The sequence below is a fragment of the Magallana gigas genome, chromosome 7 (assembly GCF_963853765.1).
Source record: "Magallana gigas chromosome 7, xbMagGiga1.1, whole genome shotgun sequence".
NCBI classification, from domain to species: Eukaryota; Metazoa; Mollusca; class Bivalvia; order Ostreida; family Ostreidae; genus Magallana; species Magallana gigas.
Window position 1 is genome coordinate 10324460 of NC_088859.1, and position 116809 is coordinate 10441268.

At 32.7% G+C, this 116809-nt stretch overlaps 4 protein-coding genes, 3 long non-coding RNA genes and 1 other non-coding gene across 11 annotated transcripts; 6 read left to right on the forward strand and 2 right to left on the reverse strand.

Moving 5' to 3' along the window:
* The first annotated feature begins 5292 nt into the window (after positions 1-5292).
* LOC105317402 (ubiquitin-conjugating enzyme E2 2) lies at positions 5293-11483 on the forward strand. Its single transcript, XM_034455886.2, has 6 exons — positions 5293-5425; positions 6973-7036; positions 7570-7601; positions 8995-9072; positions 10059-10164; positions 10474-11483. The coding sequence occupies exons 1-6, from the start codon at positions 5402-5404 to the stop codon at positions 10611-10613; spliced, it is 444 nt and encodes a 147-aa protein (XP_034311777.1). The 5' UTR covers positions 5293-5401; the 3' UTR covers positions 10614-11483.
* Positions 11484-13694: 2211 nt separating this feature from the next.
* On the forward strand, positions 13695-42265 carry LOC105322878 (uncharacterized). 4 transcript variants are annotated; one of them, XM_034455882.2, is made up of 21 exons: positions 13695-13793; positions 17436-17486; positions 17842-17930; positions 24783-25743; positions 26106-26372; positions 28162-28410; positions 29105-29338; positions 31577-31819; positions 32622-32837; positions 34621-35001; positions 35460-35660; positions 35868-36037; positions 36943-37060; positions 37414-37575; positions 37693-37836; positions 37942-38231; positions 38465-38650; positions 39024-39204; positions 39673-39876; positions 40008-40172; positions 40414-42265. In XM_034455882.2, exons 3-21 carry the CDS (start codon positions 17859-17861, stop codon positions 40620-40622), a joined length of 4653 nt encoding a protein of 1550 aa, XP_034311773.2. In that variant the 5' UTR covers positions 13695-13793; positions 17436-17486; positions 17842-17858; the 3' UTR covers positions 40623-42265. The 4 variants fall into 4 exon arrangements, with proteins under 4 accessions (XP_034311773.2, XP_034311772.2, XP_034311776.2 ...); XM_034455881.2 differs by lacking the exon at positions 13695-13793 and having other exon boundaries at positions 17326-17486; XM_066067770.1 differs by lacking the exon at positions 13695-13793 and having other exon boundaries at positions 17336-17496.
* A 10577-nt stretch (positions 42266-52842) lies between these two features.
* LOC136270270 (uncharacterized) lies at positions 52843-54379 on the forward strand. The gene is made up of 5 exons (XR_010708029.1): positions 52843-52920; positions 53487-53608; positions 53753-53848; positions 54158-54191; positions 54284-54379. It is a non-coding gene; the product is annotated as an uncharacterized lncRNA (long non-coding RNA).
* A 1296-nt stretch (positions 54380-55675) lies between these two features.
* On the forward strand, positions 55676-60498 carry LOC105332345 (uncharacterized). The gene is made up of 7 exons (XR_010707810.1): positions 55676-55729; positions 57095-57167; positions 57422-57861; positions 58332-58438; positions 59698-59790; positions 59946-59974; positions 60098-60498. It is a non-coding gene; the product is annotated as an uncharacterized lncRNA (long non-coding RNA).
* Positions 60499-61045: 547 nt separating this feature from the next.
* Positions 61046-63304, reverse strand: LOC105332346 (uncharacterized). The gene is made up of 4 exons (XR_002200047.3): positions 63165-63304; positions 62909-63038; positions 62202-62283; positions 61046-62018 (listed from the first exon to the last, which is right to left on the reverse strand). It is a non-coding gene; the product is annotated as an uncharacterized lncRNA (long non-coding RNA).
* Positions 63305-70223: 6919 nt separating this feature from the next.
* LOC117684304 (cell surface hyaluronidase) lies at positions 70224-89102 on the forward strand. Its single transcript, XM_034455879.2, has 24 exons — positions 70224-70382; positions 71172-71397; positions 74374-74525; positions 75364-75646; positions 76081-76260; positions 76586-76792; positions 77275-77379; positions 77469-77605; positions 77759-77831; positions 78250-78380; positions 81960-82090; positions 82429-82498; positions 82702-82836; positions 83201-83330; positions 84139-84202; positions 84313-84348; positions 84946-85074; positions 85882-86062; positions 86318-86530; positions 86687-86901; positions 87680-87847; positions 88008-88185; positions 88291-88338; positions 89002-89102. Exons 1-24 carry the CDS (start codon positions 70260-70262, stop codon positions 89029-89031), a joined length of 3345 nt encoding a protein of 1114 aa, XP_034311770.2. The 5' UTR covers positions 70224-70259; the 3' UTR covers positions 89032-89102.
* Positions 89103-93712: 4610 nt separating this feature from the next.
* Positions 93713-106676, forward strand: LOC105332347 (cell surface hyaluronidase). Its single transcript, XM_034455878.2, has 24 exons — positions 93713-93871; positions 94554-94779; positions 95418-95569; positions 96119-96374; positions 96497-96676; positions 97437-97655; positions 98158-98262; positions 98368-98504; positions 98721-98793; positions 99039-99169; positions 99533-99663; positions 100080-100149; positions 100306-100440; positions 100602-100731; positions 100840-100903; positions 101045-101080; positions 101714-101836; positions 101996-102176; positions 102434-102646; positions 103498-103706; positions 104130-104297; positions 104408-104585; positions 105596-105643; positions 106566-106676. Exons 1-24 carry the CDS (start codon positions 93749-93751, stop codon positions 106593-106595), a joined length of 3318 nt encoding a protein of 1105 aa, XP_034311769.2. The 5' UTR covers positions 93713-93748; the 3' UTR covers positions 106596-106676.
* Positions 106677-108145: 1469 nt separating this feature from the next.
* Positions 108146-110113, reverse strand: LOC105332348 (uncharacterized). Its single transcript, XR_010707803.1, has 4 exons — positions 110067-110113; positions 109017-109081; positions 108640-108816; positions 108146-108432 (listed from the first exon to the last, which is right to left on the reverse strand). It is a non-coding gene; the product is annotated as an uncharacterized protein (transcript).
* Between the last annotated feature and the right edge of the window lie 6696 nt (positions 110114-116809).

Below are 116809 nucleotides of genomic sequence, written 5' to 3' on the forward strand. Positions count from 1 at the left end.
TCTTATCAGATATTTCAAGTTTTATAGCTGCTAATTATTTTGTACATACATTTAAATAATGTATGAAATTGTGTTTTATTTTAAATGAGCCGTTACCCTAGTATCTGCTTACGCGGTATTAATATTTAATAATATAAGCACCAACTGCCAGTTTTGACGTTTAACTCTGTATCAGGACTGCATAAACTATATCACTGCGATAATTGGTCAAGAGATCTCACAATAATTGCTTCTTGTTTTTTCATGATATAAATAATTGTCAGAAACACACTGTTTAAACTGGTTTGCCATTTCATATTTCAGAAATTATGCTTCATCGATAAATTCAGCCATTTTCAACGCATTAGTTTTAGTTGAGCAGTATATTTTTTGTTGTTGTAGCTTATTCCAAAGAATTCACAACAGATACTGACAATGAATATTACATAAATTACATTTTATTGAACTTCAACCGATCAATGGCACAGTTTCTTCTACAAGTGTGCATGTGTTTTCAACCACACAAAAAACTTTAAATTTACGATACAAATGTGTTAAATTTTCGACTGACCTGTGATTTACAATGTACCTTATTTTGTACCTCACTCAGTCTGTAGAAACATTAATTTTATTACAGGCACCTCAATATTCATCAGACAATATTTACTGCAGATGTTGACGCTTTACTTGCTGCTGACTTTCTCTCAAACACGCTAATCGACGTCGGATTGTAAAATTCATGATCACGTGCAAATCGAGTCGCCATTTTAAATGTTTATAAACTACATTTGACGATGTTTCAAAGATTTTTAGTTCAGATTTTTTTTTTTACATATGCTGTAAAACGTCTTATGGATTTCACGGCGTGTCAGCTCGTGTATCTCTAATTTGCAGCAAACGCTAGCTTTTTTGTGAGAAAAACATGCGATATTCCATATACATTTATGGTACATTGTGAACGGTAATGTAAGATATAATAATTTTGTTAACTAAACAGTTTCTGTCGAATTTTTTCACAATGAACTGAATAACGCAATTCGATGAGCGAAGTACAAATAGTGACTTTATTTCATATGCGGCCGTCCCTGCTAAATGTATTAGAGAATCTTTTCTTTGGTTTGGGGGCATTTTTTCACTATCAGATAACATTATTTACATATGTACGTAAACATCGCCCCGTTTGTTCTCAAATAATTTTTAACTCGCGAGTACAACTCTATTATGAACTTTCTTCGACATTTGTTTCCAATTGTTAGCATTATTTTGTCAACATGCATTTACAAATAGGCGGGCCTATATAAATGCGCCAGTTTGTTGTGACTCGCAATTGAAATACACACCGGTTAGAAAGTGTCATCACTTAACGCAATGCTACATCGGCCGTAGCGTATACATCCATGCTATATTTGCGATGAATAATGAAACATGAAGGCAAAAAAAATGTGCTTCATAGATGACTGTAGAATTCTGCTGAGCTACAGAAATATAGCTTTCCGAAAATATTGCCGGGATTTGCGAACCCTAGATCTAATGTCTAGTACATGCAAAGAATAAAATCAAAGAAGATAGGATGAATAAGGCGTGTAAAATGCCCATATGAGGAATGATTAGATACGGCAAAATTAAAATATCATTAAATCTGATACTTTTTAAAAAAAAATAATTAAAAACAATGTATATTTAACGTAACATCGGGCTGTAATCTTTAAATATTTCAAATACTTGCAATATATTGATTTAAACTGGCGTATGCGTGTCAAAGCCTCCTAATCGTGTAATTTTTATAACTTCAATGCATTTTTCTTTCATAGAGTGGGTCTGAGCTCAATATTTTTTTTTACAGTCTAAATGTGGTTTAATGGAATTTAAACCGATTTTAGTCAACAAAAATGTGGAGAGATGATCCACTACAGTTCAAAAATGTCATTTTGTAGCTCAACAATTGAACGTTTTAGAAATATAATACAAGTCCGTAAATTCGTGGTCATAGTCTCATATAGCATTTAAACAACACACTTTGTTGTGAATGAAATGGCTCAGTGGTTAGAGCACCAGCCATTAGGAAACTTTATAGAACTTGGGTTTTTAGGTTGTGGGTTCGATACCACCAAAACTTAAAGATTTATTATTTTTTTCTTATCTTTTTGAAATATTTCAAACTGAAAATAGTTAGAAATTACCATTTTGTAAACTTGTATAATAACATATCAAATATATCTAATTGAAAAAATGCTAAATTTGAAATTGTATTTTACGACTAAACCAAAAGGGCAGTTGCGCCATCTTATCCCCCATCTTCTTTATAAACACAGCTGTACGGTCAGAAAAACGTGTGTTCAGCTTGAATTTTGTTTGTTTGGTGTTTTTAAAAAATTATTTTGTATAATTAATTAATATTTGTTGTAAGATTACTAGAAAAGTATAATGAAGCAAGTAATTTATGCGTGTTAAAGTGTACTGAGAAGCGATTAAATATACATGTGACTTTCCCGAATTCATTCAAATGATTTGATAAAATCTAAAGCTAAATACAATAGAACAAATGTTTAAAACGTTGATTAATGAAACTGCCGCGACCGAATGTGGTATGATATTTTTTTAAATTTTCATTCACTTTCGTTGTGAGCAAATGGAAATAATCCACTAAAGTCGAAGATAAAATATTGATTTACTCTTCTGTTTCATGATGACGTGCATTCCAAAAGCAATACCAGTTTTATCAAACAGGTTCTTGTAAACCCATTCCGTTTTCTTTACACCTAAATGTATTAACTGACTATGAGGAAAAAAAGCAAATGTGATGATCCACAAGACTGCAACTTTTTCCCCGTGAAGAAAATGAGGGAAAATGCTGCCGAAAGGGACAATAAACATACTATATGTATGCCCAATTAGTTAGTAAAAATAAGTATTTTATCATACCAAAGCTTTATTTGTTCTCGTTACTTTGAGAAATCTACAATATATTTAAAGCACAATAGTCCAATCCACACTTTTCAAAAGTTGTTCCCCTTTGCGGGGTCAACCCAAAGGTCAAAAGGGAAAAAACCAAAATTCCCCCTTCTTCAAACAATCAAATAATTGGGCGTACTGTGATGAAATCGCTTTGGATTTGATTTATTCATTCAATATGTGGTGGCAACCATTCAAACGGGGTTTTAATGTCAACTGATATAGATACAAACATATTGATACAAAATATAGATACAAATTTCTATACGACAAAGACTCCTGTGATAAATCTTTGGGTTATTCCCAAAAGATGACGACCAAGAGACACAACATTTGTAAAGTGTAGAGTGAGATCACAGCTACGATTTCCACAGAATTATCCATGTAGGAAACTCACGACCAGTTGTGCGAGTAAGCGTTAAGTATAAGTACATGTATGCGATACGGGCCGCGGTTTTCGACAAAAATAATTATCATACATCACTCATTGTTACATGTAATATGCCACTTTCAAACGACGCCACCGTCTAACAGTACTTTCAGTACTTTGATTGTTATTGTTGTTTATATATTGGGACCAGCCTAAATCGAACTCTAACTGACAGTGTTGGAAAAATAAGGACCGATGTGCTTATTCACTGAGAAAAGTACAGCCCTAGTTTTAATTTAGAGGGACAAAACTCTGGAAACCATTTTTGGACCATTTATCTAAACACTGAGGTCATGGTTCAAAGTAAATTTGATTTCGTTCAAATTTTTTTGATGCATGTTGCACTAAATTATCATCAGCAAATAATCTATAAAAAGACATCATATTTTCAGCAACATCATTAAGGTAAATAATAAATAATAGAGGTTCAAAGTTTAAAGACATACCATTTATATTTTTCACTGTTTCGCAAGTACATGTATCTGCCTTTTAAAGAGGGTTTCAACCTTTATCTAAACATGACCTTGGGTTGCAATTTTTCTGGCGAATATATTTTTGAGAAATTTTAACCTTTTTGTCTCCTCTTGAAAAAGGACGTGATCTTTCATTTTGATAATCTTGAATCTCCTTCCGATACGAATACTTTGTACTAAGTATTGTTAAGATATAAACAGCAAATTAAAAAGTTCACCTGGATATGAACTTGGTTGATCACGTGATCAAATCATATGAAGCCTGCCAGGCTTTTCAGAAGATTTGATCACGTTTCAACCATGCAAGTTCATAACCCGGTGAACTTTTTGTGTTATATGACTGACGAAATCCAAATCTAGGCGTTCAATGCTTATATTTATATCCATAATAATGTTCATTTCAGGAACGTAGCATTGTTTTTGAAAGGGGGTAGATTCATCCAAAAAATCTTGACAAGCAAAAAAAAGGGGGGGGGGGGTTGAATTTTCCAAAATCTTCAAAATCGTAATCCGTGTGTGTGTGTGTGTGGGGGGGGGGGGGGGGGGGGGGCTGGCGTAGTACATGTACATGTTTATCTATAACTTTAATTTCACTCCTAATTATTTCCTTACTTTCATACCAATTTTTTTTTTTACATACTCCCTAGAAAGGAATTCAATTTTTTATATGTAAATTTTTAAAAAAAATAGTTGCTACGTGCCTGTATTTGGCACAAAAACTGTACATGTTAAATATTGGACTTTTTTGCTGTGACGTCATAAAAACCATGTATATAAATATAAATCTCTTCCTATATATATTTGACGGCTTGTTGATAGAATTTCAGAGGCCTGTGTATAAATGTTCGCGTATGATTACAAGTTTTTCCCAACGATTCAAATTTCACATGTATTGTCAAATTCGATCAGTACTGCATGGTTTGTATATGTAAAATCTTGAAACATAAACATAAGCCAGACTTTTAGGTTTTGAGACAGAAACTTTAGTCTATTGCCGTTTGAATTTAATTCGACTTTTTTAAAATTCTGACAATTAAATAACTTCTTTAAATAATATTAAAAATTTCACTTTTTTTCTTTTATTAAAAATATATATGCATAAACTTGAAAGCAAACTGCGTCCAATTCAAGACAATAATTAAAAATTTGTCCCTAATGTAATATTTGTAGATGTCTATCTATCACAACACTAAATCAAACAAAACACAGGAGGGAAAAAAACCATTACGAAAATGGACTTACCAAATACAGCAAATGGCGTATATATTGTAATGCGTAATAACGTACGTTATTCGAAATCAAAGTAATTTTTTGTGTTGTGGTTATTTTATTAATTTTACCAGAGACATTTATGTCTCTTATTTTACAAACTTGCACCATGTCAATATTATTTTGTAAGTCAAGATGATAAATTATGTTTTTGGTTGTAAGATACGGTGACACACCACTAAGATCCATGCTAACAATAGAAAAAATTCACGCATGCGCCTTTTGTATATCCGGAATTTAGTGAAAGAGTGGTTGAAGGCAACCTTCCGTCTGTTTAGACACACGTTATCACACAAAAATGGCGTTAAAAAGGATACAGAAGGTATATTGAACATTGATATAAACAATTTTAGTTCTACGTTTCATACTGATGACAAGAAAAAGATTATTTTAATGTTACATCTTGTTTCCCGGCGACAGAGGGTTTACCTCCTCGAAGGCCGTAGCCGCCATTTTAATTCATAGAAAACTATATAGCGTCGTATATCCGAATTTATGGGATGGTATTTCGTTATTTTATTGTATTTTATGATTAAATCAAACGTTTATTGAATAATATTTCCCCATAGGCTCTGTTTTTACGGAGAATTGTAAATTTAAGAAGCATGGGGAGTTATGCAGTCGAGAGTTCAACGAGGTCGATACACCCAAGATTAAGTAAAAACGAAAATAAGAAATGTAAATTTAAACATCGGAAAGCGTGCAGCTAAAAATGGATTTACACTGTTCTTTTCTTATACCTGATTTCATTCTTGTTCTATTTAATGAGTCTGTTAAACCTAATGCAAGAGAATAAGTGGTAGGCAAGGTGAAGATTAATGAAAAACTTCAATAACCCCCAGCGAATGACTAGTCCGTGTAGCCTTTGTCAGGTTAATACTACTTTGCTTTTACTTGCTGACGTTTTTGTTATGAGTCATAGTGATGAAATTTTGAAAACATGTATTTTCCTCACTCTTGTTTATCTAGTTTGATATTACAAATATAAAGATAGTAAGGATGTCAAGTGTACTTTTATAGATAGACAATTGAGATTTGTACTAAATAAAATCAAGATTAGAGCTTGCATGTGAAGAGTGGATTATGTGGGAAGTTATTTCCAAAATTAATCTGATGTGAAAGGGTTCATATTTCTGTGGATATAGGGAAATGAAGAATATTTATAAGATATATAAATCATTTTTTAAAATTTTTAGAACATGATCGTTTTGGGGAATGTGTTTTGATAAAGGACATTACTTAAATTCAAGATATTTTAGCCGTTTTAGATTTATAATATTACAGAAGCATTATTAGTAAACATGTATCACTTCTATTAATTAATTATTCACATTTGTCAATTAATTGTTTTTTGTTCAAGTGAATTAGAAATGGGACAATCAATCGATGCATCAGGGTATTAATTTTGAAGATCTATGGATCGATACATTTAGCATTAATATGATGATACCCGAGCAAATGTTTCCAAAAATGCCTAAGCTTCATATATCAGTTATTGTTAGTCTGCACACCAATACTGTCAAAACTGTTATAAAGCTTATCTGAAGTGTGAACATTTTTTTGATTACCTGTCTATGACAAAAATAGTGTACACACCACCGATAACATGAAAGTATTTTGTTAATTTTGCAATGCTCATTTGAAATATAATGAGATCACTATGGACATGCAGTAACACATCAACAAATGGAGTAAATTTAAAACCTTTTTTCATGCTTTCATTGAGTTACAATGTATAATGATATGTATTGTATCACATCTCGGGTATTGTGATATGTACCGAATCAGCTAAGTACAGTATCATTTCAGCCCTTAAGTGAATCCTATCCATGACACATTTCTATAGACCAAGTTTTTATCTGTTTGCAGGAGTTAACAGACCTTGGTCGGGATCCCCCAGCACAGTGCTCAGCAGGTCCAGTAGGAGATGACTGTAAGTCATAGTGAACCAGGAAGCATTCAAAAATAGTCAAAGTCAGAGCATGGCAAAGTCCCTGTACATTCAGTAACATACTCCCTATTGTACTGAATCAGTGCATTGTATATTCAAATTTGTGCAATAAAATTTTGATATTTGAAATAATTTAATGATATGATTGAGTTCCTAGGGCATAAAATTTCACCAGAAGGCTTTGCTTTTAATGTACAATGGTAAATTCAAGTAACACTGATAAGAGAATTTGCAAAATAAACATTTTCTGTAACATGTTTCTTAGATATTTCCATGATGAAGCACCAAACTATATAAGCTGCCAAAGGGTTTTGATAATGTTAATGTTAGCATATACATGTATTATGAAATACTAGTGATGATTCAGTTAATTAAAAAATATTCTGCATGCTTACTTTGAATGACATATTAAATGATATGCATTAGAATTGAACTTAAATACTGAGTTTGTGTTTGTTGCATTAATCATGATAATTCATCTTTTACTTGATAATTTATACATTTATTCATTTCAGTATTTCATTGGCAAGCAACAATAATGGGACCGGTAAGTAAAATTCATCAGAGAAGTATGTATGCTTGTTAGTGCTGAAACGAATACCATAAATTAATATTTGAATATTCATTACTTCTATTCTATTCGTACTAGAATATTCGTAGACTTTATCTACAAAGTATTTTGCATGTTTGATAGCTTAATTATTTGATTATATGTCTAGATTGTTTCAGCAAGTTAGTTCGATGTTGATACTTAACGCATAAGTATCCTTTGAATAAGTTGCGAATATATTTTTTGGCAAATGATATTGAGGGAAAAAAAATACAATCAAACATGTTATAACGTCTTTAATTCACTGCAGTCCAATATGTAGAATTTTAACAAGGCTTTGGACTTTCAATACGTCTCAACTATCTTTTTCTTTTGTCAAAACAAGTTTAAAATGACACTGGTTTTAAGCAAAATATACACCGATTACATAGGGGTAGCTCAAAAGCCAGAAAAATCTTGTTGATTTCAAAGAGCAATAGCTGAGTGGCCTACAATGAAATATACAGGCCTACGTCGCATTGCCATTTGACACAACTACTCAAAGTCCAAGCTCTTGTTAAAATGGTTTTAAATTGATCCAAAAATTTCAGCCATATTTGATTATAGCATTTGATATAACCAATGATGACCTCAATTCCGGAAACTTCCCATTTTTATTAAAGCATCTTTCCGAAACTCACACTTGCTTAAATATTTCAGTTGTTCTGCTATCATACATTCATCATATTAATGAATCATAAAATCCAGAATGTTTGTCTCCGTCCAATGTACACCCTGCTTTTACATTCAATGTATGGCAGTCAGATCAGAACTTCAGGGAAATGATTAATTTTACAAACAATAAGACCGATGGGTGTTTGCCTTTGAAATGATTGATTAGGTTAGGTGGTGTGCCTATATATATAAAAGGCTACTTTCAACAACTGTTAACAGTTTTCAAATGGCTAAAAAATAAATTTTGATTTATAAAAATAACTTTTGTTCAGACTAAAATGTTCCCAAACCCAGTTTCTCTTTACTATGGTGCGAAAAATAACACAATGCTACATAGTTTACAGTGCTGCTAATTATGACTGAATAATTGAATACTAAAAATCTATTCGAATATTAGAAATTTACTATTCTTTCACAAATATTCAAACATTCGTTTCAGCACTCAATGCATGTACATAGCTCGATCTAGTATGTATGTACTTTTACTGCTTGAATTATAAAAATATCATCTTAAATGTCAGTGCAGTACAACCAACTTCTTTTTATCTCGTTTTTGATTCTTTTAAAATTATTGGAAAGCTGCATAAGTTCCAAAGGAAAATTAAGAATGATTGTTTTTAACTTCACCTGTATGTTGCACAAGATCATACTATTTTATATCTTTGTTCTTTTACAGTCAGATAGTCCATTCACTGGTGGTGTGTTTTTTCTAACAATACATTTCCCTACAGATTATCCATTTAAACCCCCTAAGGTAAGTGCACTGTCCTCATTCATTCATTTCTGTTTTAAGACTATATATTATAAGATTCCTAAAAGAATTTTATGGTTATGTCTGATTGTTTGATATTTTGAAAAAAATTTGACATGTAGATCATGCCAGGTTAAATTTTTTGTTTGCAATGATAGAAATCCAACCCAAATCCTGTTAGCATGATGCTCTTTATAAAAGAATTTTTTGTCAATTGCAAAAAGTTGTGATATATTATTAAAAGAGTACTTGGCCAATTAATGTTCCGAGGAGAAAAAATGACAGTTTTCTTTGCTAATTTTAGATGGTTGACTTTTGTGGTGAATATGTGCATGCATTACCCCACCACCAACAGGCCTTTAGATTAAAATCTTACATATGAAAATAAGTCTGCAACATAATGTAATTATGGATTTTACGTAAGGGGCGTCTATTTTCCGACTCTTGAGAAAGTATAAATGATTTATAAATTATATCTTGATTAGTTTTAAATGTGTCTTTAAATGGGTTTATAATAGAATTTGCAGAAAGTTTCTAATTGAACCGTGTAAATGAATGAAGACTTTGTAGATTTATATTTTTCTTATTTGTGTCATCTGTTTGTACTTGTTCAATATTGGCAGTATGCAACAGTTTAACTCTTTAAAAGAAAATTTATATTAAATTTTTCTTCTTCGGTGTGTCATTTCTACCAGTAACAAAGTATGCAGATATGAACAAGTTTATTCTAAACTGGGTGCATTCAAATAAACCTGCAATTATAAAATTCACCTGCATATCTGTGCCTTTTTTTTAACCTCTATATAAAGAAAAATTATTAAAACATTTAGTTCAGACAGTTGTTGTAGACTTATGTTATAATGTAGTCCTTGGCAATCAATTTTATAACTAATATTACTTTTTAAATTAATATTTCCTGATTATGAGATAGGCAAGATCTGTTTAACTGTTGTATAATTTTCTTCAATACAATGAATGATTTCCTTCAGGTTGCCTTCACAACAAGAATATACCACCCCAACATAAACAGTAATGGAAGCATCTGTCTGGATATATTACGGTCACAGTGGTCCCCAGCTTTAACTATATCAAAAGGTACCAAGTGATGTTTCTTGATGCTTGCAGTGCTAGGCATTGCTGTCATGAAAAAATTAAACACTAATAATATGTACTTGTTTCAACTACTTTTTATACTTTTGTAATCTTTCAATTTATACAGTTTTTGTGATATAAATTTGAAATGATTGGCATATTTTTTAACAGAGGAGTAACAAATAAAAGTGTTGTGATAATTGGAAATAGTTTATCTATTACATGTACTGTGATAACAGATTCCTGAGTTTGTTGTTTCAAGCTTTAGCCTGTAAAATCTTTGGGATTCATTTTGTGCCTTTGTTATTACAGTACTACTTTCCATATGTTCATTGCTAACTGACCCAAATCCTGACGATCCTCTTGTACCAGAAATAGCAAGAATTTACAAAACAGACAGGGAAAAGTACAACCAGACAGCCAAGGAATGGACTACAAAATATGCCATGTGACATCATTATGACAGCGAAGAAGACAAGACAAAAATTTGCATATGATGTTTTGACATTTTCACTTTTTTCCCGTGGTATGTTGCACAAATATGTAACATACAAGCATTTTCCTGAGGCAGGGATCAATGATGAAGAGTGAATTTCTATGACTCCCAATCATTTTTTCCCCTATGGAAATTCTGTGGTTTAATAAAATGAAAGAAAAGTTGCTAAATTATACTAAAAAATTTATTACCAGTAATTTAATTTTTGTGACATGTTTACGTTTGGAAACTTTAATGACATTGAAATGCTCATGTTTTTTACCTGGTATGAATGATGTGCTAAAACAAATGAATAGTGATACAGTGGTAGTCATATTGTGAGTCCTGTTTGAGATCGGAACTATTTGTCAGGTCCATTTATATATTTTTTTGTCCAAGAGGCAGTGAATTTCCCCTTTGTTTATCAAATTTACCAGTGCATAACTCTGTATGTAATCTTTATGCAGATACTTCTCTAAGATGATAAAGCGCCTGTATTGCTAGCCCACTTGTACACGTTAAGTTATTGTACCTATTTAAGGGAATCTTCTGACTAGTGCTAACATGGCCTGGATTGTTGTCCATGATAAAATTGCTGATATATATGTATTTAATTATTATTTTTAAAATTTGTTTTATTAATATGTTGAAAATTTTTTTTTTCTTTATTATTCTGAAAATAAGAATGACCGTAGAACAGATTTAGCGCTACATCTATGTGTATAATACAAACAGCAGCCATGTTTTTTTTTTATTTCTGTATCAGGGGGATGTACTTCTCAGCTAAAAATGTCCTTTGTAACATAAAATTTGCATAGTTGAAATTAAAAAAATGGAATAATTGTAAGTGGAGTTGATTATTTATATTCTTTGAATGACTATATATTGAGAAACATTCATGTATTAATTTGCATCTTGAAAAGGAAAGCACTATTGAGCAATAACATGCAAGGCTGTTTTGAAGGAAGTGTTAGCAATTTATTTTGAGACTACAGACATCAGGCACTCCTCTGGAAAACTTAACATGGTCTCAGAGACGGGAAGAAAATACTATGTTATTCTCACTCATAGTGATGGAGGGATCATCATCCTAGCCATTTTCTTTGTAGATGAATGTTTAAAATTCCGCTGGTTTGTGATGTGGAGATATGACCATGTTCTGTTGATTAAAATTTCATTGCAAGTAGCTCGAAAAGCCTGAAAATTAATAACCACCCCCACTCCTCAACGGTTACCAGAAGAAAAAAAACTATTTTAAACAATGAAACAGGGAAACATGACAGTCATGATCATAAGGAAGGAAGAGAGGCCGGGATCTATATGATAGCTATATAAACTGTTAACTCACTAAGCCAACCCAATTCCTGTATTGGCATTAGTCATTTCCAAATCGAGAGTTATTCCTCTTTTGGGTGTTGCAGTGGTGAATAATCTGGTCATTTTAAGATGTAACTTGTGGTTTTACCGTATAATTCATAAAAAGACTCAATATCTGAGACCCCCTTATCTCCTGAACAATCAAGCTTTGAATGCTTGCACACGGACATTACAATTTGAATAAAAAGTTTACGTTAATCCCCTTGATGTGTAAAAATGAGTATATTTTCAAAACCACTATAAATTATGTAAACTTCTACTGCAATTAGCAATATCTGCAACATGTATGTATACCTTTGAAGTACTTCAATAATGTTACATAAGAAGAAATAACACATGCTTCACCAAACAATTTATGTAGGTATATGTTGTTATCAAATGAAACGGCTAATTATTTTGTTACCAATAATCTGCTTATGTAAATCCGGTGCGGCTTTAAAAAAAAAAAATTAGAGCAGAATATTTAATTCCATTTTGTATAACAAACTATAATCTCGAAAAACTTGGAAAATAGTTTTTAAGTATCCTTACTCTTTAAGTTTATCATTAAATCTAGTTGAAATAGACCGTAAAACAGCATATATATAAAACTTGTAGTGTCACCTCGCCTCGCCTCGCATAGTTTCTCCCACCGGCAAACACGGACATAGGTCGATTTCCCCATAGGCAATAAAATCGCTTAGCATTCAATCCACCTCTGCACAAAATTAGTGAAGAGTTTTCGAAAAACCGCACATAGGTATACTTAGTGTAGAGCCTCTTTCCCCACTTCTGGTTCCGGATTTCATCAACCGAAATTAATCTTAAATAGGAAAACTAACAAATAAAAATTTAACAGAACAAAAGAAATATAGTTTATGTATCGTTTAGGAGGTTGGATGATCATCAAATTACCAATATTAATCAGATTTGGTTTAAATTTTTAAAATTAATTTTTTTCGCTAATAACCATTACATGTACTTGGTAAAGTATTTTTTCTTCTTTCTTTTTACAGAGCATGCATTTTTAAAGAAAATAGAATAAAAATATTTTCGTCCCTCTCCTTTATTCTAATATATGATAAATATAAAAAAAAAGAAAAGAATTGATCTGGATATATCATGTACATAATTTTTCTAAACTATGAATAAATATAGTGGTTCACAAAACTGCACAAAATTAGAAGAAATATGTCTTACATGTAGGCCTTGATGAATAAAGAGAGTCCTAACCACGTAGGGTATAGAACAAGGCACAGATACATAGCTGATGTATAAAAGGAGAATTTTTGATTTATAGAATAACAATTTATTTTGAATTAGAATACAGCATTCTCGGCTAATTTTTTTGGGGTATGTGCATAAAACGCATAGACTTAACCTCATCCCCCTAACTTTTTTGCAAAGTCAGACATAAACAAACACCTATTTTCTGCTTGTCAAGATTTCTGACCCCCCCCCCCCCCCCCGACACTTCCGATTTGCTTCCAACGCCACTGAAACGTAAGGACAGAAATAACTTGCACGGTAAATTGATTATTTTTACAGTCCCAGTGTTAATCTCAGCATGGACCCCGCAAAAAATTAAAATATTGATTTAAAGAAACTTTTGAAATTTCTGTCGGAAGCTTTTTTGCACGGAAGTGACCATTCTCGCTAAATGCGGACACGCAATATTTTGAACATGCGGCCCTGATGATATGGCGGACTTTTTGTTTTCACTGTGTATCACTGTATGGCTAGGGCAGCGTTGACGTAGGTAGTATTACTGCACCGCATTGAATTGTGTAAATAAAAGGTGGTAAGTAAAACGTCTGAAAATGAAAGAGTACTTATCTATGTACATTCGCGATGTAAGACATAATAAAAGCACCTCAACTGTTTCAAAACGAATTGCCTCTGATTATATTCTCTTTTGAGAAGTGGACAGGCATAGCCTACATCCACCTGGATGTAGGCTATGCCTGTCCACTTCTCAAAAGAGAATACCTCTGATTATAGTCATAAACTAGTGCAATCTGTATCATGTCAAGATCCCAGGGACTCGGTTTTTCGGATATTGGAGTTTTGTTCTCGAAGACAAAACTGAATAAAATTGGTAATATTTCGTGTATTTCTATGTATTGCAATAAAACCAGTAACTGAAAATCACTGTTTCAATCATCAATAAAAGTGTTGAATCAGGGACGTATTAATAATTATACGTCCCTGGTTAAATGTACAATAAAAAAGAAACAGTGAATGTATAGAATCTAACGTTATATGGCAATGCACAGAAATTCACACGAGATTACCAATTTTTTAAATTTTTGTTTTCAGGAATAAATAATTAAGAACTCCATTATTTAGTTATTTAGGCGCTAATAAAATAACTTATTAGGATAAATATGGTAATCAATCAATCCTGAGCTCAATTCTTATCCCAATCCCATCTAACTTTACATTCCTATACTCTGTCCAAAGATATTTATGCAGCACATTTTTTAAAATTATTTGATATTTATAAATACCTCAGGGTTCAAACAATGTTCATTCAATAGTATGAAAAAATCCCTAGGCTTCTTCTTGGAAATGCCCCCTCTAGCTTGTCATGTTTCATATATCCATGCATGGTATAAATAAAGTCTACGGTGATTTTTCATTACAAGTGAGATGGAAGTACCTGGATGACAACATTGAAAAATTGTGCGAGGTATTCCGAATTACTTCTAAATGGAGAAAAGATGAAGGGGGAGTTGAATCAATAAAAATCTCTGAAAATCTTTTCAAAAACTGAAAAAATAAAAAAAAAGTAGCTCGATCAAGGTTTAACATGATAAGTTTAAAGAAATCTTATTAAATCAAGATTTACTCTATGAAATTGTCAAGATATTTTGTATTTGTACCATACACTGATTTGATCAGAGTTACAGCTAATGTTTCTTAGGTCAGTGATATGAACATGCATGGCCCTGGGCTTCTTGTTTAAATTGGCCATGGGTTGCATAAAGGGAAAGAAACCATTTAAGGTGCTACAACCCTCAGCCTCAAAGTATTTTTTTCATCAGAAAAATGTTATTTGTCATTCAAACTTTGTCAATGTAATGAAATGAATAGAAATTTATTGATGGTATCCATGCATTAATGTACAAAGCTATTGCAAATTTGCCCATGATTGATATGTACATGTAATGGAATAAATATATACAAGTTGACATGAAATTGAAAGAAAAAAGGTCGTACCAGTGCATTGGTGGCTCAATCATACCCCTTTACATATATATGTATAGTAGATCTCTGTGGAACCACAAAGCCATGCAAGCATTTCATTGAATAAATGATCATAAAATCAACACTAGAAGACATATTAAATTTCTTTTTATAAAAGGCAGGTGTATGGTACGAATAAAAAAAAAATCGGGATAATTAATATAGAGGTATCGAACATGACTGAGGACTGGAGAACGTTAAAATAACTATAAAATTATTGTTGTACCTGAAAATTTGCGTGAACATATATCCAATTCAGTTTATTGTCATAGATATTCAGATGATGGGTAGTTAAAGAGCAGAGAAAACTAAGATATCAAAATATCATATGTACGTGCACGGTAATCAACAGTTGAATTGAATGAAAATTTTCATAACGCGGGGTTTCAAAAGGTTATGCAAGAAATAACAGTAATCTAGAATGGAGGCTTCTTTGGGCTCCTAGAGGACAGGAATAGTAACTTATCTCTGTCTACACTTGATGTTCCAAGATAGGATGGGATAACTTTTGTTGACAGTTAAAATTTCCTCACCTAAAACAGACTCTGCTTACATAGCAAATTTAAGTCGAGATCATTTTGGTCTGTGATCGTATAATTTGGACAACGTCAGAACTTTGCTAAATCAATTATTAATCAGGTAACATTTTTATTTAATATTTAAAATTTTTTAAAATACTAATTTAGATAGTTGAATTTGATCTCACTAGAATTTACTGAAGATGTTGCAATATTATGTAGCACTAACGTAAGCATATGAAATTCTTTATTAAGAACTTATCACTGACCATCATCAGAACCCTGCATGCTCCGTTCGTCTGTCCATACTGGGTGGGAATCATCACAAAATAACTGCAGGGAGAAGGGTATAGACACCTGGGAATGTTCAAGATGTATATGTATAAATACATCAAGTGAATCGTGAGGTCAATGCTGCCAAGAATTCATGAGCAATACATTGTAAAACATTATTTCCTAATTTAATAATTGAAAGAAAATTTCCTACCTGTATTTTTCCTCCAATAACTACATGTATATGTACATAATTATACATATCTTTTACAACAAGTATTTTTTCATTGAAAAAAATGAGATAAATGCACCAATTTGTTTTTATTATTAACAGTACATATTGGTTTATTTAATAATACATGTATTTCTAAGCTAATGGATTTTAGTTGCAAACTTGGTCATTTGGTAATTAAACCATTGTTTAAATTTTATATTTATACAATGTATATATAAGAGCATCATTCCTCATCTCACACAGCTACCATTTTATATTCATTAGTATTTTGTCTGTCACCATGACTTAACATTGCCCCCGAGTCCCAATACACATGGATTTATTTATTAAAGAGCTGTTTTATTTTCTAAATGCTTAGAAATTTGAATGATGTAACTTTTACAATGTTGCAATATTCATGGCCCCAAGGAAGTAGCTGAAATTGCATGCTGGGGATAATTGGATTCGCACTATAACTTTTATAACTCTAAAATAATTATATATTCATTAAAATTTTGATTGATTTCTCAGTTTTGGTTTAAAGTACTATTATCAAAAAGTTGAACATTTTTAATGGTAACCAGTAGTTTTGGTACATGTATATTGTTGGAGACAGCCCAATTCCTGTATGTGAGGGCTGTCTGAGCCCTGTAGCCTTTTACAGCATCAAGTTACTGAGGTAGTTTTCTCACTTTCAAAGAACTGTAATTAGATCTAAACTGTTTCACTGAAATAATGTCACATTTAAAACCCAAGGATCACGTCTCTCTGGCCTGCAGGTAATAGTACAATTATAAAAGCAGTTTGTTCTTCAACTTAAATACCGAAGATGGCAAATGATGTAAATGTTGATGTTTTGTTAAAAAAATGATTGATGTGGAAAAAATTATGTGGTGTTGGGTGATTTCAATCTATCTTCGGAAATGAAAAGATTTTCCTCAATTATGGTAAGTTAAAACAGCCGACGGAAGCCCGTGCTGAATTGAGAGGTGCAATTTGGGTCGGCATTCGTGGGATGTGCCCTTTGATGGGACGTGGAGACCCCACGATTATTCTAGCAGAGAGCTTTGTTAGTTCAAGAAATCAATATTGCATAGCGAAGCTGGGAATATTTCTTCTCTGCTAGCTACTATTGATGCTGGCTCAGTGAGTAGTTGGTGTTTAATGGGAAATTTGTGTCCTTTTCCAGCTACATGCCAGGTGATTTTTGTGTGCAGCGTGTAGATTAAACAGTTTCTTGGTAAGTACATGTATGAAAAATAAAATCTTTTTTTTCTTAATGAAATATTTTACTACATAGAAAGGCAATATCTAGTAATAAATAGTGATTAGGGATTAATATGTAATTAGTGATTTGTAAGATATGAATGTTAAACATTCTGTACAGATTTCAAAATTCATTGTTTCATTGAAATGGAACTAAATACCACTTAACATTGTTTAAATAACTGAGTCGGTATTCCAGTACAATTTGCTGGGGATTATGCTGATGTTCAGAATTTATTGATCAGTATGATAATGTAATTTGAATGACATTGTTGTCTTCTGTTATAAATGTTTGCGATATGTTGACGATAAAATGACCTGCGTTTCAGACCTGCCCTACCCAGGGATGAAGTCCGTGAGGAGCTTGGTTGTGTTCGGTTTGCTGTGTTGTCTGTCGGAGGCCCGACCTCATGAAAAGGTAGGCTGCTTCTAGAGACAAAGATTTACAATAAAATTTACGACAGTCATAACTTTTTTTCAGTCCCGTGGAATGATCCTTCATAAAATGGCAATTAAAGTATACAAAAACATTAATTCCAAATGATCTCCATCATTGAGTGAAACATTTGGCACCAGACGAATAATCAAAATTTATTAATTTGGTCGCGCATGTAATTCATAGGTTCCTTAGCACATTCACTGCAACATATAAATTATTAATTGGTACATGTACTCCGATCTCGTGGTAAGTTGTTCACAAAGATCTAGTGTTCAAAGAATCGTGAGACATCATAATTAAGACCTGCATGTTGGCCAATAGAATCTGCACATTTTTATATTGCTTTCTTTTTCACATTGTTTGCAGTAAATTTCAAGCATTGATCAGTCTGTCAGGCATGATCATTTTATTACTGAAGGAAGTATAGACTCGTATGGAAATCTTTTTATGAAACTTTTACTAGATTAGATTCCATAAAAACATGACAAAAAATTTTTAATTAGAAGGTTTTTTTTTGGAAATAAATATTAATGAAAGAAAGTTGTTCTGAAAGACTAGACCTTTATTAATCCGCAGGCAATAACCAACCACACAAAAAAAAAATACCAATAAAAAATCCAATATAGCAATAGCAGAGAGTAAAGGTCAAGTTATAAAATCTTTCATTAACATCACTGACATTTGGATATCAATGATTGTCTGGATTGAAAGGTTAATAATGCCCATCAATTAAAAGCATCTAGTTCAACCTTATGAAGGAACCCGGTCAAACTAACCAAGGAGATAATGTCATAATGAACGAGCAAATGTTATATGAATTCCATATTAATAAATTTGATGATATTTTTTCAATAATCAGCATGAACATTATTTAATGGTACCAGTTTTGGACTTACAAAGAGGAAAACAAATCTAATGAATTTGAAAATATTTATTTAATCTTGATTGTTACATGTATATCAATTATGCTGAATAATTGGTTAACTTTCACACCATCAAATCCAGGGTGTCTTCTGCAAAGTTTTTTTTCTCTTTCGTGCTTTGAATTCTGTACCTGTAATTAGAAATTTAAATAAGAGAAGATATTGCGCATTACCATCCTGAATAGTCAATGATGAAAGATCATGGCTTCATCTCAAAAGCTTGGTGTCTCATTTAGATCTGTGGTTTTATTTTCTCTCCAATCACCGACTGTGTCAAAAACACAACAGAAATCAATAACAGACACTAATGAAGAAACCATTAGCAATGTTGAACATTAATAATTTACTGGAAACAAATTTAAGAATATTCTCTAATGTGTATTCAACCTGATAGATTTAAAAATCGATTCTTAATGTTAAACTGGTTCAGGCTTCACTGATCAGAAATAGCTCATTCTTTCCAGATGGAAATTATATTATCCTTTTAGCACTTTGAAAATATACATAGAATTCATGGATAAATTTTATGATTTTGTTTTATTGATTTACGTACCAAAATTTCATCACATCGTGACTGCAGTACTTTTCCTAGACAGCTGGCCTTTTTTCATCATTGTATGTATTCAGAATGGTGACAACCATAGTTATTAATGTGTAACTCTATCTAAATCTTTATTATAACCATAATCTATGAACTGAATAACAACCCACACAGAAGACTAATGGTTGTTCCTCCAAGTGACTTACTCTCATTTAGATATGGGCCCCTTGGGTGTGTTTTGATGTCTGGATTGCAATATATTGTTGTCTGTGAATAGGTCTGCATTGAGTTGTTGCAGGCTCCCTGAATAAGGCTTTTATATTGATTTATTGACTGGTTCTCTTACCTCCTGATTGGGGCATGCAATACTGTCATTACTCAAACCTTGTAGAATCAGGGAGGCAAATGAAAGGAAGAAATGTTTTGTTCTCTTCAGAGTTAGGATTGGACAATCTCATTTGATATAACAACTAATGACCAAATTAAAAACAAAATGACAACAAAAAATTTACCATTTTTTTATAAATTATGTTTTTTGCCATGTTTGATTGTAGCTAATTGCTAAATTTTTTGTAGTAAATGTGGAGAAACTAGACCCAGGATCAATTTATTTGGTGTAAGGGAAAAAGAAACTACACAATAGATTTTGTACAAAACTTGTAATCCATTGCAACCTATGTGTTACCATTAACAAATAATCCAGAGTCAGAGTGTTTTCAAATATCCAGAAACAAAAAGACCAACAGAACACAAAGATGTAACTTATGAATTTGAATCAAGTGTATATATTGTGAAGAAAAAATGGTGAAACTTTTTACCTACTCTCTTGCAACTCCATATGTTATCTTTTACAGATGACTGATCATTAATTGTCAGAATAAGAGATTAGACATGCGTCACAAGACTTAAAACGATGGTTTTTATATCATTCAATAGTATTAATGTTTTACAAACATGCACTTCTAATACACGATACCAAATGCATTTGTTTAATGTTTTATGTCATTTTGAGGTTTTTTACACCATTCCGGTGATTCTGAATCATTTTTCTTGAAAATCAAATCCCTGTTCACAGCAGGCAGATAGTTTTAGGATTACATGCAAAACTCGATTGATTTTTTCTGCTTTTTATACTTTAATCATTTTTCATTCATTTTCTGCAGTTTGTGGACGCCTGAAGAAATGAAATTTCCTAATTGCATCATGAATTGATTTTATGGTATTATATGTTCCAGATAATGAAAATGAATACCAGAAATGGCCAAAGATATGCCGATATTGGCCCTAAAGTTATATAAGCTTTATCATTTATTGCGATAGTTGTTGAGTGTTTAGAAATTTCCTGTCACTGTTGCAATTACAGGGGTACGAAGTGTCGGGTAGTCAGGTATGATCTGGATGGTGAACGGTGCATATGACCTATATTACTCATGACCCATGAAGTGTATTAATTTATACGTGTATTGAAGGGATGAATTTCTGAAGATATTCAAAACTGTCCCAAGCTAATTTATTATTGTATAAATTGGCATGTAGCTTATTATTTAATTCACTATGGAATTCCAGTATATCTGTTATTACTGTGCAATAATCTGTTGATATTTTGCATGAAATTATAAATATCTTTTTAATAATTTTGCTGTCTTTCAAAGGACACCTGTTTCAGATATGTTGATTTGCATCTAAATCTGAAAGACCTGACTTTTCTTTCATTAACTTTTCATATTTCTATTATTTACTTTGGGCAATATTTAGCATATCTTTAGAAATAGTCTGAAATTTAGTTTCTGTTAGACATCAGACAGAATCAGTTTAATCATCTACAGAAACCTCTCATTCTGATAAGCACTGGCTCGCTGATTAGTTCTGTTTGAAGTCTGGAAGTCCTTCAGTGTTGATGGACTTTGCTGAGTCTGATGAACTCGAGATCCCCGTGTTATTGACCACTGATAGAGCTGTTGAAGCCTTGTACAGCCTAAATCAGTGAGATGGATGAATTCCTGCCTCACTACATACTTATTCTGAATGATTAAACAGTATCCGACATCAATTATACATGTAATATCGACATCATTGGCAATCAGACAACTTATCAAAGAATCATGTGATTTTTTTCATCACGGCAAGGTTTATCAATTGGTTTTTTGCAATGTTTGTTATAAAACAATTATTTAGCATAGTTGGTGCATACTTACAACCATTTTAAAGGGTTTGCAAATTAAATATAGTGGCTACATAATAAGTCGTAACTTAATATACAGTTACAGAGAATAATACTTCATGATGATTATATAGGGAATAAATCAGTAGTTGAGATTTTTATATATACCATTAAGACTTTTTGTGATTTTATTATGGGTATATAGTCAGTTGAAAAGATCCTGAATGAAATAAGGACTATTGTAGGGATTGGGAATTATGCTATCCTTCTCTGTGTGCACTGCAGCAGCATGTGTATCATAACGTATTCTATAAAGGCAGGAATAATTACCACTAATTGTGATTTAATTCTAGATAAAGGAAAGAGTATACCAGTAGCTGACATCTATTCTAGATAGAGTAAGAAATAAGTCAGTGCTTGATGAGACGAATTTCCAGACAATGAACTCTCTGTCGTTTGTGAATACCAATTAGACAGGCAAAGGTACAGTAATCTGGAATTGTTGGAAGCTATTGTTGAAGATGTTTACAATCTCTTGGGAGTCTTAGATTCCCCCTATTTCTCCATGCTGATTGCTCCTGACAAACATGGAACCATGGCCTTCCTTGATTGAACAGAGATCTTGTTCCCCCTAATATGGAGATCCGATGCTTACAATTGATTTTCTCTCTTATCTCCACCAAGTCGAGTGGAAGATCTATGTGTAGTTCTTTGATGTCATGGATTCAGATAAATGTTTTGTACAGATTAAGATATATTGTGGTTTCATAAACATTTGTGGAGGTTATTTTTCTTGGACATATAAATTGTCATATTAGTTTTGTGGAAAATGGCTCTACTAATGGCTATTTTGTCAGATTTCTTTCATGAACCTTTCATTTGTGGATGGACTATGCTACAATATCCAAAATAATTGGTGCTCATGAACAAAATGTTATTTAAAAAAAGTAGTGGATAAAGAATTATTGAGTTACACACTTTAACATAAGATGTCAGTTAAGCCTCCTGAATATTGCAGCAGACAACATATATTCTTAAGGTAGCTAAATAAACATGTATTAAAACATTGTAATGCTTCCAAGTACATCACTATGTCTTTGTAATAAATTGGTCAGCCTCTTTTGTCTGTAGAGAAGCTCCCAAATGACCAATTAGAATTGCTGATATATAATTCCAGACAACCATCTAGAACTTTATTCCCCATTGACCATGCAGACCTATAGTCATAGACATCTACACAGAAACAATTCATAATGCTCCCACACAATCACATTCTCAGACAACATGTAGAAACATTCCTAGACAATCCTCATAAAAGAATCATTTTCCCTTGATGGCTTTCAAAGAAGAACCATTGAGCTTGAAAGAAATAATGATTCTAGGTGACCATGCAGAAGTACATGTACAAAGTCTCTGAGAATTCTGTAGAACTCTATCTCAGACTCATTACCTTATCACTATATTTCCTGATAACTATACAAAATAGCTACATAGGACCATAAGCAGGGAGTAGTGAAGTCTTGTGCTTTACACAATCATTGTTGAGTGTGCAAGACATCCGAGTTGTTCCAATTGGTGTTTTATACATGTATGTGAGGTTAATTGATTTGTTTGAATGTTTCTCTCACGTTTCTGTGCCAGTCTCTGATTCACTCTTTAATAATAACAAGTGAACAGCCAGTGACTCACCTTGCTCCATGGTAGTGATGTCATCTTCACTCACAGTCTTACAATGTATTGTGCATTGAGTCCTGCAAGTGCTTTTGGATTGCAATAGTTACTATCTTAGGAAAATTAGGAATTTTTGCCAATAATATGAACCATAATGTAAACTGCTATTTTTAAAATCAAATGACTTCAATAAAATTGTATTCAGTAATTTGGTTGGAATGACAATATATTTAGCCACTATGGTATTAATGTTAGTACATGTAGCTGTAATTGCCAACGTTAATTACATCTACTCTCTAGTAAGAGTGACATTAATTTGAGCAATTAGTATAGCTGCATTTGGGTTCTAATGCAATATATGTTGTTTTGATGGTAAAATAAAAAGTTGTATATCAGCTTGTACATTTATATGTTTCCCTACAGTAGCTACGGTGATATTTGGTCACCAGGCTATCATTAAATGGATTATATGTGCTCCAGAATTTCATGTAATAATTCACCATACTTATTATTTCACTAATTAATCAGAGTACATCAGGATATATTTGTGGAAATCTCTGAAACATTACACCTCCAAGAGAGTGATACTGAAAAGGTTAAATGTCTAATCAATAACCCTTACAAATATCAAGGATGTTGGAGCCCCTGACAAAGCTTGCTGATTGATTTTACAATCAGCCTAAATTCACTGATCTTACCATTATTCAGAATCGGATACAGAGATTACAATGAGTGGAATTCTGTCTTTCAAATATGCCAAAAAAAATAAAATCACACAAAAATGTAGTAGATAAAGACAAAAATACCATACAGGCTTTTGCAATTTTTTTTAATGTAGTATATGATTATTCATAGCTTGTTGTCGGATGCATAAAAATGTTATCCGCAAGACAAAATTTGTAATTTTCCAGCATCTGCTCCATTTGAGTTGGTTTCCATGGGAATATGATTGGGAGGCTCAATTCTATGACTCAGATTCCCCACGAGACCTGCATTACACTGCATTGTAGCTGTTGTAACCATTATACTGTAGCACTTGAGATTGTGCAGTTATATGGTGCAATTTATCCATGAGAATTTGCTTTTTAATGCCTGTTTCTTCACATTTTCTCTATATAAGACCTACATTAGCCTGAAAGATCTTGCATGATAAAAATTGTAATATTTTACCAGTGGTTTCAGATTTGATGAATAATGTTACAGTTTTTCACTTAGCATATCATTTTAATGCATTAATTTATCTTAGTTGATATTATAAGTTCGTCCCAGTACATGTATGTTGATTTGCAATGTTCTTCTCATCAGAATGCAGCTATTTTGAATTTTTTGTTGATCTTTTTATTTTCCCAAGCAGAACTGTAAATACACGACATAGCATAAATCAATATTTCTTCTTCTGTGTTAAGGTTTACTTAATCATCATCTTTATTTATTCAATTTCAATCAGTATTAGTTCATTGACAAGCTCATTTATTCACTCAACAACATTACAATTAATAAAAAACATTCATGAAGGGTTTTTTTTATCTCCTCAGAAACATGGCACCCTATACAATGATCCTGGCTACATTGGGTATTGGAGACCTCCAGCCATGAACAAAATCTACTACCCAGAAATGGAAACACAGTCTGCAGAAACAAAGGGAGAAAAATCTGTTGGGTCCAAACAACTTGATAGCTTGAACTCTGGGAGAGTGGAAGATGCTGTTCTACAAACAAGTACACATAAAGTTGCAGAGAAATCTACCAGTACTGCAGCTCCAAAGCACAAAACAGAGGCGCAGCACATATCTGTTACTGCAGCACCTGAGCACCAAGCACAAGGACAGCACAGTTCCATATCAACAAAAGCACCACAGCACCAGACAGACTTGAGCAAAATTGTAGAAGATACTCAGAACAAGGATAAAATGTCAGGGAAGGCAAAAGATATGAGTCCGAAGTCTAAAATCACCAGTGTGAAACTGACTATTCAAGATGAGGGGTCCTCTTCCAAGTGGAACGATCAGATGACTGAAGTGATTAAAGAAGTCTATGGAGGAGAACTGCCATATTCTGAAAATAATATTGTGTTAGATGATGAAAGTGGGAAAAATGCTGATAAGGCAAATAAAGAGGAGGAATTAGCTCCATCAAGAGTTAATCAGTCTCCTGACTTAAATGAGCAAATACCTGAAAAATCCACACAGAAATCCACCACATTGAAAATTAAAGATAACTTAGAAACAAACACAGAGGAAGACTCCATGCAGAAAGTTATAAGAAAGATACAAGAAACCAAAGTGGAACAAGCAACAACAAAAACAAAACAAGAACCGACACCTATACCTACACTGACCCATCAGAAGCAGGAGGTGAAGGAATCAAAGGTCAAGGTTTCTTCCACTACAGCAGCGCCCTCTACACGACCCAACCCCCCAACAACCCGACCCACCAGGGTGACCCCAGTGTCCGAGAGAAAGACTGTGCCAAAGCTCGTCCCTTCTAAACCCCATGGTAACTGCTTCATACTTGTTGTTTTGTACACACTATAATTGTTCACAGGCTTGTTTACTTAGGTGAAAAAGTATGGTTTAATAGGTGATTGATCACAGAAAATTTATTTAATCTTTGTTAATTAAGACTTGTTTAAAACATTTCCTGTACACATTTATATCTAAATATCTAATATCTTTTGAATTAATTCAACAATGATCAAGTAAATAAGGAGTAGAGCAACAGAATTTTGGAAATGATTTTCTATAGAATTGTATATATATAATGTATTACTGTAGTTTTATTTTAATATAACAGAATTTAGTAAATGATTTTCCTATCGAATTATATTTGAAGCTGATTGTATAATCTTGTTATTCCAGCCCCCTGTAAAACGGACATTGACTGTAGAGCTGGCCGTGTGTGTCACACGGGGTCCTGTGTCTGTGGGGACGAGACCCTGTGCGCGAGACACACCCACCCTGTGTGTGGTTCTGACGGTATTGTCTATCCCAGCCACTGTGAGCTCCACCGACAGGCCTGTCTACACCACAAACACATCAAGGTGGACTCCGAGGGAACCGCCTGTGCCAATCAGAACAAAAATCCACCGACAACTGTGGCCACAAAAAATAACACGCTGATCAGAGGCAAGTGTGGTTATTCTAACGTTCACTTTCTAGTAATTCTTTCATTTCTCTCTATTCCCCAAACCTCAGAACAATCAACTATCTCTCTTTGTGTATTCTCTCTAGGTGATACAATAAACTGCCTAGAATTCCGTTTTTGTTGTGAGTTGAGTAGGTTGATTTTTGCCGATTATTGAAAGCATTACCGAGTTCATTCAGAGACTGCCATGTTGGTAATGGGATTTATGGGAATCTGTGTGAAGGTTTCCCTGAAGATAGTTATGCAAATATAAATAGGTTAATATCCAAAGCTTTATGGCCTAAGTGTAACTAGAAATGGATGTTTTTTTCATAATCTGCACTAATCAATTTCATGTCCATTGTCTATCTGCAGATGAAATTGGAAACATGTATATTCTTGTAATTCACGAATAGATTTAAGCATTTAAATTGATTTTTATATTGTTTACTGAAAAGTACCGGGGTATTTAAATATGAAGAGATCAACTGTTGCAATAAAATATCTACATGCTCTGGATTTAAAAAATTTTGAATTGCTATCAACTCTACAGATCAATAATGGTTTTCATGGAGCTAGTGTACATGGTATTGAACTCTGATGCAAATTGGCTTAACAATAGCGATGAATGCTACAAGCTGAAATGCAATTACGGTAATGCAAGAACAACGTGAAGATTGAATTATAATTGTTATAAAGAAATGCCGTGTGGAAATTTGACACAGTGGCATAAATGAGTCAAAGATTTTTATTCAGTGCAATTTAGCCCACATAATTGTTCAAAATACAGATAAGCAAACTCAAAATTCCCCATTGCTCTCTTCAAATTGCCAAGTATTTGAGTGTTGAATGTCTGGAACTGTGAAACAACTTAAGGGGGGGGGAATATTACATTATTATCGATGCTTTGTAGAGTTTACCCTTGACAGCTCACGTGATCAAGAGATCGGTAGACAACAAATCACCCAGTCGTAGCATATTCATAATGCATTAGCGGTATTGTCCCAGTGTCATTCCCCTGTCAGCCAATAATGGCCGTGTCGCATTCGATAGTTTTTTTTCAAATAGATGATTGTACTGGAAAAATAAAATTCCTGTAGAATATTAGCTTTATTGATTATTTGGAGTAGCATCATTTAGTCAAGTTGGCAGCGGTTTTTTTGACTGCAACAAAGTTACAAAGATGCAATCAATATGTACTCTGTGGTTTATGAGCACTTTATTATGATGAAAATGCCATGAATTTTTGTCCCACCTTCATCCATGAATTTTTATCACCATAAACTGACATACTGTTAATAGATATGATATCCCATATGCAGGAAAATTGTCTTTCCGACATGAGTGTTGCCTTTATAGCTATAATAAACCTGTTATCATTGGATAAAATCTTAGAAATATACTGTGGAATCATCGTTGTTTGTGGAGGACCAATTTTCGTGGCTTTCATGGGTAACCCTCTCCCACGAATTTACATCCCCACGAACATATATAGAAGCATTTCTTTAATATTCATTAAAAAAATTTCCCAATTACACTACCAACCAAATTTCGTCCCCACAAACCAGTAAAATTTTGGCTACCCACAAACATTGACCCCTATAAATAAAGATGATTCCACAGTAGATGCTGTAATTTAAAGGCTATCCAAATATTTTGTTGATGACAAAAAGCTCTTACAAAAGAATACCTTTACTTTGTTTAAAGTATTGATGTACATTTGCATGTATTTATGTTTGTGATCTGAGAATTGTGTGGTTTTGTCTAATTGTGATGTCCGTGTACATGTAGGTGTGAGGTGCGAGTATCGAATTCATGAGAAAACAGAAGGGGTACTCTGGGGTAAACCAGTTGTAACGACCAAGGCCAATTCCTGGGACAGTTGCCTTGATCGCTGTGAACAAAGGGAAAACTGCGTAGGATTTGAATATGCAGCAGAGAACAGTCTGTGTGCTTTCTTTGAGAATGGGCAGGACTTGAGCTTCTGGCCCAACCCTAAAATGACATTCTATGAAGTCGTTCGCTGTAAACACACTCAGGGTATACCTTATAGATTTAAATTCACATGTATTAGTTGACATCTACACTTTTGTTTTTGTCTCTCACCCCATTTCCTAGTATTCCACATGCTTATTTTCACTCTGTGTTGTCATAGTAGATGATTGGGGTCTGCTGGAAGTCAGAGACACAAATTATTCTATTGTTATTACACCAAGATATTTACTTAACCATTTTAAAAATATTTGCACTAGTTTTGAAGTTTCCCTGCTGCACCAATTGCATATAAAAAAAAACATCTTACATTGGGTGTTCTGGAAATTTGTCTTAATGTCAGTAAAACACAGATTGTGGATTTTGTAATTGTAACATTGATGTTGTGTGGTGTGCTTGTCGTTTTCCGTAATTGTGAATGTGTTTAAATTTATTAACTGTATGTATGGATTGCATTAGTGGTATGAGTTCTTGTATGCTTGTGTACTAGTAATTCCTTAATGCGTAAATGAAAGAGTGAATATGTTACATATAATGTCAGGGAAATGTCAGTGTGTTTTGAGGTCAAGAGTATATCTTAAGGACTCTTTTAAGGACAATTGTTACAAATTCATCTTTAAATGATGAAATATTTTGGTCGTTTATCACTATTTACAAGTGCAGGGGATATTAATTTGCCTCAGATTCTAGCTTTCTTGCCTTTTATTCAGCTGACTTTTAATTGTTTTTTTTATTGTAACAGATGATAGGAAGTGCAGCTATGAACAGATCAAAGTGAACTCAGACAACGTGTTCATGATGTGTGACGTGTCGGTCAGTTTCTTACCAGACATCGTGGGGTGCCAGGCTGCCTGCGAGGACTGTAAGGCCTTCACTTACCTCCAGGGGGCGTGTCAGGTGTATCATGATGAGGTCTGCGTGAACATGCTGAATGAGCTGGGCAAAAACCACTACATCAAGCACTGCCATAACACAGGTAAAGGAAGACCTCTGACAATGCCATAACACAGGTAAAGGAAGAACTCTAACAATGCCTTAACACAGGTAAAGGAAGAACTCTAACAATGCCATAACACAGGTAAAGGAAGAACTCTAACAATGCCATAACACAGGTAAAGGAAGACCTCTAACAATGCCATAACACAGGTAAAGGAAGAACTCTAACAATGCCATAGCAATGGTAAAGGAAGACCTCTAACAATACCATAACACAGGTAAAGGAAGACCTCTAACAATGCCATAACACAGGTAAAGGAAGACCTCTAAAATTGCCATAACACAGGTAAAGGAAGAACTCTAACAATGCCATAACACAGGTAAAGGAAGACCTCTAACAATGCCTTAACACAGGTAAAGGAAGACCTCTCACAATGCCATAACACAGGTAACTCTAACAATGCCATAACACAGGTAAAGGAAGACCTCAAACACTGCCATAACAAAGGTAAAGGAAGACCTCAAATACTGCCATAACACAGGTAAAGGAACACCTCAAACAATGCCATACACTGCCATAACACAGGTAAAGGAAGACCTCTAACGATGCCATAACACAGGTAAAGGAAGACCTCTAACAATGCCTTTACACTGATAAGGAAATACATTGGTAAGGGAAGACAGCAAGTACTGCCATAACACAGGTAAAGGAAAATTGTGCCTTAACACTGGTAAGGAAATACACTGCTAAGGGAAGACAGCAAGTACTGTCTTAACACAGGTATTGAAAAATGTCAAGCACTACCTTAACACTGGTAAAGGAACGAAGACTTCAAACTCTGCATTAACACTGGTAAAGGAAGACCTCTAGCAATGCCTAAACACTGCATGGTAAGGAAATACACTGCTAAGGGAAGACAGCAAATACTCCCTTAACACAGGTAAGGAAAAATGTCAAGCATGGCCTTAACACAGGTAAAGGAAGACTTCAAACACTGCCTTAACACTGGTAAAGGAAAACTTCAATCACTGCCTTAACACAGGTAAAGGAAGACTTCAACACTGCCATAACACAGGTAAAAGAAGACTTCAACACTGCCATAACACAGGTAAAGGAAGACTTCAATCACTGCCTTAACACTGGTAAAGGAAGACTTCAATCACTGCCTTAACACAGGTAAAGGAAGACTTCAACACTGCCATAACACAGGTAAAAGAAGACATTAACCAAAACACATGTAAGGAGAGACAGCAAGCACTGTTATAACACAGGTATTGAGGTAAGTGAAGACAGCAAGCATTGTCATTGCACCGATAAAAAGGGGAAGAGAGCAAGCACTTCCATTTCTAGGTAAGGAACAGAGAGAGAGAGAGAGAGAGAGAGAGAGAGAGAGAGAGAGAGAGAGAGAGAGAGAGGATTGGTGACCAGTCAATATGATGACTTTTGTTATCTTTTATGTGGGAAGTGGATAGAGGGATTTTATTCATGCAGTGAACTGATTGGAAGCTTGAATTTGTAACTTTTTTCCAAATATGTTGCACAGAAATCCCTTTTGGGGAATTTATAATTGATGTGACTACATTCTATATTTATGGTGAGAGAGGCAAATGATTTCCCAGAGAGATTACACAATGCAAGACAAATAAGATGAATTGGGGTCCAGAAGGCAGATTTGTGCTTCATAAATCAAATCTGTCAGGATTATCTCGGTACAGTAAAGATTAGAAATCCAGAAAGAGGAGCATGGTGTATTACCTCAGACATGCAACAAGAGAGATTGTCATCTCTTGAATAGTTGCCATCGCTCTTCCCAGGAGGTCTCTTTGCTATGAACACTTGACAACTTGAATTACACTAATTGTTACATTAGCTACAGTTTTCATCAGGGAGAAATTGATATGTAATAAAATTAAACAAAACAAAAAGTTGTCCACATCAGCTCTCTATAATTGAATGCATAAATGTTTCAAAGCAATATTGATTGCAGTTTTGAAAATCAAAGAAGGAACTTAATTGTCTTCCTGTCCCAAAGGTGCATATCACCAGTAATGTTCTTTTCCGACATTTTTATTACACTTGCAGCCATTTTAAAAATCGTCATCCATATGTAATTATATATTGATTCATGATTTAGCAGAAATTTCTCTGGCATTCTTTCAGCAATATTACAGGCTTAAGAAAATGATTTTTTTTCTTTTGGCCAGTATGTATCTGAAGTAAAATACTGCTAAAATTAAAAACAATTTTTAGAATTAAAAATTGTCTTTTATTACATAGAAACCAACTCTAGCTGTCACATCCTGGAAGTGACCCCTGGGAGGTCACCGTACATGTGCAGTAAGGCCACCAGTTCCCTGTCCACACTGCTGGACTGCCATGACACTTGTCTCAGGGGTCACTGTGAGGCATTCAAATTCCTGAAGGACAGCTTCTGTGAAATCTACTTTGACAAGTCGTGTCTGGAGATGCTGAAGAAAGGAAGGGAGAATTACTATGTCAAGAGATGTGCCAATCCCAAAGGTGCAAATCTATATTAGAACATAAATTTAATAGATCAAAACATTAAGTTTTAATGTATCTTGTTTTATAACAAGATGATAAAACATTGTTTTTGAGATTTTCTTTGAATCCAAAAAAGTTAATTGCTAATTTTTTTTCTTAAGAACTAGTCAGTATTATATTACTGGTTTATCTGATTAACATGCATTACATGTTTTTTTTCCACTGGGGATAAAGTTAAAATTATCTCTTGTGAAATCAAAAAAATTTTCACCTTTATGAAAATAAAGAATAATACAAAACAGAGATACTCAGAGGTTTAACAAGTTGATGCATGTATACCAGATCAAATTAGACCCAACCTAACACCAGAGTAAACCCCAGCTAAACCCCACCCAGGGTGTACTGTTGGGGTTTACTTGGGGTTTACTCTGGGTCATCGTTTGAAAATTTGCGTCTATTCTGGGTTTACATTGGGTTTACTTGGGCTTTGCTTTTGGGGTCCACTGTACACACTTAAGTGTGAAGCAGACCCATCTTTTATCTTAATATTACCACCTTACTGCTTGTAATTCCTACTCCTTGTATATTCTAAATACACATGCAATGCCTGCTCTTAGGGGTAAACTTCTGATTGGGGTTTACTCTTTGTGTCCACTCTTGGTTAACTTTGGGTTAACTCTGGGTCCACTCTAGAAAACCCAGGGTTTAGTTCGGGTTTACTTTCTGTTAGGTTGGGTCTGATCGGTACTGTAAGTTCAAGTCCGTTAAGATATGTAACATTGCCTGACAGTAGACTAATCTTTTGACTGACCTTCACCAGATTGTTCCTACCATGAGGTCCAGCTACCAGCCAGCGTGCCCTGTGAGATACGGTTGGACAAGATGAGTTCTTTTCAGGACTGTCGTGATGCGTGCGAGGACTGTATGGCCATTAAGTACAACTACAGTACTGGCGAGTGTCACACCTATCATCAGGAGTCTTGTATCACCCAGAAGTCTGTCAACTTCATCAAGAGGGACTGTGGACAGACTCAAGGTATGGTGTTTTAAATGAAAATCATCCCACTGAAGTCATGGTTTTAAATACCATGTACTACAATTTAAGTTTATAATTAGAGATCATTTAAATGCTTTTGGTAATACAGACTATATGTTCAAGTTTGCATTTGAACTGGAACTAAGAACAAAAATAGAAAATGCAAAAATAGCCTACCTTCATACTGTAATTATGTCTCCCCTTTCAAAGGGGAGACATATTGTTTTTGTCGACTTTCTTATTCTTCTTCTTCTTCTTCTTATTCTTCTTCATCCAAATTTGTCCAAGCCGTAACTTAAATACCCTTTGACATTAAGACTTCAAACTTAAAACATAGGTAGATGGTATTGAGAAGGAGTGCACGCCACCAAAAGTTTTGACCTTGACCTATTTTGTTCTTCAAGGTCAAGCTTTTTATAAAAAATATTGTCTGGACCATAACACAAGACTCCTTTAACATACAGACTTTAAACTTGTATCATAGATAGATGGTATATAACCTAGTTGAACCTTACCAAAATTTTTGACCTTGACCTATTTTTTTCATTTCAAGGTCATATTAGGAAAACCTTCATTGTTCAACTCCTGAATATACTTTGATAGAAGGACCTCATTATTTAAACAAAGAACAATAATAATACACTTAGGTGTACTATTGAATAATATTTGACCTTGACCTTGTTTTACTCAAGGTCAAATTAAGAAAAAAATAATAAAATTTTGTCTGGGTCATAACTTTAATACCCTTTGACATTTAGACTTCAAACTTAAAACATAGGTAGATGGTATTGAGAAGGATTGCACGCCACCAAAAGTTTTGACCTTGACCTATTTTGTTCTTCAAGGTCAAGCTTTTCATAAAAAATATTGTCCGGACCATAACACAAGACTCCTTTAACACACAGACTTTAAACTTGTATCATAGATAGATGGTATATAACCTAGTTGAACCTTACCAAAATTTTTGACCTTGACTTAGAATTTTTATTTCAAGGTCATATTATGAAATCCTTCATTGTTCAACTCCTGAATATACTTTGATAGAAGGACCTCAAACTTTAAACAAAGAACAATAATAATACACTTAGGTGTACTATTGAATAATATTTGACCTTGACCTTGTTTTACTCAAGGTCAAATTAAGAAAAAAGAATAAAATAATAAAATTTTGTCTGGGTCATAACTTTAATATCCTTTGACATTAAGACTTCAAACTTGGAACATAGGTAGATGGTATTGAGAAGGAGTGCACACCACCAAAAGTTGACCTATTTTGTTCTTCAAGGTCAAGTTTTTCATAAAAAATATTGTCTGGACCATAACACAAGACTCCTTTAACATACAGACTTTTAACTTGTATCATGGATAGATGGTATATAACCTAGTTGAACCTTACCAAAATTTTTGACCTTGACCTTAAAATTTTTATTTCAAGGTCAAATTAGAAAAAACTTCATTGTTCAACTCCTGAATATACTTTGACAGAAGGACTTCAAACTTTAAACAAAGAACAATAATAATAGACTTAGGTGTTTTATTGATTTATATATGACCCTGACCATGTTTTACTCAAGGTCAAATTAAGAAAAAGATGGGTCTGGGTAACATAGCTGACATTATTCTTTTTCAATTGTTAAAATTGCCCCATATTACAATCCTTGGGGAGAAGGGGAGACATGTGTTTTTTTTGTTAAAAAAACAATACCCACTAGTTATTTTGTTGAAGTGTGCGATGCTTGCATACTATTGTATGATAGTGTTAATGTTCTTCTATCTTTGATAGACGTAACAAGTACCCCAGAGCCCGTACTTCTGCGAGTCAAGAGACCAGACAGCACCGCTAAACCCGTGAAACCTCTGACACTAGATAATGATGACAAGTCTAAAATAGTCCTACCGTCCGAGACACCAGTGGACCAGACTGAGAAGGCACCAGAAATCAAGGTCAGCCTGGAGAGAATAAACCCCGGCCCCTCGAGCAGCAGTCAGGGAGAGGGGAAGGGTAATGACCTCAGCCCCAAGAAGCTGAGGGACAGGGTGGAGGAGGCCATGTTCTCAGAGCTGTGCTCCCTACAGGAGTACACCCAGATGAAGGCGGAGGTCCTGAGGTACCACTGTGTGCGGTTCCAGGAGAAGGACTGCTCCCCCCAGGCACTGTACAGCAGTGAGTAGGACCTGGTCTTACTTATACATGTACCATCAAATCTGTCTCAGTTAAGCAACATGGTTTAATGGATAGAATTTTGTTGTTCAAATGGACATGTTTTTCGCTTCAGACTGTAGCAGAATTGATGAAATTATAGAATTTTGTAACCCAAAGGACAATGAATCAAATTAAAAAATGTTTGGTTTAATTGATCTCTATTATATGCTATTTAATCATTGTTAATTTACTTTAAACTGAAATTTAAAAAATACATGCATAAAGCAAGGGAAAGTACACAATGAACTACTAGATTTTGGCAACAAGGGAGTTATCATATTCAGAATATGCCAAAGAGATAAGAGTTACCTATGTGTTTGTTCTCTGATAGCCACCATTTTTGTTCACAGAGAGAGATAGAAATCAATTCAGTGATCAACTGTCTTCACAAATTAATGTTTGTTTTCTTTTTTTTCCAGAAAAAGATTATCTCGCCTCCCTCATGTTTAGTTACTATGACAAGAACATGGACAACACAATTGTACGTGATGAAATCTGGGAGATCTGGGTCACAGAACCGTTTCAGCGAATGTTTGCATCGTGCACCCTCATGGACATGTTTAGGTTTGAGAATATTCTGGATGATGAAATTCAAGAGGGAGAGTTTCTCAAAGCCTTTGGTAAGTGTAAACCTAGTTAGAGACTTGATACATTTGTAATTTCAAAGCATATTCAGTCAAATTTGATAGAACTAATATTTCAAAAGCTGAAAGCATAGAATGTGTTGGACAATATTTAAAATTACGATATGAAAAGTGATATTTCTGTACATGCATTAAACAGGGAGGTGATAAAAGCTAGTTTGTAAATGACTTATTCTGTGACAGATTTAAAGCCAGCTGCCTTTGAGGAGTCCTTCCAGGAGGTGCCGACATTAGCCACAGTCGGTAATGGACTCGAGCTGAGATGTGGAATTTCCCCATCCTCAGAGAATTCCCATATCATCTGGAGCAGACATAACATTGATTTGGAGACCATCAGTTTCCCAGGAATAGCTGTAGGTGTCACCAAACGTGTCATTTAACTAACTGTTGTGGAAAAATCAATTGACTTGAGAACCATTTTTGTCCCCCGCCGCAACGCGGTGCGGGGACATAGAAATGCCGGGCGTCCGTCCGTGTGTCCGTGGGTCCGTGTGTCTGTGGGTCCGTGGGTCCGTGTGTCCGTGGGTCCGTGCGTCCGTGTGTCCGTCCGTCACACTTTTTTGTAAGCGCTCTCATGCCTACAAATTTTGACGGATTTTAATTAAATTTATACCAAATGTTTATACTACTATTACCTTGGTCAAGTTCGAAAATCAGCATTGGTCGATACATTTTGTTGGAGTTATGGGACTTTGACCACAATAATGACTCCGTTTTATCCAAAAATTGACCTTGTAAGCGCTCTCATGCCTACAAATTTTGACGGATTTTCATTAAATTTATACCAAATGTTTATACCACTAATACCTTGGTCAAGTTCGAAAATCAGCATTGGTCGATACTTTTTGTTGGAGTTATGGGACTTTGACCACAATAATGACTCTGTTTTATCCAAAAATTGACCTTGTAAGCGCTCTCATGGTTACAAATTTTGACGGATTTTCATTAAATTTATACCAAATGTTTATACCACTAATACCTTGGTCAAGTTCGAAAATTAGCCTTGGTCGATAGACTCGATACTAGTATACTGCTTGACCGGCGGGGGACCCTGGAATTCTATTCTTGTTTAATATGCATTTCAAAACTAAGCAATGTAAATATCATTACTCACTTGTTGGAGTTTACAATAGCAACCATAATGATAAAGATTTTCTTATCTTTCAGTCTTAATATTGTAAATTTGCTAAATTTTATACCTGTCAAATAAGCCTGCTATACTTACCTGATAATTTAGATAATTTCTGTATAATTGTAGGTCTTCTCCGATGGCACCCTCTACTTTGAGAGTGTAGGCATCCACCACATTGGGAACTGGACATGTTATGACAAGTACAGGTCGGGATTCAAGCAGGTCCACACACTGCAAATCAACAGTGAGTGATTCATTCTGTGTGTTTAAGGAAATCAATGGAGCAGAGCATGATATGGAAGAAACTGTCAGAATTTAGTTTGATTCTTAAGAAAAAATTGATACATGGAGAAAAATAATGATAAGTTAAATTTTTTAAGTGAAAATTGAAATATAAAGCTTTGCATGCTTCAAAACATTATTTTACCTACAAAGAGATTAAGAAAGAATGATAACATATTTAATCCATATAGTATTTATTTAGCATTATCAAGGTTATCAAAAAATGGATATCTTTGATTGCTGTTAATTGAATCCATACTTAGTCTAATGTTTTCTTTCTGATTGAGTGTATTGAATTCTGTTTGTACATTCTAGTTCCCCCAATCGTGAAGGTGTCCCCATCCTCCATGATGTTACCTGTGAGCGGGGTGGACATCTTCCTCCACTGTCATGTGACAGGGATTCCCCGCCCCACCATCCAGTGGCAGTTCAATGACAAGGTCATCCCTGTGAGACCGGACCATTACGCCAGAATACGTTAGTACTCTCACAGAAATTATGAACATCATTCTAAACATTGAATTCAGAAATTCAGTTTGTAAGCTGATATGGTAATGTAAGTATCTCAAGAGAAATGTTTTCTTTTCAATTTAGATGAAAATGGTACTCTCATCATAAAAAGCTCAAACTACCAGCGTGATTCAGGGGCTTATAAATGTCAAGCCAAAAATGTAGCTGGCAACAGTGAAGACATAGCCATGGTGTACATACAGAAACCAAATCGAACAGAGAACCACTGTAAGACAAAAACTTTTCCTAAAATACACTATGAAATCAACTTAGAGTTACCTGTATAAGTCATATTTATGTTCATTGCTTAGAGTTGTGACTTTTTGTTTACAGTGTATAGCAAACAGAGTTCTCGGCAGGAGACGTTTTTCGTCTTCCATCAGACAGGATATAGCGCCTACAACCCGAGTGGATGTTACACCAAGCGGCAGGTTCACAGCAGCTTCGGACATCTGAAGTACATCCCTGAGGAACTGGATGCTCCGATTCATCTGTGTGACCAGAGAAAGGACTGTAACTGGGGACCATCGGTCAATGTCCAAAACAAGTTCCTGTACATTGCTCAGCCAACCGAAAACCGGGTCGTGGTCATTGATGCGGTACAAACTATGAACCCAGTCGAGGTAATGTTGTAACATTGCTTACATGGGTCATGTTTTCTTTTTGATTATTTTCATTTGCTTTTTTGTTTTGTGTACAGATGGGAGAAAATTTTCTGAACTAGCTCATTTTACATATAAAAATTAACATTTTTAAATGGAGTTTTCTTAATATTTTTCACTTTAAAAATCAGAAATATATTATTCGGATATAAATATACTTGTATTCACCCTTGTTTTTGGTGTTCTTTTATAAGTTTGTGAGGACGGACCTGTTTCCTGCCAAGTTGTATTACGTAGAACATCTTGATGAGGTGTGGGTCTTGTGTTGGAACTCTGATAAAAACACAGGAAGTAAAACCATCGTTGTTATTAAGGAGGCCAGCTCTGACACGCGCCACTCAATGGTGCATACCCAGCCTATTGGATACAAATTTGACTTGGTAAATAAAGCATTTAGATTCTTGGATGAGTTTTCAACATACTTTTTTATTTAAAAAGAAATGTTTGAATTATATTTTAATATAATTAATTATATTAAATTTTATATTAATTTATATATTTCATTGAATATTTTCTTGTTGAAAGTATTCAGCTTTGAATTGATTTTCAGAAGAAGTATACAGCATTTTAAATTTTCTTTTATTTATGCTAATCCTTATTTAATAATACTTAAATAAGAAAATAGTTAAGCTACAAGTAGCAGATACACATGGGCATGCATTCTTTTATTATATTCCTATGTAAAAACCACAATTAAATTCTCAAACAGAAGATATCAGGATAACTGAGACATTTGTAATAATGTATTTGCAGGTACAGGACATGTTCATTCCTCCCACCAGTGAACTTCATCAGAACATGAGGTATGGCTACGTCGTCCACAGTGAACAACACAACCTGTTCAAGATTGAGCTGGAGTCTATGAGGTACACCAAGTCCCTCGATCTGGAGAGCTTTGCCTGCCTCCCACAAGAAGTTGCATTCATACCACTAGGTAAGTGAAGCACACATAGTCTTTGGCTGTAGGAAGCTTTGTCTGCCTCTACTCCTCATAAAGTGGCCTTCAATAATACCACTTGGAAAGTGAGGAAAACAAAGTCTGGTCATAGAAAACTTTGCCAGCGTACCCCAGGATATGGCTTTCTTAACCCTAGGTAAAAAAGGTGGACATTGGATCATGTGTTGTCACACAGTGTATTAAAGATATATTGTTCATCTGTGTTTCAGAGTGTTTACTTAGGAGAACAATTTTTACTCAATGTATACGTCAGTTAAGATGTTAATTGTCTTAAAGTTTGAGAAAATGACACTCACCTGTAGAAACATAAAATTATGCATATTATATATCTTAGGCTTGTTACATGTAGGGGCAAAGGTTTTAAAACCTTTGATGTAAAAGTAATTGAATATCATATTGTGACCTTAAAGTACATTATACAATATTTGTTTTCTTTGGAAACAGGAGGACACATTCTTGTTAAGTGCAAACCGACCAATGGTCCCAGTGGTCCGGAGACGACCCAGATTCTGATTGACCTGATCACAGACACACCTGTGTCCAATATTACCCTGCCTGGGACCCCGTATGTGTCACCTGACTCCAAGCATGTTGTCAGTGTGGACAAAGAGACGGGCAAGGTCCACATTGCCAAGGTCAAGGAGAACGGTGAGTGACAAATTTATTCTTTGTAAAATTCCAGAGCAGTCTCGATCGTCACAAATCATGATTGTACAGTAGTTTTTCGAAGTGAATTAAAAATGTTTTTATTATTTGACCATGGTTTGAGTTTTTTTCAGGGGAGATAAGCAAGATGACAGAGGTAACTGTAAGTTCAAAGGTCAGCGACGTGACCTTTTTTCCGTCCAAGGATGGCCATGGCTACAACATTGTGATGACATCACAGGAACTTCCTGAGATTTACTCTGTTCAACTAAACAATGGGAAAATCACATCTCTCAAAGGTACAGTAATTCAGGAAATAATCCCCTAACATGAAATATTCATGTAGAACATAGATTAATTGTAATAATTTAGATATGAATGGCTAAAATTACATGTATGTTTTTCAGTTTAAAGGAAATTACATGGCTGTAATGACAAATATTTTTGAAATATAAAATTTGGTTGGAACAAGAGTAAAATTGAGAGGGTGGGGGCATGTCTGCTGTAAAATTTGACTGACTCCTTCAATTTCTTATCAAGGTATGGGTGAACCTCCAAAGATGACCTTGAACCCCTTTACACCAGTGTCTCGTTCTGTTGTTGGGGGCGATGTTTTCAGCAAGTACTTTGCCACACCCTCAAAAGACACCCTGATGATCCTGAATGGACAAGACATGTACATAGATTGTCAGCTGTCTGGTCTGAAGAATCCAGACAAGGTAGCCTACAATGTGGCCTCCGTAGCGTGAGGGACTATTTCATGATGTCATTGATAAGGGGTCATCTCAAAAGTTTGAAACTCATCAGATGAGTTCATGATGTTATGATGTGGTTTTCTTGTTTTCGTAGAAGACCTTTTTTTTTGGAGAATTGTTATTGATGTTTGGTGCAGAATTGATTTTTTAAATGAAACTACCATTTAACTGTCACTTGAAGTGTGTTATAAGTTTGACATCCTTCTTATGAATTTGTAATTTTGTTTGATTTGTTGTACCAAATAGATGAACATATGTGAGGAATTGCAAGAGCCTGATGTGAATTATGATGCTTTTGTTGACATGATTTAAATACTTAAGAGGTCCATCAATTAGTGGATAATACTTAAAGTGTAATATACTTATGTTTGCTGATATGTTAAAATCATATAATAGATTTTTTTATACCTTTGATTCGTTTGATTAAAGTAAAGATAAAATGACAAACAAGCTTTGAATGTACGTCCAATGTAGATGTGCTTAAGCTAGACCAAGTACTTACATAAAATAATGTAGTAGCTGTATGGCAAGGAACAGCTGAGTATTACTGCTGTGTACCTGTGTGTGTGTGTTGGTCTGTTAATGTCATTGCTACATGGTTACAGTGGGCCAGAAAATGTACTGAAGAGAAAACAAATTAAACAGAAATTAACATTTTTCAATTAATGAAGTGTATTTGACATACAGAAACAGAATGTTAAATGGGAATCTGACCATGTAATGAGGGAGGTTAGGACCACATTTTGTTTCCATCTGTGTTGTACCTTAGGGTCCTCTTTAATGTGCTTGCTATAACTTAAACATATGATACATCATTTTTTTCTGATTTTCAAACCTACTTTTGAAGAGGAGCTTTTGAAATAAAAGTTCCAAGAATAATATCATTGTCATCAATGGTATAGTGCTTTGTTGTTACAGAATTTAATAGTTAAAGTTTTTACATGGTAGGTTATGGTCAGGCACCAATAAAAGAGAATTCTGTAGTTATACTTGTTTAACATGTAACTCTGACACTAATCACTCCTTGGATTATTTTACTCTGGTAGATTAACAATATTTAAGCAATATACACGTCCATTGTCTTGTGATTTATATTTTTTCAGCATTTAATAATCATATTTTTATAATTTTATTTTGTGATTTTACTTATTTTCTTTTGTATTTTATACTCCTTTACATTTATTTTTTATGGGTTTTATTACATTCCATTTTACAATATGTAAAAATAGACCAGATTTTTTTTAGCTTTCTTAAATCTGAACATTCTACTCTGAAGTTATTAGGTTTTAGTTACCCAGTATTTAAGACCACATAATATTAATGAGATATCGCATACATGTAGGAGAAAAAATTGTTTAATTAACTGTCAAATTTTTATGTAATCAATAGTGTACCTGAGAAGGAATATTTAACAGTGCTTCATTTATGTGTACAGACTTGTCCTTAATGTTTGTTGATGTTCTTTTAATTTCTACCCCTCATATACAGGTGTTCGTTATAATGTGGTGTTCAACCAGTCCAATTCTGCTTTGCAAGTGCTGAGTGATTTCTTTGTTGATTACATATATATACATTCCTTACAACTGTTTGATTTTTGCCATATGCCTTTTACTGGGAAATAAAGTTTTTGTGATTTTGATTTTGTTAATGTAATTTTTAGGGGTTCAGTGGGGGAGTATAAATGTTGATTTTATTTAATGAAAATTTTACTGACCATTTCAATATTACATGTATATACAGTTGTATGAGAGATAAGATATATCAAGCATCAGTTTCTCTAACGATAGAATGTATTTGCTTGAAGGAAGTAACTCCTGACGATCTAAAAAAATTGCATGTTCTGTTTTCAAAAACGTGTTATTGTTTTTGGCTACAGAGTTGTCGGTTCTATATTAAAAAACACAACACGTCTGCGTTATCGCTCTTGGCTCATGCTAATGTAGAGAGAACAGCAAAACGCTGCATTGCCTTACACAAGACTTGGATTTAAGTAAGAATTTTTTCAATTAAATTCAGAAGTTGATAACCAATAAAAAAGAATAAAGTATATACCAGTTCAACTAGCTGTAATTCTGTTGAGCCTTTTACTGATCATGCAAATATCCAGCATAAAAAGAAATTTTTGAATACAATTTAAACAAATTTTGACATTTCTCAGTCCACCTCAGTCCCCTCTCTCTCTCTCTCTCTCTCTCTCTCTCTCTCTCTCTCTCTCTCTCTCTCTCTCTCTCTCTCTCTCTCTCTCTCTCTTTTGAGTCCTCGTGCGAAATTTTTATTAAATTACATGTAAGTAACACAAACCACAAATTTTATCTCAACAATTAGCCATGTACATGGCGTCTTTTAAATACATCTACAATTTTTAACCGGGTGTTCCAACGGAAAAATCCGGTTATTAAAATTGTGAAAATGGCGGGTGGGCGGGCGGGTGGCTGCCAAAAGGGTACCCTCATTGTTCATAACATTGTACGGATAACTCCTCCTACAATTTTCAAGATAGGAGGTTGTTCCTTTGCAAATCAATTGTACACATATCAGAGGTGTACATATTGCTAGGATTTTGATTTGTGATAATTTATGAAAAAAATACCAGCTTTTGAACTCAGTCATTTTTTGGCAAAATATTGCATATATGGTACCCTTTTTATACGGATAACTCCTCTTACAGTTTTCAAGATAAGAAGTTAATGTCCTTTTGCGGATCAATTGTACATATATCAGATGTGTGCTAATTGCTGGGATTTTGATTTCTGATAATTTATGGGGGAAAATACCAGCTTTTGAACTTTGTCATTTTTTGGCAAAATATTGCATATATGGTACTCAATTTCACTGGATACGGTAGGTAGTGTTTATCAGTTCAGGGTTGACATGGATTATGGATACTATTCACATAAAAGAAAACTTGCGGTTTGGTGTCACATTGACAGCTTTTCACTTGTTCATTTCTTATTAAGTTTAAAAATTGTAACCATGCACGGATTTCACGAAATCCCCGAAAACCACTGTGCTCATCGATTAGCTTTTTTACCTACTTAAAATTTAGGTTTTTTAAAGGAAAATTTGGATTCCTTGTCTTGTGGAGCTACCACCCGATTTCAGAGCAATTAAACATGAGTCATTACACAATAAAATGCTTTCTTTGGTGATTCGTGTGGGATATGAAGGTGGCGACCTTGCAGAAAAATACATACATTGTAACCCACGTTAGCAGACTATTATATTTAAGCATAATCAGTTTTTTGGTGACAATTAAACAAACGGGAATTTATATTACATTGGGATGGTTGCATAATTATACCGCATTGGTGACATGGTGATTCTTGAAACGAAAAAAAAAATGAAGATTTTTCCCCTTCTAAATAGAAAATAGATTTATGATCAAAGTGGTACCGACCCAATATAGGCCGGTTGTTGTTCCAGGATTACAGGATTTAAATCACAATTTAAAACTTAATGTGTACTCAGGATACTTTCATAGTTAAAAAACTATTTTTATTAAATATTAAATTTTGAAATACAAATCTATAAATATGAATTTGCTTACCAATGTTGGGCAAATATTTTAAAGTTGAACCAGTAAATTATATTTTTCAAACTATTTTTTTTACTTTGTAAAAAGGCATGTTTTCATATTGATTTCATAAGATTATAAAGCTTAATTCGATATTATCTTTTACATTTCGATTTTGAACTAAATTTAAAAATATATAAAAATTAAATTCCTTTTGCTGATCATCATGGGTGATTTGTTAGAGCCCCCGGTAACATGTTTCTCCAATGTGATGTCACAGATGCCACAAAATTTTGGAGCGACAAAACTCTGTACATTAAAATATTTACTTATTTTAAATCAGATTTGAAATTGTCAATGTAAATGAAAATTCTGAAGATGATATACCGGCATTTAATATAGAAGGTGACGTATGATGATAAATGATGATCAACTTGAAGATAATCAAAATCAACACAAGCATTCTCAATATTTTTTACAATAGTATGGACTGAAAAGTTCATACTAAACCTTTTTTCAAAATATTGTGTTGGTTGGAACTCGACTGTGTAATTTACTCTGGAATATCATCGTAAAATACATGACATGTCCGTAACTATTACATTTGTACGTTTTGAACATTTATATCAATTTACTTATTCAACGTTCAATTTGTTAATCTGAATTTAAATTATGATTGTGCTTTTCATCTGCAATTTTCTAAATGACTGCAGATCAAGAAAAAGCCAAAAATAATAAAAGATTTCTCTTATTAAGGGCAAAAGAAAACAAGCCACGACGGTAAACAATTCATTGACAAATGCTTTTTAGCCGCGCTCTGCTAAAAGTAGATATTGGATGCAGGCAGGCAAATCTCCAATGTTACTATGAATAACAACTTCGTCAGAGAGAGAGAGAGAGAGAGAGAGAGAGAGAGAGAGAGAGAGAGATTGCTAATCTTTTCACAATATGCATAACAACACATCAAAAGAGCTCGGCTCTCAGTTCTTCTGTATTTTGATGTGTTCACAGGTTTTTTTACTAGCTATAGAAATACACTCGAAAAAAATACTGTTCCATCCTGATAGTCCAACGACTTAACGAATGATGCTATGAATGAAGCAGAACATGGAAAAAATGTCCACAGAAGGAAAGAAAACTGTAAAATCTAAGTTTCAAATTAAGCAAAACTATAATTAAAAATACGACCCCAGAATTGGTTCCAAATGTTTCTTTTGTATAACACTTCGTGACTGTAACATTAATTCACTCTTTTTACCATTTTGTAGACTGTCACTTGAATGGGAACTGATCTAGACTATTAGTCACATTTAATCCCAGCTATCTTTGGAGCTATGATATATCAAAAGGTTTATGTAAAAATGTCACCATAATTCTCAGAAAGTAAAAAAGGTGGTCGTTTTCGAGAAAATTGTATTTTAGAATGAGAGTTTATTACAACTAATTATATCGAATCTCAGCTATATTTGAAGCTATATATAAAAATGTGCAGAGAAAGTTCACTATCTGAAGCAGTAAAATGTCGGGAATATTGTGTCTAGCCTTTGGACTTTATTTGGATATTATTTTTAATTGATACTTTACAGGAAAGCCAGCCCAACTGTAAAAAGGCTGAAGATTTATCAAACAAACAAGTACTATTATTTCAGTCTAATATTTCATGTTTTCAAAATAAAAGATTTACCTGTAAACAAAACACTGTACATTAAAATAAATAACTTTATGAATTGAATTGAGATACAAATGAATGTCTAATAATGTGACCTAACAAAGATTTAAAATAAACATCATTTAGTTTTGATCGTTAGTTTCTTTTTACAGTTTTGACCTAAATATGAGGCAATCTTGTAAGGCATACATGCTTTAATATGTTTAACATAACAAGAGGCCCATGAACACATCGCTCACATGAGCAACAATAGGCATGATAAAATCAGCTTAATGTAGACATAATACAAAATATTTGGACAATCTGGTATTAAAAAATTCATTTTCTCCCTGAATATTCTTATGTTTATAATCAAGTCTCTTTTCTAACAGGATGATTTTATAGTCATATCACATGTTGAGCATTGCAGTTCTAAAACAGGTATTCCTTTTAAAGGAATGATCGGCATGATATATCATTGGTCAGCTCTGTTTATATAATATACGCTACATGCAGTAAAATATCATCGTTTTATTGATTTCCGAAATGGAAAGGCATGAATGAGCTTTACTTTTAGTAGGCGAATTATACTTCCGACTAATATTCTTACGCATATGTGAAAAAATGATTTGAATAATTATGTATGTAACTCTATAAGTGTTTTATTTTCAGGGTAAACGGATTAGATTACCGTCTTAGTAATCTACGTCTAATTAAAGATTTAAATAAAGTTGTCATGGCAAAGTAAATAAAATAGTGCAAGGTACAATGCGTGCGCAAATAGTTAAATTTGCCGGATGCCTCATATGGACACAAAAAGATCCTAAACAATTGTTTATATATGGGAAATAAACCTGCATCAAACTCTAAATCCCTTGTGAGGCCCAAGAATAATCCAGGGGCTAGAGTCTAAACAATTTTAAAGAATCAGCAATATGTCAAAATGCTTGCATGCATGCAAAACCATAAGTGATAACATTTCCAATTTTGTGAGCAATTGAAATATTTTTCTTTGTACACTGGATCCAATGTGGCCCCACCCTACTCCTCAAAATTTTCATTTTACGTATTTGAATCTTCACAATCTGAAGTTGCTTCGACACAAGTTTCAGCTTTCATGGCTGATTGGTTTCTAAGAAGAAGATTTTTAAAGATTTACTCTATATATTTCTATGTAAAAATTCGACCCCCATTGTGGTATTTGTGGCCCCATCCTACCTCTGCGGGTCATGATATTCACAACTGTGAATTTACACTATCTCGGGATTTCAGCTTTACTGGCTGATTGGTTTCTGAGAAGACGATTTTTAAAGATTTACTATATATACTGCTATGTAACAAATCAACCCCCCCCCCCCTTGTGGTCCAACCCTACCCCCGGAGGTCATGGTTTTCACAACTTTAAATTTGCCCTACCTGAGAGTGCTTCCACATAAGTTTCACCTTTTCTGGCTGATTGGTTTTCTAAGAAGAAGATTTTTAAAGATTTAATCTATATATTCCTATGTAGAAATTCGAACCCCCATTGAGGCCCCAACCTACCCCCGGGGGTCATGATTTTCACAACTTTAAATTCACACTACCTGAGGATGCTTCTACATAAGTTTCAGTTTTCCTGACCAAATGGATGGTTCTTGAGAAGACGATTTTTGAAAATTTCATGAAAAATTTCAATAATTTCTAATTATCTCCCCTCTTTAAAGAGTGTGTTCCTTAATTTTCACAACTTTGAATCTCCTTTGTCTCAGGGTGCTTTGTGTTAGGTTCGATTGAAATTTGCTCAGTGGTTCCGAAGATGTCGAAAATGTGAAAAGTTTACATACACACGGACAGACAGACAAACGGACGGACGGACGGACGACAGACAAAATGTGATCAGGAATTAAAAATGGCCAAAATAATCAACATTTTATCACATACAATCGATCCAGAATTCAATACATTAATTATCATGTTTTACAACCCACAAAATACACAATTTTTAAGACGAAAGAACATGTATAAGGTTGGTCACTCCTGTGACTCAATTGCAACACCGATGACAGTTTCAGTCATTGACTTATAAACTTTAAATTTAAAGTCTTAAACGTCTCAAAGCAAAGAATTAAAGGAAAAACTTTAATCTTTCATATATCAACCTTACCTAAGTACAAAGATTTATTAAGTTTAATTCTTTAAACGAGTTTGCAGAACAAAAATTTACAAAGTTACACTTTGACTTTTGACATTTGTTATTTCGTTATTCCAATTTACATAAATTGTATTCAACATTTTTATTTTATATAAAAGCTTGAAAAATACTTGGAAAAAAGTTATTCAATTTGGTATCTCCACTTACTAATTCAAACCTTTGCTGGGCATACAAATCCACAATATTTGTCCATGTTTCAGTGATTATTTAAATGGCTTGGATACTATCCCTTTACTTTTTAGATAAATTTCAAAAAATGGTTAAACGTTGGTTATTTCAATTGGCATAGGTGTTATCCTTTTCTATTGAACGGTTTAATGAAATAAACATGTCATTATTATAAAAAAAAAACCGAAATATTAATTATATCATTTTTATACTTTTGTCATTTGTATTACAGGCATATGGCATTGGTGTTCCTATTGTACATTAATTTGTTTTTAATTCGAAAACTTGTTTTTAAAAATAAAATCAAACCCGTATCAAAATTCAAATTTATAAAAGTGGAAAATCAGAAATGAAGATTGAAATATAAAAGAATGTATCATTAATTGTATATTTTCTGCCAGTGATGTAAAATTGACATGTGGGGATAACGAACAGTGTTCAAAATCAGAAGTAAAAAAAAAACAAAAAAAAACAACAAACACAAAACAAAATAAAAACGTCTAAATCGACGTAGAGGGATCACGGTTTTGGTCCAAATTTATTTTTCCGCTTTAATGTTTACAATGATTATTTAAGTAAGACATTTCAATAGTCTACCAAAATTTGAGTGTCAATTGTCGAGTTATAAGCAAGATAAAGAGCAAGTTTGAGTTTGCTGGTGCATTGCCTTAAACAGTGTTTTGTAACTGGACCATCGTATATGGCGATGGAAAGTATTTCGTGTGTATAAATCAAACATCAAACAAGAAAGTGAAAAAAAAATATCTCAAACATATTAATATATAAGTACAAGTTAGAGAAAATGATAGCAGTCTGTCAGTAGCAAATAAGTATTTAGAAACATACCTCATAACTTTTGTCCACTTGTCATGCATAATTTGTTGAAAACAAGTATTCAAGTGTCTTGAAATTCACAACTGACATATCCCTATACATCTAAGTATCTAATAAGTTTTCAAAGAAATTGATTCTTTCATCCTAAGCTGTACATGCATGTTAAAATTTTCTTACCTATCACAATGGTTTCATCGATGAGACTTCGATACGACGATTAAACATTATTCTTTACCTTGGGTTTCTCTTAACAATTGACCATAGGAGAATCGGCTGCAATTTGCAGTGAAAGTTCAAATAGAATAATATGTCAGCGCAATTAAATAACGCTTGTACGCGCTTGCCCCTCTTTTGCAACCGCATTCTTTATTACATGTTGGAAAAATATTTTTGTTTGTAAACAATCTCAAACATATCAAACGAATAATAAAACTGAAACATTAAATTCTATTGCCTTTTTTTCTCTTTAGTAACAAAATATTTTTCAGAGATCTTCCCGGTTTATTAAAAGATAAATATTTTATTATAAACAGATCTTAAAGTGCAAATAAAATGAATAATGCACTCTAAGATTGAGTCCACCATGCTTGCGTATATTGTCCTTCACGATGTTTAATATAAACAACAGCCGGGAATTCAAACGATCTATACTTGATTGGTTTTTATGTACCGTACTGCCAAAACATGAAATAAATACTGATATGTTTAGACATTTTTTTCTTTAAGCGACGCCTTTCAGGAAATTAGATATTAGAATTGCATGAATACAGCAACTTTTGTTTTATGGAACATTCTCCATAATCCATTGAGAAACCAGAAGTTCCGCTTTTCCAATTGAAAAAACAATCCTTCCTATAGCTTTGGTGACATGTACTTTACCAAGATAGTGTATATATTTCTTTATATATGAAATACTAACAATGACGTCGGCCTGAAAATATTCTACGAACAGGATGTAATTTTAATCAAAATTAAAAATGAAAACGGCCCTCTTAATGTAATTATGACGCAAATTCATTCATTTTCTATGGAGTTTAATGTTCGGTGCTTCTTGCCCAAAAGCTTACATCAACAGCAAATGATTAAGAAAAGAGCTTGATCTATCTAAAAAATAAAGAAGAAAAATTGAGCAAAATCCAAATACACAAAATGCATGCCTTGGCCAACGATCTTTAAAAAATGGCAATCAACGAAAGACTCTATACTAGAGTATATTGAAATTTGAACAATGCATGTATTTATTACTTAGTAATTCCATCAACCAATAAGAGAGAGGTAGAGAGAATTAGAACTATATGTACATTTGTTTTGTTTCATATACTTCTTGAAAATAGCTTAATTCTAAAAAAAATATCCGAATATGTAGAGGAACAAAACATTATGCAACGATGTGGAAAAACATGGAAAACATGAACATTTATTGTATCTAAACCAATCAACACATGCTGAGTGAGAATCAAAACAAAATCAAGCACGTTTAGAAGTGCAGTTGTTATGGAAAGAAAATTCATAAAATTCACAAATTCAATCATCTCTTTAAAATTCATGGAATAACTGATTGAAAAAAAGCTTTTTCTACTTCTTTTCATGTAAATATACAATGTGAATATATTTTTTCTCTCAACATCTGAGCTATCTAAACCTATATACATGATGAAATCAAATGATTTATATTGAAAGAAAAGTCACATTTTGATAATTTAACTTTCATTATTTAATTTAATTAATATTTAATTTAAATGTCACAATTAATTTGTAGAATATTTTTAATATTTATCATAACATGGAAGCAAATGATTAATCAATAGCTGTCAAGTGACCATCCTAATCATTCTATTATAAACCTTTCTACACAAAAATTGAATATTTTTAAAACTCGCTGTACTGAAAATAGATATTTATGACAAAATACTGCCTTTAGCTTTGCAACATTGGGACGTTATGATATCAAAAACAACGCCTAAACATTATGAACATATAGTTTGCTGTTAACATATAGTTTGCTGTTAACATATAGTTTGCTGTTATATTCGTGAAGAGAGTTAGTTTTTTATTTATTCTAATAAAACAAGTATTGCCTTTTTCTATCGGTCAGTACATGGTTTTATAGACCTTATGTATATATGTACATGTACGAGTTTTTCAATCTCGGACTTCGTTCTTGGTCGATATCCTCTCGCTGGGGCTATAAAACCATATAATGACCTTATCGAAAGACTGTAACTGTATAATATTACACCAATTAGAAAATTAACTAAACTATCAAAGATATAGTCATTTGATGATACTTCCTGGTACAATAATCTAGGACAGAAAACACCATGTAATGTAATAAATGATCACTGTTCATCCAAAATATCTCTAAATTAAGAAAATGACACAACCACTCCTGGTAACCTGATAACTGTAAACCTAAAAGTACATGTCTGTCAATCTGAGTTGTATCCATTACAGCAATGGTTTCAAGATTTTAATAGAATAAATAGAAAAAAATACCATCAAAATGATAAAAGATCTATTGAGTTGTTTTAGTTTTAATTTTTATATCATTAACAACACTGGGCTATTAGGATGTGTGAATCTTATTTGAAAAATTGTTTGCACACTTTCCACGGCAAATTGAAATCGACGCAGGATTTACAAATTACATAGGATTTCCAAGAAAAAAAAATTCCAAAACTTTTTTTTTCAAAGGAAAATATTTTATAACACATCTCCAAATATTCATTTACAAATACGTGCATCCGATCCAACTGAGAGTGATTATTACTCTAATTATTTGTAATGACTTTCCTGCAAGAACCGAGATCATTAAATTAATTTTAAATGTTGGGCCGTTTTATCGCCACATTTTTATCACAAATATGAAGGTAAATTGAAAATTGAAAAAGTGTTCCATAACTCGCTAAAACACAAAGCAATGTCCATATAATATATTGTAGTATACACAACAGTTTTCTCTAGAAATTAAAAATGTTTCAGAAGTACTGTTTCTAACGCTTTTATTATCTTTATATGTATTGAACTAGAAATATTTTGACAATGTTAAAATTGCAGATAATTTTGTCTACATGTTCTTGCAGCGTCAATTAATATAAACACTTACAGAAACAGTTATTCTAAAAACAATGGTCAGAAAATGAAATAAAAACGAAGCAATATTTCAAAAACAAATCTCACACATACTTAGTCAGACTTAGTCAAACAGTGCCAATACAAATAGTATTTTACACCGACTGAATTTATATCGCAGTTTTCATCGAAAAAAATGCATTACATAGACATATTGGTCATATCCTTGACTGACCCAAAAAGGTAATAATTACATTGAATATTTTATATTTCTAAAAAAAAAAAAATTAAAGTAATTAAGTTTAATTCTGAGATCTTTTCACAAATCAAACAGATGTAATACATTTAAGTTAGTTTCACGTTACAGTTATTCATCTTGCTGGAATAAGAATAAAATAAATGTATTTAGAAATTAGTCTCGAGTGAAAAATTAACTTGCCTGCAAAATGACACCCATTTAAGAAAATAATATGAATTTAAACCAAACAATTGCATATGAAATACAATATAGTTTTTAAATTATTATTCGTGGGTGTTACGAATTCAATATTGAATAACAAGAAGAACCTTGGAATCAAATCTATATCTATAGCCTATTAAACTCCATGAACAGAGATGGTATTGAACATAATAATAGAAACTGAACCTTCATTCTAATAACACAACACCATAGATAAAACGGACAAGAGATCATTGACAATTCTTATGAGGAAAATAGCAGACTATATTGGCAAAAACTGGAAATAGTCATGCTGCTAATTGACGGAACGTAATTTGAAAATTCCGTATAAATATCCCTTTTAACTGCATTCATTACTGTGCGGAAATTGATGCGGATATTTTCACTTACAGCTAGTGGAAAAAGGTATGTGTCCTTTTCTAGTTGATTTCTATATGCATTTCTTACGGAGTTAAAATATACAAAATGTATTTTTCTAGGTAAAATAACCACTTCTTAAAAGAAACTTATGACTAAAACACTAATAACGAAGATTGATTATTTCCATCACATTTCTCATCAGTGTAGTATGGAAATCGAAATATAAAATTGTATTAGTTAATTTTATCCAAAGTCTTTTCAACCGTAAATCTATTTTGAAATGTCATTAAATTCGATATGAATGTTGCCTAATGGAGTATGTATAACCTTTTTATTACTTTTTATGATCGTTTGGAATGAAATAAAAATATAAATCTGCCAGATATCGCTGATGACAATCAACTAAAAAAACTATTTTCTGCTGTAAAAACTATTGCTTCACTGTCAACCAAGAATATTTATCTCGACTGATCTATTCAAATCTTATTCACAAATAAGCAATCAGTTTCCCTTTTCTTTAAACAATAAATGATTCAAAACACAGTAATTTCTCGCAATTGCACTGATAATTATCGTAATGTAAACATGTTTTACAATTTTGTTTTTAACAGAAAATCAACGCTATGAAAAGAATCGTCATCCTTACGTTCACCCTCTTTGTATATATCGTACTTTACAACGTAGTTTCGGGACAGAGGGAACCCATAAACAGCATTTTGGCAAAGGATAAAATGCAAGTATTAGATAAATCTGTATACATTTATTTTTTTACTTTTTAGAATTCTCTGATAATGAAAAGAGCTAACAATTAATGTCGAAAAATAACTATTGTTTTTTTGTTATCCGAGTTGGATAAAAATATGGGGGGTTTTTTCAGGAGAATAGCGAGATCTATTTTAGGAGACATTGATTTGATGCGGATACTTGCACTGCAGCCCCAAAAAATTGGACACGGCCTTAACATATCTCAGTAGTAAGATAAAACACTATTACCTATGTTTAGGACATTTCAGGAAAAAAGAGTATACTATGCTAAAAAAGAATCTAGTTGTAATTGAGTTCAATTAAACTCTAAACTTCTAGTATATATGCATTGTGTCATTTTTCAAACAACGAATAAATCAAATTAGCATTTAAAATATTTTGTTTTCATTATGATAGCTTTTGCATTTGAATCTAAAGTAATTTATAAAAAAGTCTTACTTCATTTTATTCAATGTTTTAAACTGAAATTCTTCATACTTAATTTTGTTTTCATGCATTGTGTTTTTACATTTTTTAGTGGACGGTAAAGGGACTAAGCAACGAATACTGGGGTAATTGAAACATGCTAAACATTAACCATTAATGATATTTCATTTTATTTGAAGAATAATCAACGCTATTTTAAACTTTTTTTTAATTTCAGACATTGCTTCAGAGACATGATAGAGATTGTGACATGTGATATCTGATTGTAGACCTTAACTGAGTGTAGACCTTAATAAAAATTTCTGAACCCAAAGCTTTTTTTCTTCAGACAAAAAAAATTGTAAAATGGTCCAATGAAGTGTTAAAATGTTCGCTTTGAATTTTGTATTATTAATGTTTTCATACTATACTGTTTAATCAAAACAGAATATGAAACAATAAGTGAAAAGAAAACTCCGCAGTTAATTTTTGTTATCTCTGTACATGTAACAACAGCTTATGTTTCAGTGCTGTTTAAACACATGAACATCAGGCAACTGCAACCACTATTTTTATAAAATGTTGCACATTCATTGAAGGTGTACAATTCTAACGGATAATGCTATATTGCCACTTAATGATTGAATCGTACCACTGAGCAAATGCAGAGCTTACTAAACTTATGTAACTTGAAGTAAAAATCCCACAAACATTTCTTGTATTTTGTTTAACTTTCTTTTATCGTTAAACAGCGTGATTGAATGATTGAGCAATACACACCAGCCATACTGAAGCAAGCAAATATCTAAACCCTCTACTTCAAATGTTGCAATTTGTTAATACTAAGCGTTGCAATCGCACACTTTAATGCAAGACATTTGTAATATTTTTTTTAAAACGCTCTTTTATTTCCCAGAATCTTCTTTCCTAATAAAGTTTTTACATACCTCTATAAAAACGACAAAATTTAAGGTCTTTAAGTTGCACCTGTCAGATAATTTGGAGAACTCAAATTTTGCATCCTTTTCAAATTTACACTTTCGATTACGTCTCATATATAGAAGTTATTTTTATTAAAAATTAAAATGAATATGAATAATTATGTCTTTACATACTCTAAAATATTTTGTCATTGCTTATTTAAATATATCGTGCTATGTTTCGACCAATTTTGATCATCTTGGTCATTTTAAAAAACGTTATTATTGTTTATTGAACTGAAAACCTTTACTGCTATGAAGACTATCTAAATTAACGTAAATATACAGGTGTCTTTTGACAGCTATCTTTGAGTTTTGTATCATTAACGATTGTTATCCTTATTATTTTAAAGATATAGTTTAATAACTGCGGCAGTGAGCGTATACAAATTGAGTAACGTGCGTTATGAAAATTCGTATGCACACACCGCTAGAATGTGAATATATAGCTTACATCAAGCGAATTCAATCTAATATCAAATAGAACTAGCACTTTAAGTTTCCATCATAAATATTAAATACAACTGAAAGCGTGAAGTTTAGAGCTACATGTAACCATTGGCTTGCTTAATGTCACGCTTTTCTATTGGATGTTTGGAAACCAATCTGATATGTACTGAATACTGTAGTAAAAGTCATAAAATTCATAACCAAAAAGGCATTACAGTTATGTCTAATTTACGCCGATGTGTCTGACTTTCTAGGTAATTATTTCAATAATGTTCTTCGATTTCGTTATAAAATCTAAAACAAATAATTAAGTTTAACCTTGTGAATTTATCATTGGATTTCTTAGTTAATATTATTTTCAAATATGTGATATCAAGGCGAGTTTTTAATTATTGTTTTTAATGTAGAAATTCTTATAATCATATTTTTTCATTAATCATTATACAGTTTCTAAAATTGAATCGATGCCTATGGAAATATCACATTCATTCCTTCTGCAAATAGCTTTAGCTATTTGGAAGTACTCCAATTTACAGAAATGTATAAAAAAAAGGGGGATTTTATCGTAAATAGATAGCTGTGAGTTTCTGTTTTTGATTTATATATATGGTGCTTTTATTGTTTATTTTTCTTTAACTCTTTTGCGATTATTTTAGTTTTAGCAATGCTTTTCATTAAAATGGGATTTGTTACAGATGCTTAAAAATCTAGTCTTTACATCCTTCCCCGGTGAATTGAATTATATATATTGGATTTAAATGGCATATTTTACAACATACATAATATACAAATAGTTTAGAAACAAGTTCGAACAACTTATGATTCGTCTCATTAATTGCAAATAAATGTAAATATACACAGTACATGCACAGCTCATGGGTATTCTACAGTTAAATAATTAAGTATAAGATCAAAGACCTAATCGTCTACTTTCTTGAATATACGTCTGATCATCAGAAAAATACATTTTTTTTAATTTGGTAAATAAAACAGTATCTGATTCAACCCAAAGTAGAAGGTGTGGTCAAACACGTTTGACCATAGTAAAATATCCATAAAAATCTAAGACATGAAATTTGTTTTTACAAATGAAGAAAAGGTGATAAAAGTCTTGAAGCATGCTACAAGCACATAATGAAGAATCCCTTGAGGCTTGTATAGTCTGATATATTCCGCGATGCACATTATTGGAGTTTTTCCAAGAGATCACTATCAGATAAGCTACGTCCATCCCAAATAACAGAGGCATATTCTAAGACCGGCCTTAAGAAAGTATTATTCATTTCTAAAAGTATTTTTTCCTAAAGTAAATTTTTTTTTAGAAATCGTAGTTTTTTAAAATAAGACCTACTTGTTATTTTGTTATATATTGAGACCATCCAAATCACATGAAATAATCACTAATGCCTGTGTACTGGCATACTCGAACTGCCAGTATTGAACAAGTAAAATATAAGGGGATCAATGTTCTTATTTTTTGTAAAAAGTACAGCTTTGGTTTTAGAAGGATTAAACCCTAACGACTATTTTTTACCTTACCTAGTAAGCAAAAATACAAAAGTATGATATATAATTAACGTGTTATATTTCATCTCATAAAAAACACACCTTGCTCTTAGTTCTCTGAAGACGATACGAAATTTCACTTCACGCCCTAAGTGCCGACACACCGGACGACACTTCAAAAAATGTGTATGTATGATTTTTCATCTGTTTCCTCATCATCAATTTTCTAACTAGTAAAATAACATTGATATTTTTATATTAATAATCAGTTGATCCCCTGAATTGGGATTTTATCAGGAATAATGACTTAAAGCATAAACAAATGATTATGATTTTCAATATAATTTGAACAGTGCGGTTTTATATCATAAAAGAGGATAATCCTTTTTTAAAGCTTTTAATTATCAAAATAAATAGATGAACATCTCTTTTCTCTTCAGATACATCATCACCAGACTTCTTTCACATAGTTCTGAATTTTTAACCCCAAAGTCTACCTATAAGAAATATGATTAATTAATGATAACAAAGGGCATTAAGGGGGTGTGTGGTAGAATTATATATAAGGATAGAGGAGCAATAGCCATTTAAAGTACAAGAAGCAATTTGTTCTAATATACATCCAACATTATTTACATACACTCCTTGCCATTCTCAGAAAGAAAATTTGCAATTATGTATCAAATTGTACAATAAAAGTGTCAAGCGTTCGTACCAAGTGCATGTTGGAGTTCCCTATTCTGTAGACGATTGAGAATATTAGACATCTATGTCGGATGTGTTCCTACTGTGTTCAAACATAGTACTTCTCCTTGTTGGTATAAAATTACAACTTTCGCCGAAATTATTACTCTCAGTCTTGGAATTCTCCAGCAGTAAGGTAGGAATACATAAAATACATCTATAAGCGCGAATAATATTTGGCATACATATTGACATTTCTTAAAGATCCGCAAAATTAATAAGTTTTCACTAACATTTTATTCTTGTTAATTTTTTTTTTAGAAAAATGAAGTAATCAGATATACTATATATAAAAAAACAAAGACTTAAAAGTTCTTAAGTATTCTGATTTTTCTAATTTTAACAATATGGAGTTGTTGGTTTCAAATCCTATAAAAATTAATTGAAATATATCAAACATTATTAGCAAACTTAGATACTCTTATAAAGAATGACAAAATGTATTTGTAATGTGTGAAGTATCCGTTCAAAAATTAATGCACATGCATTATATAGAGTACTAGTATAAGAAAGACCCAAACATAACAGATCGTGCCATTCATTTTTTTAATGCATGTATTACAAAGAATCAAACAAGGCACTGTTCAATGTTCTTACCTTCCATAGATGTTCCGGAATAAACAGATTGCGTTGACCCTTGCCCTGGGTGTTTTCTTCTCCTTTCTCGTTCTCGAAGTAACAACTTTTAATCTTGAAAGAGTTTACTTCAGAAGGTAACGTTTTTTTCATCTTGATACAGTAGTATACTGATATTTAATAATCAAATAATACGCTTTCTTGTCCAATGTGATACTTTATAGCATGAAGTAAGTTAGTTAAATCCTTCTCCGAGCAAAAAGGCACACAAGATCAGTGTTTATCCCCGGTTTTTCGGTGCTAAGCGGATGAAAGTCATTGACTATCCTTTGATGGGACACCAGTCCATTGCAAGTTAACTTTCAGCATAAGCTGGTACCCAATTTCAGCTGAGTGGACAGAGACAATGTAAATAATGTGCCTTGTATAAGTGCACAACACACAACCTCAAGTGATTACAGCGGGGTTCGCACGAGCGATCTTTCGCTAACTGGTCTAAACCCATAACCACTGAGCCATGTGCTTTGATATCTTACCAAATGTAAATGAACATGACTTCTTTTAATTCTGTTAAAATATTTGAAAAATCCTCGTTATTTCTATAAGCTCTGCCTCCCACTTGCTGATTGATGTTGAAATGAATTCTTTTTTTTTTTTTTTTTAAAGAATATAATAAATTTTTCAATATTTTCAGTAAATATATAAAAGGTTAGGAAAATAAAGGTAAAGATGAATTAGGAAGTCTTTAGACAGATATAGAAGTCCTATATATGGACAATGATTTTTTTTAAAATTTTGCAAAAAGCTGATACAATGCTATTGCGTCATGCAACTGTCAGTGAGATTGTATATATTGTTAAACACCAAATAATTACAATCATCATCTAAAATGTCTTAACCTTTACTTCTTTTTCATTTTTAAGATTTGATAAAAACAAATTGGTTTGTTTTCTATTTACTTTTATATTTGAATTACTGTGGAATCATCGTTGTTCGTGGAGTACGAAATTTTGTGGCTTTCGTGGTTAACCCTCTCCCACGAATTTACATCCTCACGAACGTACACAGAAGCATTTGTTTAATATTCATTAAAATTTTCCCAATTACACTACCAACGTAATAACGACTTTCACGCCTATTACGTTTTCATGAAGAAATATATATAATTAGTCTCATTTACGCTTAAAAATATTTCATTTATATCTTATCTTTTTACCTTCATAAAGCAAATTAACCACCTACTACTAATATTGAGGGATGCATTAACATGTGCCTATAAAATTTACATTTGATTTATTAATGTTATTTAAAATTTGTAAGTATAGATAAAAAAATATTTTAAAAATACTAAAAGTTTTCACTGATAGAATTGTAGATAAAAATTAAACAATTGCAGGAATGCAAGAAATATCATGGCAGACCTCCTTATGATGGACTATTTAGCCTCAAGAAACGACAAAGTTGGCCATGGACTGAACATTTCACGATAGTAAGAGAATGATTATTGTCTTAGTTAAAGATAAAAAACTGCAAAAAAAACGAAATATGTTAATATTCAAAAATAATCTAATTGTTTTTTAAAAGAATTTGATTTTGTTTATATGCAATTAGGAATCTAACATGCGTCTTTTCATTGTATTTCAGCGGGAGATAGTGCATAATCTAAAATGTTTGTAAGTTTACTTTTTCTGAATACGAAATTGAAAACGCATAATATTAGAATATTCAAGTAATATAGTGACGTAATATGATTCTGGGAACTAGATTTTTCTAATGCTAACGTTCTTCATTTGTAGGTTTTCTGGACGTTTTGAGCATGAGAATAGTTAAACTGCAATCTAAACTACTTGATTTTTATGTATTTTATATCATGAAAAAAAAGCAATTATTTGACAACATTCATCTTTTAGATAAACGTTTAATTATTGATTCATGTCCTGAAAATGCCATTAAATTGGTGTGATACATTGTGTCCCATAAATAAAAAGGTGCATTATCTTTCTCTGATATTATACATCAATTAATCAACAATTGATATTTCTATTCATATAAAATCTACTAAAACAATTTACATAAGTTGAAAATTCATATGGAAATTAAATAAAATTAGTCTATAGCAGTTATATACACTATCTTAAGTTGATATTTCATATTTGTTACAATTGTTTTTGAAGTTTTCGTACCCCCCCCCCCCTTCCCCAAAAAAAAATTTCCAATAAATATGGCATGTTTTCCGCTAAGAAAAAAAAATTAATACAATTTTTAGAGATATCTTGATTTGGTTTAATGATTAAAATCCCTCAAGAGATGAAGCTCTTACATGTTAAAATTTCGGATCCATTTTAAATTGAATTCTTACTCTATCTGACGTAAAATAATCTTATTTGCGTAATTCTTGATCGATGTTAATGATATTATATAACGAAATATTTTTAAAAATGATATGTACAATCTTTAATTTTATATCGACAGGTAATCCTTCTAATTATTTGAAAAAATTAATTTGAAAGTTAGAAATCCTTTCTCAAAAAGAATTATTAGAATGGTGTTGACAAACACTTTTTGCAGTCTTTCATTTGTTACCGGTATAATTATCTTAATAAACGATGAAATGCTTCATTTGGATATGATGACAGCTAGCATTGCAGAAAAAACATTGCCCGTGTTAGCAAATTGTTTTTTTCTGCAATACTCACTCCATTTTAGTCCATATGGAGCACCAGAGAAAACAATTTACCGCTAAATATATTTTCATCAATCTTTATTGTACGTAGATGAAGTGTACTCAATTATCCATAGAAAGTGTATGAGAGTACGTGAATTATTTTTGTCAAAAGGAAAGTTTCACAAAATGAACAGTCTATTTTACATATCTGAGAAGGTTACCACTGTGCTCGCCCTTGGAGTCCGTGCTCTCCATGTTGCTTTTATTTTTATTGATCAAAAAATAATTCTTGCTAAATTCTTGTTAAAATAAAAGGTCAAAACCTATTACTGATAGCTACTTGAATTGAAATTTTTATTTAAATAAATCAAGCATCAATCAAAGTGCTTATAGTACTATAGAATTGTAGGCAAGCTTGCTAGTTGCATTAAAATTCCATACATTGAATAATGAACAGTTAACAGTATGACTAGCTACAATGATTTAAATCTGTAATACTGGTGCATGTAATTTTTTTTAAAAAGGTCCAAAAACCCAGTTAATCTTTTATCGTGAAACTGAACAACCCCTCTAATAGAATCAATGAAGGGTAAACAAAATTTTATTGCATTTCAAATAAAAAACAATGGCATTTACAATATGACAACAGTCTTGGATTCACAAGATTTTACCTCAACAATAAAAATTCGGTATTGAACCGTAAGTAAGCATTCAGGTGTGAGAGGGTTTTTTTAATGCCGCAAAACTATTTTTATCAAGTGTAACGTATTGTGTCTAACTATAAAAATTCATTTGCGGTAAATAAATCAAAATGTACAAAACTCTGCCCATTCCCCGAAAAAATAATTAAATGTAACCGTACCTTTGAAGATATTCTTAACGTTATAAACAACATAAACTTATTCTCAATACAATAAGAAAGATCATTAAATGTGAGCTGTTTTTGTGGCAAACACAACGGGATTCTCAATGCATCAGTCACAATCTACGCATTTTGTTGATGCCAGATAGGTTAATCAGATGAAAGATGGAAATGCAAAGGAATAGCTCGTCTGTAAAATAAGGTCAACAGGAATCAAGTTATAAATCACATGTGTTTTGTTGTTATCTTTACCTGTATTGAAATATACTTCAATTGACATTTGAACTTTAAAGTGTATTGTAAACAACTGTAGTGTTGAACAAATGCAGAACGCAAATGTGAAATTTTTGCAGCTAAACAATAACAATCTTACCTTTTAATGACACGGCGTAAAATTAACAACATTGTTCCTTCTTGAAATTCTTCAAAATCGTCCAAAGGCGGCCATATACCCGCTGGTGTTAGTTTGTAAAACAAAATGAACAAAATATAAACAGAGAAATTAGGCAATTATTTCTTACTGGACAAGACAATTAAGTCTAAAATGTTCTCTTTGTACTGAAATACAAAATATATGCTATTTCTAATAAAAAAGAATCGTAGTTTAAGGATCACTTCATTGCGTATGGTTTTAAAACAACTTTGAATTATATCAACTATGCAAATTGCATTCTCTTTTCTAGTGCAAAAATGGTGTCAAGTGTTGTTTAAATTATTGTTCAAGGTTCCTGAACACTCCGTGACTTTTACCGTTTTTTGACAATGTGTCATAACATTTCGATTTAAACTAATTGTTTATATTTCCAATATATTTATCTAATTTTATATTGAAGCTGATATGGTATCACTTTTCTAATCCAAAGTTCCTGAGTTCGAATATTTCCGGGGCTTTTATTTTCTTAAATGGCAATAATTTGTTGAAAAATTGCAATGCTTTCTAAAAATGTCCGAATCATACTTAAAAAATCATTACTTTTTAAAATACGATTCTGGGTCAGTAAACGTATGAAACATTTTACATAAAATTGTTGATCCTAATTTTGAGTAACACACATCAACATGTTTAAACTTTAAACAAACCTTCTGGGTATGTTTCTCCGAAATCATCATCAGTTACAGCAGGCGAACTTTTAAGGTTACAAAAGAATATCAGAAAAATAACTACTAATTTCGTCTTCCTTGAAATCATTTGGTTTTGCAACTATTTTATCTGGAATATAAAAAATAAGGTACTCATTTAGTATTTTTACATGAAACAGATATCAAGCTAAAACGAATAAAGTTGTAATTACTTGTAAACACTGAACTACATAAACAATGGTACAACAAAACTTACCGACCAAATGCACTAAATGATGCTTTAGCCCATAAATCCAGTACAAATGAACAATTTTCAACTTTCCTACACATATAGTTTCTCTCTCTCTCTTCTGTCTTGAGAAGAAAATGTAATAAACAGTGGTGTTAGTGAAATGCACAAACTCTATATACTCACCTGCCTTTGAAGTCGTGGGCAAACATCTATCTAACACCCAATCCAATGCTTTTCTTGTTATGCAATAAGGTGAAGATTAATTAATTCTTGCCAACAATTGTGGGATTGAATAGAGATGGTTTTGCACCTAGCTGACTTTAGGTGATTTTCACTAATGCTTTGAACATTTCAATTAGTTTCACATTTACAAGTCAATGTTAGTATATATTCACTGAAGTTAATGTTAAAATATATTCACTGAAGTTAATGTTAAAATATATTTATTGAAGTTAATGTTAAAATATATTCACTAAATTACTGATATTCTCACCTTGTCCAACACAATGTGTATTCCATTTGGTGAGATTGCATAACAAATGCTAGGTATCTGTTAAAATGTAATTTATTACTTTATATGTCATAAAACAAACAATGGAAAATGCAAACAATCATGAAAATATAATATAACTCATACATGTACTAATTTAATTAGACCGCTAAAGGTGGGGGTCTTCATTTTCCCTCATCAAAATACATCAATTAAAAAATGATATATTTATTTTCTAATAAACTGTGCCCCAGGATGGGGGGAGGTGGAAGAACCAAAATTAACGTCTGTTCTTAAGATATATCAAGTCAATAATGCTTGCGCGCCAATATGTACATGTATCTTCTTCATGAAAGCCTGAAGATTCATAAATCAATTGACAGTACATTCCCCCTCTCTCCACTAAGCTTGAACAGAAAATGAAAGATTACTAAAAAAATATTCTGATCCACAGTATGCAGAAACTTAATTTATATCATAAACAATGTTTTAGTATGCACTTTTTCGTTAAAGCAAGATACCGGTATGCATCTTTTCTATAGATGACTTTCAACATTTCAACTGGCGTACGCGTGGTGAAAATATTGTTTTTCAATTACCTCCTGGTATTTTGTTAATTTATAATACCTTTTGATAGAAGTTTCATTATTTTTTTTTACATATCTTTTAACATTTCTAGAAATAAATTTGAAAGTAGGGATACTGAAGATAATATCTTAAAATCTTTAAAACACTGACGAAAACTGAGTATTTATTAAGATATGCCATGCAGAGAACTTACGAAAAGTTTGTCAACAGGTTAGTCAATACCTGCTCTTTAAATACTGTAGACGCAATTATTTAAAGAGTTGTTGAACATGATGTACTTCTTACTGGAAGATGTTGTAAGTATTTTGTATGAACAATTGATCAGTTGAGTTGGTTGAACTTCTATCACTTTATGAAGACATTAACTAGAAGCTAGCCATCACTACATTTTTCTGAATTCAATAAAGCGCCGAAGTGAGAGAACATAAGGTAGAAATAAATGATGAGGTAATTCATATTTTATAACCTTAATAAAATGTTATTCAAACATATTTTTTTTCTGCTAATCGTCATTTCCATCGGCAACCTATAGCTAAAAGAGTCAAAAAGTTCTGCACGAAATTTAAGAAAGCCGGAAGTGTTCGTGATATGCAGCAGTGACCTGAGTCTCGTCTCTCAACCAGAAATCAAGATCGCTACATCATGATTTGATTGATGGGTCAAAGTCAGCCACTTCAATGGCAAGAAAAACGAATGCTATCCATGGCCGTGCAATATCAAACACTCCACAACAGCCTTAAAGAGGTACATTTATTCACTATAGTCAGCGTCGAAACCCACAGGTTTTCTATCCGTTAGTGTAACGGATAGAAAACCCGTAGGTTCCGAAGATGGTACAATAGTCTGTCCTTAGATATCTATGCAACGCATTTTATTAAATCATTTTATTGGGAGTTGATTTTAATCAACTCTCCTATGCAGTTACTCAGACAAACCGAAAGTGAAACAGTGTTTGGACCTCAGCACAAATCATTGCTGCTGACAACACTTAGTTCTTGAAAATAATTGATAAATTCGATGTAATAAATGCTAAAGCATTGTTTTTCAAGGAAACTTATCTATAAATACCTTGAAAATAGTCAGATTTTAAATAGTGTGAACAATTAAAATATTTTTTGTAGTCGTATGTATTCCTACGCCAGAGTTCAATATAGTCTCGTTCAACTCGACGCTCGGCTGTCTCCGTAAATCCTTGTGGGAGGTTTACGGTGTCAGCCGAGCGTTTGGTTGAACGAGAATATAGTTCAATATTGCTTGGATCCATACAATTTTCGAGAAATTTTTCTGTTACTGATACATAGTTTGATTGAATTAATTTTATCTTTAAATATTATTTAACATGATTTATATGAAGGTTTCTCGACATTCTTGTCGAAAAAGTTCAAAAATTCATATTATAAAAATGTGCGTAATTCAAATTAGAAACTACGTGTACTTGTCATGAAAAATAACATATCATTGATTTTAAAATAAATAAACATCGACAAAATTAACTCCCGTCAGTTCTTCAGTACTTTGATTCTATATTATATCTACCATGATTTATTAAATAATTTATTTGTAGATTGCTACCCATTTTTACAAATACACAACTTTGTTTTTTACAAGCATTTTCAGAGTATAACATATCCCAACCTTATTTAAGAGCTGTTGTTTTCTTTCCAAAATAGATCTAGAATTGGTGGAATGTCTAAGATCAATCAATTTTAGCAGTATAAATATCATCTGCTGATGAGAATCTAATGTTTCACTATCGGATTAGAACACGACTGTTTACGATATTTTCCCCCCACCTCGACTTCAATCGGATTACTGCTTGTGCTTAACACTAACCAGAACATAAATACAAGAGACGTTTATAAAATAAATAATTCAAAAATATAATCACAAATTGAAACGAAAATCGAACTTAATATGATAATTACTGTGTTGGACAGGATGATATAGACGGGTCTCTGATCAATCCCAGTCTTCTCCTCTCCCACCTTGATTTTACTTGAACACTCATCAAGTTCACAATTGAAATTGATATGAAGTTTATCATTATGAAGCTACACAGCAAATTTAAAATCAATCCATCAAACCATAACTAAATAATTATGAAAAGCGGTATCACTGGTAGTGGACCAATTAATATCTTGGGACAATTAAATAAAAAAAAGTTATTTTCTGCCATTGAAATAAAGCTGAATATATAACATTCAAAAATATGTTACAATAAAATTAAATACATAAAATGAAATAATTTAACTATTTCACCATAGAATTCATTTGAATTGGTATTGTGATGACAAAGTATCATTAGATTTTCTTCTTAACATTGAGTAAACTGCTCTTTTAGAGCAACTGTATCAGCTGATATATATGATTCTGCTTCAATGTTTTTTCCATACTTACACCTTTTAAATTTTTGTTTTGAAAATAAGTAAAAAAAGAAATCAGCACACACAAAAGAAAAAAAATGGGAAACAGATGTTGCGGGGAAAGAAAAGAAATGTCATTTTGTGTGATAATAATTTAAATTTGGTATGATCGTTTTTATCTTCGATATCAACAGTTTTGCCTCTAAGGGTAACACTTTATTTGTTTTACATTTTACATGTATATGCCAACAAAAATACGTTCTTTTATCCTTGTCAATAAACAAAAATACGTTCTTTTAGCCTTGTCAATAAAAATTTGTTAGTTTAGACCATGCTAGCGGCTGAAAAACATTTACACCAGGTTCGTGTGAAAGAAACGCGTTTCAGTTTTACGTTTCTGATTTGATGAATGTATATCATAATTAAATGTAATCATTTTACAAACCTCAGGACAATTCAATCCAAAACAGCAACAGAAACAGATTAACAAAGGTTGAAATGTTCAGGTACCTCTCACTTTTTTCCCTATTGTTATCTGAATATCAATGATTAAAATGTTTTTGAACGTTAACCTCAGCTAAAAGTACATCTCTCTCTGCCCTGAAGGTGCTCATCAGTACACATTAAGTCCATTTATTTAGCATCCATAGGTGCTGACCTTTTGACTCGTCAGCAGGTGACTTTAAAGAAAATAAACAAGAATGAAACCTTTTACTTTATCGTTGCTGTTTTATCATTATTACCATCTACATCTATTTTGCAAAGCTTTTAAACAAATTTTCAGGTATCGATGAATTAAACGTAATTCAAATTTATTTCTTTAATGCGTAGTTTTCATTAAATTGTGGATAAACGCGAGTGCTTACAGGTAATCAGTTTAAAATGCATATGATTACTTTCCTTCTCATCGTCCACATAATAAGAAGGAACAAAAAGGTCAAAGGTGTAGCTTTCATTCACTTATAAACACAGAACAAAATATTTTGTGTATTTGTATTATTATTATGACAATGTGCATTGTTTAAAAGTTACAAGTTTTTAAATTACATATGTTTTAGAAGACGTAAACGAAGGTGAAGCGTGGTCAATCTACAATTGTCTAAGCGTAACCTGAAAATTCCATGGTTCATAAATGTACAAAAACATACCAAAAATACCTTAAACCCCCCCCCCCAAAAAAAAAATATCATAAATCTGAATAGTTAAATCATAATTTTGGTGCTAGTTAATTTCCTATTCAAATAAGCGATGTTAGTTAGGGTATTTAGCTGAGATAATCGTTAAAAAGGCGTCCTTATGAAGGTTAGGTGATCTGGTGTTGACTTTTTTATTCAAATAAACATATTACTTATTTACGTATAATTACGTTTTCCAATCTTAATCTGTGACAACACAACGATCAAATTTGTTACATAAAGCTCAGTACTTAGCTATATGGTGCAAGCTGGGTTTAAATAATTATACAAGGAGGAGATAACTTAAAAATGTCAATGATTTACTAGCAAAATTTAATCATACAATTCCTAAAAAATTTACTCAGTATATTAAAAATAAGTATCAAAGAATCATTCTTCGAATATTTGTTGTGATAATCTTGATCGACATCGATGTGATCAAATCCAAATTAAATAAATCTTTTAGTGCTTTCTTATAGACATCCCGTCCAAAACTATCACCTCCCAATATTTAAATTATGATTCCTTATTCTCAGCTTATAAAAAAGAGGTCGTTAATCTGAATTTTTACTTTAATTTGAAAAAGCTTTTCAACGAGAAAACATTAAATTTCTTGCATAAAGAAGTAGAATAATATATTATACATTATATATATTATATATACTTTACATCTAGATTATGGTCTACTTAACAGAGTTTAATTCATTAGCTAAACGGAAACTAAAGATAAAGGACTATATGCGGTATGGTCAAATATCTGCCCCCGATTTCAACCAATTTTTAAATAGTATCGTATAAAAATAAAGTCTTCACAAATCATTGTATAGAGGATGCCTATAACTTCAATATTGATTTTAGTCATCATTGCTCATTCGCTGTTTATCTATGACGTCACCTAAATGGTCCAATTGCCGCAAATTTGCAAACAAATGAAAATATTCTCATTTTTGCACTATATTTTGCATTCGGAAGTATAGAACGCAGGTCTGCTCAAGTGCGATTTTAACGTATGTTTTTCTTCAGATAGTTATACACGTTATACTAAAAAATGGTACTTGAGCAAGCCTGCGCTGGATGTTTCCCAGTCGAAAAACCATCGGAAAACACCCATATTTTGCTGCAAAACACCAATTTATCAAAATAATGCAATCTTCATGACGTCATTCCTACATTATGACGTCACTGTGGTGATAACCTTTTACACCTTTACTTCCAATATGATTTTAACTTTCTTTCACTTTAATTGTAAAGCTCTTTCTAAAACTTTGATTTTGGGGGCAAAAAATGCATAAAACCGCACATACTAGTAGTCCTTTCCTGACTATATGTCAAAACGAAATTGATTTTAGAAACTAATGATTGCCTTTTCTGTCAAACTCTTCTAACATTTAATTACTTGGGTGAGGGAACGCCTATTTATATTCTGAAATGGTTTTATATATACTTAATAAATATTTTGAGTATGCAAGTATTTTTTTACTTTTATAAATGCCACTTGTACAGTATTGTCACCCCCAAATGTCTTTTAGCAGAACAAAAAGAAATATGCTTTCAACCTAAATTGTCAAAAACGATATGATTTTCCAGCGTTAGGAAATGTAAAAGGTTATTCCACAAGATCAAAGATTAAGGGACAAATCTAACCTTAATTTAAAAAAAATAGTGTTTCATCGTGCGTAGATAACCTCTTGAGGTTACAATGTCAAAGCTCAAAGGACAACACTTACATGTATCTCATAACATAGAAAACTTTTTTTATTATAGACATCAACCCTTAGTAATGTACAATGAAATCAAGCTGTATATTATCATGTAGATGAGTGAAATATTGGGGTTTTTTTTTAATTTTGGTTTCGAGGTTTTTTTTTAAATTTTGGTTTCGATGTTACGAGGTCAAAGGTCAAGGATAGAATTACTCTGGGCTTATAAAGATTACTCCCACTTATTATCAAAAGAACCTACAGTTGCATCTAATTGAGATTCGATATCTTGAGATAAGGTTGACATATTTTAGTTTTGCAACATGAAGGGTATACTTCTTTAACAAATATATTTGATTTACATGGGTTAAAAAATAACATAGGAGTTGTGTACTGCTTAAAGGGGAAAAAAGAAGGAACTTTTCTAGAAAGCTAATTGTTTTCTTTATTTCATTCCCTATCCATTTCTTTCGTCTTGAAGCTCGGAGTCCAAAAGACCGGACTTTATAAAGGCAATGAGAATATCAAATACATTATGAATATGTACTTCTTTTGGTATTCTCCACAGCTCTCGGCTACTTTCACATCACCATGCTTTATTGCTCCATTGAATTTGTGTACTTATAGTTTTTCAGCATTTCATCAGCATTGATCCCGCCTATAATGTAAGGTGACTAAGGTCAGAAGAATATCCCAAGGGAGAACAAGATATAAGAACAACTATTTATTTCGTTTTTTAATCTAAATTTAAAGTCCACATATATAAACCTGGTATACTCAAAAGATTCAGAACTCAACAAAAAATGGAAAGAACAGGTTGGATTTTGGTGACCTCTTGTTTAGTTGCCCTTGTGTCTTCTCAGGGTTGTCCAGATGATGATTTAAACCTTAAGAAATGGTCTGACGACGCAACTTGGAATGGACAGGTATATGAGTATATTTTCATACCTTAAATATGTTTATGCTTTTGGCAAAGTGTTTAGATATATCGTGAATATGCCTCATGTTTTACTAGTTTCAAATAAATTATAGAAGGCTATATATTGTTAAATTATACAAAGTTTAATTTAAAGATACAAACAAATTGTTAAAGTATACATCATGTAAATATTGTGATATAAATTACAAAGCCATCACAATTTTTTAGTGAATCAATAAACCACATAATTTTTTTTAAAATTGTATTTTTCCGAATTTGTATGGAAGCGTATTGGGGTCTACACTTGTTGTGTTTTAACTTATAAAGCATCCTTTTATTGTATTGTCAATATATAAAGTATTATAGTCTCTTATTTATGCAAATGTATTGAATTGTATCTTGATTTCTAAATAATTTAAATCACCTTATTGAATTTAAAAAGTTTCAGTTCTATCTGTTATATTGACTTCACAAAATACAAAGTTTGAAATTTTGATTTAAGAATGTTAATGAATTAAATTAAGATAGAAATGTTGAAAAAGAATAATAACACAAATTATTTAAAAACCTTAGAGAAAACGAAAAAAATGTAATGTTATAGTAAAGGGTTTTTTTACGGGTAAGTTTGCTTTCACACAAAATTGATTAACTTTATACTTTTAAGTGTGTTTTTTCTATTCGACATTTAATTACAAATTAAATGCACAATGATAATAATTAATGGTAAGAGAACACCACTTACTTGCTTCGAAGCTATATAATTTTGCTAAGAAACAACATCATTATGCTCTCTCAGCTTCCACAGGAGGGGGACAGTCTTGTCATACAAGATGGCGACTCCTTCCTTCTGGATACCTCCCCGCCTCCTCTGGACTCTATCACCATAGAGTCCGGCGGGAAACTGGTCGTTGCTGACGGCATGGACATAAAGCTGAGTGTCAAGTACATCTTGATCCGCGGGGAGATGCACGTGGGCTCGGAAGACTGCAAGTTTACAGGAAAACTCCATATTACACTGCGAGGTCGGTAACACGCTAATCATAAAATTATTATAGTTTGCAATAAATAAACGTCTACTTAAGTTTTACATAGTATGGTTATTTTTTTAATTGATAAAGTATATGACTACATTCAGAACTTTAAACTTTAATTTTCTTTAAGGAGGTTTTGATGATGATAAAGGATTACTTACAGTGTACAAATTTTGTTTGACATTTATTTATACATGTTTCATACATCAAACAACAGATTTTTGCTGACACTAAATGACTTGATCACATTAAGGTCAATCTTTACGGTCAGTTGCCATGCTGTTTAAACCATTATCTTTTGATATTTTTGGAGGCGTTAGGTAATTGGCTAATCATTGCCGATCATCGGTCTATTTTACCAAATAATGTTATTCAAAGAAATGAATTACAGTAAGCTAACAAATAAATAAGGATTGGAATTATGCTTCTAATTAAAAATACCAATGATTATGAAATATACAATATATTCGAATGTATACAATTGTATTGCTAATTTCAATAACGAGCTGGTAATTGAAATAGAAATTGCTGTGAACGACAAAACAGCACAGCACATGTAAAAAAAATAATAGTCACTTTCAATACAAACTAAATCAACACAGTCGCTAATTGTTCACTAAAAATAAGTGTACAAGAAAGATGTCATAAACAAACCTGAGCTGTTTCATCTGATTTCTTCATCAATGCATACATGTGTCTGATCTCATCCTTTCTTAAACTTGTTTTGGATACATGCAATTATTTGCCGGATTGAATGATTTAAGGTATACGTTTACTCAGAATGAAAAAAAAATCCACTGATGATAATGAAAAACCATCTATTGTGTGTTAAAGACCTATCATGGTAGTGCTATTTTTCACTTTCAAAAAAGTAGGTCAATGACCTACTTTTTGAGATAATGGCCATTGACTATTTCTTAAAATTTTAAGAAAAGTCCCTAAAACTTTTTGAGTATCATTGAATTTTTCTTAATTGTGAAAATAATACAAATTGCTAAACTCTTTTAAAAATTAAATACAGTTTATGAATATCAGTGACACTAAACAGACACAAAGCATTAAGTTTTTATTCACAATTTTTATGAATATTCCAGTCCGAATTTCCTCTATCAGTTTTCAAATTCCTTACCTTTTTTGATTCAATTTTACAAAAAACTGAATGATGATAATGCTAAAACATTAATAGCATTAAACTAGGTATATTGACCTTACTCTGCAGGCATAAAAGTTATATGAGGTCAATGATCAAAATTTTGAGATATGGTGTATTTTATCGTTTTTAAGCAGTTTTCAATAGTTTTGTAGTGTGTGCCATTCGAATATCTAAACAAAATAGTGAGATAAAACCAGCAGAAAATGTGCAAAATTATGTTTTCTAAAAGATAAAATCTTCACTTTGAACATGACAGTACTACCAAAAATATTTCAGTGAAAAATAAAATCTGAAAACTTTAGTCCGAATTTCCTCTGTTTTGCTTAAAGTAAAACTTTGTTTGAGACTAATTGCATAATATAGTAAAAATACTAAATGGTTTGTCAATAATAATTCATTTCATGAAAACTTTTAGTGTTAAGAACAAATTTTACTCATGACATTGAACTTTATAACAATCCGAATTTTAGAACTCAAACCCTGAGTAAACAACGTCCTTAAATCATAACTACCAAATTAAGATGTGAAGAAAATTGCTCTTCTTGTACTAAATAAGGTCCATCGCTTCGCTCGGCACCAAAAAGTTTCCAAAATACTGGTAGAGTTACATGACAAAGTCGCAATTTTATAACAATGTCATTATTTTACCAATGCTGGGTTTGATGCTGTCTGCCCATTTAAAAAAAAGGATAATTCAAACAGCAACGTCTCATTTTTATGACATAGTTTGCAAAATGCAAGAATTATTATTGTAAACAATTACAAATTTTGCTTAATAGGGGACGAGATCAAAATTTTATTTTCCTAAAATACATTTTTATTAATAAAATTGTTTACTTGTTTAATTTGAATGACTGTTAGAATTCAAGATAGAAGCGAGATACCGAAGTAAGAAATAACTGATAAGGAAACAAAAGCCTGATCTTATATTTGTTTACAAATAATGCAAAGTACAGGAATTACCATTTATTTGAGAAACAACTCGTGCCAAAAAAGATAAATGGAATCAATATTTCATAAATGATAGTATCAACAAAACAAAATTAACCTTTGATTAAAACTTATATTAATACGATGCATATGTAAACAAGGCAAGAGCTTCGTTTACAATATAGAATTTCGTATTCTATACTTGCTAGCAAATCAATAATTGGCTTTTAAATTTTAATGAATCATTATAACTACCAGTGTTTGCAATTCTAGATACTAGTATGAACAGATAAAATTTGTCAATTTTGAGCTCAAATTGTGTCCAAGTCCCTTTAAGCCTCTGGTATAAAGATAAGTTGATAGTGTCTCACAAAAATTGCAATGTTACTGGTCTTCTTGTACTGCAAGATCTTATGAGATTAGAGAGTAATAGTGGTCTAATCACAATGCAATGTTTCATGGCCCATGACAAAACTGCAATTATAAGCGCTGCTGTTGATAGAAGACTTTATATTTCATATTACATTTTCCAGAGTAATCGCTTGTGATAAAACAACAAATCAATTTTGTTATGTATTTTCCAATACATTTATTAATGAATATATTAATATAGAAACATACAATTGCTAATAATCATTTAAATAAAAGTAAAATGGATCATTTTTCCTAAATATTATAAGATGGTCATATATGACATTAACAGGAACAGAAGGCCTTATCACTCATATCTAAGTGCAAGCCAACCAATTTTTGTCGTACGGTCAACTCTATCATAAAGCCCGTTGGTCTTTATGGATTTGTTTATTTCCGACCGTACTTGATGACCTCATAAAACTCTAAAATTGTAATGGTTAACTTACAAGTAGTTCGATTGTGTTCGACAGGTAACCTTGGTGAGTATAAGGTTGACGGTTTTGGGGAGAAGTTTATCGGAGTAGCTGCCGGGGGAGTCCTGGAGATCCATGGGGAATACCGTCTGCCATGGACCAAACTCGCCTCCAATGTCAAGGCCGTCGATTTTATCTCCAATGTGAAGGTCAGTGCCTAAGAATAAGATATTTAGACAGTTCTTTTTTGCTCGAATACTAGTACTTTTCGTCTAGGAAAAACTCTTTCAGCATTAATGATCACAAAGTAGTAATTTGTAAGTGTGTATTTTTTATTTATAATTTTTAAAATGGGAGGTATTTTTTAAACCAACAAATTAAAAAATTATTTCTAGAAAAATAACGTTTATTAAATCTTTCCTGCATTATCATATTGCCATTTTATATTATTTTATACAGATTTCTTATACGTTTAGAGAATCTCAAAATATGATTCTTAGTTGTATGCATATGTCTTAAATTGAAAGCATATCTATCAAATTTAACAGTCTCTTTTATGTTTCCTTGTTGTTAAAGGTGAAGACGATTGCACTAGGTTTTTTGATATTTTAATATTCTAGTAAAGCAACAAAAAAAAATTGATAAGAAATGAACAAATATCATTAATTGAAGTAAATGACAACAAGTAAACATATACACCATTAACAGAGTCAGCATTGACTTGAGAAGCAACTGACTTCCCTTTAAAGTGTTTGGCGATATATTATAAAATATACTGACAACCAATAGTAATAAATTTAAAAAAAAATCTACTAATTTATTCCGACAACATACAAAGAAAACTTTCTGATTATTCATTTAAAAAGATTTTGCATTAAGAATTCGTTTATCTGGATTATTATTTTAATATAAACGTCGATTGATTTGATTTGATAAAGTCCTGATTGTTTTTTTTTTATTTAAATGATTAACTTTTTTAATGAAATTTGTTTTTTTTAAATGGATCACGCCTATGATGTTGTCTTATGCCTTTTGTTAATTGATCAGAATATTGCAATAAACGCCAATAAACAAGACAATGCTGAAGTGAAAGACGACGATGAAGATGACGAGGGAAGCGATGACGTTGAAAGCGATGACGACAAAAGCAACACGGCTGATGCAACGACGGACCCCAATGTTAGAGAAAGTATCAAAATGGAGGCGCTTGTTATTTATGTTTTCAATGAACAAACTGGTGTTATGGAGTCGGCTGCTCGGTTAGTGACCACCGGTGGTAAACCCAAAGATTTTCCAAAAAAAGTCGAAGAGGCAAGAGAAGTTCTGGACTGTAAGTAAATCATGCAGCAAAATAAATATTTTAAAAAAAAACCATTGTAGAAAGTGAACAGATAGATGAGGTAGATGGTAGTTGGCATTTTTAGACTCTGTTGATCTCTTTTAGAAGACTACTAGAAAAATATATCTAACTAGGTAAATGTAAATGTTAATACCAACATTTAAAAGGTAAATTTTCTAATGGCTTGTAGCCATTAAAAGTTAAAAGCAAATCTGACTCTGAACGGTTTTGACCATCCAGCTGCCTTATCTATGCCAATTTTTAACATACAGAGAAAGGGGAGTTTCAAATTATCCATTTTCAGCAATAATTTTCAGAGCTTTAGAGATTTTCCTAGTGCCTTTGATGTTATTATTCATCATAATTATTTTGAAATTTTACATGACACACTAGTTATTCGACACCTGTTACTAATCTAAATTCAGCTATTCCTGCTGGACGCATCGTCGCCATTGCTTTGAAGAGACGGTTCCGTGTGGGTAAGGTGGACACTTCCGGACTGTTCGATATGTTAGAGCAGTGGGCGTACGGGGCGGTGGACGGCTCCTCACTCAAATTCCGGGACTACAAATTCCACGGCGCATGGGCCATGATTAAAAAACAAGGTGCGTTAAATTCCACTGTTCATCTGTTTTAAGAAAATTTATTTGTAAAATCTAATACCATAGAAAATAATATTATTCAAAGAAAAATAACTTAACTCATATTACTGAGTTCATGATTCAAAAGAAAAATCGTCTTCTTCTTTTTTTTTTACCTGTATACCAATTTGCGCTAGATCTTGAAACCACAAAAAAGTCGTGGGTATTATTTTTTTTCTTAAAACTATGCAATGCATACACATGTAACAAAAATGCTCCAAAGCGTTGTCTGTTTGCTGTTTAGTCTGACTGATGTACAAGATCATAAAGTTTAAACGATTTCACCCAGGTGACGATTCATCAATCCAAGAACTTCTTCTGAATGATGACGGTAAACCCCTACGTATTGCGGAACTCTACCACATGGAGAACGGCCTCAAGTTCAGCGTCCGTAGCTGGGTCCACACGGTCCGACGTAACCAGTGCTACTGTCGGGGAAAGTCCAGCTCCCTCTCCATCATCAACTTGGTGGACGATGTGCAAACTTGGAGGAAAGGTAGTATCAAATACTAGAAACGAAAAATAAATTCGTTTGAATATTTTGTAATTGATTAGCATATTGATAGGTCGACCGGGAAATTATTTTATTTTTCAAGAAAGAAATTTTTGTTTGTTTTATTATTTTTGTTAAGAATTTGAAATAGAGGACATATAGTACAATATAACAAAAATACAGTTCTTCAGAACAAAGTTAAATATGTAAAACACGGTCCTCTGTATGTGTATTCCAACATTGAGATAAAATGGGAAGATCTTTGATTTAGTCATATTAACATGAAGGTATAAATCTTAATTAGTCGTACATTATTTGTTTTGATTATAGTATTATACATGTAGTATTGATAAAATTTGTCATATATATATGTTTGACAAGCTTGATTTATAGAAGTTCCAGTTTAAACATCACACTTGTAAAAAGTGTGACTGCTGATTAATTAGACTGCTATTTTATTTTTCAAATTTTATTCCATGTCTCAGGTGATCAAGTTGTGCTTTTATCTACTGACTTCGACTGGGAGCAAAGGGAATTCGGAAATATCATTGACTGTCCCTCTTGTACCTCGAACCAACTGCTACTTGATCGTGAGTTATTAAATGTCATAACACAATCATTTCAACAACCTAAGAAGAGCAACTCTTAAGTTTGATTTGATGTGTTTTCTCTATTTCAGTTGAACCACGGTTTGATCATTTTGGCGAGATCTACAAAAATGTTGACATGCGCGGCGAGGTGGCCCTTACCAACCGAACCATAGTAATAGAGGGGGAGGCAGATGCTAATGGCAAAAAAATGGGTGGACACATCAAGGTCAGCCATTACACGATGCAGTTATATGACCATATTCAGATAATTGTTAATTTTATTAAACACTTATGAGTAACCATAATATTTACTTTCTTTGCGTTGTAAGTTAGTAACCATGCATGTATATTACATGTAGCTTTACGTTGTCTTTTTAAGTTTCTGAAGGGTTTCAAAACAGTCCAGGTAAACAACGTGGAATTGGTTCGCATGGGCCAGCAGACGTCACTAGGTTTGTTCATTTATACCCCGTTTAAGGTGGTATGGGACACCTCCATGTTGTGACGTGCTATTTATCGAAATAAACAATAAAATCCAATGTCATTTTATAAATAGTTTCTTTCTTAAAATTGTCACCTAACGGCATAGCGCAGTGGGTTAGAGGATTCACTACGAATCTGTAAGTCATGAGTGAATCTGAGCATTTTAAAATGTTTACCTTCCAAAATATTTTTAAACGTATTATATATAGTGAAATATTGTAAAATTTGAAAATTGTAAACCGGTGAAAGAATTTTAAATATTATGTTCTTTGATCCACATTAATATCGACAGATGCCCTATACCACCTTAAATCTCAGAATATCTTAGATACGATTGATAATTTCAAACCTCACATGTTGTGATTTCATGATTTCTTAAATGCACAGGCAACTACCCGCTCCACTTCCACATGTGTGGAGATGTGGATGACAGAGAAAAGCCGTCCCTGCTGAGTGGAAACAGCATCAGGGATTCGTTTGCGCGCTGTATCACCGTCCACGGCAGTCATGGTGCTCAGGTAGGATTCATTAAGGATCATTGTGAATGTATATAGCTACACATTGAACTGTGCTTTAAAAGACCAAAAGTGGATAAGTAAGCAACTAATATACAATTATTGCAGATTTTTTAGGTCAATTCGATTGATCGTAAAAACCCAGCAATAATTATTTTTTTTTATTACATAATCAAAGGGATTTTGTTGTTTTATTACAGATTAAATATTTTCGTCTATTTTGTAAATGTATTCAGGTTTCAAAGTGATCTATTGAACTGCCGGTCAATAGACTGCGATCTATTGGACCGCCGGTCAATAGGCTGTGATCTATTGGACCGCCGGTCAATATACTGCGATTTATTGGACCGGCAACGCATTTTGGAAAAAGTTTAATTGCTACAAGATTAAAAGATAATTCTATTATCATGTTTATTTTACTATTGCTCTTAAAATTAATCTTTTAGGTCATCTTGGTATTGATTAATAATGACCTGAATGCATAATGGTATAACCTTCTATAATTTAGAATTGTGAACACAAAGTGCTAAAAACGGAATTAGGTAATAAAACAACTATTTAATGCCTGAACAGTCAATAGACTCGGCCGTTGGCCTCGGGCACTAGATCATACTGAGCTGTTCCCTGTACCAATTCAATTCAATTCAATTCAATTTCAATTCAATTCAATTCAATTCAATTCAATTCAATTCAATTCAATTCAATTTATTCTCTCAAACCATTATCATACAATGGTACATGAGGTACAATAACATATTTACATTAAATTGTGATGTCAAGGGTCTAATAAATTATATATAAATTATAATACAACATAGTATTACATGTGTTAGTAAGCATAAGTAAGTAAGAGAAAAAAAATAGTAATAATACAAAAAGTGGTAGAAAAAGAAAAAAATAGATCATCATATAAAAATTTAATACAATGTTTCATTGGTGTTCAATACGCGGAGAGTAATAATAATAATAAATGCTAATATAGTTTAGGCTGGACAGCAGAATTGCTCTTGGATATTCAATATAAAAGAGCTTAATTTTTTCAATGTTTTGATGTTCGTTGTCATCAGCAGTTCCCTAAATTTTAATGTACTTGGTTTTTGAAAATACTTGGTACATAGAAATTGCTTACGTAAAGTTAAAAAAAATTTACATTCAAGAATAAAATGGTATTCGTCCGCTAATTTACCACTATTACAGAGTGTGCAGCTTCTGTCATTTACAGGAATTCCATACCATCTACCGGTTTCAATCGGTAAACGGTGATTTGCTGTTCTGAATTTAATAAGTGGTTTCCAAAATTTTTTAGTAAGAATGCCTAAGTATTTTTCAAAACCAAACTTTTGTTTATAAATTTTATATATTTGACCTTTAGATGAATTATCTATATCTTTTGCCCATTTCTGAATGAACTGGTCCTGCAATCTTTGTTTGATGGCGGCAGAAATCCACTTATCATTAACTATTGCAGTACATTGTTCTGTCCAGATATTAGAGAACCCACATGAGTCTAAAATATGTCGTATAAAATCAGTCCATGGATTTACACAGTCATTATTATACATATATTGGTTTGCTAAATATTTGTAAACAGTAAACACAATCTTATTGTCTTGACCTTGGATCATTTTTGTCCAATAAGAAATCATTCGAGAATATACAGTTACGTATAAAGGATAACGACCTGATTCACCGTAGACCATATACGATGGAGTACTACTTTTCATACATAGAATATATTTTAAAAATTTCAAATGGATTTTTTCAATAATATCTATATTCTCGTAACCCCAGATTTCACAAGCATAGAGCAAAACCGGCACTACTACTTTATCAAACAAATCAAACTGTTGTTCCATGGGTAGATTAAAAAGTCTTATTTTTCTTATAATACTATACATAGCTTTCTGTGCTTGCTCAACCAAGTGTTTTTTTGCTTTACAAAAAGATCCACTTCTGGAAAATACAGTACCCAAATATTTGAATTCACTCACAATTTCAACAACGTTATTATTATAATAAAAAATGTTTTTTGGCTTAGGGCCTTTTGAAAAAACTAATATCTTTGTTTTTTCTACATTGACATTTAGTTTCCATTGGGAACAGTACACATGGAATTCATCTAGTGCTTTCTGGAGATCATCAGCGGTCTCAGACATAATAACCGTATCGTCTGCATAAAATAATAGGCAAAGTTTCAAGTATAACATCAACTCATCTTCAATGGAAGAACTAATACTTTGTAACCCAACAATATTTTTATCTAATAAAAAATCTTCTAAGTCATTAATATACAATGAAAATAAAAAAGGAGATAAATTTTCTCCTTGACGCACACCTATATTACAACAGAAAAAATCAGATGACATACCGTTCATACATATCTTAGATTTTATTCCTTTGTACATATTTCGTATAAAAGCATAACATTTCCCCCCTATTCCATTATCTAATAGTTTATACCATAGACCATTTCTCCAGACGGTATCAAATGCTTGTTTAAAGTCAACAAAAGCACAGAATAATTTTTTCTTTCTACATAGTAAGGTATTTGATAAAAATTGAAGAGTTAGAATATGGTCCAGAGTTGAATGATTTTTCCTAAAACCTGCCTGACTGCTAGTAATGAGGTTGATTTCAGATGCATACGTATCTAAACGCTTACTCAAAATGCATGTAAATAATTTTCCGAGGCAACTAAGCAATGTTATCGGTCTATAATTTTCTGGCTGGGTGGGGTCGCCCTTATTCTTAAATATAGGTTTAATAATTCCTATCAACCACTCGTCTGGTACATAACCTCTATCGTAAATTAGATTAAATAGTTTCCTATAAACTGGTAAAAATATTGTAACTGTTGTAAAAATGTGTTCATTAATCACTAGATCATGTCCTGGTGATTTATTGTTTTTAAGTTTCTTAACCGCTTCTAAAATTTCTTCGTCGCTAATAGGGAGGTTCAGAAAGTCATATGTATCCGTAACGGCCACTTCTGGTAAATTTTCATTATTGTTATCGACTTCACACTCATTCATACCTTTCAGAAACTCGAACATATCATTAATATCTACAGCACTCGAGTTGTTTTTACTACCTGCATTAAGGATTTTCCAATAATCTTCCAAGGGGAAAATATTCGGGTCTATTGACTGCTCAAGCATTAAATGATTGTATAATATGATTCCGCGACAATTTGATGCAGACATATTTAATTAAGTGTTATCATGCGAACATTTTAGTTTGAAGCCATAGCAGAACAAATTTAGAAACGCGATATTCCATTGGACGATCTAATTTTAGTCTAATTTAGACCTCCTAGGTGAATATAACGTTTTTAAATTTCTAGATTGTTGGATATCAGCCATCAGAGAGCAGGGAATTAATCAATCATATAATAACACAATTTAAATCAATCAAATGTTACCTTAGCATCGGATCAATTCATTTATTTTTCTGTATTAAAACGTCGAACGTTATGTTATGAAATATTGTCAATTGTGATCAGTTTACCCATAAAAATTAACAGTTTTAGTAGAAAATGAAGTAAAATGCCCATTGGATGGATAGCATTGTTGTAATTTACAGGTGAAAAATAATTTCTGCCTCAACACCCTGGGTCATGGATACTTCCTGGAAGATGGCGGCGAGAAAAGAACAGTCCTGGACGGCAATCTGGGTGCAGGACAAAAGAGAAGTTCACTCATCGAAACAGACAAGTAAATGATCAAATTGTCCGTTCATCTATTAAAACTATGAACACTTCGTAATGGTTTTTATGGATTTAAGTGCAATATCATGTTTTTGTTCAAGTATTTTCATTGATCTATCTAATACGTAATAAAGGACTGAAACAATTTGGTTTTATAAACACAATATACAGCATATGAAAATCATATGACTTGTTTAAAAGATAGAAGATAGAACCAAAATCGGGGGGAAATGTAAAATGAATAATGATGGACAATTTCATATTTATCTATATTTATGGATAGCCATGCTACTTCATTAAACAGTTAATTGTCGGTGATTATGACTTTCAAAGTTATATGTTCAGATTCCCGACAACATTTTGGATCACGAACCCTCAGACCTACGTTAGAAACAACGTGGCTGCTGGCGGGGAGGTAAGATGTTACTCCCTACAGTAAAGGTTTTGCAATTTGCATATATATTAGTAACGTGTTAATTGCCAAGGTGGAAGCAAAACAAGTTTCATTTATTCATTCATATATCTATGGAGTAAGAGTGACACGGTTATTATTTTTGTATTCATATGAATATTGAAACGAAAAATGTTTGTTAATTCGTAATTTGCTTCTTTCTTTAGGGTCATGGGTTTTGGTTTGTCTACCCAAATCAGCCATGGGATGCCTCAAAAGGTCTTGGAATGATGGAGCTTTATGAAGCAATGCATACTGCAATTTTTGAATTTGATAATAATGTGGCGCATTCCTATAAAAAGGTAAATGACAATTGCCAATTGATACAAATTGTTTATGTATTATACTTTGATAAGAAACAAATATTTTAAAATATCAAAAGAAAGCAAACAAAACAGTTTGTCCTTGTGTTTTACTACCGTAGATTTCTTATTAAACGCTAAAAAATTTACATCCGCGTAAAATCGCGCAAAACGCTTCTTGCAAGTTTTAAACTTCGCTTTTATTTTTTGGACATATGTTCACTGCATGAAACTATGATAAAAATCCAGCATTTGTAATTTTGTTTTCGCGATTTGATTGAAAACAGTTAAATCGCGGAATTAAGTACCTGCGTAGAATAAGGAATCTATAGTACATGTATCTACATGAAGTTACATTTATCAGAGTGGGTTATTCATCGACAACATTTTGAAAGAAGACGGATCACTTGGAAACACCAACACGTATGAGCCCTGGAACGATCCCAAAGATCCCGACTCCGGCGCCAAGATGGTCACAATAAGCCGACTTACAGGTAAACAAAAAAGTTACAGGTAAACAACTGACAGGTTAACACAATAGTTACAGTAAACAACTGACAGGTAAACACAATAGTTACAGTAAACAACTGACAGGTTAACAAAATAGTTACAGTAAACAAATGACAGATAAACAAAACAGTTACAATTAAACAACAGACAGGTAAACACAATTATAGTTACAGTAAACAAATGACAGATAAACAAAACAGTTACAATTAAACAACAGACAGGTAAACACAATTATAGTAACAGTAAACAAATGACAGGTAAACACAATAGTTACAGTAAACAACTGACAGGTAAACACAATAGTTACAGTAAACCAACTGACAGGTAACAAAACAATCGCAATAAGCTGACTGACAGGTAATAAAATGGTCACAAACCGACTGTAAACAAAATGCTAGTAGTTACAGCAAACCAAATGACAGGTAAACAAAAAAGTTACAGCAAACCAACGTACAGTTAACAAATCGATCACAATAAGCCAACCCACAGGTAACAAAAAATGTCACAAAAACGACTTACGTGTAAGTTCCAATATTACATAGTCATTGTTAAAGCCACCAACGTGCATCAAATGGGAGTAAATCAGCTTTAAAGCTTTCTTTTGGATATTTTTTTCAATCGTATCACCATGCAAGCGAAACGATATTATCGAATAACATTAAGTTAAAAGATATTTAAAAGGACATGTATAAGGGGTAAGAGATCATATTGCTCAATGAAAGGTATGATATTTTTTTTTTACAATTTTCTGAGAGATCTATTAAAATAATATATATTGCACTTATATTTCAGCATATAAGAACATGAAACAGAACGCTTGGATCAATGGCGGCTACATCAAAGTCACCCAATCATCGTAAGTATTACACATGTATTTCATTATGTTGATACTTAGATAAATTATCATCTTAGTAATTTAAAAGTTATTACAAAATTGAGCAAAATCTATCATTTTTTGTTTTACAGATTTTCAGATAGTATAATTGGGTTAACATTTAAAAGGTAAGTATATTGATCAATAATTTGGGCTAACTACATGCAAGATTGTTATTTTAAAAAAATTGATCTTGCTATAATTTTTTTATTGTATTTATGGCTAAAAAAATAAATGCCAAAAAATAAATGTTGTCAATATAAGATTATGTGAAGAGACTTTTGTTATTGTCATTTAATTTTTAAAAGCAGTAGCAAAAGGAAGTTTATTAACGGAAATTTAACTAGCATACCAATAAAAGTAATGGCAACTTCGTGTTGCAAAAAAAAATGCCAAAAAAAAATGTAGGCACAACCGATATGTTAAATTTATCTAAATATTATATATTAAGAACATCCTTTCTAATTTGTACTTTAAAATATTAGGCTTTCTCAATAGCTTTTAGTCATGTTAGATAAAACATACAACGGTTATACCTGGTAAACTTTTAAAACAATAACAGAAATACAATGTATATGCCTAAGAATAACGTGAAAAATCACGACCAACACATTCATGCTGCAAAGTTTAATCACTAATTGAGATGCATCATTCCTTATTCTTGTTCAAAGCCACACGTACCTCGTTATTTATTCTTAAAGTCAAGTTTTTTTTTTCAATTTCAGGAGTTCTCCCCAGGAACAGTTACTCGACCACAGCGTCTTTGTTGGGGATTCCCCCAACATTGGATCCGCCTCAGTTGTTTCGAATTCGAAGTTCAAAACATGGGGACGATCCGTACCTTTGGAATTTGCGTAGGTCTAACTCTGTTGACATATAGTGTAGCAAACATTTATTAGATGAAAGACGAATGTACATTTGCTTTACTTACATTAAACATAGGCGTCGGATCCGGGGGGCTAGGGGGCCCCCACTATTTTTGCAAAGTTAGGCCTAACCATTAGGCACATATGCATAGCATCGGGGAGGGGCTACACCCCCCCCCCCCAACTTTTTCTCGTAGCAGACATTGTTCTTAAAACCTTAAAAATATAGAAATATTAATAATGATATTGAAAATTGGAGTCATAGGTATACAAGCCCCCCCCCCCCCCCCCTCACACACACACACTACGGGTTAGGATATTCATAATCATGGGAAGTAGGTTTTTTTTTACTTGTCAAGATTTCTGATGATAAGTTTTGCCCCCCCCCCCCCCACTTTCAATTTGCTTCCGACGGCACTGTTAAAATAAATAAGACAACCGGAGCAAAAAACGCCTTAATTATCATGTTTATATAATACTTTTTAAAGGAACGTAAATTATCGTTATTGTCGATGAGTACAATGATTTAAATGAACAGCCATTTCTTCCATACATGATCATATCTTGAAATCTAACGTCACTCTAAGAAGTTTGTGCAGTCTGTGCTCATCAAACAAGCAATAATCCTTTCATAGTCAACCTCAGAAGTTTTAGTACATGTATATTTAATCGCGAACAAACTTATTGAAACTGGTTAGGTTGTTTTCGGTTTTGTCAGGTCATCTTCAACTTTCTTAAAAAAAGTTGTGAAAAATACACAAATGATGTTAATTATATCTGTTAATGTTTTTACAGAGATCAGCCCCGACAGGGTTTTGTATTTTACCATGGACCTGTTTACGTCAGTGACACGTGGTTTGGAGATTTCGCCGACACAGATAATTATAGATCGGGAGCTTTGGGATTTCAGCGAGACAACGATGGTCACAGCTCGCCAATCAGCGCGGTCAGCGGAATCAAATTTTCCTTTTCAGATGTAAGATCGAAAAAATGTTGGAAAAACATGAATTTTGAAATTCTGGCTGTTCGATATGTGGAGAATTGAATTTAAGTTATTAAAGTGGGATAACTTTGTCAGTTTGTAAAATTTTGGGAAATTATTATTAAAGCAAAAGGATTAATTTCCCCCAATCGTTTCGGCATTGCCTTTGATTACTTTAAAAAACAATATGCAAGTACAATATAAATACTAGTACCCTATCCATTCAATGATATTTTATGATTAATACAGCCATTGGAGGGTAATAGAGTCTTTGACGGAAACGCCACGGACACAGGGTTTACTGAAAACGACGGAGATTTGATTGGGACTTTCCGAGACACCGATGGTACTGTTTACAAGGCGGGCGCCCAGATCGTCAAAGATATTCTTTTCCACTCGACGCCAAACTGTGTCCAAAGAACCAATTGGAAAATGATGGCTTGTGAAGAGACCTTTGGACAGGTTAGTATATTACTAATACTGTATAAATTTTCAACACAAAAAGATCCCTTAGAGCATTGAGGATCTTCATTATTAGTGCTTATCATCTACATGTACATGTGTAATACTGAGAACTGTATGTTGTGTACCGATACATTTATGTATTTTTCACTCAAGGTACGTTTATCGTGGGGTTCTTGGGGCTGGAAAGCGAAAAATGGTGCGTCTGATGTTTCTATATACCGCGATGACCTCCCGGATAACCCTATTGCAGCCGATTCCAAGCAGCAGGCGCCGTTTATGGCCTTACTGGGAGGCCAGTATAGCTATATGGCAAGAATGAACGGGAATATGCCAAAAAGTGTCAAGTTTACCGCACTTGGTTTTACAAAGTAAGTTAACCTATACTGCAGGTATATTCATTTTAATAAATCGGAGTTTTACTTCTTTTTTGATAACCAGGCAGTGTCTAATTTTTAGACACTTTTTCTACTCCAGTTTTTTTTTTATTAATGTTTAGGACTGGTTTACAAAGGATTTTTTAAAACCGTGATATCAATTTTACAATTCAAATTAATAAATCATTTCCGCTATCTCTTAGATTTTTTTGGCCTCGCACTTGATGTGAGCTTGTTTGGAAACAAGCGTAACTTATAGTTAGATCTTTAATTTTGTGCTATCATTGTTCATAATTATTTTTCATCAAACCGAGGGACGGTTTGCCAGTTGCCTAGTTCTACTGAGCTATCAATAAAATTTAATTAATGATAATTAAGTAACATAAAGATAAAGTGATGAAATAAAAAAAAATCGCAGTCTAATTCATTGTAAGGTCGGTGATTGCAATACAATAATTGAGCAAATCGTTTGTATGACATTGCAATCGATTGACAAGCATCATTAACCACGCAACCCTGACAGTTATTCCTTACTTATATCTAAAGACATTTTTCTTATTTCTTTAGATCTGTAGATACTAGTTTTTGCATAATTATGTATTTACATCGACCACAAATTGAGTCATTTTGTTTGTTTTTTAAAACATGTTTTTCATATGTAAACACACCCATTTTACTTGCTAAATATCGATCTCTCTGGAAAATGGCATAATAATTTCATCTCGTGATATCAGAAAATGATAAAATAGATTCTTGATGGTTTTCTTTCAAGAGCACAAACGGCCCGTGTCGGATTATGTGTTCCTCGGGATGCCACTGTCAAGGTCAAATTCCTTGACTTATCGGACAGCTCGTGGAAAAAAGGATCAGAAGTTACGTCCCTTGATGAGTTGGATGCTAGTACCAATCCGACAGATTTTTTCGCAGATTCTGAAGTCGGGTAACTGCTTCATAAATAACTATTTCAGCAATATCAACAATGGTTTAAAAATCCAACCTAATAATCCCCTTTAAAAACATAAAGTATATTCCCTCGTCTCTAAGTACACACAATTGGTATTCCTGTAAAAAGTTATTACCATGGTTACTGCTTTGTTCAGGGTTGTGTTCTTCAAACCGATGCACGATCGAGAGTACACCTCTACCGATCTGACGGACTGTCTAGACAGTACCTGCCCATCTGTGACGGTGACAGTGAGTGGTGGAGACTCCACAGACTCGGACTGTATCTCCCGAGCATATCCGAAGTACCAACGGGAATCCTCGGACGTTTCTCTGGTATGCGTAATATAAACGTCTCGGAATTAATTCAATTTATTCATCCTTGCTATATTTTCATAAATGAGATATAATCTCGACCTTTTTTTATTTGTTTGTTTCTAGGAACCTGACACGACATCCCTACCATTGGCGGATCTGTATCCACCAAGTGTAAGAAGTTTTGATCATGCAGTCGTCTAAAGCTCCACATTTACATAGAGTTCCTGTTGTAGACTTAAAAAAAAATACCCTAAAGGGACTTGAACACGATTTGACTTAAAATGTTCAAATTTTATTTTTCCATTCTCAATGTTTATACTGAAAAATATAGAAGTTTTTAATGCAATGTCCAAATTTGAAAGTCAAATATCAAGTTATAAGCAAGATACAGAGTTCATAGTTCTTTGTTTTGTAAACAAAGCTCGAATATTGTCATTTTTACATGTGTGTTGTATTGGTGTAAGTTTCAATCAAATGTATCTTTCTTTTGTTTATAATAGTATTTATTAAGATATTGAGTTAGTTTAAATTGTTTTTTACATGTCATTTTGTCTAAGAAATGGTAATTCTATACATTACATTTTTTGTAAACAACTATAAGACTCGAGCTTTGTTTACATAACAACCAATTCTTACCTCTGTATCTCGCTTGTAACTTGCCTTAAACATTCAATATTTTGGTCAATCATTTAAAATGCTCCAGTAAATCAATTTATTCATAAAAAATAAAAATAAAATTTTTGATCTCAAATCGTGTCTAAGTCCCTTTCAAAGACATCGAGATCAAATATGTTTTTGTAATTTGTAGAATGATATAATATTTTATAATTTCAGGGCTGGGGTGCCGGATCCACTCGAGATTGACAGTTGTACTATGACAACTGAAAATTAGGATTAGATATACATGTATCTGTAATAAATCATATCATTACTATCATTTTATAATGTTCACTTGTGTTTTATTCCCCTATTAATTTTCATTTGATAATGCCAGGTATATAGCTTATGTTGATGCTGGATAAATACATGTACCAATTAAAAAGAGCATATCTTTTTAAGAAAACGAATCTCAGAAATTAATTTATTAAAAAGGGATGATTCTTGAGTATAATGAGGTGATCAAATCCAATAAAGGCATTGGCGCTTTATCATAGATTTTATCACGCCTGACCTCAATCTTCAAAGATTGATTTCCTATTACTATACTACTAGTATACTATACTATGCAGTTCTACGATTTAATTAGGAAATAAGAAATCATTTTTTGAGTATTATGAGGTAATAACATTACTTTAATGTTACTAAATCTCTCTCTCTCTCTCTCTCTCTCTCTCTCTCTCTCTCTCTCTCTCTCTCTCTCTCACACACACACACACAGAAGAAAAACTTGATTTAAAAATTGAAAGCTGGAAAATAAGATCCTCTTCAACAAATACCCTTAGGAATCTACCATTGTGTTAGTTATTCCTTGATTGTTCTTTATTTACACTCATTTTCATACCAATATCAATCGTATTGTAAAGGTAAGATGATATTGTAATTGCTTGTCAGGTATCTTAATCTCAGTATCCTTATACTATTTTTACTATAATGTTTAGTAAACAGTGTTAGATTAGAAATGGCCTTGCCGGAGGAATTAAAGCTTTCTTAATTCTGCCTTTAAAGAATTCCCAAATTTCCACGTTTTATGCGAGTTTTTCTGCTCAGAAATAAAAATGTATCCTACAACACATTTTACTTTACATGTATATGCATAGGAATTTCAGTCGGAAGTTGTTTTCGTTCCACTGGAACCGGTCGGCTTTCTCCGTAATAGATATTTGACAAGCAGATCACTCGGAAGACCCTTATACAATGCCAAGTTATTCATTAGTATTACGGAAAGTAACTACATACCAAATAAGACAGAGCGTGACGGACACTAATCGATATGTCTGTTTATAGCATGCTTGGCTGAGTATGATGGTCCGGTTATTAAACTTGTTTAATTTGAGGTACATGTACCTTAGCTCAGAGTGTTGTGTTGAACATATTTTATTGACTAATGCCAAAAGGATTGGACACAAGTTCCAAAAACTTAGAATGTCCTCTCCTTGTACATAATATATTACAGTGCCATACAATGCCAGTTAACATTGATAACAGTTATAAAACATGTAATGAAATACAAATAAATCATTAGTTTTAAATCTAGAATTAGAATTAGGTTGGATAAGAAAGTTATGCAAATAATTTAAAAACTTAGATAAATCTACCACACTTTTGTATAAATGTATGAACTTCTTTAAATATTTTTATGTTTTCATCATAAGATAAAGTGTTGTCACCCCAAAGTAACAAATGTACATCAATTATATTCAAAAAGTTCAGTGATAAAAGATTATACATAAATGATTGTCTTAATGATGAATATTTTTTACAAACGAAGAACAAGTGATGTGCATCTTCTAAACTTCCACATGAACACATTGGGTTGGCTATTATGTTACACCGATAAAGATCACAATTGAGAACACAATTATGCCTTAATTTTGTATGAATGATATTCAAGAATCTTTTACCAAAAGAAAAATACTTAGGAGGTTTTGTATAATTGCTCTGTAGTGATTTCTTAAAAATATTTAACGAAGTAGCTTCCTTGGTATTATTATTCAGACTATTCCACTTACGAATAGTGTCAGGAAAAAATGACTTATTAAAAGCTTCTAATCTACATCTAGGCAAAGAATAGTTTGAGGAGTTTCTGGTATTATAGTTGGAAGTGATATTTCTAATTCCAGGAGTTATGTCTTTTATATAAGAAGGAACAAGATTGTTATGAATTTTGAACATAGTAGATAATTTAAGGCGGTCTCGTCTCGTTATTAATGGTTCCCATCCTGTTTCCAAATATAGAGAATTTCTTGAGGCTATGACTGAAAGACCTGAAACTATTCTTGCTGCATAAAGTTGAACCTTTTCAAGCTTATCCATATCAAATTGGGTACATCCAGACCAAACTTCAACAGCATACTCTAGTTATGGTCTTATAAATGATACATACATTTGTGCTAAAATATCTCTAGATACAGTAAATTTAAGTTTTTTAAGTAGACCAAGTTTTTTGTAAGCTTTTTTAACAATGATGTCTATGTGATTAGACCAACTTAAATTTGAAGATAACAATACTCCTAGATGCTTGTGTTGTGAAACATATTCCAAGGTACAATCATCAAACAACAAATTAGGAAATTTTTCAACATTTTTAAAACTAAAGAATACAACTTTTGTTTTTTGTGGATTAAATTCTAGAAGCCATTGCTTTGACCATTCCTTCAGTACATGAAGATCATAATTAAGATTATCTTCTATGACAGAAATATTGTTTGAACACTGTTGTAATGAACTATCATCAGCATAAAGTCTACATATTGATCTCATGTTTTCAGCCACATCATTTACATAGAGTAAAAACAATAATGGGCCAAGAACAGAGCCCTGAGGAACACCTGCATTTATGAATTGGCTGGAAGAGAGTTTGTTTTTATACATAACCTTCTGTGTTCTATTACTTAAATAGCTAATAAACCATTCAAGAATTGGCCCAGAGACTCCATACGATTTAAGTTTATGAATTAGACCCTTATGCCAGACCCTATCGAAAGCTTTTGAAAGATCACAAAAGATCATACAGCAGTAATTACCATCGTCAATACTTTTCACAATAGAATGATATGTTTCTAAAAGTTGGTAAACAGTTGAATGTCCAGGCAAAAAACCAGCCTGGTATTTATAAAATAAGTTGTTGGCGTGTAAAAAATTGTATAGATGTTTAAACAAGATTCTCTCAAAAATTTTACTAATACAACTCAGCAATGACACAGGTCTGTAGTTTGATGTGATAGATGGATCATCTTTCTTAAATAAAGGAATTACATGTGCCAATTTCCAGCAGTCAGGAAAAGTCTTAGATGTTAGTGATTTGTTGAATAGAAGACACAAAGGTTTTGAAATAGTTTCTTTGCAGGATTTGAGCATTTTGTGACTTATACTGTCTGGGCCTACTGCTTTATTAACAGGTATTACTGACAAAATGTCAAAAACTTCGTGTTCTTGAATGACAAGGTTTGAAAAATTGTCTGTACACTTGTGTTGCAAAATAGGTAAGTCCTTATTGTTATTATCTAAATTAGAAATTGAACTAAAGTATGTATTTAAAAGTTCAATCTTATCGTTATCTGAGAATGCAAACTTATCAGTGCCATTATTGTCTGTGTAATGCATAGGTGGTATTTCAGTTGTAGATTTAGTGTGAAAAACATCTTTCATCAACTTCCAATAGAGCTTTTGATTGTTTTTACTTAGCTCAGAGATGTCGGGCACTGTTGGACATGTGCCATTTTAATAGCTATTTCTTGGAGACCCACTTCAGAGAAAGGACCGAGAGGTTATCATGATAAATTGGCGCCTTCTTAAATTTAAAAAAGTGATAAACTCTTAATGATGCTGATATATAGAAAAATGAAACCGTCGAAATGTATTTTAATCAACATTCAATTATTGACATCATTTTCGATGGATTTAGTTTAACGTCGTTTCCAAGGATACCTAAGTTATCTTTCTTCAATGAACAATTTTATTTCGCAATTACATGTACATGTAGCAATTGGCTCAACAACCAACGAAATCCATGAAAGGATAATGATAAAATCACAGTGAACATTAAGTAAAAATCATAATCATACATATCGAATCAACCTACAAAATATGTGCGATTACACCAGAGGGACAGTTCAATGCAATGCAGACAGACACCTTCTACACGACGGTTTAATGTAGCATAAGTTGTCGCTAAGAATAGAAACGGACTCATCCAACCATTTTTTTTTCATGACGGTCAGTAGAGCTATAAAATGGACTCATTGTATTTCTAATTACATCAGCTGGGGGCTCAACTGTTTGCAATCTTTTTACTGTTGACCGGGTCAAAATCAGATAAATATGTTCATTCCGATCTTTAATATCGCGCACCGTTTTAGTTTTTATATAACGGTTACCTATTTCTTTTACCTATGTCTTTTAAACAAAAGACCAAATACTTTCACTTTTAAACAAACGACTTTTTAAATAATTATAAATCTATATTTCAAAGATTTTTAATCAACAAAGTTTTTTTTCGTGTGAAACTGCAATTAATGGTTTATAATACATCGGCAGTACTGGGTCTAATTATGGCTCTACTCAGCGAGTAATACCTTAGCAGTATTGCCTCCATTCAGCAAGTTTCTTTTCAAATCTCACAGCAGGGTCATCGTATTAAAAGGCCCTTAACATACCCATGTAACATTTTAAAGAAAACGAATGTTGTCTATGAGTATTGTCTAGCTAGGTAAATATCAAGGTTTGTGTTTTCACATCATTGAGTTTGTATATCTTTAATTTCATCAACATTGTTCTTGCCAAATCGATGGCAATGTGAAAGCATCCTTCGGGGTATCGTGAGAGTTTAACGGTCACTTGTAATTCGTACATGTTACGTTTTGCTCCTCGCGACATATAAATTGACCTGATATCCTCAAAAGAATTCAGAAAGAAACAGAAAATGGCTGGGACCGGTTGGATTTGGGTGACAACTTGTCTAGTTGCCCTTGTGGCCTCACAGAGCTGTCCAGACCAAGATTCTAGCCTCAAAAAATGGTCCGACGACGCAACTTGGAATGGCGAGGTCTGTTTACACCGGCAGTTTAAGCTTTTTTTTAAGTTTTAGAAAAAAAAGATAACGAACTTCTTTCAAACATTGAATTGATATGTTTGGCTTTAATACATAAAAGTAAATACGCTCATTAGATGATGAGTGCTGAAGTTAAGATTTATGTATGATTTGATTATCATTTATTTAATAGCCTTTCCATAGTCATTTTACTTAATTAAAGATTTTTTCGACGTTTCGTCCGCAAAATATATTCATATGTGTATGAAAGTGTTTGTGTGTTTGGATTAATGTGTAAATAAAAAAAAAAGTAAATATAGATAGACATCTAATAAAAATATTGCAAAGTTACATATGTAATTATATTGCATCATTGATATTAAACATGTAGCTTTAAATACAAAAAACAAGCCTTATTCATATTATTGAGACTGCTTTTTAATGTTATTTAAAAAATGCAGCAAAAGTTATATTTGGCGATTTTTGTACAATAAATAAACGGTCAAAAACTTATAAAAAATTAATTTCACATATCAAACTGTCGAAATGCATATGATATTTTTTAAAAATCATTCATATCAATATTTTTTTGTAGCATAAATGAGTTAAAACTTCGAATTTTTTTAAAATGCTTATTGATAAAAAGTGGCAATAACCCACGATGCTATACTCACTGAATTAAATTTTACTGAATCAGGAACCAAAGGAGGGGGACAGTCTTGTCATACAAGATGGCGACTCCTTCCTTCTGGACACCTCCCCGCCTCCTCTGGACTCCATCACCATAGAGTCTGGCGGGAAACTGGTCGTTGCTGACGGCATGGACATAAAGCTGAGTGTCAAGTACATCTTGATTCGCGGGGAGATGCACGTGGGCTCGGAAGATTGCAAGTTCACGGGAAAACTCCATATCACAGTGCGAGGTGAGGAGTTAGAAAGAGGGTCCGACATTTCTTCGATAATGAAAATCACGAACTGTTTCCTAAAAGTTTCAAATGCTCTTAAAACAAGACGTCATATGCATGGGATGAGTGTATTGTGCATGCAATTAATTAAGGATTATTTAAGCACGGCCCGGTTATTTTCGGTTGGTGCAACAAAATTGTTGTTTTTAATTTCAAATCTTAATCTTCTTTTTTGTCGGATAGACATATAAATTAAACATAACTTTATAAATCTTTTCATTTGCAAACATTGAAATATTAAGCAATAATATCATGATCAAACGAAGGCTTTATTTCTTGTCGGGGGTTCGGGGGGTTGAAGGGGTGGGGGTGTGGGGTTGTATATGTAAATCTTCTACATGAATTGAAATACAGTGTTGCGGTTTGGTCAATTATCTCTACGTTTTATCCTTTTCATCTCTGTAGCTTTTTTAAGAATTCAGTTGTTGTTGGTTCTTTTTTTTTTTTACTTTTAATGTTCTCAATTTGAAACAGGAAATGTTATAACCGAAAAAAAAGTTTGAAGTGAATTTAGTGCAGGTTTATCTTGATTGAAATACCCGTAGTTAGCAAATAGGAATAATGTTTAATCACAGTTCAAGGTTATAATTTTGTAGGTAACCTTGGTGAATACAAGGTGGACGGTTTTGGGGAGAAGTTTATCGGAGTAGCTTCCGGGGGAGTCCTGGAGATCCATGGGGAATACCGTCTGCCATGGACCAAACTCACCTCCAATGTCAATGCCGTTGAATATATCTCCAATGTGAAGGTCAGTGGTAGGATTTTTCAACAGTATAAAATAAATCCAAAAGTTAGCATGACAAAATCTATAATCATCGGCTAGATATATCAACGTGACTCTGACTGTGAATAAAGTAGACATTTACTTTTAACAGTCTGATTCTTCTAGAGAAACCGTTACATACAATATTTATTAAGGGTGCAAAATGGAGCAAAAATTCAAAGTGCTGTTACAGTAATTGGGTGAATTGTTACAGCCATTGTCCGATGATAACATACTAGGTTTACCAAGCCGATATCTTGAGGCTCTTATCGTGTTTGGTCCCAATAGCCATTTGACATGACTATTACTGTAAACGGAATCGTATACTTGTGTAATTCATCGATATAGATATGGACGTGTTTATAGGAAGAACAACGACGGAAGGAAGACTGCATTTTAAGAAAAAGAACACGCAATCATAGCAAAACACTGTCAAGGAAATTAAACCCACTTGAAATGGAACGAAAAGTTTTTAAAAATATGTTTGCTTTTTATTTCCTTTATCTTTTACAAATTAACTTTTCTCTTCATTAGAATATCGCGATAGACCAAAACAATGAGGACAACGGTGAACTTGGAGACGACAGTGGAATCGATGATGACGATGCAGTGGTCGACGATACATCGACCGATCCCGACATTAAAGCCAGTAAAAACATCCGGGCACTTGTCATCTACGTATTCAACGAGAACACGGGCGTGATGGAATCGGCTGCTCAGTTAGTGAATACAGAAGGAAGATCCAAAAACTTTCACCAAAATGTCGCAAACGCCAAATCCATTCTTGACAGTAATTTTCCCTATTATATTTAGTACCAGAAATATTCATTAATGCTATACTTATGATTAATTCATCATGGAAGAATTATTCAACCAGAATTTAAGATTTAATAGCTGATTAAATTCTTATAGATATTCCCGCCGGACGTATCGTTGCCATTGCTCTGAAAAGGCGGTTCAGAGAAGAGAAAGTGAACACCACGGGTCTACACAGTATGTTAGAGGAGTGGGCGTACGGGGCGGTGGACGGCTCCTCACTCAAATTCCGGGACTATAAGTTCCACGGCGCATGGGCGATGATTAAAAAACAAGGTGCGTGTATATGATCTGTTCCCTCAATTCTCGAAAAGGTACATACATAGTTCTTATACTAAGTAGTGAGAGGGATTTGCTTTACGCTCAAACAAACTTTTTCAGGGGGATCCCGTGCTACCTGCAAACAAAAAATTAAGAAAAAAAGTTATAAAAACCCACAAAATTTAATTTTCGCTTGTCATCCTTTCTTAGCAACATCTTGACCAATTGCTATTCTTAGCTAAAAGACCAGAATCAGAAGCTACCGTCTTGTCATTGTCAATTTATCTATTTCGTCTTCTGTTGATAAATAAAAATATTTACAGCTTAAAAGTCGGATGAAATTCTGTCTGTTGTACCTCCATCAATTTTTTTTAAATATGCTATGAAAAGTAAATATTTCACAAGTGTTTTCGATCCAGTTCCAGAAATTTAGAAAAAATATAATTCTTCCCAAAAAAGAAAAAAACAAATGAAAAAAAAAGTCTAAAAATCCTAGAAGAAATAGTGACTTTATCAAAAGATTTAAAATCATGTCTCTGTTGCCAGTTTTAGCAAAGCCATTAACATGGGTTTTTTTCTTTTACATATCTCAAACTAAATGTCGAATTGAATTACCGATCATGATTATTATTTTTGGTTTAAAACATATATATATGAAGTCGATAAAATGATTTAATTCTTCGCACATATAATAGATATACATTGTACGTATTTATATTAATATGTTATATATGTGAAATAGCACAATTCTCATGATGAATGTTTGCTTTTTCAGGCGATGATTCAACCACACAGGAGATTCTCCTTAATGAAGACGGAAAACCGGTGCGTATTGCGGAACTTTATCACGAGGAGAACGGCATTAAATTCGGCGTCCGTAGCTGGGTCCATACAGTCAAAAGGGGAATGTGTTATTCCCGGGGAAAGTCCAGTCTTGTCGAAAACTCACTCCCTATCCTAAACTTGGTTGATAATACGCAAACATGGCGCACAGGTAATTTTTATTCAAGGAATAAGGAATCATTCTTTGAGTATTATGAGGTGATAATTTCAGTCGGGGCGTGGTCAAATCCAATAAAGCCCGAAGGGCTTTATGATATATTTGACCATGTTCCGACCGAAATTATCACCCCATAATATTCAATGAATGATTCCTTTTTACTTATATTTATATTTTTTCCAATTTATACACTTTAAAACAACATTATTTTAAAACCACTATTTTAGATGTAACACATGCTATGGGTCACTACGCGGCGCAGCCAACACCGTTTTTCGGTTATGCTATAAGACACAGCCATTTTTTGTCACTCATGCTTTATGAAGTTACTGAGTTTTAGGGTTCAAAATTTATTCATAATTTTATCACAGACAAAGACAGTTCAAAATATAAATATCATGAAATAAAAAATGGAAAACATTGCCTTTATTTATTCTAAGTTAGACTTCTTATTTGCACGGAATAGCTTCTGATCATTTCTTATTATACCTCATAGGAGACCAAATTGTGCTTTTGTCCACCGATTTTGACTGGAAACAAAGAGAATTTGGAACAATTATTGACTGTACAACGTGTACTTCAAATCAAGTCCGAGTGAACAGTAAGTGAATTGTAACCAATCACTCCAAATCAAGTGAACCTCTCTTCTATATCTTTATTTTTTTATATAAATAAATTCTATTTTTGTTTTGTATCATTTTTTCAGTTGAGCCACAGTTTGATCATTTTGGTGAGGTCTACAAGAATGTAGACATGCGCGGCGAGGTGGCCCTTATAAACCGAAACATCGTGATAGAAGGGGAGGCGGATGCTGACGGCAAGAAGATGGGTGGACATATCAAGGTCGGCTATTAGACAGGGGATTGTTATCCCCAATAACATGTTACAGTCTTCTATATCAAACACTAAAACACCCGAATATCGAATTATAACACATACTAGTAATGTAAAATCTCCGGTATCATGGACAAACAAAATTACTGTTTCTGTATTGTGAAATTTAAATGCTGCATATACCTTTCACTTAAAAAAAATAAATTTTCCACTGTCTCTTTACAGTTTTTAAAGGGATTCACAACGGTCCAAGTAAACAATGTGGAATTGGTTCGCATGGGCCAGCAGACGTCACTAGGTTGTTTATTAATATACTCAGTTAAATTCTAAAAATATCTTACATTTCCTTAACACTTCTTGTTAATCTGTTTATATGAAGCGCGAAAGTTAGAATGTCTTAGGTAAAGAAATTTAACGGAAACTACCGAAGCTAAATGCGGAAAGAAATTGATAATTCGGTACCATAAGCTATGACGGTCACAGTTTTAAAGATATTATACATTGCATACAACTATGTATTTGGGGTTTTTTTTCGTTACACAGGCAACTACCCGCTCCACTTCCACATGTGTGGAGATGTGGATGACAGAGAAAAGCCGTCCCTGCTGAGTGGAAACAGCATCAGGGATTCGTTTGCGCGCTGTATCACCGTTCACGGCAGTCATGGTGCTCAGGTAGGATTGACCAATCAGATTAATTCAAACCTAATTACAACACGTTGCACACGACTTAAATTAATCTACAAATGTATAAACAATGAAATGTTGTTTTTTTTTCACTGCAAGATTATAACAACTTAAGGATCATAACATTCATTTTCACCCCCCCCCCCCATTCTTGTTTATATGCTATGTAAGAGAAAACATGCTCGATAAAATCAATGAAGAACATTTTTTTTTAAATTTACCTTTATCATTTAAACTTGCCATATGTAAATTAAGATTTGAAATATCCAAGTGTTTTTAATGTTATGCTCCTCTAGAGATCTTTTCGTTCTTTAAATATTCAGAATTTAAGATATATTAAAAACTTTTCAGGTGAGAAATAATTTCTGCCTTAACACCCTGGGTCATGGCTACTTCCTGGAAGATGGCGGCGAGAAGAGAACGGTGCTGGACGGCAATCTGGGTGCAGGACAGAAGAAGTCCAAACTAATCAGTACCGACAAGTAAGTGATCACTAGATCTTACCTTTCTGCTGGCCATCATATACATGTGTAGTATATGCACATGTATTTTTGTGTAACTCCACCAATAGAATAAACTGACTAGCGCTAATCTTCAGTGGTCCGTGGCGTTGACTTGTTTTTCTATATCATATTTTTTTAAATTATCATAATAATCTTAAATATGCATTCATATATTAATGACAAATATCAACGCATGAAGCAAATTTTAAACACTTTTGCAGAAGAATTTGAAATTTTTATTTTTGAAAACATTTTTGTTTGATGTATACATATATTGTTTTACAATTGGCATAACAAGGACATTTATTGTTGTATTAATTATCATATCATTTTTTAAACATTCAATTTAAAAGACTTCGGTTTACAACAACCATCTTGTTTATTATTGTCACTAGATTCCCGACAACCTTTTGGATCACGAATCCACAGACCTATGTTAGAAACAACGTGGCTGCTGGCGGGGCGGTAAGGCTCTTCAATAACAGTGATTTCTCCAATAGTCTATATTAAGATCGATTAGTATAATATATATACAGTGATGGTGGGATGTCACGAAAAATCAACATATATAATGGCGGTTGATTATAATAGTTAAACATGTCGAATTGTATTTTCTTATAGGGTCATGGGTTTTGGTTTGTCTATCCGAACGAACCGTTAGATGCTTCTGAAGGTCTGGGGATGATGGACTTGTACGAAGCTATGCATACTGCCATTTTTGAATTTGATAACAATGTGGCACATTCCAATGTCAAGGTAACACATGTAATTACTTGGTATCTAAAGTCCAGAAATTGTTTAAACTTACAACTTGTACGTACATGTATATATTGGCAAGAAATTATATTTTGTAAAAAAAAAAAAAAAAAAAATATAAAGATGTTTTTATTAATTTTTTTAAAACTAATCTTTGATAGAGTGGGTTGTTCATCGACAACATCCTGAAAAACGATGGCTCCCTTGGAGACACCAACACGTATGAGCCCTGGAACGATCCCAAAGACCCCGACTCCGGCGCCAAAATGGTCACAATTAGCCGACTCACAGGTCAGCGTTTAAAATTGGTGATTTTATTTAAAGGCATACTCCTATCTGAAATAAAAAAAATCATCATTCAAAATTTTGTCAGTAAATGCTATATACCTTTCATTTCAGCATATAAAAACATGAAACAGAACGCCTGGATCAATGGTGGATACATCAAAGTCACCCAATCCTCGTAGGTTTTAATTGTACAATACTTGTAATTTACATGCATATACAATTTTGCCATCAGTTTGATTTTTTTCAAACTATTATTGTAATTGATAGACTTTGAAAATAATATTAACGATGTGCACCTATGATTTTTTTTTTGCAGATTTTCTGATAGCATCATTGGATTGACCTTTAAAAGGTGCAGTGTAACTTTGTTATATGTTTTATTTAATATATTCAGAGTAAAATATTTTACGCTATTTTCATTTCATCTGTCAATGTTTTGAAAAAATTTCAGTTCAAGAATCATGGTTACCGGGATTCTTTTTAAGGTTTTTCTTTGGGTCAATTGAAGAATTATGCTCTCTATGTAAACAGTTTGAATCTCAAAACCAAAAAAAAACAGCATTAGACTTTAAACATATCCACGATCGAAACAAATGAATTAAAAAAATGGAAATTGCAAGCCTTTCCTATGGTACACCTATATCTAACATTTTTCTTCTATATGCATGCTACAGATGCACATGGACATATACAATGTGCATGTACATGTAGTAAAAGCAGTGTAAAGGTATGATATTGAAATCATGTCCAGAGATATCACTCTCATAATGCGGGCGGTTTGTTAGAAAATGAAAATAAAAATTGGTCGCTTGAAACTAGATTGCAGACTCGCCATACACTAGAACACAGCAATGCTGTAAATTATTTCTATTTTTTTTTTTATTATTTTTTACATGTACACCATAAAGACACCAAACAGCACATCAGCGAAATAAATTTTGCCTGTCTCATTACATTTGCAGTATTACATTTTTTTTCGTTTCAGGAGTTCTCCCCAAGAACAGTTCATCGACAACAGCGTCTTTGTAGGGGATTCCCCCAACATCGGATCACCATCTGTCGTCGCCAAGTTTGCGGGTTGGGGACGATCTGTGCCTTTGGAATTTGCGTACGTCAAATACGAATAAGTGATTTTTTGTATTAGAAAGGAATGATTACAATGAATGTATGACAGATGTAGCCCCGATGTTGATATACACTTAATATTCACATTGTGTAAATACCGGTATATTAGACATAAAATGATTAAAGCCATCTACGCTTACAGAGATCAGCCCCGACAGGGTTTTGTATTTTACCATGGACCTGTTTACGTCAGTGACACGTGGTTTGGGGATTTCGCCGACACAGATAACTATAGATCGGGAGCTTTGGGATTTCAGCGAGACAATGAAGGTCACAGCTCGCCAATCAGCGCGGTCAGCGGAATCAAATTCGCCTTTTCAGATGTAAGAAAAGTGTCTTGTTTAGAATGAAATTTGTTTAGATTTTTGCAGCGAAAACAACCTGAACAAAGTAGGTCGTAATTGATCTCGTAAAATGTACATGTACAACTTTTAAATGCCACATGGTTTTATAAAAAATCTGAATATCAGTTTCGATGGTGTGTAGAAAGTTATATAATCTAACCTAGCTTTCCCCGTTAGAATTTTGATTGGTCATGTTGTTCCTGTATAAAATTCTTATCCTTGCCTTTCGTTGACAGCCGTCTGAAGGCAACAGAGTGTTCGACGGAAACGCCACGGATACTGGTTTTTCCAACAGTGATGGCGACGTGATCGGGTCTTTCCGTGACACTGACGGGACTGTGTACAAAGCGGGGGCTCAGATCGTTAAAGCCGTACCTTTCCATCTGACACCAAACTGTGCCCAGAGGAGCAATTGGAAAATGATGGCTTGTGAAGAATCATTTGGACAGGTTAGTGTTATATATACACTCGATAAAGAAAACAAGATGGGTTATCATGTATTTTTTCTGCAACGACGCTATTTTCATATCCCGAATAAATCATCAATTAAAAAAATCAAAGAATATAGATAACTGTACATAATCATATAAGAATGTATGATTATCTGTGGTTCCTTTACCGGAGTGTTGTATGCTCCTTAGAGCGTCAGGTTCCTGTGTTTTTTATTGTTAATATCATCGATTGTTATACCCTGTAAAACGGTTACTATATAACTCTATACAAAATGCCCAGCCTTTTGACTGTTTACTGGAACTGTTAAAATCGACTGTATAAAAAACTGATGACCGATGACGTTATATTCCGCGAAAACGAGTTAAACAAACTGGTAGGGGTATAACAAAACAGTCGTTGACTGTGTCTCGGGCAACAGTTGGTCTGTCGGACCAGCTCGCAAACTGTTGCCCTCAACCCTAGTCTTCAACTGTATACTGTATTTAATATGTATTATATACCGTTGCTTCATTCTATAATCATTGCTTTTTTCATATGGACGTAACGGTATGTTTAGTCAAATGGTTATCGACCAATCAAATTCAATTAATTCACATGAATTTTCATTTATTATACTTTCATGTTAAATACTGGAATCTGATTGGTTTAGACGTAGTTTAAAATCCGTTCTATTATCCTTAGCGTTAGCAACACACTTGGCAATGGGTAACACGATGAATTATTACAATGGTTTTCTTGGATGGTCAATTTCAACTGTTACCCTCCCAAACAGGCACTATTTATATAAAGTTTTTGAAATCCATAAAAATATTCTTTTATAAATTTCATATTTTATTTGTGTATTTAGGTGCGCGTCTCTTGGGGTTCATGGATGAAAAAGAACACCGCCTCTGACATATCTATATACCGCGATGACCTCCCAGAGAACCCGATTGTAGCCGACGCTCGCAAAAAAGCTCCATTTATGGCCGTATTGGGTGGCAAATACAGCTATTTGGCCAAACTGAATGGGAATATGTCCAATGGTGTTCAGTTTGAAGCCCTTGGATTTACAAAGTATGTAAATATAATCTGCAAAACATATATTTAACAAGTTTGAAAAAATACATAAGTAGATAAGGGGATGCTGCTATAATATCGCCTGTCAATTAAATAGCGGCAGGAGGAGTTGGTAACATTTTATAGCTTTATTTCCTTTTCTCTGACCAAAGAAGAGGTGGATGAGTATATTCTTCATACATGTATATGCAATATTGATAGATACATGTAAATTGACCAAAAATAACCCAGTTACCTCTCCTAATGAGGATATTTACATGTGCAATGCAATGTGATCGGCAAACTTAAGTAAATATTTTTGACAATTTTGAAGTACATTAGAATTGATTTGTTATTAAAAAAGTCGACCAGATTATGGTTATATTTAGTATATATATTACTATCTGATGAAAAGATGCTGATTTATGTTTACTATACAAGGACAAAAACAGCCCGTATTGGACTGTGTGTACCCAGGGACGCCAGTGTCAATCTAAAATTCCTCGGTCTCTCCGACGCTTTGTGGAAGAAAGGAACACTAGTTGACTCCCTTGATGAATTGGACGCTAGCACCAACCCACTGGATTACTTTGTAGATTCTGAAGTCGGGTAGGTGTTACATGCCATTCTATATCAGAAAACCAACAATCAATACTGTGGAAAGCCCGATACAAGTTTCTAGACATATATTATTGCTCTGTTCATTGGGTTTGTTTTAGGGTTGTGTTCTTCAAAGCGATGCACTCTCGAGAGTACACCTCTACCGATGTGACGGATTGCCTTGACAACATATGCCCGAAAATTTCGGTAATGGTGAGAGGCGGTGACGTCACGGACTCTGACTGTACTTCCCGAGCATATCCGAAGTACCAACAGGATGCAGACGATGTTACTTTGGTACGTGTGGTGAACCGTTTACAACCAATCATTGAATTTTATACTTACATTGCATACATGTAGTAATACTTAAGGATTACGTTTACTCAGGGCGAAAAAAAAATCCACTAATAGGAACGAAAAACTACTTATTTTTCATTGTAGCCCCACTATTGTGGTGCTATTTTTCACTTTCAAATAACTAGGTCAATGACCTACTTTTTCTGCTATTGACCTCTAAATGTTTTTTGAAAAAAATGCAAAATTTGTCAAAATTTTCCACCATTTGTAAGGTTTTCTTTATTTTTTAATTATTAACAATAATAGAACAATTTGCAGGTTAAAAAATGATAAAATACGAATAGTTTTACTAATTTTATATTTGAATAAATCGTTTAAAGCTCATATTTTAAAATTAATTTAGTCCGAATTTCCTCTACATGTATCAAATTCCAAAATTGTACCCCTTTTTGATCGAGTTTTACAAAAAATTGACTAATAGGTGCTCCAAACCATTGATTGCCTAAAACTGTTTTTATTGTCTGTATTATTTTGACATTAACATTATATAAGGTCAATGATAAAAATTTCGAGATATTTTATCTTGAATCGATTTTATGTATTTTAAAGATTTTTCCAATCGCGTGCCAGCCAGTGATATAAATTTATAGACGAGTAAATACAACAATGAAATATGTAAAATGATATGAAAAAACACATAGGAACTTAACTTTTGCAATTACACTGCAACAGAAAGTTTTTAAGAGAAAATAAGAAAATGAAAAAATTAGTCCGAATTTCCTCTGTTTGAGTTTTAATCTACCTTTGTCGGAGCATATCTTCCTCAAATAAACAAATCATGGACATCAATATCGATATTTGTTAATAACATTGTTATTTTGTGTTTTTAAACAAACTTTGGACTTCAGATATTGAACTTTGTAAAAATATTTATTAAAATCTCAAACCCTGAGTAAACGTAATCCTTAAGTAAATAAAGTAAGTAAATAATTTGTGTTGTATATTTCCAGGAACCGGACAGCTCAGCTTTACCCTCCACTGATCTGTACCCACCAAGTGTGAGTACAATCTATTGTGAAAAAAAACTTTCAATTATTCATTTCCTCGGGGTTCTTCATTTATTATTTTAAAGATATATAATTCTTTACGATTGTTTCCGATATCAAAAATACTACAAACATAGAGCACCAATATGCTAATTGAGACCACACAGATGTGATGTTTAACCTGAATCCAGTTATTCTAAGGTCTATTTTCTTTCTCTATGTCGGGTTATTTTGATATTTATTAGATGTAGTTTATAACAATTAATTCCATATAATACAGTTACTTTGTAACTGACCAAGGATTTTTTTATTAGTGAGAATAGAATCTCTGTAATACATTAAATATAGTTTCATCACATCCTTCCAAAAACTAATAATGGATTTGCGTTGATTTAAGATTTCGTTATGCTTAATATAATTATCTTTCTGTAAGTGAACGAAGAAAAATTGCATTCCCCCCTTATATAATCTGCATGAACACTAACTAGAATAAACGCTGTTTCCGTGTTATTAGTTTCTTTTACAAAGTTGTTACACATCGGCTTTAGCTTTGTTCAAGTGTGTCCAAGTAACCACATCTCGGACATATCAGCAGACGACCAAAACGGCATAGGTATACAACAAATAAGTTTAATAAATAAAGATATGCAGAACGATTCAATGCGTAAGACTATTACCGGTATTTGTGTTAAAATTCGTACCCATCATGAAGTTTCCTTCTAAAGTCATCTCAATGATGCACCCCCTTAATAAATATAGCTTGCAAAATAACTAGAAATTCCCAGAATAAATTAGCATATCTTGAGTAAACCATGAAATAAATAAATTTTGCATCAACTAAAGCATTTGAGAGACATGGCCATATCTTTTTCTCGCTTAATAATGCGTACAATATGACATCATGAAATATATTCAATTTTTGTTCGAATTTCAGACTTGGGGAGCCGGTGCCACACGTGAATAGTTTAAGAAAAACTTGGATACCCATTTTCAAAGTGTTTGTTCAATTTGTATATTTATGATAAATCATCGTGCACATCAAAAATGGTTTTATTTTTTATACATGCATTTAGATGAATGTATGTATCACACAATGTTAAATTGAACATTGTGAAGAAAAATGTTTTCGTGACATGTGGTAATAATGAACAGTGTTCAAAATCAAAAGTCCGTAGGAAATACAAAACTAGAGCAGAGCAAACAACGACCTCTAAAAAATATAGAGGTAGGGTCAGGTGCCATTGAGGAGTGTGCATCATTTGCCGTATGTGTTAAAAGGGGTTATGAAAAAAACCCTCCACAAAAATTCTTGCTTAAACCACCGTTCATAGGCGTCGGAACCGGGGGGGCTAGGGGGGGCTTAGCCCCCCCACTTTTTTTGCAAAGTTATACATAACCATTAAAAACATAGCATGATAGAGGGTTCAGCCCCCCCACTTTTTCTCGCAGGAAAGATTATTGTTCCTAAATTTACCTTGAAAGATTGAGTAGTTGGATTCAGAAGCATACTAGCTAGCCCCCCCCCCCCCCCCCGGATTAGGATTTCCATGATTTGGGGAATTACTTTTTTCTCAATATTTTTGATGATTAGTCTAGCCCCCCCACTTTCAATTTGCTTCCGACGCCAGTGCCGTTACTGTAATGAAGTGTATTCAGCCGTACAATTTGCCTGGTCCGATTGATTAATTAGTTCTAAGGTACTACATTTAATGTGTAGCATATACTTGTGTTTCCATATACCTATCAATACAGGAATGTCTTTTTAAAAACCTTTTTTAAAAATTAAGTAAATCTAGGTGTTAAGGGGCAGTGTCACGAACCATGGGTCATTTGATATGATATTCATGAAAACTTGGGTGTTTTTTTGTTGAAAAAATGTAGCAATAACGGACAGTGTTTTACATCAAAAGGAAAAATACAAAAAGCAGAGGCAGGATCGGGTGCCATGAGGAGTGAGCATCATCTGCTGACCGTTCACACGCGCCGTTTGGTCGTTGTCGTAGTCGAGCCTACGGAAATATCCGTAAGCAATGCGGTAAATGACAATGACATAACAGTAAGTATGAAAAACGTCAGTCAGCATTCGACCAAGCGGAAGATTGTATTTGCTTACAGGGTCTTTGTATTGACTATAAAACTTCTAATCGAGACTGTTAATAATCATGTTTAATCAACTTGTTAGTCAGAAGCTTGCCTCGTTTTAGAAATTGATCGTACGTAGAGCATGCCCTTGCGAATCGAATAAACTGAGAGACAATATTATTGTAAATTTACTCTTCTGTCCAGAAATAAGTAAATTTGAGAATACTCAGATAATTATGTATTACCATAAAAAAATTTCGTAAAAAAATGAAAACAGGGTAGATACTCATTTAATATAGCTATTAAAAAGGAGTTTTTTTAAATGTTAAGTTTTTATGATAAGCTATGCCAGATCTTAAGTTGAAAAGTTACATAATTTAGCGTAACATTCGTAAGTTTTAACGGTACGAAAAATTTCTGACAACATAAAAATTGCTTTAAATAGATTTATTGGTAAGGACAAATGGGAAGTATCTCTGGATTACAATCTGTACTTTCGCAAATATAACCCATTCTTTGGGTACCAAACGGAGAGACATATCCCCATTTGTAGTCATCTTTTTTGATAAATGCGTAATTCGTGACATCTTGAGAGAGTGAAAATTCTCTTTGTTCCACTGCAGCAAAATTTTTATAAAACATTGGGGACTTATCTGTCCACTTCCAGCTACCCTGGCTATAAACTCCTCCAATGTACCATCCATCGAAGAAACCTAAAGCTAAATATGACACGATATATTTATGAGATAAGCTAAAATAAACAGGCATCAACATAATTATTTGTTAACGAAAAGAGAACGATACCTTCTTTAAAAAGTCCAAACTACAATATGTTGGCAAGCTTTACAGAAGTTTTTGATCCCTGGTTGATTTTTCTTTTTAAAAAAAACGTGGTAAGATTATCAAGTGGTCTGTATTTTACTTACACATTTCTTTCTTCAGGAATTTGCGTAAAAATTTATCCTCTGCTCCGTGATCTATCTTCACAAGAGACATTCCCAATTTTTCACACGCTTTTCTGGCATTCTCCCAAGATCTAACCTGATTTATCCAACCCCCTTTGACAACATATTTTTGACAATATTGTTTCCCGGAAACCACTTCTGTAAATGAAAAAATCAATTCAAGGATTCAATTTCATTAAACAATCATTGCCTGCGTGCGCATTCTTGCGTTAGTACTTCGTGCCTTTGTATACATTTTTATTTGAAGTTTTGTTCACATAGAGCTTCTCAGACAGTCTTAATCACTTAACAGTTTTTGGTGTCATTATTTTTAAAAGTGTAGTAAATAATGGTCTTACCAAAAACGAATATCATTACAACTAACAGGCCCAGTTGAATCTGCATTTTGTCTGTCTTGAATGCACTGCGGAAAGAAAACAGACACTGTGCACCAAAGACATTCATGTATAGTTGAACCAAAAGCTGTCATTATTCCCAATATTTATCAGAAGTCATGTATCGTAGGGAAATAAAAAACAATAATTGATCGGAAAACTGTTGATCAACTCTGAGGTAAAATTACAAAATCAACTCTTTAAATTACGGGAGCACGCATTGCATATTTGTTAAGCTCTTTTAAAGCACAATTCTGCATAAAATTCTTACTAAGAATGATCTATTTAAGTACTTAAACATAATGCTATTTCACATACTAGTTTTCTGTAAATCAAAATATAAATTAAATGCATGTAAAAAAAACCCTAAAAATATGAAGGGCTCTTATTGGACCCAAGTAATCATAAAATCATTTCCTTAATAAAAAAGATAAGTTTGCTTTGCTTCAAGTTTTTGGTAAATTGGTACCTCTTTCAAAAATCAACTTGTAAAAAACTGTTTTAAAAAACTCTTGCAGACAGGATATAAAATAACAATATTAGTACTTATTGGATCTCTCATGGTTTGCGATGGTATATGCGCAACACATTAACTGCAAGACGTCAACAACAAAAAGGTCCTTGAAGTTTAACAACGGAACATTTCATTTTCGAATATATTTTTATCAATTTATGACAAAAATCAAAACAGCATTAAATGCTTTAAATTTACAGCTCCACACTTCAACTGAATTCATTTTTTAATTTTTCTTCTTCGTCATTCAACAGCCTAAACAAACGTAACGTTTAATAATGACGTCACATGGCGTAAGAACATACTGTGGAATATAAAAAAAGTATCCCATGAGTGATATCCACCGTATATTGAAATAAACATGATAAATAAAGATATAATGTGCATCAATAATTATATCTTTAAAAATATCTTCATACTACTTAGTATGTAAATTAGATTTACTTTATCATTCTTTTTCAGTTTTAAGCCATTTAAAAAAAAAATTACTTTATACTCACCAAAAGTTAACAACTTTTCAAGATAATACATTTATGGTGATTCTGGTTGTCTCTTTTATACTATGAAAATAGCCTAGAGATCTAACTAACATTTCGATAGCTTTCATTCCAACCTTGGATTGATGAAAAGTTTACTTCAGAAATTTAGACACCTTGTAACAGATGACGATATTATAAGTAAAAACAACCATTGGCCTTTATCATTATCAAGGTCAATAATGCGTGATTTTGTTATAGGGCATCGTTAAATAGGTAATTATTCTAATGAACGTAACATTTATCTAATTCATTATTAGTTCAACAAAAATTGTTTTATTTCACGGGCAAACGTGTTACAAATACAAATTCTTAAAATGATAAATCTGTCAATTAAAAAACAATTAAAATCCATCATAAAAATATTGCACACATTTTGCATATGTAATACAAATCAGAAATAACTTTGAAACATCGTATTTAGCTCACCTGAGCTGAAAGCTCAAGTGAGCTATTCTGATCACATTTTGTCCGTCGTCCGTCTGTCCGTCCGTCCGTCTGTCTGTCCGTCTGTAAACTTTTTACATTTTGAACTTCTTCTCTAAAACCGCTTATCCAATTTCAATTAAATTTGACACAAAGCATCCTTATGGGAGGGTGAATATAAATTGCAGAAATAAAAGTCCGATCTGTATTCAAAGCGGAGAAAACCTTGAAACTTTAAAAAAAAAAAAAAGGGGGGGGGTGTGCATTTTTAAAAATCTTCTTCTCAAGAACTACTGAATCCAATTCAACGTAGTTTAGCATAAATTATCCTAGTGGGAAGGAAAATATAAATTGCAAAAATTAGGTGCTAATTCTGTTTCAAATCTGAGTTATTACGAAAATAATAATAAAGGAAAGGCGTGTTTCAGCTTCGGGTTCGGCATCCGGTAAAATGGGTAGGCAAGACTTGGCCTGGGCAAAACAAAAGATTGGCAGTTATTAATCTGCCAATATCATTAAAATTTCAGGACATTTGATGACCAGTATATTTGTATTTGCTGTAAATATTGCTGCAAAATAATGCGTATTTGGAATTAACGATTGCCGATCTGCCCCGGCTTTTATTTTGCCACAGCCCGGGTTTGCATACCCATTTTACCAACACTCGTATTCCATACTTCTAAAACGAGGTTCTTTGTTTAAAGCAGCCATGACATTATACGAAAAAGGGTCGATCTGACTATGATGAATTTGCTTGTTGTGCAACAGTTCGCGTTTGAAGGAAAATTTTTGAAACATGCAAAATATATTGGTGCCGATTTTGTGAAGTAAATTAAGGCTAAATATTCCAATGCGTTGACAGTTTTCACACATGACGTTGGTGTTAGCTTGTTCTGATTTTCGTTTCGTTTTCATTATTTATGCCTTGTAACCTGGGAACTATCGTTTGTATTTCGTGATTTTTACGTATCCAATCAAACAGAGACTTCGGTAAATCAAACAGTTAACTGTTTACCCGCGCAAATTAAGCAAAATCTGATGTATCAAAAAAGTACTGAAATACAATTAATTCATTCTATCGGTAATTCGGCATTATCTTTTGCGTAATGGTAGATTAATGCAATAGGATTTATTGAGATGCTCGGTATTTTCTCGAGTTTATTCAGTTTAAATAGAGCTTGATATCGCTGACGGAAATATGTAGGTATATACATGTATATATATGATTCATTTCGAAAAAATAAATTGTGTTCTTTATTTGTTATAGTGCATGTTTCTTGTGTTTAATTGTTTACAATTTCTATCTACTAACCATATTTGAGTGTTAAGCTTCGAATTATAAGCAAGATACAGAGATTTGCTCACAATTCTATGTTTGTACACATATCTTAAAAACTAAAGATTAATCAAAGTACTGATAGTACTGAAAAGCGCTAATCCAGCTTCTGTTTGTATATAAAAGATATATGTATATAACATTTTAGTTTCTGTATACGCAATATATTTCCTTGATGCAATGATGTATGTAAGCCCTGTACATCAAATTCACAGTAGCCCGTACTAGCCCGTGCAGCTCCTGAAACTGGTACCCTAACCAGTTTAAATGATGTAAACTTCTGCTCATAGGGGGCGGTTATTCGTTGCAACGGAAGTAGAAGTCTAACGACATTAAAGCGCTGAGCTATGCTTAGCGCTTTAAAAAAGTAAAAAATTGTCAATATTTATTAAGAAAATTTTCAAAGCCTGTTCTTCCAGAAACCAACTTTAACAACTTTTTGAATTGTAAACTTAAACTTTTTTCGTCATTATTACTCCTTCTGTACATGTGATCCTTGACTGTGTTTGTATACATTTGTATAAACTGATTTTGAACCACAAATACCAGTGAACTGGTCTTGAGTGAATAAAAGAATTGAAAATCTTAGGCCATTCGTTTTTCCATTTTAAATGCTGAATAGGAAATACCAAGTTAAAAATCTTAAGCTGAATGTAATAAACTCATGTGAACAAAATATGACTCAAACCTAGGCGAACTGTGAACTCTGTATCTTGCTTATCATTCTACGATTGACGCTGAAATTTTGGTTGAACATTAGAAATTCTATATGAATTAGAGTATGTTAAATACTTGTACAAACAAAATAAAAGAATGATAGTCTGTATATACCTACTCTCTGGGGCCCCCTCTTTATACATACACACACACACACACACACACACATATATATATATATAATGTGAAATCTACATCAATTTTGATAGTTTTTCAGACACAAATAAAATAAAACGACATCTTTAAAACAGTTTCCATAGTTCTGACACATTTCTGTTGCGGGGATAAATTAATTATCGCTATTCCTAAGAAAATATCAAAGCGGAAAATTATCCTGGTTTGTACGCGAAGTAAATAACAGTCATTTAATTAATCAATCATCATCAATTTTCTTCTTCACATCTATACATGTAGGATTTTTAAAATAAAAAACAATAACTATTATATATTTTTTTAAATACACTAACTAGTAAGTAGTTGATGAAAAAAAATGTACCTATATGCTCTCATATATTTTGATCGCTTTACAAAGTGGGGGGGGGGGGGGGGGGCAGAACAAAAAATATAGGGAATTAGAAGTTTACAACTTAACAGTGTACCCTTACCAAATGTTTAGTTTTATATCTTGCTTAGGATTTTCTTATTCTGGTAAAAAATAGTATTTAATGAAGGTACAATGTCAAAGATTACGTGTATGCAAAAATAGGTGTAAAATTCGAATACTTTACAATATTTATTTTTTGTTATTCTACCGAGGGACCATATGGCACAATATCTTTTGAACGCCCATTGTTGCTCAGGTGAGTGATGTGGCCCCACGGGCCTCTTGTTTTATATTAACACAGGTATAATACAGTTTGACTCTTTGAATGTGGATAGGATGGGGCAATGATGGTAAATCACCAACATTGTCATCAATCTCATTATAGTCCTTAGTGATATTGGGTACAATGTCATGACCACTGAACCATGGTGTGTCTTGGTTTCTACCGAGTATTCTGATGTCAGTAAAGATTCATTGGTTTTAAGTCTTGAGCTATAAGCTTTTATTTGGTAAAAAAAGATCCATTTATTCAACCTTTTAAATTTTGGCATTTTCCTATATTCTTATATAGAACTCTCACTTTAAAGAAAAACGCCATCTATACAATGTTAAATAAACAAGCAAATTTTACTTTGATTGAGATATCTCATATATCCCAGGTGTCTCTCTCTTTCATATTTTTACCCGCGATATCTCAGAAATTGTAAAAAAAAAAAAGAAAAAATCAAGACACAAATTTTTTATCGAAGGTTAGCATTTGACTGAAAATGTGTTTAACTGGTTTCATTTTGTCAACCGTCACTTCCGGTTGTGACTAGAAGGGTAAAAACAAATCAAGTATTTAATCGAGTTTACTGTGGGTTTTTTTACTGTCTGAGGAAGTCCGCTTTAAAAAAACCCATACATTAGGTCAATATACAAGAAGTCCAAACTTTTATTTTCATTGATCAGTCCTGAATGTCAGTTTCCGGTCCCGAGACAAAAAACGTTGTCTCAACGAAATACCCGATACATGTATGACTGAGACTGGAACAATCAAACTCAATTGTAAAAACGACATTTGTATTTAGATATGTTTGACATGTGTTTTTAGAATCAGTGTTACTTACTGTCATTACAGGAAGTATAAAAAAAATTGCTTTTGTTTCCTTTTGTGTTTGTTTTGTGTGTGTGGTTTTTTTTTCCATTTTCATTCTTCTTCAAGAAAGAATCAATGAAAATTTCATTCACAGAAATATCATATCTATGATTTTTTTTATATAGAAAACCTCAATTTCTCACAGATTTCTTCACGCATACATATTCATGTATAAGAGCAGAATACCTTTTTGTTGCTATAGCAACAACTTTTTGATTATTATTTCCCCACTTTTTTTGTCGGCAGGATATCTCAGAGATGGCTAGATGGTTTCTAAGAATGTCAGGAATGATAGAGAATGATAATATCTCGATGGTTTTCATTTTCCCAAAATTAATATTCGGTGGTCCGTTCCCTGTCCTGCGACAAAAAGCTTGTGACATCGAGATCTCAAGATAAAGACTTCCGCATCCATTCTTTTTTGGATGATATACTATTAGTTTAGATTTGTTTAAATTGTTTTGTTTTGTTCCTCGTAACTTCCGGTCGTCATCGGAAGCACTTCAAAAGTATTTTACGCATTTAATTCATTTTTCATACAATTGAAATATTAATATAAATTCTTATATATGTCATATATCCAATGTTAAATAAACAAAAAAAATTCTTCCAGTGAGATATCTCAAATATTTCAGATAACTTTTGTAAAAAATGTGAACGTAAGATCTAAGAAACTGTAAGTAATCAAGAAGCGATACTTACATGGATGAAAGACATTTAAGAGAACTTAAAGATGTGTTTAACCGCTTTCATTTTGTCGACCGTCACTTCCAGTCCTCACCAGGAAAGTTAAAAAAATCAAGATAATTATAAGTGTAACTTTTTTCTTTGACAATTTTAGTTAAATCGACAATCAATAGATTTGTCAAATTTTCAAGACATACTAACTTTTCCTTTCATTGAGCACTTCTGTTTGGCGGTTTCCTGTCCAATGACCAAAAAAAATAAATGACTCCACGAGATTTCAATACCGGTAACAACTTGAGCAACTAAATTTTATGGGATGATAGACCTATGCATGTAAATGTGTTTAAATTATTTTTTGTTGATCGGCGTAATTTCCGGTCTCCACCGGAGCACTCTAAACTATTTTTATATTCTTGTTATTTTCAAAAGAATAAATATACTAGTATAAATCCTTATATAGGTCATATTTGCAATGTTAAATAAACAAAAAAGTTCTGCTTCCTTTGTGATATCTCAAATATCTAAAGTAGTGTTTTTTAAACTAATATTTTGTAGTTGAAGTTAAAGGTTGCCAAGACACAACTTTAAATGGATGATAGGCATTTGATAGACGATATGCTTAACGTGTTTTATTTTGTCAGCCATCATTTCTGGTCCTCACTGGAAAGGTTCAAACAAATAAAATTGTTTATTAGTTTAACTGTTTTCTTAAAGAGTTTTAATTAGTTAACTTGATAAATAATAATGTTTAATGGGCAAATGTTCAAGAAATACTTTTCGTTTCATTGAGCACTTCCGTAAGTTACTGTTTCAAGACAATAAACATCGTCTACTCGAGATCTCAAAAAAGATAGAAACATTGACAAACAAATTTTGGTTGGATAATAAACTTTTGTATACAGATATTTAAACGTATTTTGCTTGAATTGACGTTACTTCCGGTCGTCAGAGAAGTACTAAAACAATGGTTCTCTCTATTTTCTTGTTTGACATGGAAGTAAGTTCTGGAGTACTAAGTTCATAGAATATATTATATCCATAATATTTTTTACTGAAAAGAAGATTTTTTTAAAGACTAAATTATGTAGCTATAGGAACGAGAGCCTAGTTTATTTTATTTCTATGATACTTATAATCGTTCAATATCAATTCAAGCTTTCAAGCTCACCAGATCACAAAATCAATGCATTATTTTAACAGGTGTGCTGATACAGTTGTACCCTAAAATTATGCAATGAAATCGGAGTAGAAATTATAACTTAAAACTAATTCCTCACGGCCTTCAGTTTGATAGATCTTTGCCAAATATGTGTGAAATGTCAGCGTTTCGCGTTTAATCTAAGTCCTTGAACTATTTTGCAATCCCTAAAGCATGATGCCAATAAGTAATGTGGCTTCTTATTTCAGTCATAGATCGAAGACAGTTTATAAATGTAGAATGTGGATAACTTTATTGATAATAAGAAAATCTTGTTTTTTACTGACCAGTTACATTGTTGTCTGTTTACTGCATAGACGAACAACAGACTGTTAACAGTAAACACGCTTAAGAGACATGGATAGTCTTGACCATTTATACACTATATTTACCCCCTATAGACAAACAGCTTTGTATAGTGATATAGGAAAATGTTCAAATTTGAAAGCTAAACTATTTCCAACTTTTTTAACTAAGTGATGGGGTATATATAATATATATAATATTTGAAAGTTTGTTGGGTAATATATTGACCATCCATCCTCTATAGCACAACTCAAAATAGCAACGAAATCAAATTTCTTCACTCTTATAGATCGATATTCTCGTATTAAACAATAAGAAAAAATCTTGATTCCATATCTTTTTGTTCAGAATTTTA

Excerpts from the sequence above, each read along its gene's own strand:
- LOC105317402 (XM_034455886.2), top strand. The coding sequence starts at position 5,402 with ATGGCGTTAAAAAGGATACAGAAG. Across the intron at positions 5,426-6,972 it reads CGTTAAAAAGGATACAGAAG|GAGTTAACAGACCTTGGTCG; the intron begins GTATATTGAACA and ends ATCTGTTTGCAG. Across the intron at positions 10,165-10,473 it reads AGCTTTAACTATATCAAAAG|TACTACTTTCCATATGTTCA; the intron begins GTACCAAGTGAT and ends TTGTTATTACAG.
- LOC105322878 (XM_034455882.2), top strand. The coding sequence starts at position 17,859 with ATGAAGTCCGTGAGGAGCTTGGTTGTGTTCGGTTTGCTGTGTTGTCTG. Across the intron at positions 38,232-38,464 it reads AAACTATGAACCCAGTCGAG|TTTGTGAGGACGGACCTGTT; the intron begins GTAATGTTGTAA and ends TTCTTTTATAAG. Across the intron at positions 40,173-40,413 it reads GAAAATCACATCTCTCAAAG|GTATGGGTGAACCTCCAAAG; the intron begins GTACAGTAATTC and ends TTTCTTATCAAG.
- LOC117684304 (XM_034455879.2), top strand. The coding sequence starts at position 70,260 with ATGGAAAGAACAGGTTGGATTTTGGTGACCTCTTGTTTAGTTGCCCTT. Across the intron at positions 71,398-74,373 it reads ACTCCATATTACACTGCGAG|GTAACCTTGGTGAGTATAAG; the intron begins GTCGGTAACACG and ends TGTGTTCGACAG. Across the intron at positions 86,902-87,679 it reads ACCGCACTTGGTTTTACAAA|AGCACAAACGGCCCGTGTCG; the intron begins GTAAGTTAACCT and ends TTTTCTTTCAAG.
- LOC105332347 (XM_034455878.2), top strand. The coding sequence starts at position 93,749 with ATGGCTGGGACCGGTTGGATTTGGGTGACAACTTGTCTAGTTGCCCTT. Across the intron at positions 99,170-99,532 it reads ACGGCAGTCATGGTGCTCAG|GTGAGAAATAATTTCTGCCT; the intron begins GTAGGATTGACC and ends AAAACTTTTCAG. Across the intron at positions 102,647-103,497 it reads GTGAAGAATCATTTGGACAG|GTGCGCGTCTCTTGGGGTTC; the intron begins GTTAGTGTTATA and ends TTGTGTATTTAG.